The 110,053-nt window shown below is 42.5% G+C and overlaps 2 protein-coding genes and 1 long non-coding RNA gene across 5 annotated transcripts; all 3 read right to left on the reverse strand.

Moving 5' to 3' along the window:
- Positions 1-1,197: 1,197 nt before the first annotated feature.
- NEK2 (NIMA related kinase 2) lies at positions 1,198-15,388 on the reverse strand. Its single transcript, XM_079968853.1, has 9 exons — positions 15,162-15,388; positions 13,155-13,372; positions 10,838-11,078; positions 9,730-9,812; positions 9,400-9,526; positions 8,626-8,848; positions 7,840-7,894; positions 7,693-7,763; positions 1,198-2,228 (listed from the first exon to the last, which is right to left on the reverse strand). The coding sequence occupies exons 1-9, from the start codon at positions 15,255-15,257 to the stop codon at positions 1,999-2,001; spliced, it is 1,344 nt and encodes a 447-aa protein (XP_079824979.1). The 5' UTR covers positions 15,258-15,388; the 3' UTR covers positions 1,198-1,998.
- Positions 15,389-32,691: 17,303 nt separating this feature from the next.
- Positions 32,692-89,298, reverse strand: LPGAT1 (lysophosphatidylglycerol acyltransferase 1). Of its 3 annotated transcripts, XM_079968943.1 has the most exons (9): positions 89,021-89,160; positions 86,986-87,220; positions 85,769-86,036; positions 61,288-61,406; positions 55,765-55,860; positions 54,074-54,347; positions 44,345-44,471; positions 41,318-41,424; positions 32,692-39,753 (listed from the first exon to the last, which is right to left on the reverse strand). In XM_079968943.1, the coding sequence occupies exons 3-9, from the start codon at positions 86,004-86,006 to the stop codon at positions 39,602-39,604; spliced, it is 1,113 nt and encodes a 370-aa protein (XP_079825069.1). In that variant the 5' UTR covers positions 86,007-86,036; positions 86,986-87,220; positions 89,021-89,160; the 3' UTR covers positions 32,692-39,601. The 3 variants fall into 3 exon arrangements, with proteins under 3 accessions (XP_079825069.1, XP_079825071.1, XP_079825070.1); XM_079968945.1 differs by lacking the exon at positions 86,986-87,220 and having other exon boundaries at positions 89,021-89,298; XM_079968944.1 differs by lacking the exon at positions 89,021-89,160 and having other exon boundaries at positions 86,986-87,364.
- Positions 89,299-90,819: 1,521 nt separating this feature from the next.
- LOC307213124 lies at positions 90,820-106,481 on the reverse strand. Its single transcript, XR_013837400.1, has 4 exons — positions 106,450-106,481; positions 92,102-92,202; positions 91,376-91,503; positions 90,820-90,970 (listed from the first exon to the last, which is right to left on the reverse strand). It is a non-coding gene; the product is annotated as an uncharacterized lncRNA (long non-coding RNA).
- Between the last annotated feature and the right edge of the window lie 3,572 nt (positions 106,482-110,053).

The following is a 110,053-nucleotide window of genomic DNA, read 5'->3' on the forward strand; positions in this document are numbered from 1 at the left end:
TAACCTTAGACTCCCTCAGCCCATTTCTGCTGCAGCTGGAGAACAGCTTCCTGTTGGCCAATTAGCCACACCCATGAAGAGCAAGAACTTTGCTACAGCTGTAATGAGTTTCCTGCAGAAAGCCTATTTATTCTGAGGCCACGATAGGCTGGTGAATGCTAGTCTTAGGCTCCCCAATCTTTCCTCACTAGACCTTAGGACGGCAACATGTTGGAGAAACCAGGTTTGGTAGGTTGGTTAGACTTGTCACTGAAGAGCAAGAAGTCTGCCACAGTTGGATGAGGGTTGTTTCTGGGGGTGCAAGGGAGGGTAGCTGCCACTGCCCCTTTGAGCTGAGGTTAAAGGCACGCTTCATGGGGGGTTGCTTGTGAGCAGGCTTGCTCCTAGGTGAGAGACTAGAATGGATAGGGTGAGATATTATTTCCCCCAGGTACCAAGAGCAAGGTGGAAAGCTGGGGAGCTGCTGTGTGGTGAAAGCATGACTGCAGCTCAGGAGTGGGATTGGTGGGTGTTCCAGCACCTCTTTTTCTAGAAAAACAGCACTAGATGTAAAGAGTACTGCAAGGGTTTGGAAAACCTAGCTATTCAAGTGTCAGTGGAACATGTTGCTATAGCAGCTTAAAATTCACATTTCCAGTTACTTTTGTAGTTTGTAAACTGGTATGCAGAGGGGAGGCACAAACCAATGAAAACCAAGCACTTATCTGGCACAGTGTTCACTGAAGATAGATAAGCCATTTCTAGGCTGTAATGCAAAATTGTGTGTGTGTCCGCATGCGAAAGATATTTTTAAGGAGACAGAAAGCCTGCAACTCATGTGCCATGTGCATATGACCAGGCTGCAATGAAGACAACAGCTATCCCATTACTTCAGAACATGCATGTATTTCAGAGGAGCTGGGTGGCCATGCTTTTCTAAAAGAATGTGGCATGTGAATATAGGTTAAAGCTGAACTCATGGGCCAAATTTATTTGACAGTAAGCTCTACTGAAGCAGACAGGCGTTAATTTCACATATAGGCACTTGCAGGGAGGCATAAGTCTGGATCACCACATCAACAGAGCAAGGGCACCACCTCCAGGCCATTGGAGAATTAAGCTATTTAAATTCTATCCAATGTTTTGGATTAATGAAAGAGATCAAAAGTGGCTTCATACATTCATGGTGTGGAAAAGACAAAGAGGCATACAAGACTATTTACACTTCTGCTTTTAATAACATGTTGCTTCATCCAAAGAGTATTTATGCATCCTGACCTCTGAAGTCCATAGATCTTGCTGCCTGGGATTTATGACCTTCCTTCAGACGTAAGAACTCATGTACAACCATATTTAATGTATAAAACCTCTCATGAGAAATGAGTCTTTAAACAAAAGGCCACCTGTAAATTCTTTTCCTCCAGTCAAATTTTGATATCTACTCCGTTCTGTGCGGATGTCCTGGAACACATTACATACTTGCCTCTTTTTTAACATTTTTCATTAAACAATGTAACATTTCAGAAAACTTTGCAGGGGGAGTAATTCAGCTAATTAGAAGGAACAGATATTGTGCTAGGTGCAACATTATGCTTGTAAAAATCCAACTATTATACACACCTAAATTTAGAGACTCAAAGTGAGGGTTTTTTTCTTCTTCTGATGCAGCAGAATCACTTCCTTAAATCTTATATCCAGTGTTGTGCTATTTGTTAAAATCACATTGTAATCATTAAAAAAAAATCTAGCTAACCACGCCATGAATATTTATATTTAGAACTGGCCTAGCAATGCAACACTAGCAAGCCAAATGCATAAAAATGCAAACTCTAAGGAAAAGAGTTATTCGCACACAACCACACAATTATTTACATTTATTTACATAGAGTTTAAAAGACTATTTTAGCACCTTTTCTAAAACCATCCTACGCAGCTTTTCATCATACACGCCACAAGAAACATCAGCTTAAATGACACTACTGAAAACATCACAGTTCTGTACACAATACACACAAATATTCAGCGCATTCCAAGAAGCTGGCGGCTTTTGAGCTGGTAGTGTTTCTCCAGCTCACAAAGGGCTTGAGCCCGCAGGTTAGCAGCGTAGAGACGCTTCTTCAGATTACAACCTTTTTCTTTCGAGAGGGGGAAATTCTCCAGGCTGTCCTCAGACTGAGCATTTTCTTTGCTTTCGTCACCAAACTGAACCTTCTTTTTTCTCGTAGGAAAGACTGGCAGAGCTTCGTCATCTTTAAAAAAACAGAAAGATGCTTTTCAAATACTTAACTCTCACTCACTGAATATTAGTTTATTCTTTACTCTGGGGGTGGATAACCTCTGGCTCTCTGATGTTGTTGGGACTCCAAACTCCCGCCATTCCGTAATGGCCATTCCATAGAGTTGGAGTCTGACAATGTCTGGTGAGCCAGAGATCAACCACTCCTAGTTCACTTCCTTCCATTTTGAGTTTTCAGCAAAGGTTGCAAGTGTTCATATCCCTCTACAAGGCGAAATTTTGATTACACTGAAGGTTCCACAGTTGCCACACTCCTTGTAGGAAAAAAAATCAATATCACTGCCTTTTGGGGGGGGGAATGTGTGTACCATGCTAGTTACATGGGCAAAGGCGTTCAGTAGTAGTAACAATGATAATAATTACTAGTATTTATACCCCGCACATCTGGCTGGGTTCAGTACTCTTATAGGGCTTATCTGGGAAAATGTGCCTTCTAGACTGTGTACACATTATTGTGAAGGGAAGGATTATCATATAGAGATCTTCTGTGTGTGAAAGACAGAAATAAATCCCGTTTGCCTTAGGAAAGTCAGAATAGGATCTGGGGGGGGGGGGGGGGGAGAGCCAACGGATGAAAAGCCTTGTTTCTTATTTTTAATTCACCTCTGAAGGACAATATTGGTCAATCCACTTTTATTTTATAAAACTGAAGCAATTTGCAAGTATGAACCAGTTTAAAACCATGTCAAATGGGTGCAGCATAAACATGCTTAGTTGAAGAAGCTAAATTTCATGTGTGGCAATTGTTTATACACAGGAAATTGGCAAGTGAGCACTTTTCATCATGCATATATTCTCCTTACAACCACAGTATATAACACTGCTCCTTTACTGAGTTTTAGTGTTATGTGTTTTTATTATATTACACTGCACAGGAGACTACATGTTCCATACAGAAGGGTGGTTTCACTGAATGATTTTACTACATGTTTATGCTCTTCATAGTAACTCAGGCCACATCCACCAATACATTTAAAGCAGTATCAGACCACTTTAACAGTCATGGCTCCCCCCAAAGAATTCTGGGAACTGTAGTTTGTTAAGGATGCTGAGTTGTTAGGCAATCCCTATTCCTCTACCAGAACTCCAATTCTCAAAGTGGTTGACCAATCAATTGTTCCTCCCACAGAACTCTGAAAATTGTAGCTATGGAAGGGGAGCGGGAGGGTCTCCTAACAACTCTTAGCAATATTGCTTGGAGGAAGCCATGACTTTTAAAGTGGCATCATAGTGCTTTAAATGTATGGTGCAGACATGGTCTCAGACTGCATAGCCACATGGTCACAGCCAGCTTGGGAGACAGTTTATGCCAAGAGAATTTGGCCCAAGATTACTTAGCAAATTTTGTAGCTGAGGAGGGATTTGAAAGCAGGTCTCCTTATTCTAAGAGCCAGAAGTCTAGCAACATCTGGAGGTTCCCCATCCTTGATCTAAAAGCAATGATTAATCATGGTATAAGTATCTCAAGCTCAGTCTTCAATTTGGAAGCAGATTTCTTCTCCATTGGTCAAGGGAAGTGTCAGATGTCAGCAATGATGGGCAGCTGCCAATGCCCCATGTCTAAGGAGAGCACCCCACTGCCAATGCGTGGAAGCCTCAGGCCCACCTTCAGCTGTCATCTTCTATTAATGATGCAACAAGGAGAGCCAACATCCACTGACTTCATCCTCTTCTTCTGGGAAACTGAGGGAGAGGTCAGTAATTTGGCAGTTTTGAAGGAGTCTAGACCCTGGAAGTAGCACTGACCCTGCTTATCAACTGATGGACATAACCTAAGATTCTACTGGAAGCAGCAGCAATAATATTTTTATTTGTTCAAGTCATGAGAGAACTGAGGAAAATTGGGCAACGAGAAGAACACAGCTAAAAATCAAAAACAGCCCAACTTTCCTTGAGTTAGGTAAAAGCAGTCTTCTCAATCTATTGCCCTCCAGATGTTTTGAACAACTTATCAGTTGCCAGCAGCATAGTCAGAGATGATGAAGTTATAGTCCAAAACTCCTAATGAACAGCAGGTAGGAGAAGGTCCCAACTCTGAAGATACTGAATACTTGCTCTCATGTCTGTTCCAGAACTTGGGAATGCACTGCCAATCTGTGGCTACACCATTGTATTTGTCTTTATCCCCAGCCAACCAACCCCAAGTGCATGCCATTGTATTGTTTTCTCCCACTCATTCATCCCTTCTCTGACCTACCTTGGACAATGTACCATTTACATTGATAGTGTGGGGATTTCCATATATATATATATATATATATATATATACACACACACACACACACACACACACACACATACAAGCCCACAAAATGTTCAGCTTCAAAACCCATTCACCCGTGGTACGTTAGCCCACTTCAACTGCAGCATATATCTAAAACCTCAAAGTAATCCCTGCACTATATGTCATGGAACCATATCTCGATTTTGGGTACATATTCTAGACAATAGCTAAAGATCAATAATATAGCTGTCTTTACTATGCCTCTTTTTCTGAGGAGTCACTGGGCCTCCTTTGCACATCACAGTAAACCATAGTTAATGGTTTATCATGAGCATGCTGCTCCGTGGCACTTTGCTCCTTGATGCTAGAAAACAGGAGAAACAGATCATGTTCTTTAGCTTAGCATTATGCTAAGACAGACGTTGGTCTGCTTAGCTCCAAGAAACACAGGATTAGTAAGCCAAGAACAAACCTAAACTACAGATCTTGACTTCTTAGGAGTGAAACAAACTAGGATGACTGACTTGAACATAACACTAATCGTGGGATTGTGGAAGTGCAAGTGGAGAGCAGCATGCTCATAGCAAACCATTAACTGTGGTTTACTGTGATTCACAAGCTGGACCATTATCACAAAGAATTGCCTGAATGTAGAAGTAGATATTCAAACAGGCAGACTTGTGTGTTGAACTGTAAACAAATAAAAGGTAAGGCTTGTTTAAGGCTGCTTGTGTTTTGCTAGTCTGTGGCAGCCATTTGCCAGAAACCATGGGCAGGGTGGGGGGTGAGATTAGACAAATAAGAGCATTTTTCTTTCCTTATTTGCCTTTTGCAAGGTTTTAGGGGGCTTTGTTGTCACTTTAGGGTCAGAATTCCATGGCTGGCAACGCTTTAGAATTTCCCCCCCACAAGAATCTATGGCAATCGTTGACCAATTACATGAACACTCACCTAACAAATGATTTCCTGAATACGCATTGTGTTTGGCTAGTGGGACTCTTGTGTATACAGCTTTGCTTACCATGAATGGTGGTAATTTAGCCAAGCAATTTCTCACATCAAAAGTATATTAAAAAGGTAAATAGTGGGCATGCAGAATTAGATTTTTTGCAAGTAAAGGGGGATTCTTATCTTAAAAGAGCCCACTAGTCAGGCCTCCTTTACAATAGTTTTGAATAGACTTTAATACCTCATTGTAAGGCACTGTAGATTACCTTTTTGATGCAGCTTAACTGCAATGCTTTCAGATTTCTTTGGCCACAGGAGATGTGAAGGCCCAGAATATACTGGGCAAATTCAGAAAGCCCACCTTTCAAGGACTTTCAATACCCCCAACCAAAAATTACATATTTTAATGATAAGCAAAACCATACATAACATAGAATACAGCCTGCATATGGAACAATAAAAGGCTACTATATGCAAGAGCTGTATTATTACAGGACAGCATCCAGCTAGGTAATATTCTGAATGTACTCCCTGAAATCAATGGACTTTGGTTACTTAAAGTCCATTAGTTTCAAAGGGGCATCACCCAGATAATGCAATTGTTAAATTATTACTCAAGTCAAGTGGGTTTGCCCAGTGAAGCAGGTCCCTTAGAACAGTGTTCCCCAACCTTGGGTCTCCAGCTGTTTTCGGACTGCAATTCCCATCATCCCTGACCACTGGTCTTGTTAGCAAGGGATGATGGGAGTTGTAGTCCAAAAACAGCTGGAGACCCAAGGTTAGGGAACACTGCCTTAGAACACAGAGCTGGGGTGGAAAAATATCAGTTGCAAACACAGTGGCTTTTTTTGCAGAAGCTTCATTTTGATTCGAAGACTACAAAGAAGATCACTTCCTGAGGATGCTTTAATATCACACCATTCCTTTTTGATAAGTCAGATAAATAAGAATTCTATCATCATTTAAGTTTGTGGTGATTAGCGAAGACTTGTCTGTGATTTTGAAGCAAAAGCCATTATCCACAAAGAAAAATAGTATTTTAAAGAGGCTACATTATTTGTTGGATTTCTTTACTAGGACTATTGCTCAAACAGCAACATACTAGAATTTGGGTTTTGCATTGACTAGACACCCCTTGGCAGTTACTCTGGTAGGCTTCTGGAAGTCCACACAGCTAGCTACATGGAGTTTTAGGCTTCTGTTTATTATAAATGAGCCCACTCATGCTGCCTGACAAACAGCTTTTGAAATGAAGAGGTGGGGTCCCAAAGAAAAGTCAAGTTTAAAGGGAAAAAAATCAAGCTGCATCAGTTCATGGTATCCCAGGCTATATTCCTAGAAAACAGCATAGAACCTAGAATTGCAGTGTTTTAAAGCAAGATATATAAAAATTGACTAGGCTACAATCAAAGAAAAGCTACCTGTATTTTGGCTGCTTTTGAATGAGGCTTAAATCCCCATCTAGTCTGAATATGCATTAGGATGTACAGCCCATGCTACATGGCCTCCAAGAACAAAAACCTACTAACTAGTAAGTCACCTTCATATAAACCCCAAGTTAGCCTAAATTAGCCTCTTTGCACATCCATTTACAAAATGGTAAGTTAAAATATGTTTTATTTCAGGATTAATTTTAGAGTTCAAGTAAGCCAAAATTGGCTCCAAGTCGTAAACATGTAAGAAGACAGAGGTATAATGCACACAAATAGATCTGGCACTAGAAAGTGACAGCTGAATTGTAGAAAATATTCACTGAAGTCATGATGCCTCCCATCTTGGGTAGCAGTGGTTATCTAAACTAGGCTTAGCAGTTAAATAGAGGCAAAGAGAAGCAGAGAGATTTAGGTTGTCCAACTCTTCATTTGTCTGAGTGGCAAAGATGTCAAACACCTCTGCCCCTGACCAAACCTTCAAGGAATTCACAGTATACAGCATTTCAGAAGCCTCCTCTTAAAGTCATGGTTTACCATACAGATGAGGAGCATCAACAGGTTCAAGTATCCAGCATTTACTACTGGCAAAGGGAAGTACCACCACAGTGGGCATCCAATCTAGCCCCTTCATACACATATTAAGCCCATCCTAAGCTGCCACGGTATTAAAACATACTGGAGCTGCCAGGAAAGCTGACTTAATATCCACCATAGAAGGAGCGTTACTAGAGAGGTCACTAGTACTAAGGCTGGTAGCATCTGGGGATTCCGGGTTTAGCAGTCCGTTAAGAGCTTCCAACATCTTCTCCTACCTGGGCATGTCGCTGGCTGCAATAGCTTCTGGTCCTTGAATAAGTTGTAATTCTTCACCATGTTCTCAGCCCTGTTTAGAAAGGAGCTGGTTAATAAAAGAAAAGCCCTTTTCAAAACAAGACACTTTTAGACATTTTAAAACCAACCTAGCCAGTTTTTCTTCTGCCAGTCTCTCCCGAACACACAGTTCCCGCTCTCTCTCTGGAACAAAAGACAAGCCATGTTATCCAATTGCAAACAGTGTGCACCTATGACAGCTTTTTATTCTGACCAGTAAATGGCCCATGGGGAAAGCAGCATGCAACCTGCATAGTTTAGACACCATGGTTGCACCATGAAACTATTAGTTGAATATATCATCTATTCAGGTGCATACCAAGTTACATATGACTTGACCCTCATTCACTCCTAATGTGCTGCCACATCACGCATGCAAGAAATGTGGGGGGTTGCAGGTGGTGCTGTGGTCTAAACCACTGAGCCTCTTGGGCTTGCCAATTACAAGGTCAGCAGTTCGAATTTGCAAGGCGGGGGGAGCTCCCGCTGCTCTATCACAGTTCCTGCCAACCTAACAGTTTGAAAGCATACCAGTGCAAGTAAATAGGTACTGCTGCACTGGGAAGGTAAACAGTGTTTCCGTGCGCCCTGGCTTCTGTCGTGGTGTCTTGTTGCACCAGAAGTGGTTTAGCCATGCTGGCCACATGACCCGGAAAGCTGTCTGTGGACACTGGCTCTCTCGGCCTGAAAGCGGAGATGAGCGCTGCACCCCAGTCGAATTCAACTGGACTTAACCATCCAGGGGTCCTTTACCTTGCAAGAACTGTATTAACGTTTCCTTCATGTCACCGAAAGAATGCATCCCACTCCCCATTGAAGACACTTCTGGAGCAGGAATCCAAATCCCCACATCCCATTGCTGCATTAGTTCTTACGTTCTAGCCGGTGTTCTCTCTCTTTTATGGCTCGCTCCCTCTCTTGTAGCTGCTGCTCTTTCAGTTTCAGCTCATTCACTGGAGTTCCGGAAAGTCTTTCTACTTTATCTTGCTCTCCTGATCGTCGCCCTCTTCTCTCCAAGTTTCTCCCTTGCTCCTCCAATACAAGGTTGGCTATCAGGGGGTTCTGCAGAATTTCTTCAACTGAAGGCCGACAGTAATCCTTGAAATCAGGGAGACTTATTATAGTCACTGTGCAGAAATGTTACGTTTAAAAAGCCATTACAAGTTTTTTTTTCCCAGGGAGCAGAACATTTGGGGATCAAATTATGTATACAGTACAGTGGTGCCCCGCAAGACGAATGCCTCGCAAGACGAAAAACTCGCTAGACGAAAGGGTTTTCCGTTTTTCAAGGTGCTTTGCAAGACAAATTTCCCTATGGGCTTGCTTCGCAAGATGAAAACGTCTTGCGGGTTTGCTTTCTTTTTCGTAAAACCGTTAATACCCGGGGAATCCGCGCTCCGCAAGACGAAAAAATCGCAAGACAAAGCAACTCGTGGAACGAATTAATTTCGTCTTGCGAGGCACCACTGTACTTGTCTGGATTGGGATTGACTGCAGCCACCTCTGCTGCATCAAAAACTAATATGGAAGGGTCATAAACACTTCCTTCTTGGGGGATATGATAGGCAATAGGCCAGGAATGAGGGCAGAAGCTTCCACCAGCAGCTCGTTGGACACCACCCTTTGTACCCTTGAGAAATCACCCTTACCTTTAGGTGCAGCATCTTTGTGATGAGTTCATTCAGCTGATCTGAATAACGGTATGGGATCCGTCTGAACTTCCCTTCCCTTATCTTTTCTGCCAACTCTTTTTGGTTAAAGGCTGTGAATGGAGGCCTAGAAAGAGTGAACAAACATGCTCTTCCACTTCATCCCAGCATCAACTTGAAATGAATTCTTATTTATTTGTTCTTTCTAGAATGTTTTGGTGCCCATGTTTTGATTTAGTTGCTTCTTCTCAAGAGCATGGCTATACTGTGAAATGAATTTAAATGCTGCCAAATGCCTGCCTAGAAACTTTTGGCTGGTACTATACTTACGACAACGCACACAACTCGTAGAGAAGACATCCTAAAGACCAGATGTCAGATTTCTCATTGTAGGACATGCGATTTATTTGTTCCTAACGGGGGGAAACAGAATATATTAGTACAGAATATATTAATAATTAGTTTCCAAATTAGATGAAATGTGGCCACAAAATTGGTTACCAGTATGCATTCTGGAGTATTACTTAGGAGTTAAGCATTAAAAAACACATAGTAAGTAGCATTCCATGATGGCAATAACACTTTTAGTGCTAACTCATACTTGCTGCTTACTGTATTTTAGGACTGTCAACTTGTCCACCTTTTGACTTGACTGTGTCAATATAACATTGAAAGAGGAATGTCATATTGGAATTCAAACCTGTCTCCAGCAGTTGGTGTTAAGAGGGTTAAGGTTTGCTTTTCTTAGTGAAATTTATCATTATTTTTTTCCCTTTTCTATATTCATAAAATTAATAACAACGAATGATTCGAAACCGATTAAACTGAGCAGTTTCTAAGCTGCATTTCACTCAAGACTCCCCTTAGAAAGCATATATTAGTATGTTAACATTTAAATATTAAGAAAAGATTGAAGGCTCCAAAATCTGCTAAGGAAGCACATGCAATTAAATTTCCATGACTATGAGTTGACATGTTTTAAGCCCCCTGTTGATTTTAAGTAGGTTTTGCATTTTTTAAAATTACCTGCTTTTAACTTTTCTTATGGACAATTCCAGTGTTGTTCTATTATTTGTAAACTACACAGTTTTTTATGATCAAGCTGTATATAAATATTGTAAAACAATTGTGTCAATATTTACAAGTTTTACCATAATTTTCAAGCTAAACACAACATTTAAACCAGTGTAATTTATTTAATTCTTCTCTATTAAATATTTCAGTTATTATTTCTGCTATTTGAAAGATATTTTGGAGATATTTTATACAGTTTGCAGCATGGCAAACTTTCACTTGTATTTAGAAATCAAAACAAAGCATGCTATATTAGATACCAATTAATTTAAGGAACTGCTGCTGAAAGGTAAGTTAGACCTGGCAATCACAAAGTAAAAATGCTCAAAATCTAAAGCAGTTGCTTTCATCTTGGGACACTTACTGGAGACATATAATATGGTGTGCCAACAAATGTTTTTGCAAAACTGGTATCATGGTGAAGTATCCTGGCCAGGCCAAAGTCACCAAGCTTCACATTCTTCTTGCCATCCAGGAAGATATTTGCTGGCTTTAGGTCCCGATGAAGCACAGTGTGGCCTCCATCACTCCGCCTGTGACACTCCTTCAAAGCCAAGGTCAGCTGGGTGAGGACACGAAGGACAAAGTTTTCTTCCACATAATGTCTTTTGAAAGAAGAAACAACTGGTTATTTTGAGTACCTTTAAGCCAAAATCCATTCTCTCTCTCAGCCCATTTTCAAACATTACACATTACTCTATGCAGATAGAATAGGGGTGAAGCTAAGTAGCTTGAGTCCCAGGAGCCAAAACTGCACCCCCATTCAACAGGTGTTCCCCAAGTGCAACAATTTTCCCATACTGTAGAAGTGAATGGTTGCCATTCATTTCTTTGGATAATGTGTTTTGGATATATGTGTTTTGGTCACAAGCATACATGAAAGTAACTGAAAGCTAACTATAATCCCCTGAAAGAATCCCACAAATATTGCCTTGTCTTATTATCTAAATCCCATTTGTCCTTGGTATTATCTCCCTGCTCCCTTGTCCTTTCTGAGGCAGCAATTTCCCAATTATGCTAACAGTGAAGAAAAAAACAGGAGACACTCTTGTTTCTCATTGCCACATTGCTGAACCTCTGAAGACCTCCAGTACACAGAGCATTTGGAAGAGAGACAGTCTTATCTAAATCTGCATGCATGCCAGACAAGGAATCTCTCCTGCTGGTCATTATCTTATTCAAACTTCCACACAAGTGAGAAAAATCCCCGCCTCTTTCCCCAAGTCCAAGAGGCAGACTCTTGTCTCACTTGCACAGCAGTTTAGAGTAGATCAGAATCTAAAGTTGCTGTTTATCTTCTACAAACCTGCATCCAAGAGAGGCATGGCTGCTGCTCCAGGCCCTCTGACAAAGAATTTGGGAGACAGCTTTTTCTAATATTACTCATCCAAGCATGGATCGGTTAAAACTGCAGGTTTTGTTTTTATTTTCCCAATGCCAAACTGTAGCTATCTCAAAGAGTTTAAGTATAAAGGATATTCTATCTCTGGGCAACTACTTGAAAGCCCCCACAATCATTTCATTACTTGCTAGCAGACTAAACTTTTCACCAGTTTTTTTTAAACACAGGAAAATGCAGCGCCAAAACAGAAGGATTCCAGCTCAAGACATTAGACATTTTATTTAATTTTATAAAGCCAAGTGTAAGACATTCCAACTTTTAGGCTATTTTACAGAGGGACATGGGTTCCTTATGAGCAAACTGTAAATTGTATTTTTTAAGTCTTAAGTCAAAGATTTTGATGCATTTCAAATTTAGTATATCATGTTGTGTACGATTATCACACCAGTATTGTAGTGTTCACTACTGACAAGGGTGATATCCACGACTAAGGCCTCTCTCACTGTATATTTCTTTAATTGCCAGGTCATTTATTTAGAACACCCAATTTAATGTTTTAAAATGCACAGGACATTGTCCTCATTTCCTTGATACTCTCTTGTAGATTTCCTATTCTAAAGGGGGAAAAAACAAACTGAAGTAATAAAAAATAAATAAAAGAATCCACAGGAATATTCCTCTAGAGGATTACAGGGAATAAAGACAACATTTACTAAGTATGTAATTACTTAGGAAAGTGTGTGTGCATGTCCAAGCAAACTGTCATTTTCCCACAAGCAGGAAGTTTGTGTAGTAAATAATCTTAGTTTGAAACCCTGCAATGGGGTGAGCTCCCGTTGCTCAGTCCCTGCTCCTGCCAACCTAGCAGTTTGAAAGCACGTCAAATTGCAAATAGATAAATAGGTACCGCTCCAGCGGCAAGGTAAACAGCGTTTCCGTGCGCTGCTTTGGTTTGCCAGAAGTGGCTTAGTCATGCTGGCCACATGACCCGGAAGCTGTACACCAGCTCCCTCGGCCAGTAAAGTGAGATGTGCGCCGCAACCCCAGAGTTGTCCACGACTGGACCTAACAGTCAGGGGTCCCTTTACCTTTTTAAAGCAAACTACTTGGTTGCCTGTATGGGTTAACATCTTGCCAAGTGGAAAATAAAATTTCATCAGTGTGGTAAAAATTGGCATCTCTGCTCAGCAATAATCTTGCACCCTCAATGACAGTTGGCTCCAAAATTAAAACTCAAAATTTCTGGTTGCTGGCTTAAAATACCTGTGACCTCTCATAACTAATTTAATAACCTACAGCACAAGATAATGTCATGATAATCCAGAAGTTTTTTACATACCTTTCTTTTGTACATTTTGCAATCAGAGTTGCCAGGTCTCCACCTTCACAGTATTCCATCACAATATAAAGTGTTGTATTTGTCCTGTCAATTATACGGTCATAATACCGGACAATATTTGGATGTTTTAGTTCACGAAGCAAGTTCACTTCAGAAACAAGCATTTGTTTTTCAGATTCTGTCATAGAACCATAGTCAAGTTCTTTCCAGACCAAGACCTGAAAAAAAGCAGCAAAAAAGCAGCAAGACAATAAACATACAAAAAGCTTATCAACAATACAACAATTTTAAAAGCTCAGTGGACTAGCATCTTACTTTAAACCAATATAAATCTCACCCCCACACCCAACAGCAGCAAACCTGACCTCATCTCTCCACTGCTTCCACAGCAAGAGATTCACACCTCATTTTATTAGTGCAAGGATCACTTGTGGTAGCTTTGTAATTTGAGATTTTGCTCATGGTAAATCTTCCCATGCCAAACATACTAATAAACAAAAGCTGCAACTTCCTTCTAAACATCTAGCCAACCTAATGCACAACTGCAGAATTAAGAGCACAACACAGTACAATGTTCTAATGAGGTTGGGGAATCCTTTCATGTGCCAGAACCACTTTTGCTAGCATATGTATATGGTGTCTCAGGTCCCATGCCCAGAAGTCCAGGTAGAAAAAAAAGACTGTTTCTGAAGCAGAGATGCAGCAACTAAGACCTTAGTCCAGTTCCTGCACAAGAGCATTAGAAGTCAGAGACCACATTGCTTCCAGCAGAAGGAAACATCCAGAAACCCCACAATAGCAACTAACAATCAAGGAAAATAAAGTAGTGAGCTATAGAGCCACCTCTACTTCAGGGAGCATCCCTAGAAAGCAGGATCTTGTCCCTCTTCACCTCACCCACAAATACAAAGACTGGGGCCACACATTTGGCTTTTAGGGGTGGGAGGCATGAAAGAAAAAAAATACCAGGAACACAGCCTGCATAGAAGGCCTGTGTTGTGGTGCAGTAGTAAAAACAGGAAAGGGGGGGCTGAAGCTCAGAGAAATTTTTTTTGCACCAGGGCTGAGCTGTAACACTGAAGTCTGTTTCTGATTCCAAGCTTTGTTTTGCATCAAGCTTGCTTTGGTGGTATCCCTATGCATATGTTTTAAGACAGGGATAGTGAATTTGTGGCCTTCAGCTTTTCTTAGACTCCAGCTGCCTTCAGCTGCAGGCTACATGACCATTGATAAGGCTATCAGTTCATCACAATGGCTGCATGCCACCTTCAGTGCCAGAGACAGCATATCTCTGAATACCAGTCACTGGGGAACAATAGCAGGAGTGGCTTCCCTGAGGCATCCCACTGGCCACTATGAGAGAAGGACACTGGATGAAACCCCCAGCAGAAAAAGGAGTAGTCGGAGGAACTGCAGAGCAGATAAAACTTCTTCCTGCACTGTATTTGCTGCTCCTACTGCTATGTTTGCATGAGAGAGCTGCTGGACCATTCTTGGAAAACGATACCCCTGCTTTAATTTACAGCAGTTGGCCTTGACACTGAAATTCTGGGTGTAAGTAGAGACCTATCTGATGACATATAACGAAATAAATTAATCATCATCATCAGTGTTTTTTTCTGGGGGGGCCGCAGGGCTACGCATACCCCTAAACATTTTGTGAATCTTTGTACTTTTGTCCATTTACTGCATCTCTTTTTCCCGATTTGAACTATAAAATGGTGATTTTCTTGAGTCAAAATGAGAGTACCCCTAAACATTTTTTTTTTAAGGAAAAAGCACTGATAATAACACTAATAATATAATATGGCCTTATCCAGTAGGGCTCTTCTCATGCTCAGAGAGAATCATGGGAATTGTAACACAACAACATCTGGGGAAGCACAGCGTTCCCACCCCTGGCCTAGGCCCTGCCCTTCCGCATGGCTTCAGAAGGGCTCCCACAATCCTCCGGGTTTCCCACAATCCTCCGGGGCGCCCCCCCCCCCGCTGGCAGCCTCTACTCACCTTGCCGTCCGACCTCCGCCGCACCTTCTGGCACCTGCCGTAGGAACCGGCGCCGATAGTGAGAAGCACCTCGTAGTCCTCCGGGCGGCTCGGCATCGCTCCGCGCTCCGCGGCGGCCTACGACCCAAAGACAGCGGAACACGCAGCCGTCCCCCAGCGCAAAAGACGTTTAAAAGACGCCGCGCCTGCCGCCGATTGGTCTGCCGCCGCCCACGCCCGCCCGCCCGCCCGCCCTCTTTCCAATTGGCTCGCGCGGCTGCTGAGGTCACGTGACTCCCAACGGCTGCTCCTCTGCCCGGTCGCTAGGCAACCGCATCTGCCGCTCGAGGGCGGCGCGAGAAAACTTGGGGCTGAGGTATTTTGGGTACGCCGCTTGGGCACGCGGCGGAAGCGGATCCCAAGTTGCGCTTTGATCGTGCCCTGTCAGTCAAAAGACGTCATCAGGCAGGCGACGAGAATGTATTTTTACCAAACCGCACAAACCCAAGAGTTGCACATAAGTCATTACAGTACTTCTGGTTCCATATCGCAGGCATTCGGCTCTTCGGGTGACCTAGTCGCTACCAGGGACAGGATGGAATATAACTATATATTTATCATACTCCGAGTAGACCCACTCAAATGAATGAGAATGTCTGCTAATTTCAGTGGAGCTACTCTGAGCAGGACCCTAAAGACCCAGGGAAGGAGAAACCCTTTTATTTTTGAATGACACTCTTAGCCTCTCATGGAAAGGCAAAATCAAGTGCATATAGCAGAACATAAGAACTGAGTCAGGGTAAAGTGGACAGTGGGAGTTTATGAATCACTGTATCTTTGTATATTCTGCCACCCCTCGCTTTCTCTCCCTCCACCATCCACATTTGCCTTTGGGGTGAATATAAACTCTTAAATAATTATAATGATCTGTCGTTTATTGTTCCTTCCCATCACACTTCCTTTCCATTTTTAAATTGTTTACGGTCTTCCTTGCATTAGCCAAAAGAGATATTCCCATTTTCCGGATAGGGGAATGAAGGCTGGGAGAGAGTCTCATGCTCCACCAACTGTGTCACGGCTTTGCAATTTGTCCACAATCAGACACAACACTGTTCATGAGACTGAAAATGGCTTTTAATTCCCAATTTCAGCTCCTAATTTCTTACGGAATTCATAAGAAATTAGCAGCTAAAGTTTTGCATTTAAGCAGACCTGGCTTAGATGCAAAGCTTAGAATTGCAGAAAGAAGAGAGACAGTGCACTGGGAAACAAACCAAGAATTTGGCAGTTTGCTTCTAAGTGGTTACATCTCTGAAGACTCTTTGCACTTTTTGGTATCATTGCAATCATCAGAGGATGGGATTTTAGCCACTTAACCTTGGATTGCTGCTAATATACTATGGTAGGTTTTCAATCATTGCAAGTTGATGTCCCAAAAGTAACTCGTGGTATATATCCTGCAAAGGGGGCACAAGAATGTTCTATTGGGGAATATTTGGGAGTGGTCTGTAAGGTGGTTTGGTCATACTGACTTCCGTCAAACAGATTTACTGTATTTACTCGAGTCTAATGCGCCATCAAATCTAATGCGCATCTCAGCTTTCAGAACTTTGAAACAAACAAACAAAATTACTTGCTGGCCATCGAATCTAATGCACACCTTAATTTTCACAACATAATTTGGCCAGAAAAAGTGAGCATTAGATGTGAGTAAATACGGTAAATGCAATCACTTTGGGACTTAATTAATTGTGAATTGAGGTGAAAATCTGAAAAACCGATCTCTTGAAAAATAATGTTAATGAAACCTTTTCTGGTTTAATATTGGATGCTGTGCTACAACATTTCCATTAGATGGCACTTGGCCATCACTTCTGATATTGAGGGAAAACAGCAAAATTGGCACTTGCAGGATTTACAGATTTATTGTGGCATGAATTTTTGTGAACTCATTTTGTTAGATGTACTGTGTGCCCTTACACATGTGTGAATATCTCACCTACACAGAGTGGAAAGTGAGGTCAGAATGACATGAAATATAAAAGGCACAGATGATCTGTGACATTCTATGGAAAAGCTAAAAGCACAAAAGATGAATGCACAGTGAGTCATTTACAACAGCAGTCATAGGTCTTAAAACCTATCTTTTCAACTGCTTTGCTGTTTTAACACCTTTGGCCATGTTAGCACTGTGCAATTGATTGAAGTTGTGAAAGGGTTACTGTGCTTACATCTAACAGTTTTCAAACTTTTATTTACCGTGGTCCGTTTGAGATCTCGGTGTATCACAACTTTGTTTTACAAATCAATGCATGTATGTAACTTATTTAAGTAACTATACTTTAGTCTTTCTAATTCAATGGATGGAGAAAAATAAAACAGCAACATTCCATTACGCCCCTTCAGCACTGGCATCATTATCAAAGCCAGCATCAAATTTGCAGACGATAGGCCAGGCTACTGAGAAAGGCCTCTTTTAACTGGACTCTAGGCAGTGTTGGTCTGTTTGATAATACAGACCTGCTTAAAACAGCCTTGATATATTGTCCTATTAAAAAATCAAATAGAGAACTAGGTATGGATATTATTGACTGCTTCACAGCCTTTTTGTGGTCCACCTGAATGAGACTCATTCTCCAGAGTTTGAAAACCTCTACATTGGCATGGTACAGAAATATCACAAACCTTTTTCAGCTCCTTGCTAATTACCATTCACCCCTTTGAATCCATGTGTAACATCTGCCAAAGGCAGTGGGGGAGGGTCCTAATCCACAAAAACTGCTACCGCAATCAGGATTGCAATCTTATACACACCTGGGGGTAAGTTTCTTTGAATCTCTTGAAGCTTACCACTAATGAGACATGCATAGGATTGCAGTGTAAATCTGTTTAGTCTTTAAGACGCTATAAGATCCTGAGCTATTTGTCTTCTGGAAATGATCCATAAGGCAAGATGAAATACATATGAAAGCTTCACATTTCATTGCTGAATAGCTTTGTGTATTGATTGGGTTAAAATGCTTTTCCAGTAAAAAAAAAATACATAGCATACTTCTGTCATGCTGCAGCTTTAACACTTTTGTGTTTGTATTATTAACATACATCATAAATGGTCAAATTTAATTAAATATATACTAACAAATATCAGTGATTCTCTTAAAAATTATTTTTCCAAACAGAAAATGTCTGTATCACATTTGCTGTTTAAATTTATTGCGATTTGTTTCCAGGAGAATGAAAGTTCATAATAACATATACTGGAATAAATTAGATAGTGACATATCTCAATCTCAGCCAAACAATACTGCTGTGTCTCCTTCCTGAATTATGTATGGGGTTTGTGTGTCTCCTTGTTGCAGCATTCCCAGAAACTATGTGAAAATATTTGTGAAATGTAGCCTTGAATTCATAATGGCCTGATTCAGACAATTTCCCAAAGCCTGGACCCATGCCATGAAGTATTTTTTTAAAAACAAAAATTCGCAAACCATGATTAGAGCTTTTCCTCCAGGCAGAATCGGAAACCCATGCTGAATCCCACTGGGGAAGGCAGAGCCATAACTACAGGAGGGATATTGAGGTTTTTTTGCCCTGGGTAAAGCCTCCAGAGGGGCATCATTGAGGCTCCCAGCCTGTATGTGCATGGGTGAGTGTGCCAAATTCGGTGTTTGACCTGGGTGGAATAAAGCCTAATTTCACCCCTGGGGAAGGACTGCAGCTTACTGCTAGCACATCTGCTTTGCATGCAGAAAGTCCCAGGTTCAGTATCTTCTGGTAGAGCTGTGAATGGTTCAGCTGAAACCATGGAGAGCCCCTGCTCTAGGTGGCTCAATGGTCTGACTCAGTATAAGGCAGGTTTCTATGTTCTATTGTTCAATAAGTTGCATTCCAAAACCAGGGTCCTTCATAGTACAGCTTCAATTATGCTAAAGGATGCTCTTGCAATGTTTTCATGAAGCCGGGAAGGCTGTAATTCTGCGCATGCGTATTTGGGGCAAGCCCTTCTGAATGCAGTGGGATTGACGTTCCAAGTAAGCATGCATAAGGTTGTGTTATCTGTGCGTTGCTATTATTGCCTACAGCTGTGGTCCTGAACACATTGTGCTGGAAGTAAGCTCTTACTGGATGAAGGCCCTTATGTTAATTACTGTTATAGGGTAGCACCTCCACACACCCATGCTCAGCTGGCTGGAGCGTGGTGCTGACAACAGTAAGGTTGCAGGCAGTGCTATTTTTCTAGGGAAAGAGGTGCCAGAACTCACCAGGAATGCCTCCCTTGTTCTCTTATAATGGCAATAGCACCCACCTGAGAGGTGCCGGAACTGAGTTCTGGCTGGAAAAAACCCTGGTTGCAGGTTGAGTCCCCGTAAGGGACAGATGTATATTCCTGCAATGCAGGGGGTTGGAAAAAACGAGCCTCAGGATCCCTTCCAATTCTATGATTGTATGAGATAGCTGTGTGTGTGTCTGTGTGTGTGTGTGTGTGTGTGAGAGAGAGAGAGAGAGAGAGAGAGAGAGAGAGAGAGAGAGAGAGAAGGTTATAATTCTGTTGTTTAAATGCTTTCAGACAAAAGTTGTTCTAACCACAGATCACATGCTTGGGCAGAAATCCTAAATACACATACTAGGAAATGAAATTTGCTTCAAAGTAATTCCTTTAGGAGTGGCATGTTGAAGCAGTAATTGCACCAAGACCCAGAGCATGGCCATAGCAATTTGTTCAGACCTTAACTGCCACTCAGTTAAAAATAGTTTTCAATTTCACAATGTTGAGAACGTGAAACGCACATTTTAGATTGTCTTTGAAAGGAAGAACTTAAAAGGTTTCTTGGTTACTGTTGCATTGCTGCAGCTGGGTAATGGGTGAATCATTGACCATTCTGGTTATAGTGACCTTACAGAAAGGAGGATTCTCTTACATTATTAGCATCATAAATAGGCAGTGCCATTAGACAATGGAATTACAAAAACAAAACTTTACCACATATACCTGTCAGGTTAGATTAAATTGTAATTGTCAACTTCAAATATATAGCTTTAAACGTCTCCCAGGCAACAGAATCTCAAGTGTGATTACTCAAAAGTAAGCCCTATCTGAGTTCAATCTGACTTCTTTCCTTGCAGGTGTGCTTAGTATTGCAGTCTGAACTCATCAAAAAACATGATTTATCAAGATGGGACTGAGTCATGGCAAGTCTTAGCTTCACACACTCCCCACCCTTCCAGTAGATATTTGAAAGCTTTCAGTCCCATTTTTATTCAGCACAGCTTGTCTTTTATTTGAACCTGACAAACTGTGGTTAGCCTTAACCATAGTTTGTTCATAAAGATTAACCACCATTTAGAATTTGAACAGAAAGCTAAGCTGCCATTGATATAAAATAAGTGAAAGCTTCTGATCTTACTGGAGGAGGAGAGGAGTGTGGGGAGGTGCACAACCCCAAGGCTCACTTAGATTAATTCCCGCTCACAATAAATCACAGTTTAGCACAACGTCTGAACACAGCTGCTTTGTCATTCTGCTTGTATCTCTCCATTTATATGCTTCAGTCAAACCTTTATCACTGGACATTGCAAATTCAGTTTCATAAACTGGTAATTATTAACTGCAAGGTAGTTGCTAGCTCAGTTGGTAGCGCATGAAACTCTTAATTTCAGGGTTGTGGGTTCAAGCCTCACATTGGGTGAAATATTGTTGTGTTGCAGTGTTGGATGAGATGACCCTGGTGGTTTCTCCCAGCCAGACAATTCTATGAAATCCATGTGCTTTTTTAGACTGCAGAAGAGGGTTCAGTGGGGTTGGAATTTTTGATACATGGTCATTGTAACCATGCCTTTAACTGCAAGTTAATGTGCAGACTTTAAGAGGCAATAATGTTTTATTTCCTTGTGAAAATCTTCACTGTGCTTGTGCTGGCTGGGGCTGATGGGAGCAGTTGCAGCCCAAATCAAGCCACATAAAGTCCCCAAATGAGCTGTGCTCTTGTCCTCAGGTTCCTTCTAGTGAAACGCAAATAGAGCAGACAGCCTTGGGGCTGTCCTTTGGAACAAATCTAGTTTATTATCCTTTGCAGATCCTACCAGGCAGATTCACCTAGCATAGAAGAAGTAACTTGCAAATAAGTACCTTTATATAAGAATTTGTTGATGCGTAAAGCCTAGGACTGCCAACTCATAGGCTGGGGGGGATGCCAGGCTACTCTGATACATTTACAAGTGTGTACAAGTGTGTACAAGTGTGTATCTGACCAAACTGCGGGAGGCAGTGGAAGACAGGCGTGCCTGGCGTGCTCTGGTCCATGGGGTCACGAAGAGTCGGACACGACTAAATGACTAAACAACAAGAAGTGTGTAGAAATCGGCCTTCGAAAATTTTCACAGCCTGAAAATAAACGTTATCTCCGACTGGTGTCTGTACATAGGACTTCTGTTAAAGATTCTTCAGTGCATATTTAACCCTAATAAATATACAGGCTTGCCAACAGCAAGTTATACTAATGACATTTTCTGGGGGGGATGTTTTCAAGAGTATTTTTAAGAGGCTGAATAGATGCAAAAATGGCAAGACAAAAGAGCTGTCCCAACAATGTAGGTTCATACCAATTTATCAAGCGATAGCATTGTGCACCTCATTTGAGCAAAAATGTCGAGAGAGCTGGGAAGATAAATTTTTTGCTTTCAGAAGTTGATTAAGATATGCGAGCTGTTGTCTCCAGTACTTTGAAGCCTGCCTACCAGAACTTTAACTGGGAAAAGGAGGAAGTAAATGAAACAGATAAAAGGCACAAAGCAGTTTTTCCCCCAAAAAAATAGCATGAGAAAAAAAGATTAGAAACCTGCACAGAGGCAAACAAAGGAGACATTTCTCTTAACAATCGGCATGTAGGTTTTTGTTTGTTTATTCTCTGACCAGTTTTTCTTGTTCCATCCTCTATTATTTCCAGGTACAGTAATCTCAAAAAACACATATAGGATAACAATCCCATTTAAACCAGTAGAGTAGGTTTCCCCAGTCACCTGCCTCACCCCAAGGATTCCAACAAAGAGTTGTTTAAAACCAACATCATGATTATTTGAATAACACGATCCAGCCATCCTCTTAACTCCATTTTCTAAGATGCACCGCTTCAGATCTATTTACTGTACATCCACTTCCGTCTTCATAATCTCCCACAAAGGCTATTGTCCATTGTTAAAGCACACGTCTCAAATTTCTGTTTTGCCCTGGTAATGCTGGGGGAGGGGATGTCTCCCTGAGACTTTAGTTTCAGTACATTTCTGAGCACAATTCAAAGTGTTGGTGCTGACCTTTAAAGCCTGTTATAGGAATTCTAAGGTCTCATATATATAAATCACATGTTCATAAACTTACAAGGCAATTACATTCCAAGTATATAAATAATAGTACAGGAGAGCAATCCTGAAGCCATTTTGACTCTTCCAGTGACCTCAAATATTCTCTGCATCGAGGAAGGAAATAGGAAAGCCTCCCCATTTTCCCTTTGCTCAAATCCTGTCTTAAGGGCGTGTTTGTGTATAAATAGGGTGAGCTTGTGACCTGGATTCAGGAACTAAGTATTTAGCATCTCAAAAGGAATGGCCAGGCTGCCCAAGTGGAGCAATCAGTGACCATTATCAGGTATTCTGACAAACAGGATTTCTGTGGTAGAGTGCCCTCTGTGATGTATTTCTGTTGGAGACCGCCTCCTTCTGTGATGTATGTATGATGTTTTGGGGGTGATCTTGAGCTACAGGGTGGGCAATTTCAAAAGTCTATATAAGCGCTTGCACACCATTGTTTGGGGTTCCTCTCCTCCCTCCCTGTGGGGGATCCTGTTGCAACAGTTTAATAAAGACCAGGCTTATTAGCTGCTTTGCTTCTCAATATTCTCTGGTTGGCCTCTGTTATTTTCTCCTACCAATAGGGAACCTACTCTACACAGGCTCTTGGATACCCCATAAGGGAAAAGGAGCAGTTGTTGTTTTTTCTTATAACAGTTCTAAATGGCCTCAGCCCAGTATACCTGAAGGAGTGCCTCCACCCTCATCATTCAGCCCAGACACCGAGGTCCAGCTCTGAGGATCTTCTGCTGGTTGCCTCCCTGCAAGAAGCAAAGTTACAGGGAACCAGGCAGAGGGCCTTCTTGGTAGTCTTGCCTGTCCTGTGGAACACCCTCCCATCAGAGGTCAAGGAGATTAAGAACTACATAACTTTTATAAGACAGTTGAAGGCAGCCCTATATTGGGAAGTTTTTAACGTTTGATGTTTTATTATGTTTTATATATGCTGTAAGCTGCCCAGAGTGGCTGGGGAAACGAGACCAGATGGGCGGGGTAATAATAATAATTATAGAAATAATAATAAAATATAATTATTATAATTATTATCGTAACAACAATAGCCAAGCCTTTTTTTGTCTGAGGGCCATATTAATCTTCGGTCAGCCCTTCAGGGGCCACATGCTTGTAATCAGCATGGCCAAAACAGGCACAGGCACCCCACATTCTCACACAAACACACTCATATGCCTTGTATAGGATAAACATAAATGCAGGGCACACCCACCCTCAGTGAATCTATGCAAATCAAGTCACTTCAGGGAGTGGATGGAGAATTGTACCCTTTCCTCTCATCAATTGCCATTTTGAGCGCTGTGATCTTACACGATTTCACACAATGTTTTCCCCCTGGGGAACAATAACACATTTTGGGATGCCACACAAGATCATGGCCCCCTAAAAAGCACTTTTTCAAGGGGGATCATGGTGTGAAATTGCCTGAGATCATGGGACCAAAAATGGCTGCCATCTTCCCGCAAGAGAAAAAATGGGACACTTATGGGGTATGGTATTTTTGAAGTGCTACAAGATCCAACAGCAGCAGTGAACCCAGACTGGTGCCCCCATCCTTGTGCATCCACTGTTGGGGGCGGGGAGAGTTGAATTCTGCATTGTTCTGGTACACAAGCGGTGCAATGGCTACACATCACTAGAACTAACCCTGGAAAACCACAGTTCTAAATGCATGGGGAACCTATATGGATACAAAAGACTGCACATGGGAGGTATTTGCCATGAGTTTCCACCGTCTCCCCCACCCTCCCAATGTTTATATTAGCGTAACTGTAGGGCCTGAAGAAAAACTGCATCAAAATGGGTTTCTCAATTTTTCAAAAAATGTAAACAATGGGGTGGTTCACAAACACCCAATGAAAAACTGTCAGGTGGTCAGCCTTCTCTGCTCTCATTAATGCTTGAGGCCGCGAGGAAGAAACATTATTAGATTAGGGTGACCTCCAGTCTGCAGAGCACAACTTAATCATAACATTTCTGTGAAAATCATTACAAGGGATGGCAGGCAAATGAAGTCAGGCTAATTAGAACGTTACCAGGCCACTTAGCGCTGCATAGCACACACACGCTTTAAAACCCAACAGCAAATTTACGGAGGGTGGGTTGGAGGAAATTGTTCTAAACCACAGTGCTCTGGAAAAGATTAGTTCTTACCTTCTTTTAAGCTAGAGAGAGACAAAGAAGATTTTTGTCGCAACAAATAAAGTGGTAGGACGGTGTCAGGAGTCAGGCATAGGTCAAGCAATAAAGCACCCAATGTCAGTGATGCTAACACTTTATTCAAAGAAACAAAACCAGCTCAGTCCTAGTGCTCACAGCAACCCATCCCAGGAGGTCTTGCCCCATTGAATCAGTTGCGAGGACTGAAGGTCCCCGCCTTTCCACCGCTCCCTAAGGCTCCTCTCTCAGTTCCTCAGAAAGCTAAGGTTCTGTTGTCCTGTATCTTGTGGCTCTATCCTCATCTGCCTCTGACCCTGCATTATTGCCCCATCACCAATCCCCTGGCTCTGAGCCTTATTCCCTTGGGGGTTCCCCAGCTGGTGTCTCCCTCTGCTCCTCAGCATCCAGCCACTCCATGACAGATAAAGCTGTTATTGGTACTGATGGCTTGCAGCCATCTCACTCCAGCTGCTACTGGTTCTAGTAGTGCTCTAAAAAGTACAAACAGGCTCTTCACTTTAAAAAAGGGTGCCTAGCTCTGCTGTCCATCACCGTTCCAAACAAACTGGTGGGTAAATTTATGCAGTGGCAGACCTTGGGTTCTGAAATTTCAGCGGCATAGGATCGCTGCCTTTAGAATCTTATAGCTGCTATTCTGTTTTATCATAATGAGAGCTTGATGATGGATTGCAACAATGGAATCCTAAGGCTGGATGACACCAGCAAGCAGGCAGAATGATAGATCTATTGCCTGCATGCCTCTAGAGCACAGCCAAGAAATGGGTGCCTGGATTCTACCTGCCTGCCACAGCACAACTTGGTTTGAGCTGTAAGTCTCCGTGTCTCGAGGACCCAGCTCCAGAAGTTGCTGTGCGATTCCCTCCCATCACCCCTGGCTGAGTCTGATGAGAGTTGAAATCCAAAAGATCTGGAGAGCCACAAGTTCTCCATCTCTTCTTTAGCTTGTATAGTGCAAAGGTCTGGGGCTCAATGACAAGTGGCAGCAGTCATTCCTCATCTCCTGAGCCATAATAAACTTAGCTTGAAACCAGTGTTACAATTTTGGGTTAATACATTCTTCAGCCAATTCCACAGCCTATGGAGTATGTCTAATTAATTTAATCATCACTCTTAGCAAGAGAGCATATTAGCTGCATGACCTCTCAGGATATCAGGATTAGCAGATTGCATAGAGGAGTTGCAGGGCACCGAGGAAATTGAATTAGCAAATGCTAACGAAGCTGGGGACTTTCCACACTTGTGAGCATGAGGGGGTTCTGTGCCTTGGGGATCAGGGACACCAGACGTATTCTTTGCCAGATTGTGCAATGTGGATATTTCCTTAGGGATGGGGAGTAAATATGCATTTGAGTTTTGTATTTATTGAGCAGCTTGTGATTCAAATGACCTAATTAACACACATACAGAGACAAAAATTCAAATGAAAATGCATACTGTTCCAGGAATCAATTGGCAGTTTCAGATTCAGCTTAATAAAGGATTTTAGTGCACCTGATTCTGTCTAGCATAAAAATTCTATTCTGATTTATGCCCACTGAATGAAGGTAGGTTAACTCTTAAATTCCCCCGCCCTCCTGGATCTCAGAGGCATGCCAATAATCTGCAGTAGTGTTTTGACACCATTGCACTGCTACTAGGGCAGGGTGTCTTCAGCAAAAACCCATATTGTGGCAGGACAGCAGCAGGGAGAAACAGGCAGAGATGAAGATGAGAGCTGAGGTGAAACTTTATCCTTGCCTACGGCTACTTCCTACCCCTGCGTCAGTGTAATGTCATACCTTGCAAAAGAGGTGCTATGAGTTAAAACCCTTCACACCATATATTGAAAGCACCTCAATACTGCTTTAACAGTCATGGTTTCCACCCAAATAATTCTGGGATCAGTAGTTTGCTAAGGGTGCTGACAGTTGTTAGGAGACAACGACTCCTCTCCCACAGCGATAATTCCTGGAGTGGTTTAGAGCTGGGATAGCTCAGTCAGTAGAGCATGAGACTCGTAATCTTAGGGTTGTGGGTTTGAGCCTCACATTGAGTGAAAGAGTCCTGTGTTGCAGGGGGTTGGACTAGATGACCCTCGTGGTCCCTTTCAACTCTAACAATCTGTGGTTCTATGGTTTAACAAGCAATACCTCTTCCCAGTAAACTTGGAATTGGCCCATGGGCCTGAATCTAGGGCACCATGAGGTGCCTCTGCAGCTGCCTCAGATGGCTGGGGGAGCATAAAAAAGGAACATGCTACCAGTAATTAGCAAAAGAACCCCAAAGTTTTCTGATGGTTTTTAAAATTATTTTAAATAAGACATTTTAACTGAGCACATTCCAAATTAAGATGAGGGCAGGAACTTGCTCATCACAGCACAGGAAAGGAGGAAAAGTTGCTGGTACAGCAGCGGATATTGGAAAACAGCAGCAGAGAGATTCAAGAAAAAGTTATAAATTGGAGGGTTGGGGAGGGAAACTCTGAAAGCACTACTTCCAACCTGAAATATGAAATGGGAGAACATTCAGTGCAGCCCTGAGGGCTACTAATATGCAGAGAGGTTTATTACGGTCATCAACTGTGTCCCATTTATATAAAATCCAGTAATTATATTATCTTGTCTGTGCACCGAAAGCATGCCACCCACTGTTCAGTGTTGCCGTGTTGTGGGCATGGCTCCAAAGGTTTTCTGGCTGCCAACTATGTTCAAGGTATGCAAGAGGTGCAAGGTCATGCATTGGCTCAATATATTGGACTTTGACTATCGGAAAGTTGAACTGTGTCTACAAGGCAAAAAATTAAATAAATGCTAGTACAGTGTTATCATTTTGTTCTCCAGTGCAGTGGTGGGAGTTCTCTATAATCCTCGTGAATCTTTTTAAGAGTCAAATTTAACATTGACCCATGCATCTCTAAGAGCAACTTAAATGTTCTAGCTGCACAGCACCATCCTGGGACCTGCTACTTGGACACAGTCAAATGCGACACAATGTTCATTTATTAATTTTATTTATAAAAAATCCTGATAGACCGTTATTCTTTTTTTATTAAAAACAAACAAACAAACCGAAAAAACCATAGCGGCTTACAACCATTGTACATAAAACTATATAAAATGTTAAAATCAGAAATCAGCTAACTGTTGTATTCTTAGTTGCCTGCATAAGCCCAATGGCACAGAAAACTTTTCAGTGGGCATTTAAAAATTGGAACGAAAGGTGCTTGCTGAATCTCTGTTGGCAGAGTATTCCACAATACCGAGCCAATGAAACTAAATGCTTGGGGGTTTTTTTGTTGTCAAATGAGCCTCACCAACTTGGGGAACAACCCATGATGCTCCTCTGTGACTGAGCTGGAATGTAAGGGTTCAGATGGTCCATTGAGGTACCCTGGACCTAAGTTGTTCAGTGCTTTGTAAATTACTATAAGGACCTTGAACCTGCTTTGGTAATAGATGGGCAGCCAGCATGCAGTTTTAACAATGGGGTCACATGCTCTGATGCCCCCATTGGCCACAGTCTAGCTGCCACATTCTGCACCAGCTGATGCATCCAAATCAGGCCCAAGGGCAGCCCCACAGAGAGTGCATGGCAGTAATCCAGCCTGTTGAGAACTTTCTATTATACATTATTATGAGACAGACAGAACAGCCACAGTTGGGCTTATCTGCTATGAAATGAACAAGTTTACAATTGTGTTTGAAGCTGGCCATAAGATGAAGTCTCATAAAGATGAAAATGGAGAACGCATCTCCTCAACATTCTAATTTCACCCTCTCTCCCCACAGCAGGTAATGAAATTATCTGCGAAGTTTCATGGTAATAAAAGGTTCTTATTTAATTAGCTCTATCTAGAGATGTGATATGCCTCCTGCCCTCCCCCCACCCCTCTTTATATCAAGAGAGAGGCTGGTGTTTTCAAGGTTGACGTGTATTATATAAAAACAGCAGAAATGAACAAATCCAGACACTCTGGTGTCTTCGGCTGAAGCAGTTCTCTAAGAATGAGCCAGCCAAAGTTGAGCACATTGAAGATTTCAGATGTCGTTTTGCAACTTCTGAGCATTGGTCAGGCTTGCTGGGGCTCATGGGATTTGGAGTCCAGAGACACCAGGAGAGCAGATTCATCACCCCCGATGTAAATAATAAAGCAAATTTGCATCTATCTGTTGACTTCACATAATTGATTCTTCTCCAACTAGCTATGGCAAGGGCATGATGCTTCATTTTTTTAAATTAAAATGGCCCTGGAAGTACAGCTACTTCATTTTCTGCTCCTTTATTTCCTTTCCAAGTAACAGTTGAAGAAGGAAAAAAGATATTAACATGTTAATCTTCAGAAAATAAAAGGTCAGCTTCAATATCCCAAAACCATCTGGGATTCATGTTTTCAAGATCCAAGTGTTCTTGCCAAAGCACAGGGTATGTCAGCTTCTGATGTCAGTTACCCTGCTTTGACTTTTCTTCTAGTTCAGCTGATACTGGAGTGGGGGGCAGCTGTTCAGGGCTAAACCATGAATAACTTTTCCTGTTCAGCTTTAGGGAGCCAGCCTTAGAGGGCTGGACTCAGGCGTAGGTCCACAACAGAAACAATAAATCACCCAAGGCCCAGTGCAGTCAAATCTTTATTAAAGGAGACAGACCACAGCTCAGAGCTAATAGTCTCAGCAATACTTCCTAGGCAGTCTTGCCCAAAGGAAGCAGTTGCAAGGTTCCCACCTTCCCAGTGTCCACTAGGACTCCTTCTCTTCTGGGTCTTTTCCATGCAGTCTCAGGCTGTGTCTGCACACAACCACCCTTCTTCTCTCTGCTTGTTTCATTTCTCTGTGAGTTCTAGGAGACTAGAGAGGAGAGGAGCTGGTCACAGCAGGAGGGGGAGACTCACTGGATTCTTCAGCAGCCTGCCTCATCTCTGTCTCCTGGCCCCTCTCCCCTCCAGCCTCAGAGTCTGAACTGCTCTCTGCCACAGCCTCTTCCTGCTCACTAAACCCTGTTGCCTCTCCAGCTTCCCCCACCACCACCTCCCAGTCTGCTCTCTCTTTTCCCTCTGACCATTCATCATTGTCCCACCCAGTGCTGAATTTACGTATAAGCTAAACAAGCTATAGCTTAGGGGGCCCCTCTCTTGGGGGCCCCAAAAAAAATTAAAGGGGAAAAACTGGATGTACATTTCCAAAATATAAGATAAAAACAAATAAAATAAAACCTACATACAGCAGCGCCAGTTTTTCCCTTTTTAAGCTCAGCAGAGAGAAAGATGGGGGAGAAACTGGAGCTAATTCGGTCTGCCTGTTATTGGCAGGAGTGCCTGGTGTGCTCTGGTCCATGGGGTCACGAAGAGTCGGACACGACTAAACAACTAAACAACAACAAAGTATTGTATGGCATTTTCACATGCTACATATATCTCGTTTTTGAAACCACATGCAGTCTAATTGAAAATGAGCTTCTTTATTGTTTGCAGCTTTACATTTAACTTCTGAATAAAACATAGATAAAAATAGATGAATGTGCTACCTAAACTCCTTAAATGCATATTTGCATAAACAGCAAGAAGCATGTGACTGTGTTCTTAAATCAGCGTTAGTGCTAATTATTGCACCTGGTCTCCTGACTTTGCTGCATGTACCTTTAACGAACACTCAAGTTTTGCATTAGGTTTGTCCTCCCTATCACGTCAAAAAGGCTGAGCTAAAAGACTTAATGCTTTAAAAGATTTAACATTTCAACCACTTATTCTCCATGTATTCTTCTACCTTGCATTGGATGCCGCCATCATTCATTAAATAAGAATCTCACCCTTTCTTGTTGTGTGTAATAACACAAAGAAGCCCCACTCCAAAATAGACACATTGGTCATTTCCATTTATCGAGCATTAATCCTGATATGTTTACACAAACTTTGTAGGGAGGTTCAGCAGCACCTGATATTTATTAAGCATGCCTTTGGATTAGCTGGCGGGGAGATTATATGATGTTCTGAGAGCCAGTGTGGTGTAGTGGTTAAGAGCAGTGGACTCGTAATCTGGTGAACCCGGTTTGCTTCCCTTCTTCTCCACATGGAGCTGCTGGGTGACCTTGGACTAGTCACACTTATTTGAAGTCTCTCAGCCTTACTCACCTTACGGAGTGTTTGTTGTGGGGAAGGAAGGGAAAGGAGATTGTTAGCCGCTTTGAGACTCCTTAGGTAAAGGTAAAGGGACCCCTGACCATTAGGTCCAGTCGTGACAGACTCTGGGGTTGCGGCGCTCATCTCGCTTTATTGGCCGAGGGAGCCGGCGTACAGCTTCTGGGTCATGTGGCCAGCATGACTAAGCCGCTTCTGGCGAACCAGAGCAGTGCACGGAAACGCCGTTTACCTTCCCGCCAGAGCAGTACCTTTTTATCTACTTGCACTTCGTGCTTTCGAACTGCTAGGTTGGCAGGAGCTGGGACCGAGCAACGGGAGCTCACCCCGTCGTGGGGATTCCAACCGCCGACCTTCTGATTGGCAAGTCCTAGGCTCTGTGGTTTAACCCACAGCGCCACCCGCGTCCCTTTTGAGACTCCTTAGGGCAGTGATAAACTCTTCCTCTGTCCAGTAAGTGCTATCCCACACATTCCAGATGCAATGCCCCATTGCTTTCCTAATTTCAAAGTATCTGATTTTTTTTGGGGGGGGGGGAAGCAAGTTTGTTGTGCAAGTGTGCCAAAACAGCTTTAATTGCGCAACCTTATTTTGTTGATGCTGTGACTGAATCTCACCCAAAAATAACAACAGTGCAGAATCCCCCCTGCTGTTACAACCAGGTCACCTATTTACAGAGCTTTGAGGGAATGGCTCAAGGATACAACTGGCTACAAAGGAACACAACAAATTTCTTAGACTTTATGTCTGTCAGCATATAAATATGCTTCCCCCTCTTTTGTTTCGTTTGGCACATCTATGCTCTTAGAATTGCATTGCACCTACAGTAGGCCAGCTATTCATGGGTTGCAGACCCGGTCTCTCAAAAAATGGGTGGAAGTAAAAGGGAAACAGGAAATTAAGCAGCATTGCCATTGACCTATTGTTGCTGTTTTGGTATTATGGTAACTCACGAGTGCTAATCCTTCTTTCTAGTCCATGAGGAGCGACAGTGATCAGCACAGGAGTTTCCCTGAACCTGTTATTTTAGAACACTGATCATCTACAAACATGTTTGAGTAGACACACCCAGCAAAACCTTCAGCAGTGGTGTAAAAACGAAAGTGAATGCCCCTCCTGGTAGCTTTCTCCATTTCTGATGTACAGTGATACCTTGCTTCTCCAATGCCTTGGTACTCGCACAACTTGGAACCCAAACACTGCAAACCTGGAAGTAAGTGTTCCGGTTTGCAGACTTTTTTCGGAAGCTGAACGTGCTCCGTTTTGAGTGTTACGCTTCCGATTTGAGTGCCACACTTCCGTTTTGAGTGTTATGCTTAGGTCTGGTTTTGCTATTTATTTTGCGTTTTTGTTTTTTTGTGGGGGGGGGGGTTTGTGACTGTGTAGAACCCAGTTCAGCTACTGATTGATTGATTGTGTCTGCAGTACATTGTTTATTGCTTTCATTTTATGGATCAATGGTCTCGTTAGCTAGTAAAATTCACGTTAAATTGCTCTTTTAGGGGTTGTTTTTAACAGTCTGGAATGGATTAATCCATTTTGTATTACTTTCTATGGGAAAGTGTGCCTTGGTTTTGGAACACTTTGGTTTTGGAACGGACTTCCAGAACGGATTAAGTTTGAGAACCAAGGTACCACTGTACTTAGATCTAGACTGGCTTGTAAAGTCTGGCAAATGCTTTCCAACATACTCCTTTGCAACCTCTAACCTCATTTCCACTGTGGTCTTTGCTATTTTTCCAGTGCCATTCTGGTACTCAAGTCAACAAATTTGTGTTAGTTTCTGGTCAAGGTACATTACATAATTCACATGACCAGAATCAGTGCATCACATTCTCTCTGCCCACATGTTGGAGCTGGGGAATCCACAGAGCATGCTAACAGATTACCCAAAAGACCAAGCACAAAGAGTCCTGAGAGGTATAAACTTTATTGATTTATATCCAATCAGCATGTTATGATATGATCACACCTGCTCATACAGCTGACATTCTTATAGCCAAAAGACAGATTCCCCCCCTTTAAAAATACATATTTTCCCCCTAGCAGGAAGGAACTTTACAAACATTATTTATATTAGGAATTAAAAACAATGGCTTTTGTCAAGGACGTGCAGAACAGGGCTGGTCAGCACCGGATCTTGTAGTGCTTTAAACTTCATTCCCCCTACCCTCGTTTTGATTTAAAAAATAATACTTTCATCATCAGCACAAAGAACACATATCCAAACCCAGACAAAATCCAGAGGTGAAACAAAGAGGTAGACATTAACTACAATGCACAGTTCTTTGGACTGAGCAATGTGCTTCGGCTCGCTCCTAAGAGTTCCATTTGTTTCTACTTTCCTATTACGGCCACTTTGCTTAAAACATTGACACCGCTTGACTAAGGGTTCAGACTAATGGCGCCTCTGTGCAAACAACCAGGGCTTCCACCAGGTTTGCGTAGGACTCAACCTCGGATGGTGTTTTTATAGCACACCCTACCCAGCCACGTGCAAATCTGAGCTACAGTGGCAACGCACAAAAAGGGTCGTGTCCTTGCACAATCATGGCCATAGAGGCAATGCTCATTTGCTCTTGTAAATTAGTGTCTCTACAGTAGTTCTGCCAGCTTACAAAGCCACACCTTCTCCTTGTGGGGTTGCTTTTAACCTGAACCAGGCCTTAGTGTTACTAGAGCGCTGCATCGCAGGACTGTAAGTCCCTGGAACCATGGCACCCTGTATTGCTTATTTTAAGCTAAACGTTCTTTAAAGTGGTTGCATACATTTCAAACAAACAAACAAACAAACAAAGATACGTTATGGCAGCAGCCTCCTTCTTTCCCTTAAGCAACTCTGAAATGTTCATACCTTTATATTGGTCGCTAGATCTCTGCAAACATTTATGCAGTTATTACCGTGACTGAGTTAAAATGGCAGGTGACAATCCAGTCCCTTCTTGCAGAAAAAGACGAGTCTCTATGCTATTCCTGAGAGCTATAAATAGAACTATTCCAGCTGGAAGCAGAATTAACAAACCATATATTTAGCTAACACGCATACAAACTTGCAGCAAGAACAATTAACACAACCGATTCAATGTTTTATGGGAAACAAAATGAACCCGGCACATTATTTCCCTTTCTTGTCTATTAGCAACTGTAACATGGAAAACAGAAACTCCAAACCCAATAATGCCATATATTTGCCTGCGAAGAGGAAAGCATTTTTGGTATCTGCGGAAGTATAAAAAAAGGAGAATGTTGATTGGTTATTTATTTTGATAAAGAAAAATCAACTCGAAGCACAAAATCCAAATGTGACCAGTCCTTTAACAGACTCACATCATGGTGCCTGTAATCATTCCAATCACATATGGCATAAAATAAAAGGGGAAGAAAAACAGATACACAAAAGAGAGGACGAAAGACCAAACCAAAGAATACGGCATCCCAAATCCCATCATCTTCATCACCATCAAGGAGGAAATTCAATGCAAGGTTGTACTGGACATTTAAGAAGTATAACAATAAAATGCATAGACTTTCTCAAAGCCACCATATGTTTAAGGAATTTTCACAGACAGGTTACAACAGGACAACCTACAAGTTTTGTACAAGAGTAACAAAAGTAATTCACAACTAATTGTGATGACCTTGCAGTTTAATCTTCGAACTCCCTCCTTGCAAAACCAAGCATGTAACTCTGCAAAACATGGTATTTCATGCGTGCATTTTCATGTGGCTCCCCCTCCCCCCCACCTCTCGCCAATATGGTACCTTCAGCTGTAAGCTTCATTTTGTTTGTTTTTGGTAGAAACAGAAATCCACGGCCAAAGGCCAAGTGTCAGTGCCATTCCTTCATACCAACCTGTATGCTGAGAAGTCCAGAAAGAAATTCATTAACTTTGGTCCCAAGTGCATGTAACATTTTGTCTAGAGGAAATTCTCAAAGCCTTAACTGCTGCCCCACACAGCTGTTTGGTATCCTTGTTTTCTACGGACAGATGGAACGATGCACTGCACAGCCAAGAGGACGGAAGGCAGCTTTGGGGCACAGAACACCAAGTGCTGCAACATTAGGATACAATAAGGGGGTCCCCATTAAAATGAAAAGAAGCTGTGGAGTAGATGTTAGTAGGTTAGGCATGGTTTGCATAATTGTATTAGACTGCCCCAGTTCACAGACTCGTGCTCTGTCTCTCAATGAGCCATCACTTAACATTACTTCGCAATGCAATGCTTTTCCATAAAAGCAGTTCGCACATTCAGTTGTGAGTCATATGCTGAACAAACCAAGTCGCAAAAACACATGTTTGCAGACCAGACCTGACATCTCTCATATTTTGGCTGGATTTGAAAAGAGTGTGGTCTTGCTTCCTGAACACCACAAAATCTTTGGATCTTTAAAGTAAGGTTTACAATTGTAACTTAAGTTCTTGCTAAAAAAAGAATAACGCGTAAACGTTAAGAAAGCTTGCAGAACAGTGACTATCAACTCAGAGAGTGGGGAGGAAGGGATCAGTGTGAATGGCACGCATCACTTTAAAACAGTTAAGGCCGTGATGGTTTCTTTTTAATAAATGGTTAGCCTTCAAAACGCTTACTTCAGTTGATGTTTTACACTACCTAGTTAACATACTGATGCAAATTTGCAAGACTAAGAATAGGTTCAGCTGAATCTCCAACACCCACACCAAACCTGAGAAAGCATCGTAATTTTTATCCTTGTGTTTTCTACTGTTCCATAATGCTTAAATGGAACTGTCTCATGTAAAACCGTTAAGATTTGTTAAAACAATGTTCCGCTGGGCATATTATTCTACATAAACTATTCTGCATAGAAAATAAATATGCAGGCCATAGTAAAACAAGCTTTGTGAGTGGGTGTTTGCCATCCACCATTCAGGCTTTGCCAAAGCAGCCCTCATTATCGTGGAATGCTCTCCCCAGGGAGGTTCGGCTGGTGCCTTCATTATACACCTTTTGGCACCAGATGAAAGCGTTCCTCTTCAACCAGGCCTTTGGCCAACTAACATCTGATGCCCTTTTAAGTGTGATGTGGGAGGGAGGGATTATGTGTTTGTTTTTGTTCTTATTTTTATCATGTACTTTGTGTTCTTTGTGTTGTATTTCTACGGATGAAGGGCAGTATACAAATTTAATAAATAATAAAATAATTATTATTCAGATAATAAAATAATTATTATTCAGAGGATGTAATGTAATTCTAACATTACATCCTCCAGTCACGCTGCTGAAAAATGCAGTGTGTGTTAGACTGTCACAATGTCTGAATTGCCAGGTGAGTTTTGCATGATGACCCCAATGCATCAAGATATGTCCCATGGCTGCTAATGCCCGTATGATGGCATACAAGTATGGTAAGCTTTAGCATGGGATGAGCTGGCTCTACACTATGTTTTCCAAAGAGAAAGTAAGGGTGCCTACTGAAATAGTTCAACACAAATTAGTGGCCCCTTTCTAATCTTCCAACTATTCTGATACCATTATATAAATGCACCTCTTTCATTGTATGCTTACATAGAGGAACGTGAATTATAATGTGAGCTAGCTGCTGCGAAGATGGAACTGCGAGGTGCTCATCTAGATGACTCAAACCAATGGATTCAAGTTACATGAAAGGAGATTCTGACTAAACATGCCCAATGTTTTATTATGCTTTTATATGTGTTGGAAGCCGCTCAGAGTGGCTGGGACAACTCAGATGGGTGGGACTTAAATAACAAAATTATTATTATTAAGAAGAACTTTCTGATGGTAAGAGTTGTTTAACAGTGGAACGGACTCCCTTGGAAGTTGGTGGACTTCACTGGAGGTTTTTAAGCAGAGGTTGGATGGCCATCGGTAGTGTGATCTAGTTGAAATTCCTGCACTGCAGGGGATTGGAACTGATGACCCCCGGGGTCCCTTCCAACTCTACAATTTGGATACAGAATTGTAAGATACTGTCTTATGTGGGATTAGGTGGTGCAAAAGATGTCGAGGAAGTTCATTATATTCCAAGACGCAAGGAATCCCCTGTCTCCTCTTTGTAAGAAGAAGACAACCCAGGACAATGTCCACTCATAAGAACAAAAGAGCCTGTTGGAACAGGCCGATGGCAGCATCCTCTTCTCAGAGTGGCCAACCAGATGCCTATGTTGAAGCCTCACTCAGTATGAAATGCTGTATTAAATGGAAGGTTCAACACAGGGTATTTTCAACTGAACTACTGTACTCAGAACAGACTGGACCAACCTACTGCATATATACAGCATTTCATGTATATACACAGACATTTTTAAAATGTTCTGTTAACTTTCCATTCTTCTGTATTCCCCAAACGTACTCTGGATTTGGTTCTGCTGAATTCAATGCAGCTATAGCAGAACAGGAAGTCTGATGAAGCAGCACAATGCATACCTAGTTTTCACTGCCTACATTTAGATGCAAGCATGGGCATAGCCAAGAGGGGGAAGGGGGAGCAGCTGCCCCCCCCATCAAGTAAAACAATAGAAATACTTAACTGACCAATCATGTCGGTTCTGCTTCCCCTAACAAAAGTCCTGACCCCCCCCCCAAATCCTGGCTACGCCCATGGATGCAAGTCTTCGTTTTCAGAATAATCATGCCCTTCCTAAAATAGGTTGCATGTCCAAATAAATTATACACTAAAACAGCAGCTGCTGCTTTGCATCCCAGTTCAAGATGTTTGTCATTCAGGATCGAAGCTACATACATCATTACCAGAAATGAACTCCGTAACAAATGAAGCAAACTGCTTCCTATAACTCAACAAGGCAAGGAGGATTAAAAACCAAAGAACTCTGGCCACTCCCACCCCCCAAAGGCTTCCTTCTGCAAGAAGTGCTTTACTTAAAATGGATTTTATTTCTATGTTTTATCCTTAAGTTTGCATGAAGTTCAAAAAGCAGGTCTGAACTTCAAACTGACTTTTTGCCTTGTATCTGCGGTGGTCTCATTCCAGTGACATGTACCAGAGTTATCTTCTAGAATGAATGGCGGATGTTGCCATCATCCATGCTAAAATGCATTTCATTATTTAAAAACACTATTCACCTGTATTCAGTAAGGTGACATTTCATTCCCATAGCTAGGGGAAATTCATCTCTTCCCATTCCCCCTCTTCCCCACTCAAAGCAAAAGAAAAAAGGATGATGCTGTGGTTTTATATTTTTATTTTGTATACTACTCACCAAAATTGGTTCTCATGTGATTTTGGGCAGGGGAAAACCAGGAGAATATATACCTCAAACTTAGCACAGATAACTACTGTTGGCTTGGCTTGGCTCTTAGAAAAACTTACAGTCCATAAAAAGACAACATTCTGTCATTCAAGCTTCGTTTGCACGTCTGTATGTGGAAATTAGGAACTGTTTCCTAGGAATGGTTCTTTTTAAATATATCTTCATATAGTGATACAGACAGGATGCCAAACGTTCCAAGAGTGATAGGTAACAAATATCTTTCCTTCAAAACCATTATAAAACTGTAACATTATAACCTGAAATCCTGCTTTAGTGCCAGTCTGCCTCTTAAATTAAAATTCCCTTTCTATGACAGTGACATTTTTCAGCAAGATGGCAGACTTCATAACGCTCCTCATGGTTCAGAGAATTTTTACATTAGTTCAGGATGGTAAAGCAAACGTTTTACCTCGTGACTAGATATACTGTTTCATGACCCTGCTAACTTCCTTTTATTTTATTTTTCCTATAAGCAAAGAACTGTGGTGCTTGGCATAAACCCTCACATGGATGTTCCAGGTACTGTTGTGTCAAATGGAAATAAAGGCCTCTATAAAGGTTAAAAACAACACCCACCCATATCATCTGGGCTAGACTGTGGCAAGAGGTACACTTTAGGGATGGCAATCCACAGACCTTTCTGAACTGCTAATAGCTATCAAGAATCCAATCTGTCATGGACAGCTTCTAAATTCCTTTCAAGCTATGCCCTTTTCTATCACTGTATTGCATTTTCAAAATTGTTTTGCAAAAAAAAAAAGAAAGAAAGAAAAGATCCCAATTTACAAAATGCATTGTAAAACAAAAACGGGAAGCAGGCTATGTGATGTGCCATATGTGAAGTACCTTTACAAGAGGATGCTCTCAAGAGATTTGAAGACAGAAAACATGGTTAGAACAGATGGGTCAATGAGGTATGCACAGTTTCTTCAATACTTCATGACACAGTTAATGCCTTTTGCAGAGCGCTTTTCCTTTTCTAGCTTTCCCATACAAGATCTCACTGAGATATTTTTTTTTTTTTTGAAGAAGAGGAGGAGGAGGAGAGAGGTCTCTACTAAACAGGTAACATGGGGCAGTCACAATACCATAACCAGGTCTGCAGAGTACATTAAACAGATCCAGCATGATTAATTACAATACAACTTGAGCTTGTGCAGATGAGGGATCTCTACCACAAGACTTGCAGTACAGGCTACTGGAGAGAAAGTTGCTGAAGATTCCGAGTTTTTACTACAATGCTGAATACTACCTGCGGTGAAAGCAATCTTGCTGCAGATGTTCACCTGTGGTGGTTGTATAATTGTATCTCCTGTTCAAACACCGAATTTGCTGACGTGGATGTGCGAGGAAGACACACCCTTTAAAAATATGGACAGTTCTTAAAATACATCATTAGGTTGCTGTGTTACTGATTCTCTCTCCTAGCGGAGTTTAAAATTCCCGAAGGGGGAGAAAGTCCATCCAGTAATGTTCCTTTATCCTGGTATATTCACATTTGAACATAACATGATGCACTCTGTAAAGTACCAAGTTCCTCTTGTTCTTAGGTCCCATTCATTCACCTTTTAAAATAGGCATTGATAAAAATACTGAAGAATGCAGTACCACATACCACCTGACAAAAACGCAAACAACTGTATGAGTATTAGCCACAAATTGCTAAGGGTCATCTCCCGGGAAACAATTTCTGTCTGTCCCTGCAAAGGGGGGAACGCTCCTGGAAGAGAAGGAACAGTCTGTTAGTTGCACATTCAAGCTGCCATTTCAGAGTGTTGCTACATCATGGACAGAACAAGAACTCGGCGCAATGCAGATGTAGCATAGCACTGGCTGTCATTCATCAAGATACAGGTTACTCAACAAGCCAGACTTTAAAAATCCTTCTCATAACATAATTAAGTTTTGCTAGTGTGTTTTCTTCTTCTCTGCAGTAAGAGAAAAGGCAGAATTGGATCTACAGGATTTCGGATTTATTTAGCCTCTTAGGCCCTCTTTAATTTTCCTGAATTTCAAGTGAAATTAAGGAAGCAACGGCTGCGCCATTTCTGCAATGAGACAGCATGACAATGGCTTGGCAGATTTGTATACACATTAATATACTGGATGTGTGGCGTATGTAGTAATTAGAAAAATAGAACTGTAGAGTTGGAAAGGATCCAAAGGGCAGGTTAAACTATTTATTTGTAAAGGAACCTCCAACTACAGATGGTATCAGATTTCCCTAATGTGCATAGGGTGGGGAACTGATTACTTGGATCTTCCTAGAGAAAAAGGGCTCAATCGGTTAGGTCAGGCTTCCTCCAACTCGGCCCTCCAGATGTTTTTCGCCTACAACTCCCATGATCCCCAGCTAGCAGGACCTGTGGTCAGGGACGATGGGAACTGTAGTCTCAAAAACATGTGGAGGGCCGAGTCTGAGGAAGCCTGGGTTAGACTTTCAGAATGAGATTGTAAACATTTGTTAAGAACTACCTCGGGCAGCATGGTAGCAGCATATAAAGTTAAAATAACACGTGCATTTTAAAATGCTTCAATGCTCACTGGGGAATCTTCCTCCACTTCAGCACTTCCACTGTTTACAAGTTATGCTTTCCCCTCTTCACATGTCAGAACACTCCCTCCAGCTACTGTGGAAGGAGAATTTTCCAGTTGCCCTTCCCAAAGGCTCATGCCGCTCTCCATCTAGACTCGTATGCAATAGCATCACGAAGTGCAGCAAGACAGTAAGAGAATATGTAACACCAACTTTTGCATTACCCGCATGGCTGATCCCATGCCTGCAATCTTAAAATTCATGCTGCAATAAAAGCTCTACTGAATTCAATGAGGCTTACTTCTCAGTAGACATGTAGAGGACTAGGCTGAAAGTGGCACGTTCAATACTTTTTTAAAAGAATCATTTCTAAGTATTTTATTTATTAACAGGCACATAACAAAGCCAACAATACAAAAAAAGAAAAAGTTTCGCAAAATTCAGGTACGTTAGAAATGCAATGTCTAAGACCTGAGATCATAACTAGAGATGGGGTGGCTTGGGGAAACCCAGGAAAATTGGGAGAAACCATAGGGCTTTCCCAATTTTTCCATTTTGGGGGTAGGAGCGGAGGTAGAACAAGAAAACAAACCAACAGAAAAATTGGGAGAAAATGTCCACCTTCACATCTCTAAGGATAGTGGGCAGCTTAATCCTGGACTTCTAATTAGTTGACCATTAAGTGAAAGCATGATTGAAAGGAGCTGAATATTAAAAATGCTTGTTTTTTATCTTAAGAAAGTATTACCTGTTTTGTAAAAGTGTGACAAAAGATCCTCCTTTTCAATGAACCGTTGATACAACCAAATGGTGAGGGCTGCAGGCTCAACAGGTACATCTTTAATTGGAAAAATCCTGCATTTCAAAGACAGACAGAACAGTACACTAGATATATGAAATAATTTCCCATCTGTAAGGTGAATCAGGTGAACTCTGGAACAGGACCCGGCATATTCTCCACTATTTATTCATTCTATTCTCAGAAGAACTGTTTGCATAACCCATTACACTTTTTTTAAAAGTGCCCAATTGTTGGACTCATCTCTTGCAACAATCTTTAGGGGCACCCATCTAATACCTTAGATTCAGGTAGGTAGCCGCGTTGGTCTGACGCAGGCAAAATTAAAAAACTGTCCAGTAGCACCTTAGAGACCAACAAAGTTTGTTCTAGGTATAAGCTTTCGTGTGCATGCACACTTCTTCAGATACACTTCTTTTCAAATACCTTAATTAGTCAAATACAATCAATCCGAGGGCATGCCTAAGCAAAAGAAAAAAAGAAAGAAAAAGTCCTCACCTGTTGGTGAAAGACTATTAAAGAGGAGGCAAAACAGTTCTCCCTAGGAAGGAAGATGCAATCAGTGCAGCCACTAAGGAAACTCTCCTACCGCCTTGTCAAGACACCTTTTTTTGGGGGGGGGGCAAAATGCAGACTCTGAAAGTTCTTATATTCAAACATTGGTTCCCTGTACCAAACCAGTCCAATTCATATTTCACAATGAGGAGCGTCCATCAAGCATATTTATCCTGGCACATTTCTTCTCCAACTTTCCTCTGCTCCTTTCTCAAGGCCAGTTCCCATTGCATCTTCAACCTTAATCATTCTATTCATATGTAAATAAAACATGTCTGCACACATGCAGTGCCTTCTGTTTCTGAACTCATTCTAGTTCCCTGGATTCAGAATTTCAATCTAGTAAGCAAAGTACAGACAACTAGTATGGCCCTTTATCCCCGCTACCTGCCACAAATGAGAGTGTTTGGGGGGCAATTCTGCACCAAACAGGACTTTCCCTTAATGTCAGAACAGCATCATTTATGCCACAACAGCCAGGGTCAGTCCTCAAAGGAAAGCCAGGGAAGAGCATCCTATTGTGCCATCACCATAGCACTTAACCCTATGCCCCAAATATTCCAAAACACAAGATCAAATTGCACCCTCTCTCAAGCCTTCATTATACATATCATAATAGGATGGCTAGCTAGAGGAACATCGTTTCATTGCCCCATGACAAAAAGTTAATTTACTGAATGGAAAATTTCACACTCACTTCAACCACCAAATATTTATCTTACTCATTTCACCAATAAATTTCCATTCACATCATCACAGCATCTCTTTTTCTCCAGGATCTTGCTATTACGTTTTAGCTTCAACAAGCCTGGAAGATATCAAAAGGTCAAGAAAGTAGCTGCTCTCCACTCTCATTAGTGAGCTCTTTAACATAAGTGCCTTTTGGCTTCTCTTATGTAAGACTGCTGTGCACTGGCCTTCAAGTTAAAGGCATGAAATGACTAGTTGAGTTTAGTCTCCAAAAGAAAAAGTCTTTCATAATAGGATTCTGTTTGCCATTCCACCTTTCATTCGCCCTTCCTACACTGTTATGTTTTCATTACCTTCAGCAGATTTCTGAGTGCTATTTAAACTCTAATTCACAACACTGAAAAGATTTGCAGGAACAGGCTGCAGCTGTGTGTGCAATGTTTTATACAATACACATTCTCAAGGGAGACCTGGGAGGTGACTGAATAGGATTATGCCAGGTCTCAGCTCTGTTCAAATGTTCTCCCCCACTGATCTGTCATCCTGGTCTCCTGGATTCACAACTGCATGCATACCAGTAGATTCCTGACTTGACCATTGGTCTTACCTCTCTCCCTTAATGCTTCAAGTGGAAGGTACACCTTTTTAATGTTTAAAAATGCTTCATGCCTTTCAATTGTCACCATATAAAGTACAAAACTGCTCCAGGGGTTACATGGGAGGGTAAAATGTTCCTTGATAGTATCACAGGCAACTGAAACTGTGCACAGCTGGCTTCTGCTGAAATTATGCAGAACATTTTCTACGGAGCTGAACTCTGGAACGGTAAGTAGACTGAAGAAAAAGGGGAACATACATTTCTAAAATAAATATAATAAACCCACTTGACTATTTTTGTATCAAATATAATAACCCTCCTTAAACCCTTCTCTCCTTCCGCCGTGTGCCAGCTTCAGCATGAAGATCTTGGCTTGTTCTAAAGCAGAGTTTTGAATCACACAAAAAGTGGGGAAATGTGGCTTAATGCAGGTCAGGATCTTCATGGCGAAGCCGGAGTGTGATGGAAGGAGCAAAGGGGTAAGGGAGGAGCACTTGTTACTGGGTTCATAAACCAGACAGGAATGGTTGTCCAAACTGGACCCGAGAAAGAAAGAAGAGAAGAAAACAGTAAATGCTGACCCTTCTCTTCCAAATATATTTCTCCCAAGTTATTTCAGGCAACTCATGGATCCGCATGGTTTATTGCAGACTGACCTGGCATTCAGCATTCTTCATTACAGATGTCATGGGCAGACCCAGTAAATGTTTGCCACATTTGCAAGAGCCACATTGTATGATGTTATGTAAGATCACCATGGATGGATGGATAGGGTCTCTACGACCAATTATTAGCCAAGCAAGGAACAACTTCCTTGCTTTGGTTTTCAAAAGACACATTTGACCATAACTAAAGTACTGGCTTTAATTCAAGGAGTATGTTGTCATAGTCTGACTTTCTTATGCTATTGGGAGGTAAAAAACCCACCTATTCCCAGAAACTTCTATCTACAAACATACACCCCAAGTTACCTTACTGAAAATTATTTGCTTGTCCAAAAATGAAGAGTTTTGAGGAAGAAAGCAATGTGAAAATTTTATTTCAAGCCAGTCATATTCCAAAAGACAAGTACCTAATATATTTTCCCCCGGTCTCGATTTAAAATTAACAGAAGACAAACATATTTTTCCTACCTGTAATGTACATGTGTAATTGTTGGTCGCCTGTAGCCAAGAATCCAGGTCTGGATGTCTAGGGGTTCAGCTTTGGGATATGCAATGGTTGTATCTATCACCCACTGAAGACCTTTTGATTTACTTTCTAAGAAAGGGAATTATAGAACAAAAGAAAGGAAACAGAAAGAGTTTGATTTTCAATTGTTAGTATCATACTTCTGTTCTAATACAGTACATCACACCAACTCATTCGATAATAATCTGCATTCTATGATTTGATGAAATACCTCCATACTACACGATGCCAAATCAGGCAGAAACATGTTCAGCTCTTACTTCTCAAATTAGAGAATTGGCAGAAAACTCCCTTATATTCCAAATCATAATATACAAAAATGTCTACCCTTGATCATGACATCATACATTTCAATTATTTAAATTCTGGTTATCCAAAGACTCCACTTCATCTCCCTCCCTCCCCAATCCCTCTCGCCCTGTTCTCACACACAAAATCTACTGTGTATCCTCCATATAGCCCTAGGAAGGAATAATTCAAGGTATATTATTAGCACTGCTGCTTGCTTTAAAGAACTTCTCTTATTGAAATACATTGATGTTTCTATGGCTTATGTACATTAGTAGGATTATTCAGATATACAATGTGAGGATGTTTTAATAACAACATAGAATCATAGAATTACAGAGTTGGAAGGGACCCTGAGGATCATCTAGTCCAGCCCCCTGCAATGCAGGAATATGCAGCTGTCCCATACGGGGATCAAACCAGCAGCCTTGGCACTATCAGCACCATGCTCTAACCAACATGATTTAAATTATCAATAAGCATTAAAGGTACACCATTAAATTTCTGGCATTCTGTCAACAAGTGAGATGCTAATTAAGGCAAGCACTTAAAAAGCTTAACCTAGTGCCATGTTCAGTGTAGGAGCACTTTCTCCCTGGGCAGAGGAAATGACATACGTCTGATACACCGCTGAAGCCTGCAAGTGCTTGCAACCTCTGGTCTCAACAGGCTTAGTACACAAATCTGTTTTCAATACCAGGATCAGCATGGAATGTATGAAGTAGTATCAAAGAAGACATGGCAACCTACTAATATATTTGTTTTGGCATAAGTTCTCATCGCCTAGAGACCTTTCTTCTCTTAGTTACTCATTCTCTTTCAGGCTTTCAAAAGCTTCTTCGTCACACTTTCTCAAGGCATACAGAGCCCTTTTCAAAATATTTTTTTAGCAAACAAAATAGTGGCTATTATTTAATAACTCTTTAACACAACAATATATAGACACACATTTTAATTTATAGCCCATTTACATTAACACTTCATTACTATTTAAGTAGAAGTTTTAAATCACAGGAAACCATATATTCACAATCAATGACTGGAGGATATTCTCAACGCCAAGGAAAAAGCCATCATCATACCTAAGAAAGGAAGTCTTCATAGAAACAAGAACCAAAGTACTGTATGCCAACTTGGTTTATGATGACAAAACTACCATAAAAATATTAGAGAGAAAGAGAGCAACTGAGATAAAGTTAAGCATGTTTTATTTTCACCCAAATTAATTGGCTAACTTATTTGAAAGGTTTATATGTTGCCTCTCAGCTAAATAGCATTCAAAGTATCTTAGCCACAAAATAACTCAACCACCATAAAAAATGCAAAACAGGAGGAGAATAAAATACAGGTGGCAACCATTGGGGGGGGGGGGCTTCCACTGCTGCTCCCCGCATGTGTCGGCAGAGTGCACAAATGCCCTCGCTGCCCTGTTCTGCCCTCTTCCAGGTCCAAAAGGACCCCTTCAATGGCAGTCATGTGTCAACTGGACACACGCAAAGTTGTCACTGCCTGTAGTGCGCAGACAAAACGGACAAAAGCAGCCGTTAAAATACAGTCATACCTCAGGTTACAGACACTTCATGTTGTGTTTTTTTGGGTTATGGAACGCCGAAACCTGGAAGTACCAGAATGGGTTACTTTTGGGTTTCGCTGGTCACGCTTTGCGCATGCGCAGAAGCGCGAAATCGCAACCCGCACCGCTGCAGGTTGCGAACGTGCATCCCGCTCAGATCACGTTCGCAACCCGAGCGTCCACTGTAATATAATCATGTGTCACATTTTAACTGTATGCTTTATTCTCCACATAGTGCACTGGCCCGTAACTCTGTGACATGTATGCCTTTCAAAGGCATACTTCTTATGCATATAATGGACTGCTGAGAAACCTTAAGCCAAAGCATAGGTTGATTTGTTTCAATAAAGATGTGTAATGCATTAGGATTTCTGCCAAGAGCGACAACGTTGCAACAGGAAAGAGATGGTTCCTAAACCCCTTCCTTACATTCTTGACACACAGATCTCAAGCAGCCAAGCTATTTTGATCTTTCCAATTAAAATACTTTTGTTCTGCATTAGAAGACACTGAGAGTTTCTTTTCAGCAAATGGTCCAATTACCCTGGTGTGCTGGACTTAGCAGCCAGCTACATCAACTTTTCCCTCCAGGGACTGCTTGTTTTGCTTCAGGTTTCATCCTTGCTTCCACTTCTTCCATGCTATATATGTTGATATTCAAGCAACCCTGGAAAATTAAACCCGTAATTCCCCCAAGGATCATCTACACACATTGGAAGCCAGTATAGGCTGAATTGCATCGCAGAAAGAAATTGCAGAATGAAGAAAGTAGCTCTCATCGCTCTCTCCATTTCTGTTCTTAAAACCAGAAAATAGAAAAGGAGATGTTGCAAGCAGGACTAGCTCCAACCTACACGTACATACTCTGCAAACAGTTGAGGGAGCCACTATAAAAGCAATAGCTACAGTGTGCTGATGTGCCCTGACCAGTGACCTGATCTGCACACTCTGTCTCTGCCAGAGGCGAAAGGGGAAGAGAGAGAGAGAGAGAGAGAGAGCACATGCACAAGCTCCACAGCCACACTATATTACTGTACTTCCCCAACTAGAGAAGCAAAAAGAACTGTTGCCACATCTTCCACGCTCTTCCTCTTTTTTGAAAGCAGAGAAATATCTGTGTCCTAGTGTGCAGTGATGGGGGCCACGAACGTAAGATGCTGGCTCATACAGAGTCAGACCATTTGTCCATCTAGCTCAGTGCTGTCTATGAGACCAGTGGCATGTCAAGGCTGGACCACAGGCAGTGAGTGGTCTGGAGAGTCAGGACTCCATGACCATCAGTACCTGAGAACAAGCCAGGGGTCTGGGCCAGCAAACAAGACCACCGAGGCAAGTTGTGACAGAGTCAGGTAGACCTTGTGGTTTGAAAAAGGGTCAGATGAAAAATAAAGTGCTTTATACCCCTTCCTGCCCGGGCCAGCCTGAGAGGTTCTTCCCTGATCTGGTGCTGCATGGGGCTCACTGCATGGGGCAAATGGGCAGCAGCTCTTTACACAGCAGCTCTCTGGTGTTGCTAACAGAGGATTTTTTTCGTGCCCTAGCTGAAAGATGCTAAAGACACAACCAAGGGCTTTCTTTGTGCAGATGCTCCACCACTGAGCCATGACCATTCCCTCAAAGGCTGCATCTGCTTGCATGAGGTAATTCTTATACTCTGAGGACCAGGAGTGCCCTGAATTCAGTCTTGCAAGGTCTTCTTAAAAGGTCATTTTGCCCACCAGTTTATTTTACAATTACAAAGCATACTTTTTTGATTATTTAATTTCTATGCAGTTTAATATATTAAAAAATACCTCTAAGCGGTGTACAAAAAACTGAAGCAACAACAATTAAAACAAAATATTGGAAAAAGACAGTTGTTGTTGTTGTTGTTGTTGTTTTTGTTGTTGTTGTTGTTGTTTATAAATCAATACCAATTCAGTTTCCTCCTAACACACCCTCCCTCAGCCTTCAGGTTCTCAGCCAGGGTCCAATCAAACCCTCAACTCACCCATAGAAAGCTCGCAAGAAGTTGTGGAAACTGGATTTTATCCTAGTCTCTCACTCTAGACTTGCTTTTGTCCTCTGCCCCTCACCCTGCCACACCCCTCACCCTGTACACACCCGTCCCGAGCAGCACAGAGACACACTCTACTGCTGCCCCATGGCTCTCAACGCCCTCGCCTTTCCTTTCTCCTGCCTCTGCCTGCCTCCTCCCAAAACACCTGGGAGGGTCCAAAAAACCCTGGACAAGGCTTGGCCAGCTAAGGCCCAAAATCTGGAGAGATGAATGGAAAGAACTGGTTCACCAATTATTCCTCCTCAGTCCAGCAAAGAAGTACTTAAAATTAATTTGGGGCAAAAGGAGGGCCAAGGCTGCTCACCCCCCCCCCAAATCCTTCCACTTCAGACCATAACTCACTGTAGGGTATATTGTTGTTGTTGTTGTTGTTGTTGTTGTTGTTGTTGTTGTTGTTATTATTATTATTAACATTTCTATACCGCACTTTGTCCAAAGGTCACAGGGAGGTTCACAATATAAGCAAACAAAATGAGAACACAAAATACAGAATAAAACAAAAGCAAAAGCAAACCAATAGACCCCCTTATTGTGTCCTTAGGCCTCTGAGCCCAAGACAAACCTGTGCTATGGCATCAGAGCTGAAGGAGACAAAAGAGCAAGCTCACCTCCTTGGCCTCCAGCTTTTACCACAAAAGTGCCAGAGTAAAGAGCAGATCAGAGACTAATGCTTCGGAAGAAATCCCAGTTGTGCTACCAGAAGAAATACAATTTTGTAAATACTTCAGAGACTATACCTAAAAAGATTTTTTTTTTTTTACAGTGTTGCTCCACTCAAGAATACTCTTAGTCTTTGCTTCCTCTGGAAGCAAGTAAATTAGCCCACAGGGATTTGAATGGAAACCCTGCAGGCTGCGGCATGTATTTATCTATCACTCTCTACAGGCCTTTCCTTCCCTCTGGGTTCCTTGCAGTCAGGGGCTGCCAAGTGCAATAGCTTGGCCTAGCCGTTCTGAATGTACTCTTCAGTAGGGCTGCTTTCATCCAGTGCCAAGGCAAATTCTCACAACACTCAGAGCAATCAAAGAAACAGAAAAGGAAGAAACGTCTTTTAGCAATACTACCCGTTCGAGGATAACATTTTGGGCTACATGAATCCCAGCCAAGTAACAAACAAATACATAACACATGTATACATTCTCCTTTTAGAAGTTTAGCAACCCGAAAAGTAAGGCATCTTTGTGCCACCAATATAATTGGGCGTCATAGCTTTGGAAGGGAGAGCAGAAAAAGTGTAGTATTTATTAAATACAGCAATAATAGCTATATTGCTTGTCTCAGGGAAGCCCATCTGACACTAAATAGTATAGCTCAGACTTAGATATCTAAATGGAAGCATTTGATTTAAATAAATTCCTGTGTCTTGATATTAAAAATCTGCCAAAATATTGTGGGATAAACACTGAATTGACAAAGTGACAGAACTGCTGGCATCATGCCCTGGCTTGTGGGTTTCGTGGAAGTGAATGTCTGATCTAATGCAGGACTATAAGACGGATTCGTGGTCTGATCCAGTATGTTTCAAGATCATTTCCCCCTTTGAATATCCAACCTGATGAAAAGATTTTAAAATAATAATAGTTGGTTGAAATAAAAAGATGGGGTCTCACTCAACTCTGTTTCTCATTTTGTGGGACCTAAATGCTTAAAAGCACGCAGTGTGGGCTGTACTTGATATCTAGAGCCAGGATAGGATTCATTGGTTATGCATGCTGACAGACCAGAAAAAGCAAACTCCAAATCTAAAACGAAGAGCATATTTATCTTCCCACATAAACCAAACAAGACACCCCTTCAGTTGTGAACTGCACTGAAGATTACAAAAGGTATTCTACCTGCATTCAATGGGTAAACATCAATTTGATGAATATAAATACGCCAGCAGATTATCCAATATTTGTCTATCATTACCCATTTTTTATCATTAAAAGCCAGCAATATTTAACACTGCATTTCAAATGAAAGCTCTAAAGTATTAACAACAAATAGCCGGGCACATCTTAGCCCCATCTGATACGATTCAGGAAGGCATTGTGATAGCATATTGCTGCTGCCTATAGACCAAAATAGGTAATACAGGTGTTTTAGACTGGATATTCCATTCATTTGTTCTACAGGTGGCAGTAGCACATTGTAGCAGTGACTTGAATGTTTCCCTATTAATTTAGATTTCTCAAACACTGTGCCCACTTCTCACTCATAAACTTACCTTATTTCCTACTCCTTCGCCTCCTGTACTGTTCATCTCTTATACAATCTCTACTTCTCACTCCTGGTTCCTCTTCATAGGCTAACTCCAGCCCTAAGTACCGTATTTTTCGCCCTATAGGATGCACTTTTTCCCCTCCAAAAATGAAGGGGAAATGTGGGTGCGTCCTATGGGGCGAATACAGGCTTTCGCGCAGAGCTGCCTGCCCTCCCGGGGTCCGCGCAGCTCTGCGTGACCCTCCGGAGCCCGGCACCAAGCCGCGCCGGCTTCCGGAGGGTCGCAGAGAGCTGCCTGCACTCCCGGGCTCTGCGCAGCTCTGCGCGACCCTCCAGAGCCCAGCGCCAAGCCGTGCCGGGCTCCGGAGGGTTGCGCAGAGCTGCCTGCCTTGCGAAGTCTCAGGCACGCTGAAAAGCGCGTGCGGGCTTTGCACAGCTGTCCGCAAGCCTGGGGAGACCGGCGCGGCTCCCTAGGCTTGCGGATAGCAGGCTATTCTGGGGGCCGGGGTCAGGGGAAGCTCAGGCTTCCCCCACGCCAACCCCGTGCCTGGGGGGGGGATAATTTTTTTTCTTTATTCCCCCCCCCCAAAAAAACCCCTAGGTGCGTCCTATAGGGTGGTGCGTCCTATTGGGCGAAAAATACAGTAACTTAGAAATATTGGGCTGGTGCTCTTTGCAGGATTACAACATAAACAAAAGGTAAAGAACAACTAGGGCTGGGTTCATACAGGTAAACAATTAATTTTAAATCTATTAAACCTGGCCAAAACTAGAATTAGGCAGAAAGCAGCATGTTTGAGGGTGAGGAGGCATCTATGCATCCATCTGTGTGCAGTATATAACAAACTCACAAATTTAAACTGGGTCAGCTATTGCACACAAAAGAAAACACTTCTTTAAAATGACACCAGAGTTCTATCATATGAGGTCATAATTCAATTCAATAAATAACACATGCCGATCTATGTAAATGAGATTTATTCATTATCTACATTAATAAAAACTTTCTTCAGTATCAGCAAGTAGTGCATTGCTACATTTTTTTGCGAACTTCAACTATTTCATTCCATTATACCTCTGTCACTGAACACTTAATTGCTCAGGTTCAATGTTAAGGTATCTGCAAGCCCATTTTGATCCAATGAGGATTTTACTAATGAGACTTTCTAACACATCAGGAATAATGCATAAACACAATGCTCCAATAGCAGGTTTACAACAATCAGTAATCACAATCTTTAGCAGAAACGTGCTCCTGAAAATTGACTCTGCAATGTAATCATTTTAAAGAGCCCAAATGAATCGTGACACACAAAGGCATCTCTTTAAAAAATGGACAACAACTGGAAACTGCTTATACTGCCAAAGTCCAGTATTCTGATAAAGTTTCTGTTAGTCCACATTGTCATTAAAAAACAAGATAAACCTTGAAGCAGTGGCGTGTGAAAACCAAACTTACATATAATCAGACACTATAACCTTGTAAAATGCTGTCCAGGTGAAAAACAAAAAACTCTCACCCTGAGGAATACCAAAGAATTTGCTATGTATGCACCACGTTCTTGAAAAGATTTAGGATATCTTGTAGAGTTATATAAAACAACGAAAGGAAGGACTGTAGACAGGACACTGCTGGCAAGACCAATGAAACTGCCAAGGAACTACAATATGCTTCATCAAATACTGAGCAAGACCAACTGTCAGTGTCAAGGTCTCAAGAGAGAAGAAATCCCATTTGGTATGCCAGAAGCTAGCCAGGTAACAAAGAACTGCACGCAAATGAATGAATATGCCTTTTCCCTTGTAAACTCACATTCCTACAGATACCTAAATTCAGATGAGTCTCAGATCTTAAATAAGTAATTTCACTTACATGGTGAACATAAATTGCTTGTTAAATTCTGCTGTATCTCCAAAAAGTCAGAGACTGTTTTGCAAAGCAAAATACAGAGAAAGCTCCCCCAGTTTCTCATATTAATTTTGAACACAGCTGAATTTTGGAAAGCATACCTCCAAAGCCCCGTAAAAACAATGCTACAAATTCAACACACCTTCACTCTGAAACAAGTAATGTAGAAAAATAATGTGGAAATTCTTTTTCCGATGACAAGGCCACGCACAAGTAACATCCAGGCGACATTACTATAATGCACTGTACAGGAATTGCCAAAACACAATCATTATATGCTCAATTGGTGGAAAAAGGAAAGTTGGACGTTGCCAGTATGTGGATAGTTGTAACTCAAATAATGTACAAGCATAGCAAGAGCGAAATATATCATATGTATATTAAATTTCTACCCCCGTTTTCTTCTGGAAATTCAAAATAAGTAGCAGCACAAAGGTACAAATAATCTAGACAATATCAAACAGCATGATAAAGTATCATAATAATGGAATCAGCAAACACAACAGATGATCAGTTCAGTTTCTCCCAAATACTTCTTTAAAGAGCCAAGTTTTCATCAGCTGCTGACATTACGCAGGCCTCTCTAGGGAAGAACATTCTACTACAGCATCAGCAGAACCAAAAGGGCCCAGTTCATGAAGAAGATAAGGTGGCAGTCCTTTAGATGCACTAGATTAGGAGTGATGGAATAGAGGTGGCAAAGAAACACATCCAAAATACTTCCTTTGTTTTTAACACAGTAAAGGAGCTGGGGGGAGAAACAGCAACAATAACTGAAGACACAAAGCTAATTAACGGATGTGTTGCATCCAGAGAAGCCTGGCTGCAAAGTGGGCTGGGGGGGGGGTGTTGCTTTGCAATTGGGTGGGAGAAAATAACGTTCCTTCAGCTCATGTATCTTCTTCACCCCTGGTCCAGAATTAATTTGTTCATACAAAGATGCCCAGATAGTGTTATTAAACCGATAGCCAATAGAAAAGAAATTTCTCTTTTTAGGGGAGTAACGGAAACTTATTTTTAAATAAGTTGTTTCCATGAGATAAAAGCCAGTGCTTTCCATTTTCTAGCCCACAGGCTCCATGGTGGAGATCACTCCTGTGAGGTAGGAGGAAAGGACTGCAGTAGAAGTGTTTTAAATGCAGCCTACAGCAAAGAACTTTGAATTCTGAAACGCTGCAGGTGAGAGCTATATATTCTCCTTCCGGCAATCAGACTTATAATAGATGCACAACAGGGGGAAAGTCAACAATATAGAAGTAGTAATTTGCACTTCAGTCTCCTAACACACTCACAACTTTCCCTCCTACACTAATAGGTGTATACAGTACTCTTATGATCCCAGAACAGTTAAATGTATGTGGTTAGGTAATCCAAGGAGCACCAGATATTTTAAGGCATTTTTTTAAAAAGGAAAAAATAAGCATTTGTTAATTCTGGGGTGACTTGAATTTGCTATTGCTTGGAAGTGCTATATATTTTTGGATGGTCCAAAAATCCAATTCTATTTTTTTAAAAAGTTACATTAAAAAACATTTTAATGTAAAACATAAAACCTGACACTCATTTTGACCTGATGCTGATTCTGAGATCCCAATCAGCTGGCAACTGGTTCTATAAAAAGTTAAAATGACCCATACCTGCTTCTGGAGCATCGCCACCTGCCAGAGTTCCATTTTCTTGCTGAGCTATCAGGTTTTTCAATATAACTTGTGTGGCCCCCAGTCTTGGCAGTGTAACGTGTGTAAGAAATGGCAAATTGTTTTTCTTGGCAAATGCCTGACTGGTCTCTCTTCTTTTTCTAAGAAAACCACCTTCTGGAAACAATACAATCCACTTCCGATCGCGGCTCCTATAATGTTTTTCTAGATGTTCTTGGAGAAGCAAAAGCTGCTGGTCACGATAAGCTTTCCCCTAAAATGCAAATGATAAATAGGGACACTTAAGTACAACTTTCTAATAAGGTTTATTTTCATAATGCTATTGTTTACTTAAAAGAAATAATAATCCCAAAACAAATTATCTCACTTGGCTGAATTTAGAGTTGGGAGAGAATTCCTATCCACCCCTATTTCCATGTAAATACTCATGTCACATACTATCAGAAAGATAATGTGATCCCTTCCACATAGTCTGTGACAGCCTTCCCCATTGAGATACCTTCCATATATTTTGGACATCCAGAAGACACCAGGTTGGAGAAGCCTGGTCTAGAGCCCTCAGGCTGCCCAACTCACAACTGCAGGGTTATTTCTTCATTGAAATCCGAACATATAGAGAAACGTGATATAGTGTTGATGAAGTTTTTTTAAAAAAATATATTTATAGTTTTCATTTATATACATTTCAATAGTTTAACATTAGTTATAACATTTCAAATCTCGACTTCCTTCCTCCTCTTCCTTAAATTTATTTTATCATTTCCTGCATATTTTAAATTAACTTATTCTTTTATTCATCTATTTTAAAAGAATATATAAATTGCAGGTTATTACAATAATCCCGCCAATGTCTTTTATCTGTTTATAATTTGTTAGTTAGATGTTCAATAAACCATTTCCATTCTTTTATTTTTAAAAAATGTCATCTTGATTTCTTATTCTTCTGATAAGTTTCACAATTTCTGCGTAATCCCTAAGTTTTTGCATCCATTCATCTCTCATCAGGACTTCATTGATGGAAGTTTGTTTATTCATATCACATCTCAGAGGATGATGATGGGGTCAATGCTGTACCTGAGGAGGAAACGCTAGGCTTATGCCTGCTCACACCATGCCTAAATAGCCCCAGAGACTCTATAGCATAGATAGGAAACCTGTGACCCTCTACATGTCATTGGACCCCAACCCACATTATCCCTGATCACTAGTCATGCTGACTGGGGCGGGTGGGAATTGAGTCTACTATGTGGAGGGTCACAGGTTTCCCACATCTGCTCTACAGAAAGTATTGAATAGTTTCCAGGAATGAAGAGGCAGGCTCAATTGCCCTGAAGACATTTCTTTACATTCCATTTCAACTACTATATATTTAGGTATTGCCATATGTTTCCTGCATTCTCTCTTCTTTCCTCCCCAGTTCTCTTTTAGTTACCTGAAGAATTTTGGGGAACAAGTAGGATAAAAGTACTCCTAAATAATATATTATCTTTGAAACATTAATTTGTGGATAAACAGTTGGTTTCGTGCCAAGGTACACTGTGGAAATGTTTTTATACACTATGACTACCTAGCATAGTCGATGAAATGGGTGACCACTTTGAAAGCAGATGATGCTACTGATACAGTTTATAAAAACAAAACAAACAAACAAACAAACAAACATCCATTACCTGTCTTATAAAGAAGTCTCCATGAATTAGAGATACAATTCCAAAGTTTGTATATTTAAAAATATAATCCATCAGCCACATCATCTTACGAACAACCTGGGGAAGTTCAGACAAGAACATGTCAGTGAACTCCAAAGTAACACAACAAATAAACAAGCCAATGTACAAAGTAAAACATGGTAACCCTTCAGAACACATTAGCTAGCAGAAAACCATTTTCCTTACTAAGAAGTATGAATATAAATGCCATCGGGAATATCTTTGTGCAGATGTAACCACTCAAAGAGTATTACCTTTCAACAAAGTCCTATTTGCAAAAACATAATCTCCCAGAATTCTACTCCCACTCAATCCAGCATCTTCACAGTTTTCATTTTACAGAGGGGAAAAATACAGATTTGCTATCTATTTGTTAAACATCTTGGGTAAATCATTTGATTCTTGAAAAAAAAATCAGTCACTTCCAATTAATCTGTATTAACAAGTTTTTACAATGACTTTCATATGCACTTTTAAAAAATTAGTTTGAATAGTCCTTACTTTCAACTGAATACATTCCTCAAATTGGTTTGATTGAACAGATGGGCTTGCTTCCTTGCAAGGGAGAGCAAGAGAATATAAAGGAAAAATCTAAGATGGGCTTCTCATGATAAGCTATACAAGAACAGCACCTATTCAATGAATTATCTATTGTCATCTTTATATTGTTCTGTTTCAGAAGGAGAATATCTACACTATTTGATTTTAAAAGACCTGTGCAGGTGTACAATGTGGTAAGGGAGTTTTGAAATATGAAGACACTGGCAGAAAATAATATAATTTTTCCTACCATTATATTTCCTTAAACAGTGTTATGTATACATTCCATCCACCATACTTTGAACATTACAAATTTCCTACACAGAAAGCACGGTCAAGAGAAGAAAAGCCATGAAGACCATGTAAGCTGCATGTGTTAATCACATTCACCTATTTGTCTGCACATGTTAAGTGTGGGGAAGTGTAGGGAACACCAGCTTCTCAACATAAAAATATGCAATGAAAACAGATGGATTCAAGGAACTTTTCACACTTCTTCCTATATGAAGATACTTTTTATGTAGGCAGTTTCTATCTAGGAAATTTGTAGTGTTTACATAGTTCTTAGACTGTAAACCTTCTGGATAGAAAATTCAGGTTCCCCCTTAATCCAGTTACCCAACAAACATCCAACCATTCAGTCTCAAATTAATCTGGAATGCTGGCAATCAGAGAAAACAATATTGGGCAAGATCTATATTCTGGAACCTTTTAATACTAAGGACACATCTTTCATTCAAATATACACTTAATGGGACACTATATATATCTGTAAGGTGTTAGTGTTGCTGCTGTGAACCACTTTATGTCAAATTGCAAAGCACAAGGGGGCCCCAAACTAACAGCCAAAGACCAGTGGGCCAGAGAAACAAAAGGTACTAACCCTATATGCTTTATTGGCATTGAGCGAATGGCTAGTATTTAATCAAGGAATAGGTTGTTTAAACTTTGGCATACCAGTATATTATATTAGTTATATTAATAACTACAGATGGGCGAATTGACCCATTATAATTCAGAATCAGGCAGCCAGGTTGCCAGTCCAGGGTTATAAACTCAGGCAAACTCTTTCCTGTGTTATAATCTTCTGAAGCATCTCTGAATTTTTGCGTGTGCACGTCACCAAAGCAGATCTTGGAGACAAAAGTGTGAATTTGGCATTCTTTTTCCAAACCCACGAATCACAAGGTATCCTTCTCATGTGGGCTTCGTTTACAATAATGAGTAGATCAACATGGAACCACAGGCAGAGACAGCAGCTATGGAACAAGCCAAACAAGCAGAAGCAGTGACAATGCCCATTCCTATTTGTTGCAAGACTCAGTATGCTGCTGTCGTCAATGTGGAGACTGCTTCTGCCAGTTGTTGTTCCCAATTCCAGAAGGTAAGTGTATTTATTTCTTGGGGGGGGGGCAGTTAACTGCAGAGGTGCTAGACTCCTTCACTTATTTTTATTATTTAAAATAGTAACAATGACAAAGTTTGTATTCTCATCCAATGTATTATTTATTTTAAAAAACTCTAAAAGTGCCTAATTAAGCAACTTTAAAACAGAAATAACCAATTTTTGCTTCATTATTAGAAGTTTGTTTGGTTTTTGTTATACTTCCTTTCCTGCCTTTTTGTACTTAAAATAATTTAAAGTCAGGAAATATAAACATATCATGTTTCAGCAATTATCAAAAATAATAAACACTGTTTCTGTAGATAACCAGCTTTACTTTATTGTGCATTAAACTAACATGATGGTTAACTGTGGGTTTTCATGCTTGTTTTGAAAAATAGTTCATTATTGACTTCAATGAGGACTTCTTCAAAAATGGCTCTTTGATAAAGGTTTGGCCCTTTCTTCTTCTCATCTTCCTGCTCCACGTCTGCTGCTTCTGCTGTTGCTGTATGATATATGTGCTGGGAAGCCCCAACTGAGTTTTTAAGGGTCCACTGGCTGCATCTGTGGTATCTGTGACTGGTTCAAATATGAACATTCTCTGCTGGCAGATTATTTATGCTGCCTGTTACAATCCTTCCAGCTGTGCAGAACAGACTCTCAGAGTGGATACTGGTGGGAGGGCTAGCAAGGGAGCCCAAAGAAACAGTGTGTGCTGAGCGCTGCAAATGCCACTTGTGTTCCCGATAAAGCATATAGGTCCTTAGGGCTTTGTTAAATTCTGGCACACCCTCCCCCTCGCAAGTTCCTGCCTTGTCGCTGCTGCAGCTCCATGTCTGGTATAAGGTGAAGAATCATTTTCATTTACGAGTCCCAGACAATCCACCTGGGACTTCTGGAAGACGAACGAGGGATCAGTCTCAGTGTCTCTGGATGTTGCTGAGATTTGTTCCATAACCTTTGAAAAATTGCTACTCAGTGCATCAGATACCATATGCTGTACCTTACAAACACCTAGTGCGTTTCAAGACAAGCCATCACAGTTTCTCCCACCAGATACTCATTCATCCTACCTAACTTATTTTAAACAGGACCTTCCTCCCTAAATAGTTAACAAATCTTGGGGTAAGGTAACCAGCAGTCCACCAGATAATCTCCCCCTGAACTGCCTTGATATGCCTATTGGTCAAAAGGCTGCTTGTGAGAAAGATCCTTTATTATTCCTATTGCCTTGGAATGAAGTGAAAGTTGTAAAAAACAACAACCCACCATTGATTTGGGTTGTTTGCAGAGGTACAATACTACTGTAGCTTGCTGTTCCAACCTGCAAGGACATCCTACACTAGGCAGCACAGTGCTAAGTTGTTGTGGTGGTCTCAATCTTTGTTTGTGAAGATACAGTTTGCTTGAATTAATCACTAATACTCCTTGGAGTTTTATGTGTGATTTGCCCTTCAAAACCATGTTTTAAAAATGAGATATGTTGGATCCTACCATCATACTGTGTCTTCATAATGTTTGTTGCACTGTCTGCTTTGAAATCCAGGCTGGGGAATCAGGACTCAACTGAAAGACTGCTGTCAGTTTGCATGCAACACTGACTGCAGCATGTACACAGCCAAATCCAGGTATGTTTGGAACCACCTGTTCTCTCACCAGACTGCCCATATCTGCAACTGTGAACCAATGAGTAGTAACAAGACATGTAGTCTTGTACTCATTAGCTATTGCAAATATCTATGGTGAGATGTACGGTCCCACCAATGCCATCTTCAAAGTTTGTACTGGGAGCATCTTGTAACAGCAGCTGAAAGTGCAAAAACTGCTGTTTGAAAAGTAGTTCCTTCTAGACGACTTCTCTTGAAGGACACAGTGATGGATAAATGCTCCAAAATACAGCTTATCAAGAAGGGATAATGGTTCCCTCCCATGGTGATTAACTCTACAAGCCACATAGACCATAGAACTGTAGGGTTGGAAGGGACCACGAGGTTCATCTCATCTAACGAGGTTCATCTCATCCGTGAAATTATTGAGTTCCACTGTCCTGGGGTCATTAGGCTACCAGGTTTGCTTCCTAGCTAGCATTTGATGCAGACTGAACTGAATTCCACATGCTACAATTTTGTGTGGAGATGGTGTTGGGGAGGACAACAGGCAGGAATTTATGCACGTACTGCAAAAGGCTGAACACACAGAGAATGCATTGCCTTTCTCATCTCCTTTCACAGTGCCACCCAGAACCTGAGTCAAGTCGTACTTTACTTACAAAAAAGAAAAAAGAAACTTTATATTTGATACTGGGTGGGGGTGGGGATCAGTAGTAACTAGCTGGAGGACAAAAGAATGCCCAACCACGAGCAAGAAAGAAATGCTGCAAATCAACATGTCTGATTCTCCAAAGTGATTGATGGTTGTATAGTTTCTGATCCAAACTTTTAAACTGCTTTGCTACACTTTGTCAAAAGAACCAAAGTGGTAAAAGGAAAATTTCTCTGAACATGTACAACACGAGATATTTTCATCTCCTTTGGTAACTAAAGGGTTACAATAGGCAACCTCTGAGCTTGCTAAAAGATGGAGTTCCACGCAGATGACAGAGGCACAGAAAAGAGAGTTTAGCTTGTAATAAATTTCACTGGCTCCAAGTCAGGGTTCATTATGCAAACAGGAATTATAAACCTGCTAAGTTTACCATTTGAACGGACTAATTAAGAATTCTGGTTTTCTCACAATTACATGCACGCACACAAACTACTGGAAGCAATTTCATTTTTGGACTGATGTTCAGAACAATTTATTTCAACCCACATTCATTTGATTGAAAAAACAAACAAACAGATGGATGGATGGCATGTATTCACTTTTATTGCCTTGCACTAACTAGAAATAAAACACTAAATCAAATGCTTCCCATTTCAACCATCTTGGAGTAAAGACCATAAATATTTCTAAACAAATATTGTCTGCAGGCCACATCCCATTTTCAGAACTGATGATAATGGGAAATGCAGAATTCCCATTTTATCACCTGAACATAGCAGTCAAGGTTTATGAGTATTTTATCATGAAAGACTAATGCAGTGCAGTGCATTTTTATTCAGCAAGCATTGTCTACAGTACATGAAGGAAAAATTAAAAGGATGTTTGCTATCCTTGAATGCCCCCTGCTTTGCTTTCCATTCCTGGGTAACATTCATTGTGCAATTTCAGCTCCTTTCCTCTCCAGAAGCGGACACAGAGAAGCATCTCTTACTTTGTGCCTTTCCTCAGTCACTTAGTTTGATCTGCTTTCCTGGGCCACTTGGATTGCTGAATGATTCCTGCCCTGCAAACAACTCTGGTGTCTGTATGCCCTGCTTCTATAGCACAGCCATCTGGAGGATCTGGGCCACTCTGCAGGGGAAGGAGGGCAGCTAGATCCATTAAATGGATGTGAATTTGAGTCTCAGGGCTAGGTACCAGACTTGGCAGTGGCCCCCAGTGCTATGATTCAGAGCATATTCTCAATATGGCCTACCCAGTATGAAACAGCGGTGAATACAAAAATAGCATACCGTGCCTTTGTCCTGAAGGCACATCATTAGGGTGCAAATGTCTCCTGTTGCTTGATGGTTCACCAACATCACAGCTTCATCTTCTGAGATGGTTTTAATATCATCTCCCCATTCTATGACTATTTTGAAAAAAAAGGGAAAGGAAAAACTTATTTAAAACCACATATTTTTAAAAGTTAAAAATTCTTTTAAAATGTCATTACAAGCAAAGTTAAACTGGTGTGTGTGTGTGTGTGTGTGTGTGTGTGAGAGAGAGAGAGAGAGAGAGAGAGAGAGAGAGAGAGTTAAGCAAAATTATTTTCTTCAGCATAATAGAAAGTCAATTTCATTCAAAAGGCATTCTAGCAGACCACATTAATCTATAAACTTAGAAGAACAAACATAAAGAACCCAAAAATCTGCAGCAGTAAGATAAAACTGAATTGCAGTTCCCGAATTAAACATCAGAAAGAACACATTCACTAATCAATACATTGGTAATTAAGTAAGGATGACAATATTGGTTACAGAGCATACTATCTTTAAGGGGGGGGGGAATCGTCATGAAATTGACACAGGCACTTTAAACGTGTCAGTTCAAAAACAGGAATCTGTATTCTGACACCTGAAGATTTTAAATGCACTAGATAGCAGAAAGGATATCAGACATTGCCTGGTGTTGCACGAGGAGAACAAATCAGTGACCCTAGGCCTTGTAGGCGCTCCTCTTTTCCTCTAAAGTGGACCAGTTCAGAAGCTTTTCACTTCTGTTTCTACTTGTTAATGTAAAGTATGTTTGGTTTAAAACAAGCCAACTTCAAACCATGGATTATGAAGCGAATTTGTTCAAACAAACTGTGGTTAATGTTAACCATAGTTTAAGGCAGAGGTGGGGAAACAATGATTCTCCAGATGTTGTTGGCCTCCAACTCACATCACTCCAGCCAGTGTGGCCAAGGGACAGAAGTGATGGAAGTTGTAGTCTTGCAACATCTGGAAGGCCATAAGTTTCCCAGTCTTGGTTTAAGAGTCTGAATGCCGTGTTGGATGTGGTTAATGGAAACCAGCAGCTCACTGCAGTCATGCCAGAGAAGCAAAGGGCAGCAGATAAAAGGTCCCCCAGCCCAAGGAACTATTAATGCAGGCAGAGGGAAAAAAACTTTCAATAGTATAATTCCCACACTTCTTGGGGACAAGACAGCAGTAGCATCACAATTTATCAGCTACATCTAATGCACAGTCTGTGCTCACTCTTGGAAAGGTGGGACCCCACCATTGTTTTCCATTCTTTTGTAATCACAATGATCATTTTAGTATTAAAGTACTGTAAACAAACAAACAAAATACAGTCAGCCCACAACTTACGCTCCTTTAACTTGTGCACATTCCACATTATGAGCTTGGCAAAAAATAATAAATTTAAATAAGGGGGTGGGGTAGAAAGGGGACAGGCATCCATGAAAAAAAGACTTTGACAATCTCACCCGCCACTGAACCCAATGTGTTTTGAGCATACGTGAATTTGGTTTTAGGCACTATTCCCAGAATGCAACCCCTGCAAAGGTTATGGGTAGTGATGAGGTGAGAAAATTCTCTAGAGAAAATTCTCAAGAATGAGAATATTCTCGAGAATATTCTCTGCTGGAAAATTCTCTGGAGAATATTTTCCACAAACTGTAAATTCTAATGTAAGAACCAGTTGCACAACCCACATTTTAAAAAATCTAGTAAATAATGAGTCAAGCTATGATATTGCCAGTGTAAGTAATGGATAATTATTTTTTTGATTCAGTTACTGGGCATTGTGTCATTCACCATTGGCAGTTCTGAAATGTGAGCTACAGAAAACATTTTTTATTTTTAGTTTTAAAAATGCTATTCATTTAATTTGATGAACACTTGAATTCCTATGTATTTCAACTATATGTGATAGCCTTTTTTTCTATTTTGGTGTGACCTTATTCTTAGCGATTCTATACCCTTGGCCATATAGTATGATTTTTTTTACACAAAGTAGCTTTAATGCTTTATACACTCAAAGTAACAGCATGTGAGGTGGCCTTGATTTAAACAGCTGATGTTTCTATATTTTTATTTAGTGCCAGTAACTGGTTTTTGCAGCGCCATTCAATGGTACAAGGTGCCATTCACCAGAGAATGACATACTGAAATGTATTATCATATAATGATAATATATTTAATGTTAATGGCTTCTTTTTTATATGTATGCATATAGTTTTGTTTATCAAGCTGTGTTTTAGTCACCAAAACAGTTATTAAGTGCTGGAGCTATTAGAAGCACAAGATAGCCTATTACAGTTTTTGGTTGCTGTAATAGGCTATCTTGAACAAGTTTACCCATGAATAAACATGTATATTAACTAATTATATCATTTTCAATGCATTAAAATGAAAATTCTCCTATTTTAAATGAAAATTCTCTAATATTCTCATTAATCGAGAATATTCTCCAAAAGATTATTCTTAAGAATTTAACATCACTAGTTGTGGGTTTATGGTACTGCAATAAGTTCTGCATATATTTGCCCTTGAAACTAGCCTGGAAAGCATAGATGGTCCAGAATGCTGTGGCAGATGAACATGTTTAAGCAATATTGCAAAACACTTGAGAATACTTCATAACCTGGGAACTTGGCGAGCACCTCTATCTGCCTATTGTCATCATTATCAAAGGACCTGATTAAGTGAAGTAAAGGAATGTGGTGTTTGGAGCAGGGCCCCCAGTGGTGACTCGGGGCTGTGGAATGACCTCCAACAGAAATCCTGATTGTATACTTCCCTTTCGGCTTTCTGTCAGTTATGTAAAGCTCATTTATTTAGGAAAGCTTGGGGGCACGAGGAATTGATGGCTTTTTAAAAAAGTCACTCCTGAGTTTTACTCTGTAGGAAAGCTTGGACTACTTTTCAGCTGCACTGCTTTTTCTGCGTTTATAGATACAATGTTCCCATAAATGTTGATTGTTGGTTGCCTTAAGCAGTTCTAGAAAGGTGGGCTTAAAAACAGTAGTTTAACAAACAAACAAACAAACCAAAAACAAGTACCAGAAGGTTGCTGTGTGTGTTGCAGCAAAAGCCAGAGACACTATTGTGGCACCTTAAAAGCCAAGACATTGATGGCAGGCCAGGCCAGGGGTTCTCAAACCACTTGGTCTATCCTCAAGCCACTTGGGATGCTTACTGATGCCCACCAGATAGAAAACAGGAGATAAAGGGGAGAAGCCAGTCGCAAAACAGTGGCAGGTGGAGGCAGAGCTTGGCATAATCAGCTGGCAATTACTGTCACCACTTTCTACCAATAGCTAATCCATATTTGATTACTGCTAAATTCTTTGCTGCGGCATTTGCCTCGTGGCAAGCTATTCCACAGCTTAGCTTTCCTTAACAGGTTCTTCCTTTTATGGAATCAACCCAAAGATTATGGCATGGCTCGCAGGCTATGGCACTGAGGCCCAGTTAAAAGTGGCCCGTGGCAGTGGGGAGCCCTGGCCCACTGTCTGATAAAAGTGGGTTAAGTTTTGTGGACTGGAATCCACTCCACCAGATCAAAACCTAGTGCTGGCAATAAGGCCCTAAGCAACAGGACAGAATCAATAGTGCTTGTGACCTGTACAGAAACAAATGAATTATATTTAATCTGGCTGGGTTTAAAGTTTGCCATGGCTCTGTGGTCAAACCCTCGCTTCCACAATGTCATGCTTGCAAGTGACCCTTTAGCCTTCAGACCGCTGGAGCAAGGAAAACAAACATAGTTTGGGAGGTGGTTTTGTGCTTCTTTCCATGCATAAAGGCTTAAAAAACAAACAAACCCCTCAATCTATCAATCACCAGGAGTGCAGCAACTAAACAAGAACATTGATGTGCTCCCCTGTGAAATGGCCAAGGAGCATCCAGAGGTAAACTGTTTAAAGGGCTACTGAACAAGAACAAGCACTTCCATTACAAATTGTTCCTATTGCCGGACATTTGAGAACATTTGAAGACTGCACCTACAATCAAGTAATAAATTACAGTACACCAAAAAGAGAGAGGGGAGGGAGGGAGGGAGGGAGGGAGTAATGTCTACTGCATGGCAAAGTATTTCAGTTTCTGTTTATTTGTAACCATGGACCCGAGGGCAGGCAACTATAGCTCTGAGTTTAGGTGGTTCACAACAGAGTTGTAATATAAACAGATCCATGAATCAAAAAAGCGAAATGAGAACATATTCAGATATTAATGATTTAAAATACACATAGGCAAAGTGAGGAAGGCCGTTCTCATTCCTTGCCAGGTGCAATAATGCTGCTTCTACCTTCCTCCCCCTCCTGCAATTTCTTGGTTATTACTTGCACTCAAAGCGGAGAGCTAAACTTGAAGAGAGGACCGGAGGTCCATTATCAGATCTCCCATGGTTCTCACCCCCCAACCCCCCCCCCCAAAGCAGCAGGGAGGCTGGCAGGGAGGCTGGCTCAAAACATTTTGTCACCTGAGGCAAACCACAAAATGGTGTTTCCTTCCACCAGGGAAGAAGGGATCTACATCAGGAACAAGGATTGGGAGGAGACCAGCACTGCTTCCTATTTGCCAAGAGGCCGCTGTAGAGTCAGCATGAGGGATGCTGGCCTCCACTGCTGCCAAGGCAGTGGCAGCGGTGGCAGGTGATACGTTCCTTAGTGACCAGATCTTCTGCCCCTGTGGATGCTGCCACCTGAGGCAGTTGCCTCACGTTGCCTCATGGGTGGGCCAGCCCTGGAGTGGGGAAATGGAGCTGCAGGATAGCAACTTTTAAAATTATTCCCCCTGCATATACCTACGGGCTCCCTCTCATCTCATTACAGCTCAGCTGGTTAGAGTGCGGTGATGTTAATGCAAAGGCTGCAGGTTCGATCCCCGTATGGGACAGCTGCATATTCCTGCATTGCAGGGGGCTGGACTAGATGATCCTCAGGGTCCTTTCCAACTCTACAATTTTATGATTCTAGGATCAGTAGTGTAAATAGCAATGGGGGCATTCAATGACCCTTTCTACGTGCAGCAACCCTGGAACAATTACTCCATCTTGCCTCATTTGAAAACTAATCTTTCTAAAGTTCTCAGTCGAAAATCAGTTATTCACTCAACTCATTTGTAACTCTCTGCTCCAGGTAGGGCAAACTCCAGCCTTTATCAGTAACTATTTCTGAAACCTCCCTCCGTGTATCATGTTATAAATGTTAATGGTTCTGCCTTGGGCAATTTTTGTGCTATTTCTGCCTAGTTTGACTTTCTTCCTCCCACCAACCTTCAAGCTCCATAAGTCAAAGTCCTCCTATTTTATTACAAATGTAGGCTGAGAGTTTGAGGAATGCCTTTCATTCCTATCTGCCTTGAAATGTATGACATCTCTAGTCTCTTCTCTGTTGCAGAGAGGAAATAAGAACACTGCTTCCACAACGCTCCCTTGCTCTTGAGTCTGATTCACTGTGCACACAGAAAAATAAGCACCCAAGAGGAACCTCGCTTAACCATGTGTTTCAACAAATAATTTATTCAATTAAATGTGCTCTTATTCATCGGTTTAAATTTCTCCTGCTTTGTCCTGAGAAATGAATTACACTGTGCAGCAAGCAAATGTTTATAATCCTTTTTTAAAAAAGAGAAGCCCAGTAGTTTGAACATGCTATGGAGGCAGGAGTTCATAGCCAACTGCAATGAACAGGTTTTTTTTAAAAAAAAACCTAGCTACCCAACAACCCTGATTGCTCAGTGAAAGTCACAACATGTTTAAAACCAAAGCATGAAAGTAAAATATAATGTTACAATTCTTTGTATGAACAACAAAGACTTTCGTGGGACCTTAAAGGCTAATGGTTATATTACTTATTCAGCATATAATTAGAAGTATGTAAAATATATTGACTTTTAAAAGGATTTATGTTTGAGTAATGGGGCAGCTTAATGCATGCTACCTATTACAGTGCACATAATACAAACTGACCCAGTTTGCACTCCACATTAAACTAGAATTTATATACTGCTTGAATGTAAAAAAAGCCTCAAAGCAGTTAGCTAATGGTTTACTATGTATGCACCTATCTGGCCTGTTTGTCTTCTCTTCATATTCAATTTAAAACAAAATACAAAAAACCCAAAAAAACCGATCTGAACCAGAGATTGTGGTTTTGTTTCATTTTTGGATTACTGATTGTGATTTATTAGAACAAACTTTGGCTAGTAATCATGATTCGTTGGAAGCAGAATAATTATGATCCCTTGGTGTGGACATCAAAGGGATTGTGACTTGTTTTCTACCAGTGCCCAGCTAACATGAACGGGGAGGAGCAAAATAATGGTAAGTCATTGTTTACGTTTGTCACTGTGATGGAGATACACTAAATGAGAACATAATGAAAATACAGAACACAAAATAAAAACCCGAACCAGATCTTTCACAACTTCTCCAAGAAGTCCACATTTGTATGACACAACCAAAGGAATTGAGAAGATTTCCTTAATTCAAGTGGACTTTGCCTCCCTGGACTTGCTCTACATGTGATCTGAGAGCTGCATTGCAAAATTTGGAGAAGGTGAAAACTAAAGGAAAGCAAAATTCTATTCTATCCCAAGATTTATATTTTAATAATAATAATAATAATAATAATTTATACCCCACCCTCCCCGGCCAAGACCGGGCTCAGGACTGCTAACACTGAATATAAATACAGTAAAAACAGTAAAAAACAACAATAGTTGATTAAAATATAAGTTAGAATACAGTTTAAAAAGCAGCTTAAAAAGCAGCTTAAAATGCAGCCTCGTTTTAGTGGTAGCCCATAGATCAAAGCCATAAGGGGAGAAAACGTCAAATATTCACCGGGGCAAACTATCCATGCTGGTCGTACATGGGCCAGCAAAAAGAGCCAAGGGAAAATTTATATACAAATCCCATATAAGGGGTTCTATTTATTTATTTATTTATTTATTTATTTATTTATTTATTTATGATGTCAAATCCTGCAGGGCCCTGATCTCTTGCGGTACGGCGTTCCACCAAGCCGGGGCCAGAGCTGAAAAGGCCCTGGCCCTGGTTGAGGCCAATCTAACCTCCTTGGGGCTTGGGACTTCCAAAGTGTTGTTATTTATGGACCTTAAGGTTCTCCGCGGGGCATACCAGGAAAGGCGCTCCCGTAGGTAGGAGGGTCCTAAGCCACACAGGGCTTTAAAGGTCAAAACCAGCACCTTAAACCTGACCTTGTACTTCACTGGGAGCCAGTGCAGCTGGTAAAGCACTGGATGAATGTGATCCTGCGGCAAGGACCCTGTAAGGAGTCTTGCCGCGGCATTCTGTAACCCGCTGGAGTTTCTGGGTCAGCTTCAAGGGCAGCCCTGCGTAGAGCGAATTAAAGTAATCAAGGCATAATTACCGTGTTGTGGTTTTTAACGCTGTATGAACACGGTTCTGAAAAGAATTTTAAATAAAAATAAAGACATAGTATATAAATTCTGAAAGAAATACTGTCTGCTGTTTTGGTTGAAATCAAACCAAAAAGGCAAAAACGCAGCACTTTGGAAGCCTCAATGATCATCTGATCATTGGTGCTTGCAGAATCTAGTGCACAGGGCTTTGTAGGCATTGCCAAACAGCTGAAGAATGGTGCCTGCAAACCCCTTTTGGCCAAAGCCTGTCTTTACCTGTCCCCACCTGACATCATAAATTACATAAGGTACAAGCCAAGTAGGCGTAACTTGATCAACACAGTCTGGTACACCTTATTATACCTGATCTATGGCAGAACATTTTTAAATGCTTCAATCCAAGTTGTTCTATGATGTCTACCATTCTTTTTTTAAAAAATAAAATTAAGATGTTCCATGTAAAAAAAGGCTTGAACAATTGAAAAGTTCAGTGATATACAAGCAGCTAGTTATTTAAAAGCTTAGCTGCAGAACAAAGTTTACTTTAGCCTTGACTTTGAACTGCTTCTAACCACATCTTGCTACTGGTATACCAACCTTTGGCATGGCCCAAGTTCTGGCTGCTCATTAACACTTGGGTTGCCCGACAAAATCCTGAACGAAATAGGTCAGAGGTCAGTTTCTAGTCTCCCAAAATCATTCACCTTTTAACTGAATATAGCTGTAAACAATGAACTTTCAAAGAAGCAGCAAAATACATATAACTGGGAATGCAAGAGAGGGCAATGACGTTTTAAAAAATAATCTCCTTTTTCAGCCCCTTCCTATCTGCTTTACACAGTTCTCTTCATTCCGCATCTGCATAGGTCAGGGGAAGCCCACATGGTACCCTCCGCATCTTGTTGTACTCCAACTCACATTAGCTCCAGCAAACATGGCCAGTTGTAGTCCAACAACATCAGAAGAGCACCACGTTGGCTTATCGTGATGCAGGCACATTCCTCTCTCCTAATGTTCTACTTTGCAAATGGGGCAGATCAGCTCTCCTAGCGTGGGTGGCAGTATCTTAAATAAGCTGTTTCTATTTCTGTTCAGTGATAAATAGTGTGATGAATTTGGTTAGACCAAATCAGCAAAATGTACACAATATGTAATTTGCAGGATATGGCTTTCCAGGGTGCAGAACTTTGGTTGATTTGCAATTAGACCAAAAAAAACCCTGAAACTGTAGATACCTTAAATTTTGTATTTGTCTGGTTCACTGCTACATCCCAAGTCAGTCCATAATAAGACCCATTCATGATTTGACTATGGATGAAGAGGCTGATGTATATTACCGAAATGTGGATGGGGGGGGGATCCTGACCCGACCCAGTTATGTCTACTTGGTACTTTGGCCACAGTGACCCACACACTGGTAACTTCCAAGACTATACTGGAATGCAGACTACTGGAATTCACTCTAAGTAGGGCTGCCCTTAACACTGGTCTGAAACCAAAGCCAGTGCAGAATAAAGCAGATAAACTGCTGATTGAGCTACCTGCCGTGAGCATTTTCCACCGCTTCTGAAAGAACTGAACTGGGCAGTGGGCACCAAGTTGCTGCTGAGACAAGTTTAAGGTTCTCTTGCCAACTTACAAAGCTGTAAACAACTTGGAAGCTGGACACCTGGGAGAGCACCTTCTCTCAACCTGTATATTGAGACCCGTCTGTTTGTGTCAAAGCATGCTGAGATCCCGTCTTGCAACAACCAAGAAATGACCCTTTCAGTTGTGGTACCCAGTTTATGGAATCACCTCCACTCTGGAATAAGGTAAGCACCAACTTTTGATCAGCTGTTGAAGAATGCTAAAAAAACTTCTTAGTCTATGGCCAGATTGGATGCAAACAGCAGAAGATTAATTCGTTTCAGTCTAAAACTGCAACCACACCATACATTTAAAGCATGCTTCCACCCGGCCGGGGGGGCAGGGGGAGGAATGAGAACTGCAGTTTGTTGAAGGTGCTGGGAAATACAGTTCTGAGAGAAATAAACTACAGTTCCCAGAATTCGGAGGGGAAGGTGCTTCAAATATATGGTGGGTTCAAAGCCCAAGCCCGCCTCAATCACATATAAAGCAGAGACCAGATTAGATTTTTAGAGGAAAGGGAACTAAACCCATCACTCAAAGATTTTAGTGTATTTTTCATCCTTGTTGGAAGCCGCCCAGAGTGGCTGGGGAAACCCAGCCAGATGGGCGGGGTACAAATAATAAATTATTATTATTATTATTATTACCTCATCACTATAGAGATGTAAGTAGCAAGCACAGGGTTCAGAGCTGGTTTAAACAAAAGGTTCTGCCACTGTCACATCTAGTTTGGTTACTGACCGTCATTATTCAGGGCTATTTTCAGATTTGCAATGTAACCCTGTTAAGTAATATTTGCCCTGTACTGCAGTGTGATCCAAGGGCTTAAGAGGCAGCCTAGAAGAGATTATGTCTTTTTCTCAATGTAATATGAAGAGAACAAGCAAGAGGAGATAACAGGTCTGGATCACAATAATGTAAACCATTCATCCAATAGTCAAGAGATGAAGATAAAAAGGAAAATAACAAAGCACTACTGAATAAAAAGCTAAACCACTGAACGCGATGACAACTTCCACAACAAAGATGAAGAAAACTTTTTTATACAGTAACCTTTAAAATAACTCGCCTATCGGAATAACAATGAGATAAAATCAAGTAAGCCCATTCAACATTCAAATCCAAGATGTACTTTTTAACATTGTGACTGCAGAAAAGAATCTTCCAAGCCTAAACCATGTTCTTTCTACAATTGCCTCAAGATATCTCCAGTTTTCATTCAACACATGGCATGTACTCATCATACCAAAACTGAGGAACAGCAAAGGAGGAGTTCAATCTACTATAAAAAGGCAGCAAAATACAAAACTAATTCCACAGCACATTTCAGCCCTGACCTTTCCAGAAGTAAGCAATTTATTCTAACACAATGATCCATGTCAGCATTTCAATAAATTTACTGAGGACCAGGTCTTCCTGGTAAGAGCTCCCATGAAAATGTTATGTTTGCTTTTAAAATGTACAGTGGTACCTCTGGTTACGAACTTAATTTGTTCTGGAGGTCCGTTCTTAACCTGAAACCATTCTTAACCCGAGATACCACTTTAGCTAATGGGGCCTCCCACTGCCGCTGCACGATTTCTGTTCTCATCCTGAGGTAAAGTTCTTAACCCGCTACTTCCAGGTTAGCGGAGTCTGTAACCCGAAGTGTTTGTAACCCAAGGTGTTTGTAACCCAAGGTACCACTGTAATTGAAATTACCTCCAATCCTGTAAGCCCCCTTGAGTCAGGGGAAAAGGATAAACTGCCAATCACAAGTATCAATATTATAAGGCGTTAGGTATATTTTATCTATTTTAAAGGTAAAGGGTAAAGGCACCCCTGACAGTTAAGTTCAGTCGTGAACGACTCTGGGGTTGCAGCACTCCTCTCGCTTTACAGGCCAAAGGAGCCGGTGTTTGTCCGCAGACAGTTTCTTCAGGTCATGTGGCCAGCATGACTAAGCCGCATCTGGCGAAACCAGAGGAGCGCACAGAAACACCGTTTACCTTCCCACCAGAGCGGTACCTATTTATCTACTTGCACTTTTTTTTTGCGTGCTTTCAAACTGCTAGGTTGACAAGAGCTGGGACAGAGCAACAGGAGCTCACCCTGTCGCGGGGATTGAAACTGCCAACCTTTTGATCAGCAATCCCAAGGCTCAGTTGTTTAGACCACAGCGCCATCCGTGTCCCACACTTATATACTTTATCTAAGTCTAATAGCTGGAAGACTGCTACAACAAAGTAATCCTCAAAATGTGCCAGGTGTACTGCAGAACAAAAAAACAAAAACAAAAACAAAAACCCAAACAGCCACATTCAGAAGTTACGCCGCCACCATTCAATGTCTCAGGGATAATGGAAATAAAGTTGAAAAGGCAAAACAGTATATTGGCAATTAGTTATGACAGCAGTGAACAAAAAAAAAAGGGATTTCAAATTTTACTATCATGGAAATAGTTTACAATGGGTATCAGAATAAAAAATCCAAACACACTAACTAACTATGCAAACAACAAACCTTTTGTCCAAATTTTAAGCTTCTTTAGGATCAAGCTCAAGATCTAAGCTTAACTGGCATCAACACCTATTATTATTATTATTATTATTATTATTATTATTATTATTATTGCTACTACTACAACCACTACGGAGAATGTGGGACAGAAATAGAATACTTAATCTAGAAGTAAATTAAGTCAAGCTTAAATCCCTCAATTGTGTGATTGCCTGGAAATTTAATAGTTAATAATAATAATAATCTGCAATACTGATTTCAACCAAATGTTATTTTTATGAATAAACACTGTGGCAAGAGAATGCCTTCACATATGTAAGATCTTCAAGCTTCAACAAATCACTGAGGTATAAATATATTTGGGCAATCAAAAGCCGCATTGGTTTTAATAGTTACAGTTCACTAACTATATAAGGAAATTGTAATGTAAGCACTTTCAGGTGAGGAAATTAAAATCTGAGTTCATAATAAATAACGGTAAAGCATCTGGTGTCTCTAATTTATTCTTTAAAATGGAATTCTCCTGTAAAATGAAACAGTGAAAGAGATTTATGATCCAATGACCCTGAAGAGTAAGGCATCATCTAAACTAAGCCTTGAGCATATATTTAGAACCACTGTGATATTTTTTCATTATTTGCTAATCTGACCAAAATAGTTATGACTAGATGACATACAATAACTTATAGCTGTGGGATCAAAACTCCCCACCACTCACTAAAAATGCTGAGGTTCTTGTCAGACCACTTACAATATTTTCCTGCCTTCTGTAATGTGCTGTGGTAGAGCCTGAGACTGTATAATATTCTATTGCTTGTGGTCAACTGTTCCATTTTCACAGAAATATTATAAATATAATCTACAGAGTAAGAGACATGTTAATAAACTGAAAACCTAAGCTATTCCTCATTATATATGAAAAATTTGCCACTGTATCATCATTGGCTGTTCTCCTACAAGGTTAGTACAGCAAGGATTTTACCTGCCAAATATTGGAGACCCCTAATGCAAAATGTTTGAAGAAGAACATTCACTACTATGCTGTTATTACTAAATTAATACACTGCATGGGACTAATGAAGGAAGGCACCACTATAATTAATCGCTTAAAAGCTGTTGACCTTTAATTACAGGTGGAGCTCAACTAAGTTTTACTCAGAGTAAACCCACTGAAATTAACAGACCTTGTTGTTGTTTAGTCATTTAGTTGTGTCCAACTCTTTGTGACCCCATGGACCAGAGCACGCCAGGCACTCCCGTCTTCCACTGCCTCCCGCAGTTTGGTCAAACTCATGTTAGTAGCAACGGACCTTAGTCATATTCATTAATTTCAATGGGTCTACTTTGAGTGAGACTTGGTTGAATAACACCCGTAAGGCACAAAACACCTCTAATCTGTAACTGTTAGTCATTTATTTATTTAATAAAATATATGCACCACAAAGCGGTCTACAGAAGACAAAACAGTAAAATCAAGAAAGATTCACAACCCTACTCTAAAACATGCAAAAGTTACAATACTGAAATGGGTTAAAATTACCTCAACTCTCTAAGCTTCTGGATAGAAAAATAAGAGTTTGGACTTGATACCCTGACTTTCACTCCCCTTAAGGCAAGCATAGGCAAACTCTGGCCCTCCAGATGTTTGGGACTACAATTCCCATCATCCCTAGCTAAGGACCAGTGGTCAGGGATGTGGGAATTGTAGCCCCAAACATCTGGAGGGCTGGAGTTTGCCTCCGCCTGCCCTAAGGAGTCTCAAAGCGGCTAACAATCTCCTTTCCCTTCCTCCTGCACAACAAACACTCTGTGAGCTAAGTGAGGCTGAGAGACTTCAGAGAAGTGTGACTGGCCCAAGGTCACCCAGCAGCTGCATGTGGAGGAGCTGGGAAGCAAACCCAGTTCACCAGATTACGAGTCCACTGCTCTTAACCACTATACCACACTGACTCTCTAAATAGGCTTGTCTAAACAGGTATGTTTTTAACAGGCGCAGAAAAGAGCCCTGTGAAAGCACAGTACTCAAGGGGCAAGGAGTTCCAAAGTGTAGGCTCTGCCACACTTAACAATCGAGTCCTTACAAATGTGGAACATGTATTATGTGGCACCTGTAGTGGTGCCAATTCCGCCGATCAAAGTGGCTGGGTTGACATTCTCAGGGTAAGGCGATCTCATGGGTAAACTGGCCCTAAGTTGTTAAGGTCTTTATATACTAATAGTAACACTTTGAACCCGGCCTGGTAGCAAATTGGCAACCAGTGCAGGTTTCTGACCACTGGTGTTACATGCCGACAAGGCCTCACTCCTGTCAGCAATGGTGCTGCAAATGATAACGTTATGCAAGTTACAAAACATTCCACTTTTCTTGGATATGAGAAGCTCTTTCATGCTGATCTAGTTATTTAAATCTACAACCAAAATTACATTAAGTTCTATGGAACTCAATAGGATTTTTTTTTAAAAAAAACTACAATCAAAACATACAATTTTACAAGTACATTTCTGCTATACCCATCCTGTCCTGTGATCCTGCTTGCTAAGCAAGTCTGCACTTTATCAGTCCATATTATTCTGATAAGAGTGTACAAGCTGTACGGTTCAGAGAGTCACCTCAGGAAGAACACCCTGGTAAGTTTTACTCATAGAGGCAAATAATAAAAAGATTTACTTGCACATTTTCTTCTTTTGTGTCATTTAAGCAGAAGTCCCTTCAGTTGTTTCTACTCTCCATTCTCACATACTTCCCATCCCAAAAAGCATGCTGAATTACAATTTTTTAGCCAGAACTCAGTTCTGGTACCTCTCAGGTGGGTGCCATATAAAAGAGCGAGGGAGGTGTTCATGGTGAGTTCTGGCACCTCTTTTCTCTAGAAAAATAGCACTGAATAAATCCATTATTAATAACATGAGAAATCGTTTGGTCCCAATTGCCAGAAAAGGAAAAAATCATAATCCTTGTCATAACTGAAGTACTTCTTGTTTATTCATATAATAGTGCAAGAAGTGGCAATGGTAGAACACTTTGCTTCCAGTAAGAAATGCTCATCTAACCACAGGACTATAGAAAGCACAGCTTAATTGGTATCACAGTATGAATTCGCTCACATCATTTTGTTTAGTACAGATTTAATTGGATCCCCTGCAAGAGAGACATAAAAACAATACAGATGCAGTTTGTGCAAAGGAATCCTAAAAATCTGCCAGTCTGGACGCACCCTGACAGAATCAAACAAGTCATAATTTAATTATTGCCAACTGTCTATAAAAGCTGTGGTTTTAAAGCGGTGTCCATAAAATCCATTAGAACCATTGCCCTTACATTTCCTGTGGAAGGCATGGTGTATTGTAGCTGCGGTGAGGCAGAGCAACAGTAGGACCGCCAGCGGTGACTCCATGCTTTTCTGGATTTGTTCTGCTCTAGTTTAAAAACCCCAATCTGCACGCAGAAGCAGGCTTTCATGCATACATCACTTAGATTGACAACTGTAGTGTACACTGGATGAATAACCATCCATGCATCTAAGAGAGAAAGCTGCCTATTCACGCTGCATTGCTTTTAACACGACATGCATTCCAATACACATCTTGTAGCAACCTGCCTCACATAACTTAAATTGAGCTTAATATTTGCGATCAGCTTTTGAAAAATGCTATCAACAATGCAACCCAAGTAATAATCTACAACATCCACTCCCTTTATATAAAAAGGTATGGTAGGAAGGAAAGCCAGGAATGAAGAGGTGGCTGAGGATGGGGAAAGAATGCTAGAAAGGGAAGACTTGACATTAGGAATGTAAGCCAACAGAAGATGGGAGAACTGTGAGTTTCAATGTGATGTATACAGCAATCAGAGTAAGATAAGGGGAAGGGGGGATTTCTTGCACTAGAAACCCTTTTGCTTTCTAGCTGTCACTAACAGCCACCCCTTCATGGATCCAGACCCTCCACTTCTATGTGTGGAGCAAGATCTGGATTAGGCCACTGAGCAAGCAAGCAAGCAAACACCAAGTAATACAAGTTCACATACATTACCTTCTATTCCATTTAGATAATTATTTGATTTTATATTATTATTACATGCTGTTTAATCTGTACTGATCTTGCATCCATGGCATCAACCTAAAGGGTTTGACCCAAAGAAGTGAAAACAGACTTCTGTACATGCAAAAGGAGTTTCCCACCTCTCTTCTCTACTGAAGCCCACTTGAAGTCTGTTTGAGGGACAAGGATCCTCTATGATGTGCAATGAGATAAGAGGAAAACTGGTGGAATTGCAGAAGTGCCTATTTGCACAAAGCACCTTTGGATACAAACAGAAAGCTGCTTGGCCCTAGAGATCATCTAGTCAAACAAAGTTAATCCTTTGTGTTCTTAACCTGCAACTGACCCTGGGGGAGACAGGTAGACATGGCTGGGAAAGGGAGTGGATTAATTTGGCCTGTGTGTTTCCTTCTGTTCCACCCTCCTCAGTTGTCACTTGAACTCCCTAAGGCTTGTGCTGTCACCATTCATCTTTCTCTTGAGTACAGAGCTACCCCCCCCCCGCCCAGTAGAATAAAAAGGGTGCACACATGCCCTGGGTGAGCCAAGTGACAGCAGAAGAGGAAGAAGAAACAGAAGGGAAAACATGTCCAACTGATTCACTCCCTTCTATTCCAGCCCCCCCTCTCTTTTTCTTCTCCCAGGCTTCTAAGCAAAAATCAGCAGTATGACTCACTAGGGGCAAGTCAAGTGACAGAGAGGAGGATGGGGGGAAACAAACCTAACAAATAAATCTGTTTCTTTTCCAAGCCATTTTGGATGTCAAACATCTGGTTGCAGACAGCAGGCAGAGGTATGCAGTTCCCTTACAATCCAGGTGAGAAGAGAACAATTGACAAGTTGTGCATTCTGGATTCTGTGCAATGCACATCCTCAACTACAGCAATTCCTTTGCTTTATTATTCTGCCCTATTTTGAAGCTCATGGGTTAAACATGTTTTTTAAAAAAGGAAAATACTCTAAAAAAATAAGCTCAATATTATTCCTATTTTGCAGGTGGGAAATTTAAGGATGAGAGACAACAACTTGCCCACATCTTTTTCCCTGGTGGAACTCAAGGCAGCTATACACACAGCCTTGAGTGTGGTGTCCATTCTAGGAAAGAATGTGAAAGTCCAACGTTCTGAAATATAGCTACCCCAAGCTCTAGGAAGCTGGATGCTTCTGAAACAAGGGACAATTCTTCAAAATTATGCTGTGGTAAACATCTTTCAGAGTTGCAGCAATATCATCCTTATCATTGTGCGGAAACCCTTTTATCTTCTCACCAATTCAACTCAATTGTAACTCCCCTAGGCTATAATCCATACACAAAAACCAAAACGCATGCCAGCAAATTTAAGTTGCAGGTCCCTGCCAGAAAAAGCAAAATCAATAGCTGAAATCCTGATATTCCTCCTTGGGAATCAACTTGTTGCGGAAGAGTTTTCTGTGTGCAGTAACCAAATGCCTCAGTTGTGATCTGTGGTGTATTATTACCCTTTCTACAATCCCAGCAGCAGTGTCCCCTTTGATAACACATGAAATTAGATGTACCACACCCTCAGTGGATAATATGGTTTGAGTGTAAACTTATCCTTCTCTGTATGGACACGCCTTACTCTTTGGAGATGAGATATTCCATAGAAAACAGGTTTTCATTTTATTTTCCCTCAAAGTGAGGTGGTTCTAGTATAGCCAAAAATGGATGTGCCTAAAGACAAATGCAGTCCTCATCGATGTGACCCCCAACCATTCAGGGACACCTCCTGAAGGCCTTTCCCAACTCCACTTCCATTTTCCAGTGCTTCATCTAATTCATGCCTACCACTTCAAATGTTTGTTCTCAGAATTCTGCCAGGGTTCCATAGCCCATAATTATCTATTTTGTCCATTTATAGATCACTTATTGTTAACAGATTCCAAAGCAGTTTACAATGAGGAAAATCCAAGCAAATACGGTAATCAAAATACAATTGTATACATTAAGACCAATTAAAGCTCTAGAACTTTATGAAAGGTGTATATGCCACCTCTCTGCTAATGAATAGGTTACATGGCTCTAAGCCTACCTGAAGCCTGCCTACACCACAACTCCAGCAAAGGTTTGAAAGAAGAATAGACATACCTCGGGTTACAGCCGCTTCAGGTTGCATCTTTTCGGGTTGCAGACCGCCGAAACCCGAAAGTACTGGAACGGATTACTTCCAGGTTTCGGAGGTCGCGCATGTGTAGAAATGGTAAATCGCACTTTGCGCATGCGCAGAATCACAACCGACACGTGCGCAGATGCGGGTTGCGAACGTGCATCCCCCACGGATCACGTTCGCAACCCGAGCGTCCACTGTAAGGAGTTTCTCTTAGAAATCTAGGAGCCAAATATAATGTACGGATCGCTATGGTAACCTCCCTCCAAAACTGCTGGAGAGACCTGAGCTGTTTCTGAATTTCAGCAGGGACCAAAGTAGCCTTCTGAGTGGCACAGCCCACCTACTCTAGAACTCAACACCAGTAAGACACTTTGTCAAGTGACAATTACATAATCACATCTGTTAGGCGTGAATTCCCTTTAATATTATAATCCCAGAGACAGGCAAGAAAAATCCTCTGATGATTTATTCTTCGGTAATTTTACTGCAACACATTCTATTATTATTTTTTTAAATTAGATTCTAGCTTTAAATATGAATAAGAAAAGCACTGTAATAAATAGGCAAATTTCTTTCCTGATCTTCTTTTCTAGCTAGCCCAAAGGCACACATCTTACACAATATGAATAAGTTAAGGTAAATGTGGGTAAAGCTAAAAAAGGCAGAGGTTACCACGAGATATTTTGCATAGGCCACAACTGTAAAACACATTGACTTTCTTTTATAAATTTATACTTTTTCCAACTGTGTCATTTCCCGCCCACAATTAATCTATCAGAAACTAGGTACAGCCTAGGAAGCCTACTGCAGAAAGAAAAACTGTATACCATGTGTGCATAGTCACATCCTCCCCATGTTAACAGTTCTTGAGCTCCATCTTCTATGCATGGTGTCAATAATGGAAAGTTGCTTTTCGGTCTCTTCAGTAGCGGAGGCAGTCAACGTGTTTCCCCAAGGCACTTGTGCTAGCTATACTGCCTAAATAGTTCTTTAAAATCCTGAGAATCAAATAATTCTATTGAAGAAAAGGAGTGTTTCCACCTCACATGAGAGTTTTGAAAATACAGTATACTGAACACTCAGAAACAAGGACTAAAAAAGAAACCCAGCTGTATTAGGTTTTTCATATTGCGTTATTCCATGGCAATTACAAAGTTCACCCTTGGGTGTTTTACTACAACCCAGTCAACACTGTTCCACAACCAGATAGAGGTAAAATTATAAACTATAGTTGCATGCTGCACTGAACTTTGCACTATTTTCCCTATGAACATCCTGTCACCAGAGTCTACGAAGTCACTTCCACTTTGTCCCCACATTCCTACTTTGGTCTCTCTAGCTGGAATGTTTTCCAAGCCAGTTCTGACCCTCTATTTATATGGAAAAAAGAGCAGCCTGGTCTTTTATGCCTCAGGTTAGTGGATGCACAAAAGACCAAGTTATCTGTAACCTAATACAATGAGAACAAATTATGACCTATTAATGGACCACAGAAAACCCCGAGTTCTTGTGTGACCTCCCAACAAACATCAAAACACTCTTGGCTTACCAACTGTGGCTTGTTTGGAGAGAAACAAACCAAAAGCACTAGTTCATAGTAAGTCAGCACTGAGTTCTGTTGCTCCTACCTCCCAGCAGTGTAGAACAGAGCAGGAGCAGTTCAATGGTATGCAATAGTGAACTGCTTGTTTGTAGTAAGTCATAGTTCAGGGCTTACTATGATGGCTGAATGGGCTCGGTATCTATGCTTGGGTTTTCCTTCTCTAATTCTGCTTTCTTTCTCCCCTTTTGAAACTCTCAAGCAAGTTCTGTCACCAAATGAACTGTTATTTACTTCCTAACTCCTCCTCCTTATTCTAACACGAATCCCTTTGTATCTTCGTGGCACCAATCACCCTTTATTTGGTGTGTCTTTTTCCAACTTCTCTCAGCATCGGCACATCCCTCCTTCTCATTCTATCTGCCCCAATCTCTTCTATTCGCTATAGATTTAACCACATAGTCGCCACCCGATCTAAATGATACCTTTGTAATTCAGTGAACCTTTTTCCCATGTACATAGACATTTTATATCTCTCAGTCTTGATCTCATTACCAACTCCTTTAATTGAAGACTCAATTTTCCATGGCACATGATGACTCTTGGTTAAAGATCCAGACATATGGTTCCACCTGTTCATGAATAATCAGTGATGTGTAGGTGAGGAAATGAGATAATACCATTCCTATTATGATTTCATCCACTTAGTACTAAGAAAAGCTCAAAGCAAAGAGTATAGTTAGTTTTGATATATAATTTTCTGGGAAGACCCTTCCTAGGAACTGGTCAGAGAAAATAAGAAGTCTCAGTTGAACTTCATCCTACCTTACTCTTACGTAGTCTGTTGCTCAAATTCCTTTATCTCTAAACCCAACTCCAACACCAGAAGTAACCAAGGACAAAATAAAAATGCCTATGACAATACTGAGAACCTGTTCAGCTTTCCTCACATGTGCACCTCCTTTGGTGTTAAAAATATAGACCCACCCACCCTTCAGTTTATTCGTGAAGGGTGCAGACAGCGAACAAGCACTGTTATGCCTAGTTTGGCCTTAATATTGAAGCCTTATTTTGAAAACAGAAAACAAAGAACAATGTGTTAACAAGAGCTTTGTATTTAGAAACAGCTGCAAGCAGAAATATATAACCAAGCATAAATTCTTTCAAGTACTCTTATAATAGTAGACAAGCCAGCTAATTACTAGGCCCGGACACTGAGGTCCAGCTCCGAGGGCCTTCTGGCGGTTCCCTCACTGCGAGAGGCCAAGTTACAGGGAACCAGGCAGAGGGCCTTCTTGGTAGTGGCCCCCGCCCTGTGGAACGCCCTCCCATCAGATGTCAAAGCAATAAACAACTACCTGACATTCAGAAGACATCTGAAGGCAGCCCTGTTCAGGGAAGTTTTTAATATGTGACATTTTAGTGTATTTTTCATCTTTGTTGGAAGCCGCCCAGAGTGGCTGGGGAAACCCAGCCAGATGGGCGGGGTACAAATAATAAATTATTATTATTATTATTATTATTATTATTATTATTGGCCACAAAACTATTTCGGGGGGGGGGGGGTTCTGCACATGTGGCAAAACCAATTTGTCACCATAAATAGAATATTTAGGCGAAGAAGCAATCATCTGAACTCTGCATCACAGTTCCACTCTGTTTTAGCACAAGAATGCAAATAAATGTTGACACCTGCGGAGTTAAAGACAAATGCTTGAACAAACGCTAACAGATGACATAACTGTAAAGCACATGGTACAAATGTAAAGAAAGAACTGAAATAATTTTTCTTTTTTAGGGCCACTTTCTAAATCTTCCAGAATATGTGATCTTATGCAAATAAGCACTGGCACTTACCTTCTAAACACTAAGAAGCACATCAAGTCTTTTAAGAACATATTCACAAGTATTATAGGTATATGGAACGCCTGAGGTAATGATAATTGGGGAGGGGAGGGAAACAGGGAATAAGAAATGTACTTCTCCTTTCTTAACACAAACATCTACAGGAAAAAATGCACTGGCTCCAACAATTTCATATGTTCAACTAATTTCTTCATAAAATAAAAAAAATTCCTTCCAGTAGCACCTTAAAGACCAACTAAGTTAGTTCTTGGTATGAGCTTTCGTGTGCATGCAGTGCATGCACACGAAAGCTCATACCAAGAACTAACTTAGTTGGTCTTTAAGGTGCTACTGGAAGGAATTTTTTTTATTTTGTTTTGACTATGGCAGACCAACACGGCTACCTATCTGTAACTAATTTCTTCATGTATAGCATAAACAGAATGATATCACCACTTGGTTGACAATGGTATAGTTTGCATGAGCCAAAACATTAGTGTGAACAAACAATATGTGGGCTCCCAGAGAGGTGATTACAACTACTTTTCTTCTCCTCTGGCTATTCTGCAGCTTTAGCCATGGTTGGCATAATGTGTTGTCTGAACCCATGCTTATAAGGAGCTGTAATCAAAGTTTGTAGTATGGTTTACAGCTTGTGGTTTGTCTAAAGGTAAAGGTAAAGGTACCCCTGCCCGTACGGGCCAGTCTTGACAGACTCTGGGGTTGTGCGCCCATCTCACTTAAGAGGCCAGGGGCCAGCGCTGTCCGGAGACACTTCCGGGTCACGTGGCCAGCGTGACATCGCTGCTCTGGCCAGAGCCAGAGCCAGAGCCGCACACGGAAACGCCGTTTACCTTCCCGCTGGTAAGCGGTCCCTATTTATCTACTTGCACCCGGAGGTGCTTTCGAACTGCTAGGTTGGCAGGCGCTGGGACCGAGCAGCGGGAGCGCACCCCGCCGCAGGGATTCGAACCGCCGACCTTTCGATCGGCAAGCCCTAGGCGCTGAGGCTTTAACCCACAGCGCCACCTGCGTCCCCCTGTGGTTTGTCTAGAGAGCGCTAAACCTGGAGCTCAGGAATGGATGACATGCTAAGCCAAACCATTGTTTAAATCGGCAGAACAACTGTAGGAGCAAAGTGGTTAAGTCATGGTGTGCATTATTAGCATGATATGCTAACAAGGACCATATATGAATCCTAAACAAACCTATACAATTCTTAAGTTTGTAAAGGAAAAAAGAGCTAATAGGTCTGTCATAATTTCAACGGCAGATTATGAATATACCTCATGCCGATAATGCCTTTCACGCAACAGGCAGAAGAGAAAACCTTCACCTGCTGTCAGAAGAAATGAACTAAAAACAAAAAAGCCTTTCAGAACCACTAACATCATCTAATACCACAGAACAATTGGCCTGAATTTTAACTAAAATTGTCATATTACATCCTCAGAATAATAAATGGGGTCTTTAACCTCATCATTCGTACAGTGAACTTCACATACCTAACAAGTAAAGCATCAAAATCCTCTTTCCTTGCTGGAATAATTTTTCTTCAATGTGTGTGTGTGTGAAGACCTCAGATGGAAACTTTCCATTGTGAATACTATGTAGACTTTTTCTGAATAGACATCTTTAAAATCTACAGCATGAAAAGAGTATCTGAATAACCTCCATAACGGGGAGAGCACTTCTGAAGCGATACTCAAGAAGCCCCAAAGATGTGGTATGCTTTCCAGCGTAGGGGCCTTTGAGCCATGCTCCAGCTATTTGTACCTTTTGTGAATGTTGCTCGTGAATGACAAAAAGACTAACAAAAATACAAACGTGCACCACATTCACATTCACATTATAGGCCAATTAAAACTTTAGTGAGAACATTATATAATATGAACAAGAGCTGGAATCACTGGATGACTACCAACAAAATCTCATCTTAAAGCATCTGGGGGTTTTTTAAAAAAAGGTTTTACTCAGAAAAGCCCATAATAGAGTAGAACATGGCATATTATTAAAAAGGACAGCTGTTCTTGAAGTCTACTTTGCAGAGAAGTGAGGAAGTTCTTTCTAGATTCTAGTGCTATACTGACAAAGACTCTAATTAAAATATACTGACCAGGAACTACTGGAAATTTCCCCCCAATAAACATACAGGCAATCCTCTTTTCGCATGGGGGTTATGTTCTGGACGCCGAACACATCAGTGGAGGCATAAGCCTATCCCTTCCCTTTTTGTAACGTCTTTATGACTTTGCGGGGGGGAGGGTCACTTCTGGGTTCAGCATCATATGTGATCGTTTGCATGTCATTCAGACGCGCCTAAAGCAGTTGTTGCCTGTACTTAGCTCAGGTTCTTTAAAATTCCTACAGTATTACTTTCTGTTACTGCTGCGAGGCACTATGATCATGTCTAAGCTCTACAAAATATATACATATATATCAGTAGATAAGAGAACATGTTGCAGCATAGAGGCATGGGACTTTCTGTAGATACTGAGTTATCTACCTCTTTTTTCAAACTGTGAGCATATCAATATCCAAAAGCTACTATTACACACTGTTCTAACAAACAAAAGCAAGCCAAGAACAGTCCTCATGCATCTTTATAGTTCGGGAAGCCATTAGTAAAATGGAAGTCACTTATTAAGAATTTCAGAAAAAGGAAACCTGTCTAGTCAAACTATTTATAATATATGTATTATTTCCCCTTTTACAAACACAGACAAGTGATTGTTGTTCACTGGCATATCCACAAATTTCGATTGTCCAAAATCTGGTAAATGGTAAGTCACAGAAATATGTACATAAGTATTCACAAAATGTATCTAGAGCTGTCAGCATTCATAACCGAATGCCCATGTTTTCCAGTTTGGACATTTAATATCATTCACTCACATGTGCGCATATAATTCATGCACTTTAAAAAGCCAGTTCCCAATATTCTGTTACACTTTATCACAATCATAAGACACAATCTGGGATAGAGCTCAGGAAGAATAAAACCTGTGAATGTTTACTATTAAGCCATATGGAAAACCGCAAAGTATTGTTGTTTTGAAGTAGGGCAAAATGCACCCACCACTCCTGATGATGGAGTTAAGGAGTTCTCACCAATATAGATCCCATGGAAGGGCATGAAGTGTCCTTCTATTCTGGAAGCCTTATAAGTATATATTATGTTTGTATTTACTTTGCAACAAATCTCACCCATTTCAAAAGGGCTTCTCTTTCCCCACGGAAGTCAACCTGTCCTACCCCCTCCTCCCTTTGGCTGAGTGCGTCTTTAAGCCAAAATTCTGCTATTCGACAAGCATTGAATATAAATCTCTATTAAAACATAAAAAGACTTTAGGAGACTTCCACATATAGGTTTACTTCTGTATACATGCATAATCAATTTCAAGTAGTAAGTTGTTCTTACCTGTATATCCTGCACACCAGCCCCAGGAAGCCACCATAGCTAAAAGCCATTTAAATAATACTCCTTCAATATACCAGAACCGTTTACTATCCAACAATCGGAGAGGTTGCAGTACTATTAAATACAGAATGTAGGACGGAATAGCAACAAGGTTATTGGCAACCATGAAGCCAAATCTTAAGAGTGCTTTCAGAAATATATAGGCCGCCCTTCGGGCCTGTTCTAAAGTCACAGCCATTCTCTTCACACAGGAGTCTGTAGTCGTTTCCTACAGAATAAGAAAGAGAGAAATTACTCAACATGAAGAAGACAACTTCCTGCTTACCAATGTCCAACAAGGCCTTATTTCAAAGAAACAGTTATGTGCTTTGTATGTATTGAGTCACCATAGCAAAGATTTTCCCACTAATTGGCCTGTTTGCACACACATCATCTATTGAGTCATAACTATCTTTCCAGCCTGATAAGGAGCTTAGGATTTTTACTTGGGTCTACCGCAAAGAATGCATATACCCAAGCTTACTTTTAAAAACTGACACACAAAAATCTACCTCGCTACAACAGGATCACTTGTGTTAGTTGTTAAACTATGTTTGTGGAGGTTGTAAAGAAATCTCAGAAAACCCTTCCCAGTGGACCTAGGGTTTCACTTTGTTTTTACAGACACATATCAGTATAATCACATAAATAAACTGTAAATGGACCCCATCAACATAATTCAGTCTTGTAAAGTTATAGCACGGATTAAAAGGAAACACACATTTGTACATTCCATGCTGCAAGAAGACAATCAAATGCAGTAACTGTGCACTAAGGGGCAGTCCATTTGTCTGCCTCCCTCAACAAACAAAGTGGGAAATTATTATGGGTTACACTAAAAGCAGGGTGACAACTCCCCTTTAGTTAACAAGGGGAGGTGGCTGAGGGGAAAACAGGCAACCACCAGCTGCATTGAGAGGACCTTTTATCAGTTACAACCAATAAGCATTGAAGCCAGACATTAGAATACCTGAAATGGCCTCTCTAGCCTTCAAGTTAGGAAAGAGTGGACATCCAAACATATTAGGGGGCAGCCAGTAGGTAAAAGCAGAGATAAATAGGAGAGGGAAGGGCAGAGAATCCGGGGGGGGGGGCAGCAGCCTGTGGAAGGCAGGAAAGGGATAGCGAGCAACCACAACGCCAAGCCAACCAACGGGACTCCGCGGATCATCACTCACCTTCTGCTGCGCAGAGGGAAGGAGATGGCAGGGCCAAGCGAACTGGGCCCGGCGGCGGCGGCGGCGGCAGCAATGTGCGCCCTAGTTGGCAGCGGCTGCTGGTGAAGGAGGTGGCGGCGGCGGCGGCGGCAGCAGCTCTGACAGGAGGGCGGCGGGCTCATGGACACGGAGGTGGCTGGCCTGGCCCCAAAGTAACGGGATGGGGGGGCCGGCTCCCTATTCCGTCTGCAGCTCCCTGAGTGCGGGGGGAAGAAAGGCGCGGAGTGAGCGAGCGAGAGAACGGGAGAGGGAAGAGAGAAGCGGCGCCAACGCCGGGGGCTACCAGCCCGGCCAGGGAGGTCGCCGGCAAGAGGATTTGTCCCGGGCTTGCGGCTAAATCCGCCGCCGCCGCCGCCGCCTCCTCCTCCAGTCGCGGCTTTCAGGGCCTATGGCGCCCGGCTCTCCTAGGCTAAGCTTGGCGGCCAGCAGCCCCGCGGGCGGGCGGGCGGGCGGGTGTCCCCCGCATCTCCCACCGAGGTGGGTGGGGTGCAAGAGGGCAGGGCAAGAGGGCGGAGGACGAGGAAGAACCATGCGCGACACCTGTTGGGGTACAGAGGCGCGGCGAGGAAGGGGAGGATAGAGGTCGTCTCGGGAACTCCCCGCCCCGTTACCTATCTGCTCCTGCCGCGTATTTGGGGGCAGAAGGTGGGGGGGGCACCCTGTGAAGAGCCGGGGGGAAAGGGACGCATCTGCGCCCCATTCAAATATGGAGAAGTAGGAAGAAGTCGGCGGTGCTCTTCCTGCATGCGCCCCACAGAGAGGAGGGAGGGACTCGGCAGCTCTCGGAAGGAATCTCGGAGTTGCACGCCGGATACCTTCGATTATTATTATTATTGTTATTGTTATTATTAATCCGCTGCCCCACCTCAACCTATCCCATAGGTTGTCGCAAGGGCGACAAGAGGCAGATGCCAGGCAATGCTGGGGAACACCCAGGCTCTGATCAGAGCACCAGGCGTGACCCACATGTCGAGTATTCACCCACTGGGGAATGGGGGGGGGTCCTCGGGGTGAGCCACTCGGGATGGAAGGTCCTCTCAAGGGCAGAAACGGTGCCATTCTGCTCCTCAGTATGGTGGGCTCTCACTCTCTCCACCATACAACGAAAAGAAGCTGGGATGAAGTCAGGCTGCCCCCGAGCAGTAGTCCAGTCCTTCCCTTGTACTCCCGCCTTGAGCTGTCGGTTTTGGGAAGTGACCTTTTCCAGAGCCTGAAACTGCCCATTCCCTTCTCTCCCACCGCCACCATGCGGGGAACTGTCTCAAGGGCACCCGAAATAAGGGGACTTTCCAAAAGAGCATCCATAGGGCAATGACTACCGCCGCCATGCATTCCGTGTAAAGGGAACCTCGCAAGGGCGTCAGTGGGGCCAGTTTCCCGGTTGTCGGGAAAGAGGAGGCTCTTAAGGACACCCCCCTGGTGAGAAGCCCTTTCCCTCCTGCCTAGAGAGGGCTGGCCTCTCAAGGGCACTATTGGGGTGATGGCCCCCCGCCCCCTCAATCCGAATTCAGAGGGACCAATGTCCGTATTTAATCTGCCCGAGGAGGTGGCATGTTCACCCCCCTCTCTTAAAAAGGGCGTAGAAAAGCAGCAGCGAGGAAGGGGGGCAGGAAGACCCCATACCCTTTCAGCCTGAGGGGGAATCCATCTCAAGGGCGACAGGGGGAGACCCTCCTCCTCCTCCCCTAGAAGAGGAGGAAGGACCCCGGGAAAGCCCCACCGGGAGCCTCCTCCCGGCCCGCGCGGGCGCTGTGGGGCGGGGACCCTCTCAAGGGCGCCAAGGGGCGCGGGAACCCGTCCTCCGCTTCTCCTCCGGAGGGAGCTGCCTCTCCAAAAGCCCCAGCAGGCGGATGAACGGCGGCGACTCCCCCCCCCCCACATACACGCGTGCGCGCGCGCCCGCCCGCCGCTCCTACTTTCCCTTTTCCCGCCACCCCCCAACCAGCGCCCCATTTATTCTCGGGTAAGCGCGGACGTCGCGGGGGTGTTTCCGTACCTCCGGCCGGCCGGCTGCCTTCCCCAGGCCGGCTCCCAGGAGCTCGCGGGATGCATAGCGGCGGGCCGGCAGCCGCCACAGGGCCCGGCCAGCCCTCGCCCACCTCTCGCGCCGGGAAGAGGCTCCGCCGCGACGGCCCGTCGCCGCCGCCTCTTCGCCTCTTGGCGCTCGGAAGGGTCCCTCTCGCTCGCTTCCTTTCCGGCTCCCGAGGAGGAGGAGGAGGAGGCGGCGGTGCTGGTGGTGGTGGAAGCGGCGGCGGCGGCGGCAGCGAGCGAGGCAGGAGCGGGCCCCTCACTGCAGCAAGCGCCGCTCCCTCCGGCCGACAGCTCCCTCTAACGAGCCTCGGAAAGCTGGCAGGCTCAGGCGGCCAAGCCGAGAATCCCCCCGGCGGCGGGCAGGGCCTCGGCAGGCCGCCTCCTTCGCTCGACCCCCGCCCCGCGCCCGGAAGGGAAACGCGCGCTCGGCGTCGCCCTTCCCTCGGAGGGGAAAGTAGGGGGAAGGCTCCTGTGTCGGGGTGGGGTGGGGGGTTCCCCTTCCTCTCTCACTCAGAAGGGGGAAATGCAGTATTATAAATAGCAGCCCTATATATAACATAAAACATATGCTGCTATATGTTTGCGCGGACACAAACACACACACACACACATAGAGAGAGAGAGATGCAAAGGGGGGGGGGACAATAGGAGCCCACCCCACACACTTCCTCCTGCCTCCTCCTCTTACTGAGCTTGAGCAAAGCGAGAAAGCTGCTGGATTGGATGGATGCAAGACCCCACGCTGCCCTTCTCTCTCCCTCCACCTCTTACATTGTCATTAACCAGCGACCCCTGGCTTGGAAAATGTCGCGTGGAAGGGCTCGAAGCGTGCACGACGAACACGGGCACATGACTCGTGTGCATGCTCGTGCTAACGGGGCGCGGGGAAAGATGGGCAGAGAGGAGGCGGGGACTCGAGGGGAATTTAAGGCACGGGCAATGGGTTTTGGGTTGGGGGAGGCGGGGGCCATGCCTCACACATAAGGGCCTGCAGATGTATGCCCTGCGAGGGTTGGGGTGCAAGGGGGGTCGGCAAAGGTGGGGGGAGTTTGCTTGTTCAAGGTTTAAGGAGCATTGGGTTTTTTGGACGGGTGTGGGGTGGACAGGCCAGGTTGGAGTGGATGTGGGAGGGCCGGGAAGTGAAGTGGGTCTGAAAACCGCGTGTTAATTTGGAAATGCAGCTTTCAAAACGTTTGACCGTGTGTGTACATATACATATATCATTTTATTTATATGCCACCTTTCCGTAGTTAAAACTATGCTCCAGGCAGCATACAACATGAAATAAAATCACATACAAACATTTTTGTTGTTCTTGTTTAGTCGTGTAGTCGTGTCCGACTCTTTGTGACCCCATGGACCAGAGCACGCCAGGCACTCCTGTCTTCCACTGCCTCCCGCAGCTTGGTCAAACTCAAGTTCATAGCTTTGACAACACTGTCCAACCATCTCGTCCTCTGTCGTCCCCTTCTCCTTGTGCCCTCCATCTTTCCCAATATCGGGGTCTTTTCCAGGGAGTCTTCTCATGAGGTGACCAAAGTATTGGAGCCTCAGCTTCAGGATCTGTCCTTCCAGTGAGCACTCAGGGCTGATTTTCTTAAGAATGGAGAGGTTTTCTCTTTGCAGTCCATGGAACTCTCAAGAGTCTCCTCCAGCACCATAATTCAAAAACATCAATTCTTCGGGGATCAGCCTTCTTTATGGTCCAGCTCTCACTTCCATACATTGCTACTGGGAAAACCATAGCTTTAACTATACGGACCTTTGTTGGCAAGGTGGTGTCTCTGCTATTTAAGATGCTGTCTAGGTTTGTCATTGCTTTTCTCCCAAGAAATAGCAATAAGCAATAAAAGATCCCTTCATTGCAGGGGTTTGGACCCTCATCAGTCCCTTCCAGCTGGACAGTTTTGTGATTCTATCAAAACATCAAAAAGTACACAAGTAAATTGAAACAATTTCCTCATAAAAATAAATTATAAAATAAAGGTACAAAAATTAATTTCAATAACGGCAGCAGCAACAACACCCAACACCCCCCACCAAATACCCCAGCCCAGTAGCCTCAGTTTTTGTAGCTCAAGTCAGGGCCCGGCTCTCCCAGGCCAAAAAGGCCTACAAGGCAGGAAATAGTTCTTCTAGGACTTGCAGCCTTAGGTCTCTAAGCACATTGAGAATGCCTCCGATTAGGGGTGCCATATTTTGAAGAGCAAAAATGAGGACGCTATGATGGCCATTCAAAGCAAATAGATGCAATCTGTCTCAAATTTTACCTCTGAAAAAGAGGACACATGGTAACCCTAAATATTAGATAAGAATTTACATTTCAACTCCATGTAGTCTTGGGAAGAAATGTTGGTTGTCATGCCAGTCAGACGTGACGTGAGCTCTCCTCCTCAGGCACTGAAATTGGCCAAGAACACTGCTTTGCAGAGCAATTAACATAAAGATCTGGCAGTGGAAAAGATAAGGAAGTGTGTTAAAAATCTATCTGTACAATGAAAGAAGAAAACAAAATGGCTGCCACATTGCTAAAGGCCCAGAATGAAGTCCACAAGCGGGACCTGAAGGCAATCACACTCTCCCATTGTCACTCCCTCAACAACTAATACTCTGATGCAAATTGCATCTGAAACATGAATTTATTGAGGTGGTATTCTTATCTTGAACCACTGTAATCTGGGGAAGGGCTACAGCTCATTAGCATAGCATATGCATAGCATAACATGCTTTACATGCAAGCAGCTGAATCCCTGGCACTTCCAGGGGTGGGAAAGACTCCCATTTGACACCTTGGAGAGCTGCTGCCAATACTGAGCTTGAATAATGATAATAATAATAATATCCCGCCCATCTGACTGGGTTGCCCCAGCCACTCTGGGTGGCTTCTGACAGATATAAAAGCACAAGAAAACATCGACATTAAAAAACTTCTTTATGCAGGGCTGCCTTCAGATGTATTCTAAAAGACAGATAGTGGTTCGTTTCCTTAACATCTGCCAGGAGGATGTTCCACAAGGCAGGAGCCACCACCAAGAAGTCCCCGTACCTGACTTGCTGTAATTTCACTACTTGCAGTGCTAGAACCGCCAGAAGGCCCTCAGAGCTGGACCAATGGTCTGCCTCCATATATAGTAACGTCTTCTGTTCCTGTCACAGAAAAAAGCATTATGTTTATGAGGCCACAGGCATGGACAGTGTTAATGCACTCCTCAACAATGACACAGCTGAATGCATACCATTTCCCGCCTACTACCGTAATAGGACTATTTTGACCCTCCCAAACTCACAGCACTAGCCTATGCATGCCACTTCGCTCAGAAATAATTCCCATTGAATTCAAGGTTAGTGTAACAGAACTGAAGCTTTAGAACTGTTCTGTATCGGTGTCCCAACTGTGAGTCACTTGACTGCCAGCTGTGAAAAGTAATCCATGTGGCTAGCATTGTGCACAGTGATTCATGAGGTAGGATCTTGGCTGCAGAACTGCATGATACTGTTCATTTGTTAAAGGTACAACATGAGACTCCCCTGTTGCCTGTGCTTTGAGACACTGCACTGTACATGTCTGTTCACTGGGGCTTTCTTCCAGGTGTGTGCCTTAGGCTGCAATTCTGCACGCAGTTACCTGGCAGGAAGTCTCATTATTAGACAGTGCACTGTAATACGGCTACTTTGGGGAGCTGGCTGGAGGCTGCTGATACAGGATACCCAGACAAAAACACTTATTTCAGGATCTAGCAAGCTGTAGAAGCAGTGAACTGCTGATTGTCTTTTTCCATTGACATACAACTCTTCCTACAAATCAGAGCAGTTCACAGATGCCAGTGTAAACTACTCAAAGACTTTGATTTGTGAAGTAATAAAGCACCCTTCAAAACGTTCTTCCTCTTCCTGTGTCAGAACAGCCGGAGCAGCTGAAGACACCCATCATTTTCAAAAAGCATCCACTGTATCTTGTGTCACATTTTTCACGTACTAGTAGTGGTTGTTGAATTATTTAGGTCTTTGGGGATATTAAATTTATCTTTTTTAAAACAAAGCAAAACAGTTTTATTTGCAAATTGACTTTTTTTTAAACCTATCATTTATCCAAGAAGTTTCTAAAGGTGATATATACCAGGAGTTTAAATTGCATAGTGAATAATCCCCACAAACATATAAACACGGAAAAGACATAAATTATTAACAAACATTAAATATGCCCAATTAAATGTCGTCAAAACTTAACAATTGCGCATTTTGTCATGCTCTGTTTACCACATGCTTACAAAGGCTGCAGCACGATCCAATCCAGATGGTCACGTTACAGATGCATTAAAACAGACATGATATTTAAGTCTGCTCATTAGCACATAGTGCTTGCCAAAACCCTAGGTAGAGCACTTGATTATCATAAAAGACCAAGCTGTCCCATCACAGCAATACTGAATACTGCTGTGGCAGTGATGAGGAAAGGAAGAAACTTAACTTGCAATACCTAGCTATTTACTGTGGAGTTACAGAAATTTTGAGAGAGAGAGAGAGCAACTAATTTTTTTAAGAGATTAGTCTAAAGATCATAGTGTTGAAAGTGGCATGAGTGCACCATTTAATAGTACAACCAACAAGCATCCACAACAGATGCCCAGCTTCTGTTCGGCAAACAGGGATGACAAATCTGTGATCCTTTGGATGTTGTCATCATCCCTGACCGTAGTCCCTGCTGGCTAGGGCAGATGTGAGTTGGAGTCCAACAACTTCTGGAGGGCCAGAGATTAGGCAGCCATAATCAAGGTCTTTTTCCTAAAGTTGAGCTACGATCTTCCCTTCTGTAATTTAAGCCCAATAAATCAAATCCTGTCCTCTAGGGTAGCAAGAGACAAATCTTTGCCCTATTCTGTGTGACAGCCCATCGTATTTGAAGGATATTATCGCTGCCCCCACCTTCCCAAATCTTCTCCAGACTAACTAGTTTGATTATAAAATTTCTATGCCACTCAATATATTAAACGTACTGTATCTCCAAGTGGTGAACAAAAAACTGAAGCAACAGAGACAAACCAAATATCACAAGAATACAGTTATATATGTTAGGGGTGTTAGGGGAGGGGTAGTCCCTATGGTGGGGGAACACGTCATGCTTTCTCTCCCTATCTGCAAACGAGAAGCAAATGTTACCCGCAACACTTACCAAGTTCCCTTTCCTCTCCCATATAACATGCAGAAACCATTACTGTTTATTTTTAAGTTACTTTTTTACCTGCTCTTCACCATAATATCACAGGGTAGGTTACAGCAATTTGAAAATAATGATTAAAATCAGTTAAAATTACAGTCAAAAGAACAGAGTCTGTCCTCCTGTCTTTCTCTCTCTCTACCTATATCTCCCATGTGTCAAAAGCCAGGGAAAGAGGTGCATCTTCAATGATGAAGGTGTCAGATGTACATCTGTGGGGAGGAAATCCCACAACTTAAGGGCTGTCAGAAAAAACGCCCTCTCCTGGGCTGCCAGCCCATGAATGTCTGAGGGCCATGAAAACTACCAGGAGACCTTGGATTGAACCTAGAACCTTTTGCATGCAAAAGCATGTTCTCAACCACTGAGCTGCAGCCCTTCTCCTAATGCACATTTCTAAGCATACAGCCAACATGTGCCAGAGAGGCAGCAGTCAACTGCACACATCAGCTGCATGGCCATAAGGAGAAGTGCAAAACTGAAGAGCTGGTGAAATTTCCAGGCCCCAGACAGGAAGGGAAACCCTGCTTCCCAACCATTGCCACAACCCAGTTTCTAGACATGCCCCTTTGTCGCAGTCCAGTTTTGGTGCTGACCTTTAAAGCCCTAAACGGCCTCGGTCCAGTATATCTGAAGGAGCGTCTCCACCCCCATCGTTCTACCTGGACACTGAGGTCAAGCGCCAAGGGCCTTCTGGTGGTTCCCTCACTGCGAGAAGCCAAGTTACAGGGAACCAGGCAGAGGGCCTTCTCGGTAGTGGCCTCCCGCCCTGTGGAACGCCCTCCCACCAGATGTCAAAGAGAACAACAACTACCAGACTTTTAGAAGACATCTGAAGGCAGCCCTGTTTAGGGAAGCTTTTAATGTTTGATGTATTGCAGTATTTTAATAATTTTTATTGGAAGCCGCCCAGAATGGCCAGGGAAGCCCAGCCAGATGGGCAGGGTATAAATAAATTATAATTATAATTATAATTATTAAGCGATGCCCCTGGTTCCTGGGCCCTTTTTTGCATCCTGCTCCCAAAGCTGTTCTTGTTCTTGTTCTTACAATATTTATTTAATTCGTTACCTGCCCTTCCCCCATCAGGTGGGTTACAAGAAGTTAAAATTCAGTGTTAAAAACAGTGTAAAACAATTTGCCATCACAGGAATGGGGCAGGCACTGAAAACACATGACTTGAGTTTCAAAAGCCCTGGATAAAGAGGTGGGTCTTCAGCATATAGTGGAAACTATATACAGTGGTACCTCAGGTTAAGAACTTAATTCGTTCTGGAGGTCCGTTCTTAATCAGAAACTGTTCTTAACCTGAGGTACCACTTTAGCTGATGGGGCCTCCCACTGCCACCACACCACCACTGCGCGATTTCTGTTCTCATCCTGAAGCAAAGTTCTTAACCCAAGGTACTATTTCTGGGTTAGCGGAGTTTGTAACCTGAAGTGTCTGTAACCTGAAGTATCTGTAACCCGAGGTACCACTGTACTGAAAATGACAGACTCGCCTCTGTGAGGAGGGAATTCCACAGCCTAGGAGCTGCCACACAGAATGCCATCTCCAGCACCCTGCCAGCACCCTAAACGTCTGAGGGCAGGAGAACTACTAAGAGGGCTCCCTCTGCTGATCTTAACACCCAAGAGGGCATGTTGGGAAGGATGGGGTATTTCAGTAATGAATGCATGGCATCCCTCCATCATGGCATCACTTCATGTCACCAACTTGAGTTGAGGAGGCAGAAGAGCACATCATCTGGCAATGGTATGTCTTGAGTTTAATTACAACATCCTGTTGGACAGAAGAGGAGAACTTGACATGAGGCTGCTGTTTTCATCAGCTGCTCCATGTTTTGGGTAACAGAGCTTGTCTCTTGGTGACCTGCCTCGCAGGGGTGGTGCGAGAGAAAATATAAAGATGAGAAGATGAGACTACAAAAAATAAATATCTGTAAGCATATGAGTACATGGATTGATCCACAATTAGAAGGTCATCAACAGACTCAGCAGATATGGGTATTCAAACTCACTGATTATGATAGAGAAGTCTCTGGCTGATTATCAATGAGGGTTTTTTTTAATCAAAGTAGACACTGAGCATTCAGGACGCAATCAATTGTGTGCAGGTACCAAGACCCAAGTACAAAGCAATTATCAGCTGTGTTTACTGCAAGTTAATTGTACAGCTGCTGAAGGACAAGTTCCAGCTTGCTAATCTATTTTAAAAAGGAGAGAGAGAAAAGAGCTTGAGGAAAAAGAACTGAAGTAGTTCATCTGCATGCAGATTAGATCTAAAACTCACCCACATGTTGTGGAACTCCCATGGACAAACTGCTTTATGACTAATCTAGTTCCTACTTATCTGCTGAACGGTAGTGGCCTGTTAGTTCGAGGCAAAATGGGTCAGCAGGACTCATCACAAGTGAGTTAATTATTTGCTGATGTTATTTTCAGTTATTAAAATATTAACCTTGGCACAATTTTTCAGTTTGTTATTTGTTCACATGCTAGCGGATCTCAGTATTCCAGTACAGACAAGGCTCCCAAAGCAGCTTACAACAAATCAATATGCAACGATAATTAACAATGCTAAAAATGATTTGAAGTTCCACTGGCAAAAAGATCAAGGGTCACAGTATTTAAAAGCCAGCAATTACAAAACTTAAAAACCCTTAGACTGCAATCCTATGCATATCTACTCAGAAGTAGGTCTAAGTCCCTTTGCGTTCAGTGGGACTTAGTTTCAGATAAGTGTGCATAGAATTGCAGCCTTAATTCATTAAGCTAAATGTACATCCGGATTCATACTTCCAATAATCCCTCTGAACACAACACTGTTCAAGACCAGCTAACACAATATTTTAATTCTGGGGGCATTGGTGAATGTACCACACATTGGGACTGATTCTAGGCATTTATGTGAATGTACCACACATTGGGACTGACCTGTCAAACTTTCATGACATTTTCTAAGACAGCAATGGGCATCTGTGTCCATACAGGTAACATTGGACTACAACTCCCATTAACCCCAGGCAGCATGGCCAGCAGCCAGAGGTGTTGGGAGCCAAAGTCCAAGGTCATCCAGATGATCACAGATCCCCCATCCCAGTCTTAGGAGGATAGGCCTTGAGTTCAGTCTCTGTTCCCTAATAGAATAATGTCATCATGGCCTGAGGGTCCACTAAATAATCATTGTCCTGGGAATCTCATAAACATTTGCCTTATAATTGTAGTACAGTGGTACCTCAGGTTACATACGTTTCAGGTTACATACGCTTCAGGTTACATACACTTCAGGTTACAGACTCCACTAACCCAGAAATAGTACCTCAGGTTAAGAACTTTGCTTCAGGATGAGAACAGAAATTGTGCTCTGGCGGCGCGGCAGCAGCAGGAGGCCCCATTAACTAAAGTGGTGCTTCAGGTTAAGATCAGTTTCAGGTTAAGAACGGACCTCCAGAACAAATTAAGTACTTAAGCTGAGGTACCACTGTACAGCAGAAAACTCTGAGGGTTCCATGCAGTGCTATTTTTCTAGAAAAAGAGGTGCCAGAACTCACCACGAATACCTCCCTTGTTCACTTATAATGGCAATGGCACCCATCTGAGAAGTGCTGGGACTGGGTTCCAGCGAGTTCCCACTGGAAAAAAAGCTCTGGACAGCTTCATTTTACTACAGAATGCTGACAACCATCTCTTGACATTTTCATGAATGGCTTCTTGCAAATCTTGGCGTTGCCCACACTCCTTCTAGGTCTCTGTAAACAGCCATCGACTTTGCTAATCTCCGGTGTGGGAAGTTGGAATGGCAGCATTCCAGGTGTTGGGTCTTGGCCCACATTCAGAACTTTGGAGAAGGTGATATCATCGGTTGTTCCACTTGCTGGCACAGAGCCACTGCCCCAAGTGATTCGTTCTCAGGAGCACGGTGGCCAAAACAGTCTATGAATGGTCTGATTTAATACCAGAATACACCACAACGTAGTTTGCTGATGAGGTCTGGATAATGCATATCTGATTTCTGAAGAACATTTTGAAAGGCATTTGTCATCAGGGCTTCCCTTCAGAATGATAAGGTTTTGCCTGGCTTCAGCTTACTCTGCATCCAGGGTGCACCCATGGCTAGTTTTTGAAGCCTGTGACATTAGCTACAATCTGTATCAGGCCTTGTACAAATACCACAGTTTGATGCATTTTCTGCCCCCCTCAAACCAGCTTAAATCCAGCTAGAAAACCTAAGCTGCATTCATTTCTGTGCTTAAGCGTGGTGCGTATATTTGAGACAGTCACTGCACATGTGTAGATGGGTGTGCATGCACAGACAAAAGCTTTGTTAATTGGAATTCTAGGGAAGTTGCAGAGGAAGGGAAACAAGAAAGATCATGCACATTGGGTGACTGCTCCCTCACTGATGTACACAACTCTGTGCAAATGTGGCTTGAAACACTGCGGTGGAAAACAACCTTGCTGCATTTTAAGCCATTAGTGTGTGCGCACTCAGAGAGCCGAACTACATGTGATGCTAAATGGATCATTAGAAACTTAATTAGGTTTTTAAAATGTAATAATAGGCATTGGAGATGGGGGGAGGAATTTTCATTGGGACCACAAGAGTGGGGAAATTTAACCATTCCGTTCTCTGCCTCAATCCTGATTAAAATTTCCCATGTGATGCTGTCAGCAGGGGCGCCGACTTATAAAAAATATTGGGGGGGGGGGCAGGGGCCCATACCGACTTATAAAAAATATTGGGGGGGGCCCAAGACCTCCAAACCGCTGCTGCTGGGGGAACGAAAGGGGCGAGCCCCGGGCTGCCCCGACCTTAAGTGAACCTGTGAGGGCCCGCCCTTTGCAGCAGCCGATTGGCTGCCGCCGTGGGCGGTGAATATTAATGAGCTAGGTCGAGAGCCCGCAACCCCACCCCCTCTCTAGATCGGGAGTGGCTTTGTTTTTCTTAAATTATTGGGGGGGCAGAGCCCCCCCAAACGAATTTTTGAGGGGGCTCAGGCCCCCTCAGGCCCCATGGAGTCGGCGCCTATGGCTGTCAGCCTTAGGGAGCAAAGCTCCCATGGGCAGCAATGGGATATTTATTTCTTAGGCAAATACCACTGCATGGGGCAATTATTGGTGGGTGCAATTGGGAAAGCAAGAATCAAATCTTGTATCTGTGCATGCTGCTGTCCTGATTAACCCCAACTGGCTTTAAAATACCACTACTTAACATAGGACAATTCCAGGCAGTACAGTGGTACCTCGGGTTACATACGCTTCAGGTTACAGACTCCACTAACCCAGAAATAGTACCTCGGGTTAAGAACTTTGCTTCAGGATGAGAACAGAAATCGTGCTTTGGCGGCGCAGCAGCAGCGAGAGGCCCCATTAGCTAAAGTGGTGCTTCAGGTTAAGAACAGTTTCAGGTTAAGAACGGACCTCCGGAACGAATTAAGTACTTAACCCGAGGTACCACTGTATTTATTGTGGGATTGATGCTGCTCAGACATGCCAGGTTGTTGTTTTTTGCATCAACCAATGCAAATGCCAGAGAGAAAAGAAATGATATTGTCATCAAAATGACAGCCTGTATCCCCACCTGCTTCAGTCCAGATCTACTCTTTTCAGCAGTGGCATAGTCCGGGTTGCCTGTGCCCAGGGCCACACAGAGGGTGGACGGAGTGGGAGGGATGGAAACGGATGGAGTACACATGCACATTCAATTGCCTAATGGCGTCCGCATCACCCAGGAGATCGCAGACACAGAGATAAGAAAAGAAGAGTTGTCCTGTTGTCTGGAGAGGCCACTTCCTGTTTCATATGGAAAAGCTGTTTTCATTGGAGTTCAGCGACAGACGCACACAGCTACTCTGAGGCAGCACCAGTGTTGAAATTTTGTGCCCCTAACAATGTTGCACCCGGGGCAACCGCCCTTGTGCCCCCTCATGCTATGCCACTGAAATCCAGAGAGTTTTTTTTTTTTAATTTTTAAAAAAGCGCCAATGACCCACTTGCAATGCCTGAATGACCCATTTGTAATATTAAGCCTTGTGTGTGGAAGTGCTTATAGTTTCTAATGACACATTTAGCACCTTGTTTATTATTTATAAGGCTTTGTAGTTTCTTGTCACAAGCATCTCAAGGTGACACAAATAATAGTAAAAATACAGTATGCAACCTTTGAAAGCACGGTGATTTAAAATGACGCACAATACAAGGTAACCAAACCATATAAACCAGTGGTGTCCAAACTTTTTTCAAAGAGGGCCAGATGAACTGAAGGGCTGTGAGGGCCGACCAAAGGGCTGACCAAAATTGTTAACCTTTTTTTAGGATTGAAGTTGTTGAGGTTTTTTAGGATTTCCCCCCAGGAAATAAACTGCTGCATAGGCCGGATTAAACCAACTGGTGGGCCGGATTAGGCCCCCGAAATGGATTTTGGACATGCCTGATATAAGCAGTCCCTACATCCACTAACATAGGTCTAACCATCACAGTCTTCGGGGCACCAGATAAATGCCTGGGAGAAGAGAAATGCCTTTGCCTGGTGCCAAAAATAGATCAGTGGCAGGCAAGCCTCCCTGCAGAGAGCATTCCATAGAGGGGGCCACTCCTGAAAAGACCAAACTAGACATGATGTCATTGGTATCAAATTAGCCTTGTGTGTTGTGATTGTAGTGGTTGGCTCAATGTCATGGTGTGGGGAGAGGGTACTTTAACACTTTGATGCTACTGAGGCCCTGATCCACCTGTTGTTGCTTTTTTAAAAGTGATCGTACAAGGCCCAATAACACCATATTGACTTTTCCACTTTATCAAGGCCTTCAGTGCATCCCTAGCAACTTTCCCCTTGCCATTTCACACTTAGACGTGGCTCTCCACACGTCAGCATCTACTGCTTAAGGTTCACTGCTGGCTCTGAACTGCAGCAAACAGAGGAAGCATCTTTTTCAAAAGCAACACTGCTGATTTCTCCTCTCTAGCAGGATTTGTGGGAGAGGAGTGGTGTCAGCATCTAGGAAATAGCTATGCCACGAGGCTACAATTATTTGCAATTATTATAAATCACAAAGGCCTCACCCAGCAACTGGGCTTCTGAAATGCTGCATACAGATTGAGTTTGGCATACTTGGAAGAAATTCTAATCTGTTCATCTGGAAAGCTCGATGAACCACAGCCTTGTTTCCACACATCATACATAATATGGGATGCTCGCAAATGGTACACTAGGATTTGTTTGCATCCTGCTTTTCTCCTCCAAAACAGGTTGCTCGGGTGGCTAATGAGGTATAAAACAACAACAAAAATTGAAAACAAATAATTAAAACAATGACCAAGGCTGCTTCCAGATTAGAGCTTAATACTGTAAACTAGTCGTTGAGATAATCTGGCAACAGGCTTCTAAAAACAAACAAGCAGATTTTAAAGAAAAATCCAGGTTAAAGTTACTTTGACACTTGAAGCAGAAAGTCTCACAAGTGTCCTTCACCTTTCCTTGTGCTAAAAATGCAATAGCAATGCATTAAATAATAATGCATTAAATAACTAGCACTTTCCAGCCTTTCAAGAAACCCCAAAATGGCTGCTTAGGGCTGCCACTTCACTTCCTAATGGTAGAGCCGGCCTTCAGAGTCTATAAAGTGTAGAAGATTGAGAAGAGGAAAGAAGGGACCAGGGCAGAAAGGTCTCCACTTGGCCAGTTGAGCCTCCAGTATTGGGGACAGTGTATCTCTTAATGCCAGGTACAAGGCTTATCGAAACTCAGGAATGGGCATTGCCTTCATGCCCTGTAGGCTTGTTTCATTTTGTTCAGGTAGCTTCAGAATCAAAGGGTTGCATTCAGTGTAGCACCACGTCAGGGTCCCGTCAGTGCAAGGATTACGGCTAGTGCAATGGGACTCGCCCCTCTATTTCCCCTGCTGTCAGGGACTCAGCGGGAGCGCAGGGAGGAGAGGAGATGGAAAGCGAGGGGGAGCAATCCGAGGGCAGCGTAGGAGAAGATGACAGCAGCCCGATAGATTCCATGAGCCTCTCCAGCGAATCGGAAGATTCACAGAAGGGGGCGCCGATGGGCAGGGCAAGGGGGGACCCAAGGGGGACACCCCAGAAGCAAGGGGCCAGCGGGGACTCCCAGAGCAGCAGTTGGAAATCAGGACCAGCTTCCCCACCAGAGCGTAGTGGGGGGGAGGAGTCCCAGGTATCAGAGCCCACATATGCACCACCAGCGAGAGAAGATGAGTCAGGGTTGGCCACGCCTCCATCGGAGAGCGAGGGAACGGTCAAGAGGAAAGTTGCAGGCTGGGCGCGCGTGCCAAGTTCAAATGTACAGGCGAGCGGCACAGAAGGTAGCCCGGATAGGGAACCAGGTCCTAAAGCCCGCCGGAAGGAGGGGCAAGAATCATCAGGGTCAGCGTCAGAGGAGTCCAGAAAGGATGAAACCCTAGCGGGCAGGAGGGCCCAGAGGAGAAAGGAACTTAGGAAGAGGTGGAGCAAGGCGAGAGTCTTAAACTGGTGTGGAAGGGGCGGAGACTCAGACGGGACTTCGCCGGTCTAAGGTCGAGACGTAGAGCTGCACGCTGCGGCTTTAAAATGGAAACTGAATCGCAATAAAGACTTTTGTACATAACTACAGCCTAGCGTTGGTCCTCTGTGAGCTGGGACCTGGAGGCAGCTCTGACACCTGCACACCCCTTAAATCTGTTCTAGGGCTTCCCCTGATACCCCTGGAAGGTACAGAGCATGCAGGGCATTCCACTACATTCGTGGTAATTCTTGCGCTTGGAGGAGGAATTAGTAGAATACTGCCCAAAACCTTTTGGCTATGCTCAGACCGAATATAGTGCAGGGGTGAAGAACCTCAGCCCTGAGGCCTGAATGTCATCCTCCAGGCCCCTCTAACCAGTCCTTGCTCCTGCTTTCTCAGTTGTTTTTGGCTGGCTGGAGTCTTTGAAGAACAGTGATCACATCTCTCGCTTGCCTGAATGGAGAAGTGTTGTTTGCAAGTGTGTGGGTGTAGAAACCTCAAGACTTTTGTGTGGGTGCAGCAGAGATTACTGTACAGAGGAAATCGTCACCCTGGTCTGTTTGCCCTTCCCGTCACCAGCATGTGGGCTGTAAGAAGGATCTTCCGCACCCCTGTCCTATAGGGTCACGCAGCTTTGAGTTGCTTCCTTTTTGAAACAAATAGCTTCATTGGAAAATGATGAGGCAACAAGTTGTGATGCCTTCAGTTGCGGCACTTGCTGCTGGAAGTTTAAACGACGGAGTGCACTCTGATCCACAGAGGCTGACTATGTCTCAGCCATCCTGCAGGATAGAAAAATAAATGATACAGAACAGCTGGAAAAGAGCAGTTATCAATATGGGATGTGTCCTTTTCTCACATCCATCCCTTGTTGTCCTTGTCATTTCCTTTCCTCCTCCACCCCATGTTGAAATGTGTATTGTAAGCTGCTCAGGGCAATAATTGTTATTTGGGGGAAATCAAATGGTAACCGGGGTTCTCACACTTGGAGACACACCTGCCAATTACACCTCATGCGTTTCCAAGGAACCACCAGTGTAACACTGCTGCACCCACAGGAAACACAATTCCTGCCTAAAGACCCAATTAAGACATACTGCTGCTGCTGCTCCAATAAAAGGGATGTTTGATTTGGTGACAGGAGTATAGGAATCTGCCATACATAAGTGATCTAGCTAGCTTAATAGTGTCTACACTATCTGGCAGCTGCTCTCCAGCTTGGACAGGAGTCTTTCTCAGCCCTAAGTGAAGACGACAGGCATTGAACCTGAGACCTTTTGCATGCAAGCTAATGCGTGCAAGGTCACTGACCTCTCCTTTCATTTGCATGGGCAAGTCCAAAATGAAAATAAGCTATTAGCCCAGGCACTCCACTCTCCCCATTATGAGGCTTAAGAAGAATCTGCTGGAGCAACCCGGCATCCTATTCTCACAGTGGCCAACCAGAGACTTAGAGGAAGCCTACAAGCTCCCTTATCACAGTTTCCAGCAACTACTATCCAGAAGCATTCAGCCTCTGACTGTCTAGTCCTCTTTTAAAGTTGGGGACCCTCACATTCTCCTGCAAGAGCAAGTTCCTCAGTTTATGCACTATGTGAAGAAGTATTTTCTATTGTCTGCACTTAACCATCCAACAGTTGGCTTCATGAGATGCCCATGAGTTCTAGCACTATGAGAGAGGGAAGAAAAACCCGTGTCCATTCACTTTCTCCATGTCTCATATAGTTTTACACACTTCTATCATATCAATTCTGACTCGCCTTTTCTCTAAACCAAAAAGCCCGAATTTTGTACCCTATCCTCATAGGGAGCTGCTCCATCCTCTTCATCATTTTGGTTGCCTTTTTAGAAACCTTTCCCAACTCTATCCTTTTTGAGGTTTGGTGTCCTGATCATCTGGCCTACCTGTCAGCCACTCAAGTGTGCCAAACACAAGTTCAAAAGCCAAGGGTTGATCAGCACCAGCAAAGTCCGAAATCCAAAGGCTGAAGGTCAGGAAACAAGGTTCAGGGCCAATCCAAGTCTGAAGTCAGGATACAGTCCAGCGTCAAGCCCAAAATACAGACCAGGGAGTTCCAGGAGCACCCAAGTCAAGGTGCAGTTGAGCAGGGACAGCACCTCAGCTTTGCTGCCCTTTTATACTATGCCTGCTGATTTCAGCATCTGGGCTTGAGGAGCCATGTGACCCTCACCTGCTCCCAGCCTACTCCAACTGCGGAATCACTTACCTCCTCCCAGAGCTAGTGAGCCCCACCTGGCTCACTGGTAAGTGTCGACATGCAGAGGGACAGGAGGCCAGCTGGCTAGCCCCAGCTGGGCCATCTCCTTCCAGCTGTTCCGCTGCAAAGACCCATCGGCCTCTGCTCTGACGTAAATCAGCAACCCAGGCTTCAAAGCCAGGGCACACTATCAGCAGATTGAACTGCACACACAGAATAGGTGTGAGGCTTGTGAAAGCATACTACAACTACAGATTTATTAATCATAAATCAAGACAAAGAAACATGTCCTCTCTCTCTCTCTCTCTTTGTCTTCTCAGAAAGACCGGGAAAAGCAAAAACTATACACACAGCAGAAGTTCCCAGCAAGCTGTGCTGGAATGTAAACAGACATATGACACGTAACAGTTCCACATGTCTGCTCCTTAAGGTGGAATGGAAATTCTCAACAGTAAGCTGGGCTGTGGGCCCTTGCCTGCCTCTGCCTCTTGGAGCGCTCCACCCGCTGTTCCCTGTGCATCAGAGCCTGCATATATCTGGACACAGGGGCCCCCTGGCTCTGCGGATGGGTCCTGTTGCTCCGGCTCCTGCGCATCGACCCCCATCCCCTCGTTTTCCTCGGTCCCCCTTTAAGTGCTTCCTACACCAACATCTCCTTCCCCATCCCTTGCTTGCCCTGGTGTGCCCCAGTGCTGTCTACACCCTCCCGGAAGCCCCTTCCTCCTCCCCATACTCCTGCCAGTTCAGGACATGAGGTGACCAGAGGTGTACAATTTAGTACCATCTGTCAACTTGGCTGCCATCACTGTTCCCCTGACTGTGCTTGTTAACTGGCTCATGAATGAGCTAGAGTGTGAACTCATTTGTGAAAATGTTAATAAGCCCGGTCCTAATAGAGGACTCCATTCTCTACATCCCTCCACTGGGAGAATTGTCCATATATTCCTACTGTCCACTTTCTGTTACTTAACCAGTTCCTGATCTACAAGTCGGGTGCTGGGGAGAGGTATTACCACTGGCGGGGGACAAGTCATGCATGGGGTAGTTTGTCTGCCTTTGGTCCTCATCCTGCACTCAGCTCTCACCCTGTGGCTCCTAGAAGCTGTCAGCATGCAACAGAAGCCACACCCTTGGAAACGGCTTTTAGCTGATGTATCTCAAACCCTTGGTGAGTTACGGATTTCCCCTGCATGCAAAGATAGACTGCTGCGGATTGAACAGACAAGACCAGTAGTGTTAGATTCAACCCAGGATCATGGTTTGTCTTCTCCCAAACAAGCCATAAGTGATAAGCCAATAACTAACCTTGATTACAGCTTATTGTTTGGAATGCGACAAACCCCCAGAATGAAACCATTGCTTAGTTTCTTGTAGCCCAGAAGCAGCGGAATAACATAGCAGTTCTGCCCCAGCACTCTTGCTCGTTCATGCTGAGTCATAGTTTGGCTTACCATGACATGTGAACCAACGGCTCTCAAGTTTTCAGACAGGAGACATGCCCTGTCCTACCAGGAGATGCCAGGATAGTTGGATGTTCAACAGAACGGTCGCCTGCTTGCGCTCAGATTGTGTTGCTGTTATTTGATTGCTGTATACAGTTTCCTATCTGGTTTCAGGAGGCACTGATTCTGTGACCATACTGCTACTGAGTGTCTCAGGTTCCTGTAACCTGTACACCAGGTTTGTCATTGATGTCTCTCGCAGGCTTTAATATTGCAACGTGGTACAAATAAGTCATGACTCAAAGCCCAGCCTGCTCCATCCTTGGGGCATAAATTATGTACTTGGTTTTGAGGAATTTTGAAGTGAAACAAAGAAGCCCGGTTTCAGAATGCATCAAGCCATTATTGCCACCGTGGCGAAAAACACAGGAACATGGCGTATCATTTGTCTATCTGAACACTGCAAAGGGAAATTTATCTCTTATCTAGAAACATGACACCGATCCCATTCCTTTGCATCTGTTCTTGCTGTTGAGTTTGACAGATCATTTGCCAAGAAGATTGAACATACCAGCTAACAAGTACACACATGAACCTTTTGCAGAGAAAAGGGCTGGATTTCCTTGCCTAGAGGCTCAAACGTATTCAGTTAGGTCAATTTCCAGGTACAATTATTTCTCTGCCCATTGGGGTTTCATCTTGCCCCAAGGTTAGCAATGACTTACTAAAAAATAGATGAAGACCAAAAATGTAGAATGAGCCAGCCACCACAGATTGTAGTCTCTTCTAAACGTTTCTGCTATAGGTCTGTGCTTAGAGATTGCTTTAGGTCTTTTCTTGAGGAGGTCCATCTTCTCTAGAATCATAGAATTGTAAGGGACCACAAGGGTCATCTAGTCCAACATCCTGCCAGGCAGGAATCTTTTGCCCAATGTGGTGCTCAAACCCACGATCCTGTGATTAAGAGTCTTGTATCTGGTATCTCGGGAGACAATGGAGGAGTGCATCTTTGGGGGTGAAGTCAAACCATTGGAGAGTTATAGAGCCTGCTGTGGCTGTAAAGAATGATATGGAAGAGAAGAAGATTGGAAGAAATTTAAAGTTTATCTACAGAAACACTGTAAAATTAAGGAATGTTAGAAGGAGGCTGGAATGAAGTTATGTGGCTTTAGCGGAAATATTATAAAGGATTAAGTAAAAATAGATTGTTAATGGATGAAAGGAGGAAAGGTAAAGTTACATTATACTAAGATAAATTATAGGATAAAAATTGGGAAAGATGGAAAGGATTTGCTGAAATAGCTAACCGAACTAGAATACAAAAAAGGGAGGTGCGAGGAGGTCAAGGAAACAAGCAAATGAAAGATAAGTTATGGGAAGGTTCGTTGTGTTTTTTAATTGTTTCAATTTTTCTGTTTTTTATAATTTTTTTTCTATTCTCTTCTTTCATTATTGTGATGTGTTGTCAAGTTTTTGTTTAACTTGGAGTTATCTCTTTCTCTTTTTGTAACATTTAAAACTTTAATAATTTTTTTTTTTTAAAAAAAGAATGATATGGAAGAGACATGTTTTGTGGCATCTGGGGAGGATGAAAGTGTCCGGTTGTGCTGCTGCAGATGCACCATGGCATTTCTTCTCTCTGTGCTCCTTCCAGCAGTCATCCCTCCTCCTCTGTGGATACACGACCTGATTCACTTTGATTGATTGCTTTGTCAATGCTTGCCATTTGGTAATCCTTATGCAAATCATATCCAATAACTAATAATCTACCTGATTTTGTATAGCTTTTTATATATTATATTTTCCATTTTCTGTATGCATTCTGTTGTTGGTTTCTGCTCTCTTCACTGTGCAGCGAAATGCTTGTCACAAGACAATGTTTACATTCCAGTCAGAGTTGCTGTTGGAGTTTCTCACGGGAAAGGAGACTGGTTTCCTGTTTTTCACTGTTTTTCACAGTTCTCTCCGTGCTTTAGAGGAGAGAGGATGCTTTCTCTGCTCTGGCAGAGGCAAGATGTTTTTCTGTAATCTACCAGCTTTGAGGTGTAAATAAAGTAATATAGAGTATGTGGCACGTACTCCTCATCATTCCGCTGTGCACGGGCTACTGCAATTTCAACATTCTTGGTTATCGGGCCCAGAAAGACGCAGTCATCTGAATGCCGGCAAAAGGATCGGAATGCAGAGGGACGGATCGGACGGTATCTGCTCTGCGCGTCAAGATGATTGATGAGGTATGTGCTCATGCTCCGGGCAGCCTGCCAGCTCCTAATTAGTGGCTTTATGGCTGGACTCTGAACTTTTATGGCCATTTTGCCGGGCACAGGCAAAGGCTCAAAGGAACAAAGCTCCTATGCTGGGGGAAACCGAAAGTAACTTTTAAAAGTGCTTTTGGAATAAAGCAGCTGCAGCAGTGACGCAGCATGATTTAAAGCAGCAGAGATGACGCAGAAGGCTAATGCCAGAGTCATGATGGCCCTTCAGGATGCTTGTGGGATTCCTAAGCTCAATAAGAAAAACTATGCGGACTGGGTTCTCTATGCAGAGGCTATTCTGCGGAAAGAGGGTCTGTTTGAAGTAATTACAGACACCCCCCCAGCTCCAGTTACAGATGCATGGGAAGCTAAAGATTCCAAAGCAAGGGGAACTCTTACATTGATAGTATCCCCAGAAGAGCTCTGTCTATTGCGTGATAAGACCTCAGCCAGACAAATTTGGGACGCTTTGAGAGAGGCTCACTTGAGGAGAGAAGCTGGATCCACTATGTTTTACTTTACCAAGCTGCATAATATGGCTCTTGCTGAAGGTGGAGATGTGCGTACACATCTGATGGAGATGCAGAATCTGAGACATGAGCTGCAACAGAGAGGACTCAACTTTCCAGAGGCTGTGTATTCCTTCATGATACTACAATCTTTGGGTTCAGGTTGGGAGTCTGTTGCCACTCAGATTGCTGTACAGCCAACTGCTCAACTGACAGTGGACTATGTTACTGCCGTGATTCTGAATGAAGCAGACCGCCAGGGTGCTAGCTGCATGGGCAAGGGGGAGTCTTCACAGACGTCATCCCAGAGTGCAGTGGAACCACCAGATGGCGCCAAAGCTTTGAAGGCAGTGAAATACTACTCGTGTGGACGTCTAGGCTATATGAAGAGGGAATGCAAAAATCCCAGGGCCAAGACAGAGCAGCGCAGCGAAAGCTCATCGCGTGGAAAAGGCCGAGGCAAAGGCAAAGGTCCGGTGTCCAGGACAACGCAGCACTATGCATTACAGACTGAGATTTAACAATCAGAAGTCTGGTGGTCTTGAGATATTTGCAGATGCAAGTTTTGGAAGTGACACTACAGACAGGAAAAGCACGTCTGGAGTTTGCTACATGTACAATCAGGGTCTATTTGATTGGTCATGCAAGAAGCAAACAACAGTTAGCTTAAGTACTTGTGAAGCTGAACTGAATGCACTGTCTTATTCACTTAAGGATTGTGAATGGTTGTTACAATTGTGCAAAGACATGAAAATTCCTGTCAAATGTCCAATCCAGGTTTACCAGGACAACAAAGCATGTTTGGCTTTGCTGAATTCTGAAGGTTGTAAGCAAAGCACGAAGCACTTG

Source organism: Podarcis cretensis (genome assembly GCF_951804945.1).
Source record: "Podarcis cretensis genome assembly, chromosome: 3".
In the NCBI taxonomy this organism is placed as follows: Eukaryota; Metazoa; Chordata; class Lepidosauria; order Squamata; family Lacertidae; genus Podarcis; species Podarcis cretensis.

Bases quoted from the DNA above. Each gene is read 5' to 3' on its own strand.
- NEK2 (XM_079968853.1), bottom strand. From the start codon at position 15,257: ATGCCGAGCCGCCCGGAGGACTACGAGGTGCTTCTCACTATCGGCGCC. The intron at 11,079-13,154 runs GTATGTAAAAAA...TTCTTTCAAAAG, and splicing joins GCAAAATGTACAAAAGAAAG to ACATTATGTGGAAGAAAACT. The intron at 7,764-7,839 runs GTTGGTTTTAAA...CTTTCTAAACAG, and splicing joins GCAGAAGAAAAACTGGCTAG to GGCTGAGAACATGGTGAAGA.
- LPGAT1 (XM_079968945.1), bottom strand. From the start codon at position 86,006: ATGGCTGTGACTTTAGAACAGGCCCGAAGGGCGGCCTATATATTTCTG. The intron at 55,861-61,287 runs GTATGCTATTTT...GAACTTCCCCAG, and splicing joins GCCTTCAGGACAAAGGCACG to GTTGTTCGTAAGATGATGTG. The intron at 41,425-44,344 runs GTAGGAAAAATA...TTTGAAATGCAG, and splicing joins ATTACACATGTACATTACAG to GATTTTTCCAATTAAAGATG.